Below are 110996 nucleotides of genomic sequence, written 5' to 3'. Positions count from 1 at the left end.
AAAATAACGTGACCAACGCGATGCCTGATGAAAGCTCCGCTCTGCAATACGAGTGGTGAGGATGATTAGGAAATTAAAACTCATGGGAGGGACCGGCTGCTGTTAGCGTGACGTTAGCGTGACCTCGGGGTGGCACAATAATGAGGAGCCTAAAAGAACAAAACTGGCAGGACAATTCAGAGTAGATTCATTATTAACGAAATGAAATCTTTATTAAAAATACCTAGTGTGTTTTACAGATTTGTCTCCCCCTCCATGGTCCGTCCATCCAATTAATTTACTGTAAGCTGTTGAATCATCTCGGAGGACAACGATCTGCACGCGAGGTTTTGTTTGGAGACATAATTGCTGCGTAGGAGAGAACGGGACGTAATTGCACCCTGAAGAGCCGCGTTCGCTCGCTGCCACTGCAGCCGCTGCCACTGCAGCCGCTGCCCTTCGGAAGACGGGCTGCCGGCACGTGTGAGCGTATCTCAGGGCATGGAGATCACTCCGCCCGGGGGGCCTCTGCAAGGCCAGCGTTTATGGAGGTGGCGGTGGGGGGGGACGCGGGTCGGCCCTCCGAGGCGTGCGGCCGGGGGATTTCCATGTGGGATCCGTCCTATCAGCACGCCGCAAACAGACAGCTAACGCTGGCGTGTGACAATCACAGCGGGGGGAAATGAAAAGTGCTGTGAGGCAAACAAACCCCATTAATACATGTAGCAGCGCGGAGCACTTTGTGGACACAGACGTCAGGAGACATTGATTCAGATGGACGCCGTTTCTTCTCTTGAGGTTACCGCTAAGGGTTTTTACATCATAGGAAAAGGAGCCTCTCCTCGGGGCTAATTCTCGCCAGACCGATAATGGCTGCAATGCAATTCTTCCGTCAAAGCATCAGGTCACTCGTAATCTGAGCTTCTCTCGGCGGCATGTGAGGGTCTGCCGTCACGCGCCTGAGGTCAGAAGTGTGGAGCGCCACCGCCGGGGTTTACTCAGGTAACAGGAGGCTCTCTCCCTTTAGGCTTCCCCATTACACATTTACACATTGATCGAAATGATGAACGACCACAGTCCAAAGTTATCTTGAGTCAACAAAAAACGAAATGTCGTCGCTAAAATAAGATTGGAAATGTTTACCAAAGCAATTAGCACTTTTTAATGGAGGCAGGCAGCTTTTCTTTGTTGACGCGGCGTTTCGTTTTTTTTTCCGTTGCCAGGGAATAAATTTGACACAGTGTCCTTCTGCTCCAGCTGGCTGGCAGCCTGAAGGGCCGCGGCGTCTCCCGCGATTAGTCAAAAAGTGAGAGATGCAATTAAAATGGCAGGTAGCTGCTTCTTCTCGTTACGACAAGCGAGCAGGGACGTGCGGCGCCACGAGCCGCGGCGGCTGCTGCGCCGCCTCCGTCTCCCGAGAGGAGCGGCGGTGCTTCAGCAAGTCCTGACTGCGCTTATCCCCAATTGGTGGATAGGATTTCCGTATCATTTAATCTGCAAGTCGAGTGAAGAGTTGAAACGCGGGAACGACGGGGGGGGGGGGTGTTTCAGTTGGTGCTCACGCATCGGGGGGCAAAATCTTCACTCAGCCAACGTGACATTTGGAAAGAGCATAAACATCTCAACGTGGTCACGTCAAAGCCATTGAGTTCCTTTTGTGAATGCATTAAGGAGCTACCAGGTGTGATTCCGATCCTTCAAGCTACGTTCGGACATTTGGGTGTGATGAACATGAAGCTTTGCTCCCAAAGGTGAACAGTACATGTGAAGCTTCACTCAGCAGGACAGTGAGTCTTGTTTGATTGATTGCTACAAAGTGTACAAACAATAACCTCCAGTCAAAGCTAAGTTGGCTTGCGGCTGGAGATACTTCAGGAGGCTTATTGATCTTCTCACATACTGCGGGTTAGAAAAAACACCTCCCAGCTGCCGCACAATGTCAAACAACTTGGAGTTATGCTAAAAGTTAGACGGCCACGAAAAGAAGTGTCTCCTCAACGACAAGCAGCAGCAGCACCTCGTCAGCATCCTCTGCTGAGCTTGCACTCCGAGCCACGTTAATCTGGGGAGACGGCGGCATCAGTCATCATAAGCTCTCATTGAATCACCATTGACAAGCGGGACGCCGCACCGCGCGCGCGCTGGACTCGTTGTCAGTGGCGAGCCGAATTGATGCCGGCACTCTTCGAGCGGCGTAAACCACGTTCCGCTTGACGGAGCTGCACTCGGGGGTCTAATATCTATATGGGGGTCTAATAAGGCTGTCGTCTGCAGTTGGGACGCTGGAGTCATCAATTAAGATCTACCTTGGGTGTTTGCTCTGAGAACGAGGGCACAGGCAGGGAAAAGAAAATCCTCCTGGTGGATTTAAGCGTGGATTTGCGCTCACATGCTGCGTCCGGGCCTCGTGAACGTTCCCTCTTTCTGTTGCAATCAAGAAGGATGTCCTTGGTGACCTTTCATTGGGTGCCTCCTACTGGGGAAGTGGTCGTGGCAGTGGAGCTCTTGACCTCTGCGTCCTTTATCAACACCCATCTTAACTCTTCCATTCCCATTCAGCTTCTTTTTTGTCAGCTCCCATTCCTGATGCACTATTTCCTCTTCTTCTGCGTTGAACCAGTTTTTCCACAAGGATCAATAGTTCATCCAATCTTATCTCAAGTAGCATTTTAAACCACAGCAAACTAAATTGTCTGAACGAGGGCTTATGTCAACTACAATACCTTTCCAAGATTCTTTATTTTATTTTTGTAAATGCCAAACATAAAAGCTCATGAATTGCTTTGGAACATTTGGTGACCTTTCCAAGGGCAGTTAAGTCCCGTGATGTTTTCTAGCAGTAATTGTAATGTAGAGCAATCCATACGTTCTTATCATGAAGTCATTTAGTTACTGTAGTGTGTTGGTTCGCTAACATTATGGTCCCACCATGACCGCAAAGTTTGGTAACTTAGGCTTGAGATGAAGATTTAATTAAAAGAAGAAAGAAATTGTTGAATTCAAAGCATTTCTTACTTTAAAACAGCTTTTAAAATATGAAATCAATTTGCTGAGCAGCATTCTGATTAAATGATTTATTAGGCACTGTCATATACGTGCATTAATAAGCATCTGCTCTGCTGTGATGGTACAAAGAGTTTTATTGATGAACTGCCAATAAAGCGAGGCAGCATATGCCCACATCAGCTAAAGCAGCTAAAACAAGGATGAACACATGCCATCTGTTTCTCTTCCAACACCGTAATGGATTTCCTTTTAAAAAGGAGCACACTGTGATCTCTTCAGTGTTAAGTCTCGTTGCAGCATGACTCATGAGTCACTTCTGAGTGACCCCCCCCCGGACCACCTAATCTAAAGTTGAAGACAGTTAAATCATTCACGAATCCCCCCCCCCCCCCCCCCCCCCCGGCCCGCAGCCCACAGAACTAAGTTTGTTTTAGTTGTTGTTCCTCAACCCGGTCGGCCTCTTGCGGCTGCGCTTATAAGCCGGGAGTCGCCGTGTCTTGGTATTGCCATGTGACCGAACTGTAATTTCACTTCCACGTTTAATTAGCATTTCAAACGTATAACAATCCCCTCTGCCAGTCCGGGTCTCATTAGTGGCTCACGTTGCTTCATTAACATATGTACGTTCGCGAGTTCCCATGGTTCTTGTTGTTGCCTTTTCTCTTCTTGTGAGGAGCAGAACGAGAATAGCGTCGGTTGCTGAATGAGGCTGAGGGGAGAAATGGTTTCCCAGAGCGACGCCGAGCCACAGGCAGCAGAGGTTGAGCGTTTTTCTTTGACATCCACAAACTCCTTTTTTTTCCCTTGACGATTCAGAAAGCACTTATTGTCATATTTAAGATATAATGCCACCTTAAAAAAATCGCGACATTTCAGTGTTTCTCCAACCATAATATTGGGGGGTGGGGGGGTGGACAATAAATCCGTTGGGTTTCCGAGGATAATGTGTCCACGGCAACGAGATGGGGAGACAGACAGGCAGCTGAACCGTGAACTAGAGGAGACACGGCAGTACATCAGGAGCAGTAAAAGATTGGATTCAGGGCGGACTATGAGGCGTAGGGTGGGAAGAATTCAGCAAAAATGGATAAGAGAGAAGGATTAGAGGAACATCTGTTCATAGAGAGACACAGATGTCCTCAAAAAGTATCTCATCATCTGCTGATTTAGTATCAGATTACATTGTCAGTGTGAGGGCAGAGGAGGTTTATTTCTTTTTTTCCCCCTCGTAGAGAGGGATTGAAAGCAATTTCTGCAATAAATATTTTGTAAAAGACCCCGTGCACAGTAAGTCACAGGGGGCAGTGGTGTGTGATGTTTCACACGGATGACTTTCAAAGTGATGATGCTGCTTGAGGAAGCCGATCCAGGAACCAGTGTGCAGTCCGTGGCATCCGCCCCACCATTGGATCACAAGGTTAGGATCAGCAGCAGAATGGTTTACGGGAAGTTATTGGTTATCTGGTATTATGTCGGGAGTGATTTCTCTTTTTTCATTTAGTCCACATGAATTTTGCCTGAATATTACAGACAATCTGTCAAAAAACAACAATTTAAACGTCGTACCTCAGAGACACATGGAACTGCGCTGCTGTCATTTCCTGTTTCAAATGTCAGCTAGTTTAGCCAAAGGGAAGTGTAATAAATGGCTAATGTTCCATTCAAAAGCCTTCTTGCTGCCGTGCTTGTGTCTAGTTGGAGTGTAAGTAAAGTTCTGACATAAAAGGGATGAGGATTTAAGAAGTTTTGTCCCCGGAGTTGCTCGGCTTCTTCCAGCACTGTCACTCCAGTCCTGGCTGGCTCGTCGCCCTCGTACCTAAGCTCATTATCCCAAAGACTTAAAGTGAAATGTAGTAGTACCACTGGACCTGTTCTTCTCCAGGACGATTTAGAATTCACTCATCGCACGTTCTCCTGAGGAACCAGTGGCCACGCAGGACTGGCAGTGGAAGGCAATTCAATTAAAAGCACTTCACTTAATAGTATAACTAAACGGTGCCCTTGATGTAAGTTCCTCGGCTAATGACATAAACTTCAACGTACAGATGAGGGAAAATGGGTCGCCATTTCGTGCATACCTCTCATCAATCACAATGCGGACAAAGGAAAGCGAAGGGAAGAACCGCTTTTCTGTATTGATTTCTCTATCCGAGTTGAAATAAAGACAATAAATAATGCATTATTGATTTGGCCTGCCCTGCGTTGTACAGCTCAACCGGGCAAATTACAGGTTCTTTGGTGAAGCGTCTCACCAATACACAGATGATGTGCAACCGTCACCCCCCAACGTGGGCTAACGTTCAGCTTTGCACAACAATGTGTATACTGTATTAGCTGAAACCAATTAAATTTCTTTGGCGTCGGCCCTTCCCACTGAGAGCAGTACACAGCACACAAACACCATTAGAGTGACAACGTGTGGCGTCGGGAGTTAATGAGTGATAATCAACGCCTCTCTCGGTGGTGGCCCCATTTTTACAAATGTCAAGAGCATATATCCCAACACTTGACGGCAGTAAAGCGTTATAACAGCGATTTCGCCCACATTGAGTGCACGTTTTTTCAAACGGCGCACTAAAGTCGTCATTTCCCACACGCGTCTCTCTGGAAATTAACTGACGACATCAATTAGCCGACGCTACACAATAGCTTGAGTCGTCGGTTTGGCTTGAGTCAAGTGCAAACCGCGGATCGCTTGTGGAGGACTCATGTGTTCTTGTTTAACTGGAGAATATAAATTATTCTGACTCCCGGGCCAATGAGCCAGGCCTGTTAGCATTTTGACAGTTCCGTGTGTGAGACCGTGTGTTCCTGCCAACGCTGCTCAGTGTTCCGACGTCGGGGGCCGCCTCAGATTGAGAGCGAGTCACCAGCCACAACTAACACCCCTGCCTCCCTGCCGGCTACCAATACATTACCGTGCAAGCAGCGTTTGGACGGCAGTCGGGGGGGGGGGGTGTGTGCTTGTGTGTGATTGAGCAACATGTCAAAGTGTTACCTGGAGACGATGTTGAGCACGAGGAGATCTGTACGATGGATGCAATATTAACATTATGAAGTGATGTGTAATAACGTTGAAGAGGATGAGGATTTCTGTTAATTAAAATGTGTGTTGTGCTATTAAACACACTTGTTTAAATCTCGCTCACAGAATTAACTTGAATGACTTAAGCTTAACACAGTAAAGTCGTCGCTTTGTTGTTTGATTGTTAACTGGAGGAAGCTTAACTCATGTACTCGGTGAAATTTTAAATGGGCTAAAACTTCCTAAATCCTTTAATCTCTTTGTCTCTGTCCAAACAGGAATTACCAACTACACTATTTGATCATGTATTGACATTATTTCCATGTTCATTTTGTGTTTGGTGGAATCTGAGATGACAAATCTTCCCTTCTTGAAATATAACGGGCTTCACGTGAAATGTGCAGCTTGAGATTTGCATGGCATTTGAATGAATCAGTCATGTCATCTACTTTGCCTAAGCTTTCATCCTGAAATAATGTATTATGCACTCAAGTGGGAATCTGCGAGGTTTGTGTGTAACACCCTGAGGTGCTGATGTTTTCCACCTTTCGCCACATAATTATTTCTATTTGTCTCCCCCTCTGTCATTCATTGCATGTTTCTTCATGCAGCTCTCCCAACACAGGAGGAGGCCTCGTAATTGGACACATAAAAGAAATGCAGGCCTGCATATGAATACGCGATGGCTTTTGGGGGCATTGGTACTTCCAGCATTCACTAATTAACAGGCTGCTGTGTAATTAGACATAATGATGAATTTTAATGCCGCGACTGACACGCTGTGATCCGCTTTCCATTGGTTCAGGTTCGGTTCTGGGTTATTTGCTTGATTGTCAGAACGAGTGCAGCCTTGCAGAGCTCGGAATGACATCATAATTTGTTGTAAGTAGCTTAAAATGAGTGGAATTTGAAACCAAGATCAAATGCAAGGACTGACGGTAGATCCATTCAACCATTAACAATTCCGTGGCATCTGACACGTGTGCACTGGGTTGTCTTATTGATTTAATCCATACGTCCCTTTTGGTACCATTCTTCCGTTTTATTTTAACACCATGTTTAAAAAGCAGAGTAGGGGTTTTGTTTCTTTTTTTGCGTGTTCCATCACCTTCACACCTTAAATGACACATAGATAATCTCCTCCCAAGTGACGACCCTGTTGCTGGATTTTACACCAATATTCCTAAGCGTTAGAATCTCACCGATAAATGTTGTGTTACTGTGACAACATGTTAGTCTACAACATACATATGTATGATATAGCTGCACCATATACTGTAATTGTGTCTTACTGTCATTTTAAATCAATTGCCAACTGTTTTTTGGCAACCAGACCATTTTTTGCACTTAAAGCAGCAGTAGGTCACCAGTTGACTGATCAAAGCCCTTGTATTCAAAAAGTGGAAGAACCACTTTTAAGGAAATAAAAGTATGATGATAGAGAGTATGATGATCTCTGTGAGATGATAGATGTAGACCACCCAGCGCCAATGAATGCAAACCGAAGGCTGGAAGGGATCACTTTGATCTCAGAAGCTCTCCATCCACCCATCACGCATCTTGTTTTCTGATCCAGTTAGTTGGTTGATTAGATGGTTTATTCTAATGCTCCATATATGAGCAGGGAAACAGCAATCCAGCTTGTTCAGTCCAGATATCGGTGCATGGGCTTTGGGTCTCATCCACAGTCTGATATCCAACACTGGCGTATCCCTGTGTACTGTTTGCAGATGTATTGTTTGTTGTGTGATTCATGTGCTGATGATGTACCTTTTGATATTTCATAGAGCACAGATGTAAAGAAATGACTTGTGAGTTGGCCTGCAGAAGAACCCTCTCCCATCACTCCAGGCCCCCTGGGCTTCACGCCACGCCAGGTGCCCCATCAAACACATCTGGAAGTGATACCGGGAAATGTCACCCGTGGACCGGGTTCTTATCGCTGCACTCGTACCGGTTGGATCACGTGTGTGGCTGCAGATGATGCTCCTCGCTGAGGCTGACCCGACGTGTGTGCATTGGAAACAGAGAGCTCGGTCTTGTCAAGGACTGCAGCACGCGGGAGGCTCTAAACTCTGAAAACAGACATTAACATCGTTCTGTGTAAAAATAATAGAGTTTCCTGCTGACAAACATCCTCTACGGGTGACATGTCATTGAATGATGTGGCTCACACCCCTTAAATATTGGAGGGCACTTCATATTTGAAAGGCCGCTCTCTACAAATCATTCAGAGACAGCTTTAGTGTGCATCCCCGGGGGAACAACATCTGAAAACCACGGCATGTCTACTGCATGCCGAGGTGTTGAGTGACGGAATAATTCTCCTTTGATGGAGCAGGTCACTCAAAGAGGTTGTTTTGTTCCTCCAGGCTTCACCTGACAATCAGTGTTCATTTCGCATTTCCGACCCTTAGAGACTTAGAGTGAAAGGATAATGTAAAACAAAAACACCAAAAGGATGAGTCGAATATTGTAGGGTAGATTTTCAGGGTTATTTCACCTTATCTTAACTTGCTCGTCTTTATTTTTTACATAAATTGCATTGGAATTGCAATTGTGACATAATGAAGGTAGAACATCTAAAACTACAAATGATACAAATACACCAGGAAGAAGTTATTAAACTCAGCAGGTTGGATCACTGACAGCTTCAGCTTGGAAAGACCTCCACTTGGTAAGAAATGTAAGTTTTACTAGTTGTTATTTTCTAATTCGTATTTTTCATGGAGAGAAAGGCACAGGCAACATTTCCAGGTGGTGATGGAGCTCAGCTCCACTTGAGGTCTGCTGGGGGACTACAGCAGCTCTCTATGAAGAGGCAGAGAAGCACTGGTTAAGGGGACGGGCAGCTATGGAAACCGGCAGGATGCTCGCTGTAAACCACACATGGTAAAAGGTAAACACAGGGAATCATTCCGTGGGACTCTGAATCCTAATTGATTTCTTTTTGATGTTACTTAGGAGATGTGAAAAGTGTTTTTATGAGCTAATTACAGAGTCATGGCAGAGATCTAATTAGAGTGATGCTAATGAGCTTTGTTTTTCCTCATCTGATGTCAAAATGAAAGTGGTAGAATTCTAAATAAAGGATAACATATACATACACATTAGCATATTGCAGAGTGGGATGACGAATGGCAATGTGCTGGAATGGTGTATTTATTGTGTTTCACTTTCAAAAAAGAGGGATGTGCGCGTGTGTGTGTGTGTGTGTGTGTGTGTGTGTGTGTGCTAGCCCATGTGTGTGTCTATTGTAGCTCAATTAAATGCTGCTGTTGAATGTCTCACATACGACAGCGTGCCAATACTGACTTTAAAAATAGCTGTACGGAAAATTGGTGTCAGTAGGGCAGAACTATTCAAATTAATTTATATATTACATATATATTGTCATTAACTTCGCCGAGCTGCTGCGGTATTTGAAAGCTTTACAATTGAACTTAATTCAAAAAGTTTCCACTTTATGCTTTGAATTAAATGTTGCAGGCATGAAAAACAAAACTGGATTCAATAGTCCAAAAAGAGCCTTTTGCTGGTGTTCTATAGGAGATACAATGAATTCACCTGATGAGATGGAAGATAAAGTTAAAAAACGTAGGAATACCAGCGATGTGCTTTATGAGAGCGTTATGGAAGAGATGGATGAGATCATTGGCAGGTCCTTATCGACTGGCTCACCACAGGATGTTCTTCCTAAAGAAGCTCAATATGTCGCAGCCATCAGGGCTGTGACAGCGAGTCCATTGTGTACCCGTCCAGGAGAAAATGGTTTGAGGCGGCGCATCGGGAAAAAGGTATTTTGACAACTCAAAGCGAAGAAATGGAACAAAATGATTCAATGTGAAGCTTCTCTCCATCGTCGAGGAGCTAAATTCCAACACCAAATCAAAAACCAGCTAGTTTGAGGTTTGCCTTGGTGTTAATATCTCACAAGGCTATCTCAAGGAAGCGTTTCTCCGCGGCGATAACCTCCCCACCCCGGCCGGCGGGAAAGAAGCAGAATGATTTATGGTTTGCTCAGCGCTGAGGAGTTGAAAGGCCTGCGCTATCTAGATGTTGGAGTGAGACGTGAACCGCGGTGATTTATTCAGCGGTTACTCATGGGCCTCAATAAATCAGGACATCTAATTTGTACAGAGTGAAATACGTACAGTACACACAGCCATTTCCTGTAACCGAGCCAAGTGGCCACTGTGGCTATAAAGAGATTGCAATGACATCCTTTACACTTTGCTGACAGCTAACCCGGACTTAGCCTTGATGCTCTTCTAAGAGGCTGTCAGCGTTGACAAGAGAAATACTTTATGAAGGTGAAAACATTTTTGACACCTGAGATGAAAAAAAAATATATATATATATTTTCAATAGCGTATTCGCGGCCAGCCTGCCGAGTGGCGCTCTGCATACAGCGGCATCACAGTCAGGGATTACTGGCAATAAACATTCATCTTCTCACCCTCTTTAAGCCATGTTTTAAAGTCAATGGATTAGGGCAGGGCATGTAATCACTAGGAGGAGATAAAAAAAAAAGAGGCCCGTCTTCAATTGCCTCTAATTAGAGGAGACACGCTACCTGTCAGGCATTTGCAACTTATCATATGATTTATATTCACTTTAGGAAAACAAATGACAGGGGTATAAATAGATATACATATATAAATACATGTGCAGGTTTGAGGAGAGCTCTTGGAGAGGTGTATTTGACCTGGATACAGGCGATATGTAATGTAAGGAGATCTCCTTTTGTGATCTGCAATTGTGTAAATATCTTATAACTTACTCTGTGCTTTATTTTTTTCAAAAGAAAAACAAGAACCTCCGTTGCATGATAACTAACAGCTGCCAGACATCCCGGCGAGATCGAATGGCTCACAGCTGTTCTTCATCCTAACGGCGCGCCTCAAACACCTCCGGATCACCACGGAGACGTAAAGCACACATTTTCATCTCACTCAAGTGGGACGTAACATGCAGCCTGACATCCACAATTATGATAAAAGGTGGGAGTGTGATTCCCTCTTGATTCGTGCCATCTCGACGTCTCAATCCACTGCTACTGTTTATTAATATGTATAATGTGACTTATGGGGAAAGAGGAAAACAATGAAGCATCAAACTGTGATGCATCATGTGATGGGTGTCAAGAGCCTGACAGCTGTGACATTTAGATTCCAAAGTGATGTTTGTATTTATACAGGTGGTGAAATATCATCAGATGATGTCTTCCAGTTTCCAACTATAGTGGGAGCGAGTCCTCGCAGTCAATGTATCGCATTTCTTTATAGTCGTTATAATAATGAGCATTTTGTTCTCTTTGAACAGGTGGAAAATCCCTGCAGCTGGCATCTGTATGTTGAACAAAGCAGCAGAGAATGTGTGCAGATGGAGGCAATGAGGGGAAGAAGAAGCTTCTGTCATCGGGGTAGCACTGCTACACTATATATAATGGCCGTACTAAGTATATTATGATATATATATATATATATAGAAGCTGTTGATTTTGTTTAAATCTTTCTATTGTGAGTAAACTGATGCTTAACCTTATTTTAGATTTCCTTGCAATGCAATTGTGGCAAAATGATCGGCCCTGGAGGGAGAAACAGTGTGTCATGATCACAATTCACCTCAGTGACAGTGAGAATTCCATAGAAATACATAACACATAAAGTCTTTGGGTAACAGCTTGCAGGGGGCGCAGCCCATACAGGCCTGCTGTGACAGCGAGACCCAACACGCCGCGTCACACACAAAGCATCTGTGACGTGACGGATGGGGACGGGCTCACACACACACACACACACACACACACACACACACACACACACACGTCATGGGGTGCGCCCTTTGGTTCCAGTGAAAATGCACGGTCATGTGGATGAGTATATTTATCGGAACGTAACAACGTGGTAAAACATATTCAAAGTTAACAGAGTGTTTTTCTAACCTCTTATTTGGTCTAAAGTCAAACTTAAATTAAAAGTCCAGACTACAATGATAAGCGTATATACATGTTATAAGCTAACTGGAGAGCAAAGCAACAATAATGCACCTCCGACTGAAAAGAGAACAAAATATAAGCCGCCTCATCATCCGCCATCTGTAACGGGAGCGTCCTCCGACCAGCCAGAGTTCTTCAACAGAAGTTCAGACCGATGTAGACCGAAGAGCAGAACGCGGCACGACAAACTCTTCAAAGTCCAATCATAAGTCACTCGAGGGAAACAGAAGTCCTCGGGCAGATCGCGGCGGCCCCCCTCTCCCCGCTCCTAATGTGCTCACTTATGGACAAACACATCAGTGGGGCAGGAGACGGGCCATTCGTGTGTGATGCGCTGCTTCTTGTCTTTCGCTGAATATTTGGACGCGACCAGTTGTTATTACCCCCCGGGGTTGGCAGAGGAGGGGGGGGGGGTGGGGGCATTAGAGGAGCGGCCCATCAGAGGAGCGGCCATTAGAGGATCGCCCATTAGAGGAGCGGCGAGGGGTCCGGAGGTCGGCCACCAGCTGCCGTGCCCACATTCTCAGCAGTTCCTGCGGGCCCTTCCACAGCGGGGGGGCGGTCCAGTGGTCAACACAACACAATTCAGGCAAACCTGTAGAAATCTAATGGACTTCGGACATCGTTGCAAATGTTGGCGGATTTTCTGATACAAACACTTTATAGGTTGTGTCAGAAATGTGCTGGCAAACCTTTTTCCAGCACCCAGTTGAGTGCTGAGTGCCGCACAGTGGGTGAGGGTGCTGCACAGTGGGTGAGGGTGCCGCACAGGGGTGCCGCCAGTAAACATCCACGCGGCAGTGAAATGGTCTAAAGCGGAGACAACAGTAGAGTCCGTTACTTACACAGTCCCGTGCTCTGTGGTTACAGATGATTCGGCGATCCGTAGAAGGTCTTTTAGTACGTTAGCGTTGAGGTTACGACAGCGTGTGGTATTGCTGCTTGCTAACTCAATCCAGCCGCATAAAAAGGGCCCTGGTCGTGCAGTTTAGATACTTTAAATCCAATTTAACAAATATGCGTTAATCTCGTCCAGAAATCTAAACGGTAGCTTCACACAGGATATTACATTTTGCGTTAAACTAAATTTTTTCTTTTCCCCCGGTCATGAGCTTTTTGGACTTAAGACACCCCGAGGGAAGGTTTATTTAGATCCAGGTTATAGTTTGACAAAAAAAAAAAAAAAGGCAATTCATAAGGCGATATACACTCATTCATCACACAATGTCCTTTGGCACTTTTCTATTAGAACCTGCCAGGTGGGAGAGGCTCATTATTACATCACCATAATGGTGTCATCCTTGAACTTCATCAAAGTAATTGCTGCAATTTGTCACATGGAGAGGGACGCGCCCACGGAGACGCATCTCAGAAAGCGGGACAACGCACGCCCGACGCAAGGAAAACAAGAACAACCGCGACGGTCGCGTGCCGAGTCTTCTGTTATCTAGAACTCGGTCTCCGTCCGCTCAGGTGGCTTTGCCACTACGTGCAACACCTTTCGAATTCGATCGTCTGTTAAGACGAAAAGTATTGATCGTTCGGCTTATTATGTGCGGTCAGCGATTTTTGTTGGGGAATATATATCGATGACCTATGAGTGCATTGTAGTGGGAGAATGGAAGAGCACTCGGGTCAGTGATCCTTCTGAGGAGCATTTATTGTCACAAAGGGGCCGATGTGCCTCTTTAAACAGATCTGCAGTGACAGGAGGCCCTGGGGTGTGCAGAGGGGGGGGATATGGCGTTAGACGCACTTAAAGAACCCATTTTGATATTGCCCCCTGACACCGAGAACACTTTTGTGCTCTCAAAGACGACTAAATAATAAATACCGTTGGACACAGACAGATGCGCCCAAAAGGGGAGAAAGAATTAAATGCACACACCTAATACAGTTAATGCATTTGAACCCCCCCTCAGGGAAAACACAGTTGTTTAATTATTTACTTTCAAGTATTTCCTTTTTATAATCACTGAATAAATATTGTTTTCAAACACTGAGAAAAAATGTTGAACTTTGTCTCTGCTTTTGGATTGTTCCTCAATAAAACAGCACACCGATGACCACAAGCTGTGTTACGACGGCTCGCTCACGCGCTTTGCATTCATCGCTGTGCTTGAAAAAGATGAAACCCAACGCGTTCCAAACCGGCGAGTTCCCCCCCCCCACCGCTCGGACAGGTTGATGTAAACGAATCGGACAGCCGGGACGAGCCAAACTGGGGGCGTGTGTTTGGAGTTGTCATCGCGCCACCGACAGGCGCATTTGAAGGGTGTCCAGTTGTCTGGCTGCGTGGCGCCGGAGCCCGAAGCCGGAGCTACTGGAAGCAGAGCGGGCCAAGAGCAAAGAGAAATCCTCTACATCTACATTGGTTCCCCCGGCTCGGCTGATGCTCGATGCGACGCTGAAATGGTCCGTACCGTCACCATTCGGCCCTTCGGTCTCTCAGACACTCCGCAGCAAAACGGCTTGTTCTCATGGCACCAACGTCATACTATTTCCATCACCCCCTGAGTGAAGGTGAAAAACCAAAGGAGACAAAAGTTTAAATTGCCTCTCTGGATACTTGGACGCCGTGCAGCAGAGGAGACGGGCCGCCGAGCTCCGATTGGCCGGGCTCGCTCAAGCGGCCCGTATCGCGAGCACGCCGGCGCATTTGCAGCATTAGTCACATCGCTGCGCATGTGTCTGCCTGACGGAGAACCTGCGGAGAAGAATGCCGCCGACCCATTTCGTCTCCTCCCCGGCTCTCTCTCTCTCTCTCTCTCTCTCGCTCGCTGGCTATGGCTCTCGCCCTTTCTAATAAGGTCAGTGGAGATACAAGCACACCGGCATCCATTCAGACCTCAACACAGAGTAAGCACAGCTCTGAGATCCCCCCCCCCAGATCCCTCAAGTCACCTGTATTGCAGAGTTGAACGGGGAGAGGAGGTCTCGATAATGAGAGGGATCCAGGGACTCTGTGGGCGCAGAATGGGAGGCGGGGGGGGGAGAGGTGGGAGGATTTTAATGTCTTTGTGTTCCCGGCGCGGCCGTAAAAACCTGTTGTTTACTTCAGTAAGTCCGTCCGCCGTCTCCAGAACCGAGAGATTTCCCTGCGTTAGTTGTCCCTTCCCGGCTCGGCGCGTGGCCGTGTGATGCGTGGCTGCACGCCCCCCCCCGTGGTGCGACGCATTGGCCTCATCTTGCTTACCGACCACCACTGTGCCACATCCTAATTTGTTCAAGAGGACAATAGTAGTATACAGAATGCATTTTTAGAGATAATCTTCCGGTGAACTGGAGGATCCAGTTGATAGTCAGATGAGAATCATTTCTTCATTTGTACCAGTTTGGCTGCCGTGTTTGTGCATAAAGTTTTCAAGGGTTGTGTTTGTCCTCTAGGTGTTCGGAGCTAAATATCCATAATAGTATAGCAAGTGTTGCTCCAAATGACAGGGCGGAAAAACTGCACACGTAGTGCAAACCGGGATGGAATAGCAAAGGATGAACGTCCTCAAAGGGTCACAAACACAAACGCCGTTACAGATGCTCACTTTTAGGCCCCGCACCTCTCAACACTTCTGTTAACAGAGTGTTAATACAAGCGCCTCGGTCAGCAAGTTTATGCAAAAAGTGAAACGCTGGGATTTCTCATTTAATAAACCTCTCGTTAAACACTGGTGACAACCGGAGACGGGGGAGCAGCAAACAATGGCGAGACAACGCCTGTTGAAGCTGATTGCAATGAATGGTTCAAACACGGCGGTGTAGATTCTCGATTGTTCTTCGGCGATGAGCAGAAGATCCAGAAAAACAAATCAAACGCCCCTAATTAAGTCTTCGCTCTGCTGGAATTATCTCAAGGAAACAGTTGCCTTGACGAGTTGGACTTTCAACAGTCAAGAAACTGGCAGATGGAAAGCTGCTAGTTCAGCGAATGCGTCTGGCAGGAGAAGAGAAATCGGACGGACAATGGAAGAGGAAGTCGACCAGACGGCACAGCGGGCGTTTGATTTACAGCTCGTCACCGGAATGCGTTCACAGCGGCTCGATGCTCCTCGAACCGCACCTCCACGTGACGAGATCTGTGTCTCCTGGCAAGTGTGAACGGGAAAGGAAGGAGGGGAAAAGCTCTGCAGCTTCGACGCTCTGATGTGAGCACGTGGAATAATTCATATGATGCGAAACAAAGTTGTGGACGTCACCCTCAAGACGATCGTGTGCATCGTGTGCATCTGAAAGGCCCGGCGTGTAAGATTTAGTGGCATCTGGTGGTGTCTTATGAATACAAAAACTCTTTCTAAGGGTGTTCTGAACTACGGTGGCCTGCAGGACGGGTTTCTTTGGATTTTGGAACTCCTACAAAAAGCGTGTATCAATGCTCAACTCTACATGACTAAATATTTATTTATTTATACTGCACAACTTGTATAAGAATCTTTAAACGAATACTTTATTACATTATTTGTGATGGTTCTTCATTTGCCGTGAAGGAATATGAAAAAAAGAAAGAATCTTGAAGATTTTGAGGTATTCTTTCTTGATATTTTGAAAATTATTAGTATCAATATTTTAATGTTTCCGCATATATGAGAACGTGTGTGGAAGACACAACAAAGGATGCAAAAGGGAAACAGCTGCAAAGGAACCTTCTGCCGCTTCAAAGCGTCCCACAAATACGAGGGAATCAAAGAAATAGAAACATAAAACCTGATACTAGCAATACACCAAGGACCGCTGCACAAACAAAAAAACACTTAGGGAAGAATAGAGAAACCTCCTTTGACTGGCTGTCCTCAGTTCCCATAGTGATGTGGGAGAGCACTTAACCTGCCGGCAGGGCGCTCCGCGGGGTTTCCACCTGAACACCGGGGCCTGTCACGAGAGGGAGGTCCAGAGGGGCTCCAAACAAAAGGCCACCGGCACGCAAGGCCGGGCACAATCTGTCCACTTCTGCACTTACGCCAGAAGACAACCGAGACAGGCCGGGGAGGGTTTTCTGTTCCTTGAAGAGTGCCGAGCGACACCAGAGGTGTGCGGTCTGACCACGGCACTGGTTTCACAATATGGCAGCGCACACGAACACGCAGTCACCGAGTGGACCGACTGTTGAGTGAAGAAGATGGGGGGAAAAAAGCAGGTGCCTCCGGAGGTAGATATACGATTTTTCCTTTTTGTCCATTGTGAGTATGCTGGAGGAATACTTTGGTGATGAATCGTAGCCTGAGTCTAAATGTAAAAACTCCTTTTTTCAGATATAAGCGAAGAGGCAAAGCATGCGTCCCTGAAGGGATGGTACTCGCACCGAGGCTGTCCTAGAAAGGCTTTAATCTCAACAGGAATGACTCATTTCATGGAAAGCAGATAATTGTATTTTTATATATTCAGCAGTCTGGTTTAGTTTTAGTGGAGGGTTGGGGCACTTGCACACGCATCCAGATACAAAGACATCATTTCAACACAGAGAATAAGGAAGCTTGAATGAAAGACTTCAGGAACACATCCAGCCCTGTAGATCTGAGGTGAGCGACTCAACCAAATCAAACCGCCTCATAGCAAGTCAATCAACGCAACGGCAAAAGGCTGAAGTGACGGAATCGCTGAGGGATGGGTAGGTAAAAGCCCCCCCCGCCTCCCAACCCTCCTTCAGCAGAAGGCCGGAGTCTCCGGGGAGGCTTGACGAGGCTATTCAATCGCAGAGGCCGGCAACGGACAACGAGGATCGGGTCCAGAGGATGGAAATAGAGAACAATTAGAACAAAGCAGATTACAGCACGTTACAGAGAAGGTTATGGGATTATGGAGCCTCATGCACTGTATCCAGACATAGACATATATATGTGTCTCTGGCACTGCCCCCCTCAGCTATGACACCCTGCTCCCGCCCCCCCCACAAACGGGTTGAGTTATTTAGCTAATTAGTGACACGATCTGACAAAATTTCTACCATGAAGCATCATTTCATGATGCACAGTGCTGCAGTATCGAATGTGATGTGTGAGGGGGCGACACGGGCCTTTTGGGCACCTCGCTGTGCGGCTCTCTGGTACCGATGAAGAGGAGGCAGGTTGGCCACTTAAATATTTACGAGTACTACTATATGACTGACACTGGCAGTAATAATACACAGGAGACATTCAGAGCAGCTGTATCGAGTGTCACGGTTTCTATAGAGGCAGTTATTCAACAAAACATAAATGTGTCATCTTAAAAAGGCAAAGACGGGGAAAACACACCCACAAGGTTATGAATGTGCTCAAAGACTTCTGAAAGATTTGATTATTTTAAGTCTTGGTTATATGTAAACTCAATTGCTTTTTTTAGCGTGAATGTAACGCAGTGAATCAGCGGCTGGTTCCTTTCCTGCATTGTACCATTATGTCATATTTAGCTGTGGTGCCTGGAGGCGTTGTGGGCCCCGTGGCCATGGGGGAGGCTCCCTGATTGCCCCAGAGAGCCTCCACAGTTCCGCCGGTGTTCTTAAGCAGATTTATGGAAGGGATTGCAGAGGCACTTTTGAAAGCACGAAGCGACGGCCGCGCTTTGTGATTCCGACGGAGAGGATTGATCCCCCGCCGCGCCGGTTCTGCAGGGCAGCACATCGGAGGTTGGGCTGGGCCTCGATAAGACGGAAAGGACTGTTGGCCAAGGAGAGTGTGGCCGGGGGGGTCGTAACTGTGCAGCAGAGTCTGATTCATCAACGTATACAGTTGAGATAAAGCGGAGAGCGGCGCGCCAGCTCGATTATCCGATGGCTCCTGCTGCATTAGAGGAGATGACACGCTACGTCGTCTCCGATGTGACCGCTGTGGCTTTTTTATGGGGTTTCTTCGAGATGAGGAGCTACCGAAATTATACTGCACTCTCTGTCACGGCTCACAAACTCGTATTTACCACAAAAGAGTGTGAGGTAAAATGTTCCACAGGCTGCTGGTTTGACCACCGCGGCTTTTTCCTCAAAATAACTGAATAATATTTATATTATTATTATTATTTATATTAAATAACTGAAATATATTTTATTGTTATGTTTGATAATTAAAATAGTTTGATGCCAAATGTGAACATTGAGGAGAAAACTATTTCCTTCAGTGTATTTTTTCAAATATTTTCACAATATTTGTGCCAATTCAAAAACCTACAAAATGCTTCTAAAATAAGAATATTATTGGCACAATCGAAGAATAGAAAAGGAAATCGGAATAAGAGATAATGCAGATAACGTAACAATGTGCATGTTAACAAATAGTATCGTATAATATGTATAAGCTTAGCTAATAGGAGACTTTTCTTCATAAATCTGCGGTTGGCGTGGACAAATACAGGAATGCATTCAAACACACAACGTAAAGTCTCTCCTTTTAGATGAGTGATCTCAACGTTTGTGCCTCCAGCTTTCTGAAAAACAGACTCGGAGATGGAAGAAGTGCTGAAGGTTGAAGAGAAGAGGATTCTACCGTATTAAAGCTCTGCACTACGGCTAGTATTAGAGCCTCCACAGGCTTCCACACCAAACACAGTGGGGACCGTCAAATCACAGCCCTGAAACCAACGCTTGTCCGTTGAAGGTCATGGAGCGGAGAGTATTTCTGCTCCAAAGACGGGCTCACTTGAATAGATGAATCACAAATGACTAAAGCGAAAGCTGGATTCTTTCTTTTCTCCCTTTTGCCTGCTGAGGTGAACCCGTAAAGCTTGGGAAGAGACCTTTACAAAAACAAAGAACGAAAAGCTTAACCTGAGCTTCTCCTGATATGATGTATTGGGGTCTGCTTGACGTTGCTGGTGAGATTCAACACGTCCATTTACAGTCTGCCTGAGTGAGTGAGCACACCGCGAGTTGTAGGAGGCTCCCTTGCATTACACGCGTTTGTATGTGTGCAGAAGCTGCTCATTAGCTGCCCGTTCCACTGCTGCCAACGCTGCAAGCTGTCCTCCTGCTGACCTCCACCAACGATTTGTTGATCACAAAGCAATGAGGGATCCGTATCCATATCCAATGTTTGTTACTGAATGTCAGCCCATAACGCTGCTTTCATAATACAAAGGCTTCTACAAGGTATTGATTGACAGGTCTAACAAAAAGTGAGAGAAGATCTGCATTGGTCAAGCATGGCCTGCTACATTAATACAATACCTTGGTGGTGTGATTAAATCCTTCCTTCTTGCTGTGAGCACTGCAGCCTTTTCATAAGGAAACTCGCGTTCTGTCATCTTTCCCTCCAAACCAAGGTGGTTTGGACAGAAGACCCCTTAAGCAGTCTCTCCCACTAAACACTCTCCCGGTAAACATCTTCTAAAAAAAACTCCCACTGCTCCGCGTAATTGTGTAGAGGAGATGATCCCATTCTATTTGTGTTAATGTACTCCCCAAGAACCTAAATCATTTGACAACTGAGCAAATACGTTTTGCACAAGGGCTACGCTAATTGAAGTCCAAGCAACTCCGCGTGAGGCGTACCAATCATAAAAAACAACAACATCATGAACAACTGCATGAATATTCAAGCTCAGCCAGGACAGGAGTACATGTCATCTTAATAATTGCTGCACGAAAGCGTCGCGACCAGCACGCCAATGGTCCCCAATCCCAGCAGCTCGTTATTGGAGAGAAGCCCAGTGGAGCTCGTTAGAGGATGAGGGGAGACACGGTAAATAAGGTTAATTGGCCGATCTGTCAGACCCAGGAAGATGCTCACGCTGACACGAAACAACCGGAACATGATTTCACCCTTTGCTCCCGTGGCCACCCTCCCTTGTTTCCCTTCATTAGCACGGAGGGTGTGACGCGCTAGCTGTCGTGCTGTAGGTAGTAGTCAAGGTGTGCTGTGTTCAAATCTGCAGGTGATATAATGGAGACATCCACCAGTGGGTTTAAACCTCTTTTTGTGTTTGGTCAAATAGCAGGCTGTCACATGCACTTCAATGATTGTTACTTTATGTCCTTCTAGGGTGTTTAGCATGAACGACACAGCTGTCAAATATAACCGGTAATAATACAACTGTTTACAATGTTTTTGCAAGCACTCATTGTGTCTGTGGGTCACGGAAAGACCGTGATTCTCACGAGAGATGAATAAAATGTGCCGTCTCGCTTGCATTAGGGTGGTGGTGTCAAAAAGTGAAAAGACAAAAAGCACTTGAAAGCCCCGGCGTCATGGAGACTGATAACGCGTGAGCCTCGCATGGGAGAAGAGGACAGGACAGCAATGCTCCTTCTGCTTTTGTACACAGGACGTCAGCAGCTCTCCTCCCGGCTCCCTTTTGTTTTTTGTGCAATCACTGTTATATCGTTGTGCTATTTGAAGGCCATTGTTTTGATTGTCCTCTTAAGCCGTCACATTTTTCGGTGGCCCTTGTCTACAAAAGACAGTTAATTAAAAGGTCTTATCTTGTGGGAAATGTATCCGTCATCGCCTTTGCTGAACCAATCACGACCCGGCAAGGAAAAAAAAAAAAAGGACTTCGGAAAGGATGCTTCGCCTCGTGTGTCTTGATTATCTGGAAACTGCTCCACCAAGATGGTGATTGCACAGAATTCACAGAGAAAATTGTCCATCGTGGACTGCTGCTGATAGGAGGGGGGAAGAGAAATCATTTGAGATTATCGTCTCTTAAACTGAACATGGACATTGGACAGATGGTAACAAGGGCATGAAAGAATATTCAAAAAACTGGAAAAAAGGTGTTCTATAACCATAAGTATAACTATATTAAAAACTGTTCCTAGCACTCCCAGCGACTGGGATGTTAGTGATGTTCATCCCAGATGATGATCTGGTCTACAGGTCCAGTCGTAAACGCTCCATTGCCTCTGAGTCTCTCTAGCCATTCCCTCATCCAGACTAAACCATGACAGAGATTACTTGAGGTCCTGCGTTGCTCCGTCTTGAAAGAGATTCCTTAAAGAAATCCTTTTGGATTTTCCAATCTGCATGTATGTTTCAGATCTGAAAGAAGAACATCTGTGGAGCGTCTCGTTTGGTGCGTGATGCAACCCCGGTATCAAATCGACAGAGAAAATAGTCCCTGTCCTGATTGAAACCACATATATGCTCTCAAATGACACGCTGGAACTTATACCATGTAAACCGTTTCCGAGAGTAGAAACTCTTTCCGAGTCTCTTTCCGATTTCCCCGAGTCTCGTAGAAGAATTAAAACAGGTATTGGTTCTCGTTTTACCTTCCATGGGTATGAGGTGGACCTTTCCTCATTAGCCGAATGTGCCTTTGATGTTAATGTATGCTGCCGGATCTCCTTGTCTCCACTGAGCCAAAGTAATGGATTTTGAACTCGCGATCAAAGCCCCCTCAAGAGTTCCTCCTCTCGCCTTCTAGCGTGTAATCCTTCTGCATTTAAGCAGTCCATGTTGAACAAACCACTTGGTGGAATCCTAAACGCTGTGCTTTGGTCTGCGACCTCCAGAAACCTGCTTTGGTAACGATATTGGAAGTATCATTCTTATATCAACTGTCAGGTGGTCGCTGCAATGGACAATGGACGTATTAACCCGTGTTCACTGTGATCCACACACAGATACTTTGACCTGTCATGTTCTCTGGAGGCCGACCTCAAAATGATGAGTCCCTGATGAACACCAAGTAGAACAACATCAGCCCCTTTATGTTGCATAGAAATGATGAATCAAGCTAAACATCCCTCATGCCGGATTCCAATCTAAATCGTGCCTTTATCAAGCGAGTGCCTTCCTTAATAAACACTTGTTCTGAGAAGTGGTACTTGAGTGTGACCTTGGGTGGTGATGTAATCGTCGATCCTTATATTTATGCACCCATCTCTCGACCGTGAGCCAGTTTATCCAAAGCATGTTCAAAGGACTTTACCGTCACCTGATGGGATGGGAGGAACAAAGACGCGTGAAATAGACCCTCGTTTAATCTCTAGTGGATTGAGGGGCATTCATCAATACGGCTATTATAGCACCAAGCAAGAGCTGCGAGACCGATAACAAATCAATAGTTGGCCAGACCTTCACTGAATACTTTGGCTGTTAGTTTGAATGTTTGCCTCCAAGCACTTGAAAAGCAAACTAAACAAACCATGAAAAGTCATTTTGCTTATTAATTATTTGAGCTGATATCAGGACTGGAGACAAATCGCAGCTAATGCCAAGACTTCTTTAAAACACAGAGTGATATGTTCATGTTTCATGCCACGAGAGTGACTTAGAGCTCCATTAACTTGCACGATAATTAATTTGTATTCTGAATATAAAGTTCTAATGAATGGATAAAATACATTGTGAAGCCACTGGATGAGCAGCGGCAGCGCCGTGCGAGCCGAGTCGTGCTGAGTCACTGAAATGACAGACGGGGAGTGACGATCCGTCAGCACGCTGCGTCGACAGTGGTCTTCTGTTTAAAAAGCTCACGTTTAGAAGATGGAAAAGGTCCTGCTCCTTCGCTGAGTGGGAGACGGTCAAGGTCACCGAGTAGATGGATCTGGCTCCATCCTCGTCGAGGCCACGTTCCTTTATACTTCCGTTCCACGTAATACACAATGCTGCATGGGAGTGATGAGTACTCTGGTCCACTCAGACGAAAACTGTTAAAGATGAGGTAGAATGAGTTGAGAGTCACCTCCAAACTGTCACAGATGCTTCAATCTCATCTGAACTGAACAGAATCAGTTCCATATTACAACATTCTGAAATAATCAAACGCTGAATTCACACGAACAAGCGGCTGCTTGCGGCAGCAGACGGGCGAAGCCTCAAAAGTGTCACGTCATCCCGGGCCGGTGCTCCTCCTCCAGCGCCGGCCTCTCCGAACCTCTGGAAGAAAGCGCCGGCTCCCGGCGGATGCTGCCACTGTTTTCCAGTCGGCCTAAAATGGAACGCCGTGGTGCTATTCATCACATCCTGCTCAATTATGAATGTCTGAAAACGTGAACGCGCCGCAGTGATACATTTGCGGGCGACAGGAGGAGAAAGAGCCGTGCTCGGAAAGCCGCAGCCAGCCATGACACCAGCAGAACTTCAGGAAGGATTGTTGGAGAGAAAATCCTTTCTCACGTTGAAAAAGATTCTCTGCCTTCACGATAAATCTGAATCCCACACGCTAAAGTATGACATTGATTCTACAGCGGGTGCTTTATATGCAACAATACCGTGAAACATTGCTGAGCTGGTGGGCGTGAGTAATAACGCCTTTTTAAAAGACGATGCATTACGGCACATGCAGCGCTCTGGTTCACTTTCTTTTTTGATGATTTAGAATACGGCTAAATAATCATGGCAGATTTATTATTCCAGTCATTGTCCTCTGGTAATAACAGTGGCTCAGCCGAAGCCATTGGGGCTCCCAGACTTAATTACCCGAGCGCTCGTTGTCTGAGGAAGCTCAATGGAAGATCTAAAGCAGCCTTAGATGTGTCCGATCTGATCTTCTAACTGTGATGGGATCCCACTTCCTTTATGGCTCTAATTACTGAAATTAGATCTCCAGCAGAGGTCTACGGCGTGGAGCGGCAATAGGCGGGCCCTTTATCTCTGCGACCGTCCTTTTGTTCCGTCTCACAAGCCATGTTTTATTTTGGGGAGACGCCTATTTCCTGGTGCGAAACAACGGCTGCTCCTGGGCTGCAGCGCATGGCGTCCAGCGGTGAATCACAGCGTAGGAATGTGTTATTTCGTGTGGTCTGTATTCTATTATTGATATCGTTCCTGTGAGAAATATTTGGCCCTAACTGGCTCCTATTTCCAATATGAATAATAAGGAGCAGGCCGGGCCCTGGGGCATTAATGGTGGCACTAGTCCTTGACCTGAGAGAGAGAAACCTTGGTATAAACTCAATCACATGGTCTCGTTATGGCACAGTTACATAATTAGAACCAGAAATCTCCGGCTTCAGACTAGATTCAGCCTCGGAGGTGAAGCGTTTTAATGAGATACTCCGAGGGCCAATCAGGAGCGTGCTCCCTGCTGACTTAAGAGGTGACACAATTTGCATGCCAACATTTTATTTAAAAAAGGTTTTTAAATAATGCCAGCTGTTTATTGGCCACTAATTTGTGTTTTTAAATGAGATCAAATCAGAGCTAGACTGCAACATCGCACACAGAGTCTAGGCGTATTTTCTTTTAGTGGTTATTATGCACAGTACCAAAAAGTCCAGAACGAACCTCAGGAACCAACCAGCTGTGTAGAAAAGCTCATTTTGCACCAGCTGAATGAAGAGATTTACAAGGAAATGTGCCATCTGTACTTGAGAAAAGATCTACCAGCTTTGCCTTCAGCCAACAATGGTTGTCAATCTTTGGAAAGCTGTTGCAAAGATGGTTGATTTTTTTGAGGATAGTGGAACATGGTTATAGTAGTTATAACAGTGTAGCATACATGTTCCAGTTACATTTGTATACCTGTAAGTTCTATTCCTGAATGAATAGGAATCCCAAGCCTTGACAATCCATCTTAAATGTTGATCCGTCTTCCAAAGATGGCTTTTCCTCTCCAAAATGAGGGCGAAAGACCATCTCATTGTTTAATATTTGATTAAACGATGCTTTCAGCTGCCCATTAATTCCCTGAGCTGCTGTGCAGAGTTCCTTGTTCACGGACACACATGATTCAGCTAAAGTCTTGGCAGGGAGTCAGTTAAATGCTCTCAGCGTAGATTTTTATTTATATTATCTAGAGGCATGTTTAGAGCACACAGTTTTATTCCATCTCTTAATCCCCCTTTTCGTCTTGCTATTTGGAGAAGTCACAATGGCAAATAACCACTGGGAGTCTTGTGGGAATGAGTTTTAAGTTTTTTTCTTTTCCCAAGAGACCAGAATTAGGCCGTTCATCATGAGGAAGAAAGACCTCCATAGCAGTGAGAGCAAATGACCTCTAAAATGTGAGGTTTTACTGGTACAATCCGCACATATAACCCTCTAGAACCATGTTGAGACCTCGAGCTATACCTTTGTCTTCTTTACCTAATAACGACATGAGAGGAAATAACCCCCAAGAGAGAAAATGCATTTGGCTCAGCAGTTGGAACGTGAAGCAGAGAAAGCTTTAATTGTAGTTTGGAGCTGTGCGTAGTGAAATTGTAAATACTGGAAGTACGCAGCGAGCAAATACACATGACTGTTCTATCAATCATGTGGCTTTTCAACAGCAGCCTTCTCGGGACAACTTATTGCTTCCTCATGCTTTCTTTTAGCATAACTAAAACAACAAAATGTATTTATTCAGCTATTTATTAGTTTGTGGGGAAAAGTACATTTTCAATAAAAAAGGTATTACTGATATATGTTTATCATAGACCACAGCTGACTTATCATTCTAAATGTCTCCCACAGTGGAAGACTTTGGAGAATTGATGGTATCAATATCAAGAGGAGTTTTTTTTTCCTTCCCTCTGGGATTGAGTCAGTACTATTTTCTCCTGAGAAAAGCCAGTAGGTATGAAATCAAAGTCTCCCTGTTGTAGAGCTATATGAAGGAATAACATGTCTGTTGCCCCAAGCTAAGTTATGCCTTGTTGCTTCTTTCATCCAAGCTCCTTTGGTTGACTTTAGATGAAAATAAAATGAGTAATTTGGGTTTTTCTGTGGACACGTTTAAAGGATCAATGAGATGAAATGCTCATATCATGCTCACATCATGCCGCATGCCTAAATCCTGCAGAGACACGTTTGTCATGTGGCGAGAAAAGGAAAAGGGGGTGACCGCGGCGGATGGAGTCGAGAGGGTGTGCCAGGAACCGCAGGGTTGGCGGTTGGAACCCCGGCTGCTCCAAGTGTCCCTGAGCAAGACGCCTAACCGCTAACTGCTCCCCGGGTAAAACGTAAAAATGCAATGTAAGTCACTGTAAGATAAAAGCGTCAGCTAAATGACACGTAACTGGATCCAATTGAAGGGAGCAATCCCACAATGTTTTGGCTGAAGACTCCAAAGGCATCTGGCACAAGCTGAATCCTTTCTTTCAATATCATTAGAAATGAACAACCACTCAAGTTGATTGATTTTAGAGCAATCTGCTGCTAAGAGCCAAAAAAGGGGGGGCCAAAGGATTCATGGTCGAGTCTGTGCGCGACACACATTAATAAGCAATGAAAACCAAAAGCGGAGTTTCACCACCTTGTGATCAAAACTTGGACCAAGAAAGAAGCAATCACAAACAGTGCGATGCAGCCAGAGCCCTCGGAAACCAGCCAGCAACAAATACCAGCACGCTCGTCTCATTTCCCCACTGCAGCAAAAACAGCAGGCCCAGTGACAGCAGGGAGAAAATAGCAGTTAGAAAAGAGGAAGAGCAGGTGGGCCTCCGCTAAAAGGAGCAGTCAAACCTGCGTTTGGTTAACTGTGGGGTGTGAAGCCTGCCAGGCCATGCACGCCTTCCCCATAGACGTCCATGGCCACAGTGGAGATGGTAGGGACTCACAGCAGAATACTTTGTGACAGCAGAATAAGGGGAGGTAAGATCCCTTGTGCAGACAAACAAATAATAATGCAGACGTTTTAGGACTTCTTAAATGACACGTTTTCAGAAACTAGTTCATTTAAAATGAAATTAATTTCTCCCCAAACATGTAATTTAAGTAATTTGCTTTCTCCGACAACATAACAATACTTTTTCGCTGTCTATTATTTTTTTTTTGGAAACAAAACTTTTGGAATCCACAAAACAAGCACATGTGTGATAACCACGTTAATCCTGCCGTCTGAGGAAGTTTAAACTCACGCATTTTGTGACTTCTGAGTGTCCGTGACACAACAGGGCCACAGGAAACGCCCCGTCCCTTCAAACTCTGCTTCTTCCACTCAAACTTCACTTTGAAGTCCAGTCAGGGGATCAAGCTGAACATTTTAAGTAGTTAATCCCTCGTTTTTAGTCCAACGCACAGTATCCGCTTAATATTTACCGCAGAGGTTTCTAATTGTCCTCTTTACTGGTTCACACTGGAAGTACCACACTGATATTTGATGTGACCACCAGAGAGACGTATGGTGCATGTGGAGAAATTGGGGAATGGTGGAAAATGCTGTGAAATGATAGAATTAGCATACCTTTGAAATGAAAAAAATAGAATCCCTTTTTTAGCAACTGCGAGGTCATGGTGGTAGTTTAATTAAATTTGCTGTCCATAAAGTTTTTGAGGAACATTATGCAAATTAGATTTTAATTATTGCCCATTCGGAATGTCATCAAAGTGCTCGTCTAAAAAGGGGATAGAATTCCTACAGCCGTCCTGATTTGATTTCACCGACCCTGCATTTCCTCCCACGAAGAAGGAAAAAATAAAAAAAAGTAGATGAATTGAACTAGTTACGGTCCAAAACTACTGTGAAAACTTTTTCCAAGATATTGCCGTCTTGTCTTCCAAAAATAACTATAAGTGACTTTAACACCCACTGGTTTGCTAAGCTGCAAAGACTGACATCAGCTTCGATGTGTTCATTAGCGCTTAGACACATTTCCAAATGTTAGGTCATTAAAAATAATAACACATGCAGGTAAACTTTGCATCGCACTGCATATATTACGCTAAGAAATCAGAATTGTTACATCTGAATATATATATATATATATATATATATATATATATATATATATATATATATATATATACAGAAAAACATTTATGTCGGACATTTTGTAGTTTTGCATTCATATGTTTGACTCGTATTCTAAATGCTGGTTTGTTTCATCACACTACAGACCTGTCGGCACATTTTCAGCATTTAGAGCCCTCAACCTTCAGCCGATTTGAGGCCCGTGGAAGCGTCTCACGGGTGAAATTATGCTGGTCAAAAGGGCCCTGATTATGATTGCACACTTAGAAAATCAAATATTGGCTGAAGCTTCCATCCTAGTTGAAGGTGATGACACATCCTGGGACCTTAATCAAATATTGATTGTGTACAGTAGCGAAGGCGAAACTGCTGAGAAAATCCCAAATCTTTAGCGGGGAATCTGCGGGGAGGCATCCCTCCATTATTGAATTGACCTGTCTTGACTGAGATCAGCTCTCCGGTGACGCTCCGACGGGTCCTCTTAGAAAGAGGCTGCCAGTGGAAGCAAGGACAACTTTTTATTCCATTCATTAGCGGCTCGCGCTGAAAGCAGAATCCGTCGCTGTGAGGACCACGGACCTGGAACAGGTCCTGAAGGCTTCCGTCAGCCAAGACGATGCTTCAGCTGAATAAAATGCATCTCTGAAGCTTCAGAAGGCGTTGGTGAACATTTAGAAAAACGCCTATCCACTTCATAATATAAGTACTAATACTAGTAAATATTAGGGACAGTTTTCCTAAGATGTGTCTATGCACAGGGCCAATATTCTTTCTGTGTCAACGGCTTTTAAACTTTGTCTTTGTCACTTACTTGGCGTGTTTGAAGCGTTTTTTGGCAGAGAGCATGAGCCTAGATGTGGTTTCTGTGTCTATGAACACATTGGTATGCCACAGAAATGGATCAACAGCAGGAAGCCTTGAGCGGCCGTTCTCACGAGGCCTTCATTATGTGGAGACCTGCGGTAATTAATGAACGAACAACCACCTTTGCGCTTCGTGAATTATGTGGCGAGAAAAAGGGAATCCACCAAAACCACCGATGTTTGGCCTCGATGCAGCAGATCAACATTTGTTTCCGTGTGATTTACAACAAAAAAAGTCACAATTTCCATGAATAATGCATCACTTGAGCATACATTCTTTTATACCAGGGGACAAAGAGAAGCAGCAGGTCTACAACTGAAAGGAAAATAATACGTTACACTCCAAAGATAGAACATAATTATGTCAAGAATGAAGTCTCCTCCACAATACATATATTCCAAACAGAGGGGGCTTTCAATTTAAAACTGCAATGTTAGAATCAGAAGCCCCCCAGTGTGTTTTGTTTACTCTCCTTGCAGTCACGGCTGGACGGGTGCAGAGAAGGAAGAGGTGGCATTCCCGTAATTAACACAAAATCAATTTAATGTGTGGGATTTTGGATAATTTTTTTGTCAACTTGTCAGTGGAAACAAAAGGTCAGGAGAAAGCCAATAAAAGTCCATATGTCTTCAGGACGTTGGATGTTTTGGATGAATCTGTCACACACAGTTTCACAAAGTTTGTCCCTGTAGATATTACTTTTTTAGTAATATACACCGGCTGCCAATCCAAACCAGCTGCCAATCCAATTTCGATATGGTGGGAGAAGTAAAGAAAAACATGGAATGTCTTCAGGAAAAGGAAGTCACCGCTGGCTCTTCTTACAGTTTATGAAAAACCCTTTCCCAAAAGGCTTCGACGTCCACCCTGCACTTCCTGTGAACTGAGCCCTAAAAGAAGTAAACGCATGAAACAGATAAATAAGTAAACGCACACTCACATTTATATTCTCTGTCTGTACAAACCCGCCTCCTCCCACATTGTTGGGACCAGCTTCAAACAAGGTGAAAAGATACATCTCTTCAAGACTTCAAAAGTGCATTTGATATCTCAAGCTGGACATTTGGCACATTAATAATTGACCGTGTGATTTTATTATTTAAAAATGAACGGATGTGCCTTCTTCCAGGACTGTTTCCCTTTTTCATCGTCTCCGGGTCCAACAGACGGCAACACGCGAGAACTAAAGGGGAAGCTGCCACTCTGCTATACGCTGCTGCTAAGAGGACCACAATGCATCTGGTCCCCTCTACCATGGTGGTGGGAGGTGATCAAAGGGCTGTGATGGTGAATGACCCCCCTCCTGCCTCCTCTGTACCAATGCAGGAGGACGGGACACAGCTGCCCTGTGTCACTCATGCGATGAGTGCATTGGTCGCAATAAAGAGCCAAAATACTGAAGTCAAAGCTTCCACTATTTGTCTCCTAGTTGCAGATCATCACATCGCCTTGGAAACGCAGACAGCAATGGGCAGCAGGAACCTTTTTGTTAATTGACAGTGACTAACATTCCCATTGCTGTGCTGCAGAGGAGCTCTGAACAACACGCTGGATTCCGTCGAGAAGGCGAGTGACTCCGAGCCGTTTTCCGGGGAGCAGCGAGTGCTGCGCCGGACCGCCAGAGGTGAAAATGGATGGAACGGAGTGTGGGACTGCACTTCCCTGCAGGAGAACATTAATCTCTGAACATCTGCGCTGAATGAAACAGGACCTATCAAATATGTATTAGACTCACTGTGTGTTGTTTGGGATTCATTTACTTTACAGATTGTGCCTGAACATATTTGTTTGGAGGTATTTGTTTTATTTGGATTCTTTTCACGGTGGTACATGATCTCCGAGGGCAGATCTCATCTTTCTTGTCTCCTTTCACCTGGACTTTAGTATTATTGATTTATTTTCCATCTGATTAGACGCTCTCTCCGTTTGCTGGAGGAGCCGGTAGATTGCCCCGTTGGCCGCTTCCCCTCAAAAGCACCACATAAATTAACCATGAGTGGAGTGGTTTTGATTAGAGGAGCAACACAATCAACCGGCAAAAAGCTGGGAGAAAAAGTCACCAGAGATTTGCACCAAACCCCCCACTGAACTATGGAGACTGCAGAGAGGTGGAGCCTGCAGCTCGGAGCACAATGAACCGGCATCAAGGGAGCTTCATGTGTGTGCTTCGTGATACATATTCACTTCAGGGTGGTGGGCTTTTTTGAGTAAAACCAAGCCAATCAAACGTTCTCAAACATGTTGTTCTCATTTTTTTTCAGCTTCAATAAATATGTCCAATGCTGCATTTTTAAAGTGTGATAGAAAACCTAATATTTCTGTAGAAATCCTTATACACGGCCCCATTCAATTAGCTGAGATAAATAAAAACAACAGGCCGTCGTGGTTATTACTGTGCATCTGCATTTGCTTCTCCCCTCCGTAATGCAATGGGACTCCTCTCCTGTCTGAGATGTGTTCCATTACCACGGTTCCTCACACTTCTGAAGTAACACATTGTGGCCTCGCTGACGGAGACCAATTAGTGAGCGTGAGGGGGTGAACAGCTTGAGGACCTGAGGCTGCCAACACGGCTATTTAGTGCCTGTTGGAGGAAACCATTTGATAATGACTCAACGCCGCCACGAGCTCAGCCCTCTAATGACCGGACCCCTCGTTGGGAACGCCGCACCTGTTCACGGGAGCTCGCAGAAAGGTCGGCGCTCCGCTGCTGCGCCGCGACGCCCACCGCTCAAAAGGTGTTGCACTTAACGGGCCCCCCAGCTGTGGCTGTGGACGCTTCCTAGAAGAACTCAGCATCCACGTTCGTTTGTCTTCGGGTCAGCCGGAATGGGCGGACACACGCAGATTCAAATCTCTCGGGAGATCTCGCCCGCAGAAAGAATGAAAAAACGTCATTTCCTTTGGTAGGAGAGAAAAAAAGTTGAAGATGTCCTTTGCGTGTAATAAGATCACACAGAGTATTTTCTCAAAGAGCCTGAACATCCAGAGCTTGTTTCCCTCTTACTACGATACACAAATGTGTGTCAGTGGGAAAGTACTGTGAAAGATGCTCACAGCCGAGGACCACATCAAATGATATCCCACTATTAGCGAACACATTCAGAGGCAACACAAAGTCCCTGTAGCCTCTGGTGGAGATTACAGAAAGAAATGGGGGGCATTTCTAGCAAAGCACCCACACCATCCGTGGTATTTTTGTTTTTTATTTAATTTTGCAGATTTCCCTGCAGGAATGATGGAAGAATATCCTTTTTTCTATTTGCCACACATGCTGACCACTGATAAACAGTGTGTGTCTAATAGATTGGACGAATCAGTCAGCCTTCTGAGCGAATCAAGCCACACGACGACATGCTTCCCATCGAGTTTGGGGGGAAAATATGTTTTGGGACGAGGTTTTAATTTGTTCAGACGGATGTGGCTCAAATAAAAAAAAGCTGGCAGCGGAAGAACCAGCGGCATGTACTTTATAAGTTCTACTGCTGGAATAAAGCAGGTGATACGAGTTCTGATTCCCTAAACCTCAGGGCCCATTGTTACGAATATTCTTTTGTCCCTGGTGGAAACAGCTGAATGAGAAGGTGGAGGCGGTCATCCGCTCGTACTGGCGTCATCGTTTAAAGAAGTCGGTGTCCTCCGCTCTCGTTATCTGTTTCTCCCCGTGTGTGCATGCTAACACATCCAGCTGAATATTAATAGACGCCCTGCTTGCCAAGTTTGTCGGATGCAGCAGTGCTACAACAGCATCATTCTGGCTTTAATGACTCGGTGCCAAATGAATTAGACTGACAGCAATTTATTGACCCAATTTTGAAACAGAATTGCTGGAATCATCTTCAGTAACAAATTGGGCGCTAGCTGCTGCAGAGCTACCTCGTGGGTCGGGTGTATGAAAGGTAATAAATAATGTGCAGGGATTATTTAAAAGTTCAGTCGAGCTGAACGGGGACAAATATTTTTTAATGTTTCTACTGTCTCAAGAGAAAAACTGAATTTTTATTGTGATATTTATTGCACATTAAATACCATACAGCCAGAAATGAAACAAAACGTGCGTCATTAGCAGGACGTTTAGGACGCAGCTTCCTGGACATAATGCATTAAATAGATATTTGAATAACTCAAGCGTGGTATATGCTCTCATAGTGTGACAGCTGGCCAAGTGATTGTCACTGCTACTGAGCCATTCATGTCTTCATATCTTCGACTTTCTTGACTTCACATGAGGAAAACCTCTTACATCTTTGCATGCAATATATGCTGAACTCATTTTAAGTCTGCTTTATTCATATTAATACAACACAAGACCCAACCGGAGCCTGGAGCTTTAATGTTGTACTTTGGCTGAACGCTGAAGCATCCGCTCAATGTCAGTCAATGCAAACACGCTCACAAACAACACTTTGGCAGTCCTGCTGAATTTGCCTTGTTCAGGCACGTGATAGAATATCACTGGCAGCGCGAGAGGACAAATTGTGTTTAAACACATCTGTTGATTGGCCACACCGTGGGAATTCAGAGAATAATAACCCAGTGTGTGTGTGCGTGTGTTTGGGGGGGGCGGGGGGGGGTGAGGGGGGGAGCAGGGGGGATGAAGGGATCTAAATCCGTGCAAACAGGAAAGCCGTTTCCCTGGCATCGCTCTCCCCTCAGAGATTACACGTCTAACGTTTTCATCATAACATCCAGGTTGGCTGGCCGCCGCTAACAGGACAGACCTCAGTGCTCATCGCGTCGCGGCCAGAAAAACCCACCACGACCGCGTCCTCCACACACCGACACATCCTAACGAGCAGGATACTCAACAGGGTGCCGTGGGCTGCAGGCAGGTGCACGGCGTGGAGAAGGTAATATAGTGGAGCTGCAGAGCTCCACACAGAAAACCCCCCCCTCTCCGCCCCCCCAAACGGCGGTTCAACCCGTCCTCATTCTCCCGCTCAATATACCTCCACCTCTGCAGGCGAGAGCCCGGGCAACAGCCCCTTCGTCTCTCCACACTATTTAATACGCTGCTTCCTTCGCCCACTCCCACACCGGGCCGCCGCCGCCGAACGCTCGCCTGACAACACCTCCCTCGGCCTTTGCAGCGGGCGAGTAATATGGGCTCATCTCGCCCCGTGGCGCCGACAGCGGTGGGCTTGTGTCGGCCAGAAGTGATTACTGCCGGAGATTGCTGATCAAATTGTCAAATGATCCCCAAACTTTGAGAGCGGTTTCACTGCTACCCGCAGCCGACACGTGACCCCATTCCACCGGCGGGGGGCGGGGGAGGGGGCGCTTCGCCAGACGAAGCCTCATCACTAAATCAAATTGCATCGCGAAACCAATATTTTTCAGCCATGAAAATAAATCCAGTGCTCAGTAAACTGGACGAGAATCATTCTTCCACTTGTTGTTATCTCTGGCTGGCTTTTATCGTCAGCTTGTGGGGAAAAACAGCATCAGGAGGACGCGCGGCCGGCCGCTCTCAAATAAGGGTTTTTTAATCTCCTTCATTAGCTTGGCACTACAGCTTTGAGAAACTGATTAGACGACTCACTCGTCGCGCCGCGGCTGATTGTTGTTTCGCGACAACCTGTGCTGCGGCGGCCATTGTTGAGAGCGAGCGTTCGGCTCGCTCCGCTCAAGCGACTCTCTGGAACGCGCGGCTGTTTTTAATTACCGCTCCATTCTGATCAATGGACAATCAGTATTCAGTATGGGACTTTTCCCGTGAAGAAACACTCGGGCTCGCTGCGCCACCGGGTCTTGATTGTGAAGAGCCTGTTTACGTGAGCGGGCTTAATCAAAGATGCTTTGGCTCTGATTTAAGACTTGGAACGGGAATGAGCTGTCAGAAGGTGAAGCACTGCTGCGAGGAGAAGTTAGACACCGAGACCGGTTCCCCCGATAGCCGGACTGCTTCGTCCATGATCCCTGTTCCTCTTGGAGATGCCGTCATCCATGCAATGCATTGATGCCATGTCATATGCAATGCGTTTGTCGAGTCCTCCCTGATGCTTCACGGTCATTCACTCCTTTCAAGAACCAGGTGTGCTTGTTCTGAAGGACCCTGCAAGCAGGAATCAGGATGCACGGACGCGGTGCACGTGCGGCCGGGCTGGTAATTGAAGTCCGTCGGCGAGGAGGCGGCAGACCCGGGGGCTCCAGATGCCGTCTTGTGGGCCAGGCCTCCCCCAGGACAGGCTGCTCGCGCCTTGAGCTGCATCAGCCGGCGAGAGGGCCGAATGGTGATTGCATTAACGTTGCCCATTAATAGGAACTCCACCTGGGGCCTTGTTGTCCTGCCGCACATCTCCATCCAGCCCCAGCACCCCCCCCAACCCTCCGGTCCATCCGTTTCATGCTCCAGAAAAATAACGAGTGGAAACGGAGAAAATGAATCAATTATTAGTGGGAGACGTGAATATTTCAGCTCCATCAATGTCTTTCCTCCACCCAGGCTGATGAGATGTAATACGCTCCGCTCGCTTCTGAAGCACTGGGAAACAGAATAAGGGAAATGATCATGAACAATGAATCCATGTCCTTTACTATACACGAGCGTCAGTGGACACACGTTATACAAGGACACATCTTTTACTGACTAAAATGCTTTAAGGTGAATCATCTGCTGAGGGGTTGAAGATTTGGACGTTTTCCTGCCTTCTTTCTTATGTAAAGTTATTAAAAGAAAGAGAAGAAAAAAGAAAATTGTCCTCCTCTGTTGGCCAATTAAAGCTAAATGATATACAAACGAATGCAATTCATTTCAAATTATTGCCGTGCATTAGTTTTACGGTGCAGGCCCTCCCTTCGTCAACTATTAATTAAAAATCATAAACAATATTGCAATAGCTGAATCCAATATGTGGATGTGGCTTTGTCCTCTTAAACCCATTAAGTTGCAGTACAGTCTACAATAAAATACTCCTTTTCCCTGTTGATGTTTTCGAACTCCTCAGGTGGGAGGAAATAGATGTGAGGGCACTTGAGGAGATTCAGTTCTTCTTGTCAGCGACTAAAAGCCACTTAAGGAACTGCAGACTGCATTTTCACGGCCTGCTTCTACTTAAACAACCCTATAAAAGCAGAACCTATCAGCCATTATATGACGTTGATTCGTCAGTTAGGCACAAACACAACAAACGGGTCGTCGAGGCCGCGGGCCGATGTTTCCTGTTTCTGTTCCAGAAGGTTATGTTCTCACAGCCGGCGCCCCCAACAATGTCGGCGGCGCCGTGTAACGTATCATGACCTTCAATTAAAGTCATTCAATCCTTTGTGTGGACTGAAGCCAATGTGGTGTTTGTCTCCCTCTCTCGCCCGCCCTCCCTCCCTCCCTCTCTCCTCTCCATGTCCTGCAGCCGTACTTCCGCGGGACACTTCTGCGTGGCGTTCGGCAGTTGGTCGGTCTGAAATGCCCTGATTGACGCCTGACTCGCAGCATCCGTTCCACCTCTTGCTTAGCTGAGCCCGTGCCAAGAGGATTAAAAATTGAGTCCTCCAGGGCCACGGCGTGCCATCTGGACAGGCTTGATCTGGGAGCGTGGTTGTCAGCCAGGAATGCTGAGTGCATAAAATACTGAATAACTACATCAGATGCAGCTTTCAGCTTTTTCTTCAGCGTTTAAAAGTGTCATTGAGCGTTCTTATTTCTCACATTGCGTCCTCCTGACACGTCTTGCTCCGAGATTATTTGTTTTCGTTTGATTTGTGGGTTTTGTTTACGTTCTTCTGACAAAGGAAATGCGAAGATGTGGTAAATCGTTATTTAAAATGTCTTTTCTTGTCAAACTCTCGATATTATTTCTGTATTTCAAGGTGTCCAGAGAAAGACGATAATCCATCTTCACAAGTCAATGTGGAAAATTGATTTTGATTTCACTTTAATGACGATAACCAGATGTCTCCACTTTTCACGTAATCTTAAGCAAAGCGAAGTAAATGTATTTTTGCCAACTGTGAGACATGTCCATGAAATATAGCGAGGAATAAATGCTAATTTCTCAATAACCTTTTCCATAGAGTGATGTGTGCCACCTTTGATCCGCCCATCACATCAAGATCTCATTTTAAAGGTCAAGACTGGAGGTTGCTCCTCAAAACGCCACAGAGATGCAAGATCATCCCAGTGTTCTGTGAGACCAAGTAATGCAGGTAGAAGCCATTCAATCTGCGAAAACATAATATGAAAGAATTTAGGTCACCGTCAGCGACAACTGCCAGACTTCAGAGGGACCCGTAGTTTTGATGTTCTGCTGATGCAACTCCTTCTCTGATGGGAATAGCGGGGGAGGTGTTGGCTTTCTTTAAAAGCTATTTTTCTTTGAGAGCTTAGGGGTATTAGCGGGAACCAGATGATACCCCCGGGCAAACCTCGGCCATGCCCCTAATCCCAATTTACAGCCAGTAAAGTTCCTCAAACTTGACACAAAAACAAACAAGGACCAAATACTGGTATAAATACTCCCCATAAAGATCAATACAGCAGTATAACATATGTCCATTTAATCAATATTGCCAAGGTCAAAAGTCTCCCTAATTTAACAGAAAACTTAACTTGTTGACTTTATTCCCAACCTCTTGTAAATCCATCATACCACCACGTTGGAGAGCATGAGGGGCCTCCAAGGTCACCACATAGAATAATAAATAGATGCATGAATGCACACCCACTGCCATTCAAACATATGCTGTTTATAACTTTAAGACTTTAACTAAACTGGAAGTAAAACAGCAGCAAACAGAACTTGCTGTTGGCCTAAACCAGCCTCCAGTGACTTTCTGCCATCGGGTACCTACTTATGCAAATGAGCATATCACATTTGCATAAATGGTGGCGATGAGAACATTGACTTTCGAGTTGCATTTAGCAGTGTTTACCACTAACGGGACAAGTCCATCTACAATCAGTCCTCTTCCCATTGATCGGCCATCGATGACTCAGATGTCAGTCAAACAATGGACCCCCCCCCCCCCCCCCCCCCCTCCGCCCGAGACAGGATGCATCCGCAAGATTATTTCCAAATACACTGTATAAATATATATACATATATATATATGATACATATATACTGCAGTGACCCCCCCCCCGTCTCCGAGAAGTTCCCTCATGTCAGTTGGGACACGCGCTCCGGACAATAGAAGTGTCCCTCCGATTAGAACCTCCCCGGTGACGTGGTGGGGGATGGAGGGGGGGCGGGGGTGTTACTTACTAGTTGGCTCTAATCTCTGTGATGATGAAGATCCCCCATGTGCTCGGGGGACCTAACAAGGGGGGCGGGGGGGGGCTGCGCTACTGACAATAACGCCAATGCAATCAGCGCTCACACACACCCTCACCCATCCCTCCCTCCCTCTCTCTCTTTTCCTTCACACACACGCGCTTCTTTCTCTCACTTCAGCGCTCTCTCTCCCTCCCCTCCCTCCATCTCTATCCGTCGTCATTCCGCAGCCGCACCGCCGCGCTCCACTTTGGTAACGGCTTCCCGCGCATCCGCCAGCTTTTCCCGCAGAGCCTGTCGTCCCTCCCGCCAAGAGTCGCACGGCGCCGGCGTTCCAGCGTGTACTCCGGAGAGCGGGACGATGAGAGGAGGGCAGGGTGGGAGCGGGAACTAAGAGGACAGGACTACAGGACAGTTCGATTCAGGGGACCACTGGGATTAAACCGGCTACCCGTCTCGGCTTCCCTCCAAGAGGTGAGTGTGTCTTCTCCCCCGTCCCCCCGGCTGCTCTCGCTGTGCGCAGGTGATCAGCGCCAGGCGCCTCGTTCCAATCGGCTCAAACGGCACCTCTGCCTCTGCGGCCACAGTTGAGACACTTCTCTCAAACACCCTGCGAGGAGGGATGAAAAGGTTGTCTTGGGGAGTTGGGGAGAGAATCCAGGGTGCCGGCGTCTTCAGTGGCTCGTGTCACGGCTCGTGTCAATGGAAGCAGGTTGTTTGGCGCGTCAGGCGGCTCTCCTGGCCTCATGAGTTGTGTTAGTTCATTGACATGCGAAAAGCCTGTGGTTCTTTTGAACTGTGTGTTTGGACACTGATTACCAACGCGACCCGGCAGCCATCTGCTTCTGGCTGCCGGTAAATGAGACACCGAACCGCAAACCCGCTGAACCGCATTCCTGTTCCACTTTGAAATGACGTTTTGGTCCACAAGTAGCGGCGTGCGCGCGGTGCGGCGCTCTGCCGAGACGGAGGGTCCGTCGGCCCAGTGGCAGGCATGAGATTAAGCCTTTTTGTTTGCACACAGGGTCTATCTGCAGCATTATTAGTGCCACTCCAGTGGCGGGGAAAGGGATTAGAGAGCACAATCTCAGAGGATTGCAAAGAGGCTCGACGGCATCTGATTTGCTGAGAAACACGGGATCACAGATGCAACCTTGCCCTCGTTCAGGCGGCAGCAGATGCTCCTTTTCGGACGAGGCAGAGAAGGAATTATGACGAGCCCCCGGAGCGACACCGAGCTTCATCTGGCGTGCGACTTACACATCGGACTGTTGCATCGGCAGTCCCACTGGAAGTTGTTAAAACGTCAACTTTGCGTGGCTTCAAGCGCTCTCGGCTCGGGTTATCCGGAGTGCTGCCAGGCGGCCGCGTGGACGCAGGCGCGCTCAATCCAATCACTCCCGTCGCTTTAAACTAGTTCTAGGAGCGATGTGTGTCGCCGGCATTACATCAGAAATAAAAGGAGATTACCCGCTCACCACTGTCAGCCTGCGTGGAACAGTATTTCAGTCTGGCTGAACAAATGCCCTTTCAAAGCCAACCCCATCTTCACTTACAGATTAGATAAAAAAAAAAAAAGAAAAGCTCCACCCGTCCAGAACCTTGAGCACATCTAATGCAGCTCACTTCAGAGTCGTCTTATCAGCATTCGGCTGAGAAACACCTGCTTTGGAATAATCAAATCACGCTGCGAGGCGTCCACCTCCAGAGAGAGGAGAGGGGCCGGACGCCGCGAGTACACAGAGGCTACTGTGCGGGGGGGGGGATGAGCATTCAGGACACGCCGCCACCGACCACTCAGGTATCAGAGCGCCATTTCAGGGGATAAAGCAAGAGACACGCAATACACTGGTGCTCTATCAGGGGACGGCAGCGACAGCGGCGGGCTGGAAGACCAGTCGGCGCCAAAGGGAAGTCAACCTGTGTTTGTGTCGGAGATAATGTCCGCTTTCCTTTGTCTGCCGACTCTGGAAACATTCAAACTTGCTCCATGTCGATACATCAGAGCTTCTTGCATCACAATGATTTCAGCACGTGAGGTTTCAGACCAAACTGTGGACAGAAGAAGACATTAGCACTTTGGTGAAAGAGACAGCAAAGATGTTTTACATTTCTTTCACACAAGCTCGTACCTTGTTACGCGTTACAGTGTGCGGTTCCCCATCGTCTGAGTCATCGGCTCATTGTTAGAGAGTCAGAAAGGGCTCAAACTGATCATTTGTCCCGAGCCCCATACACATATCAATGCATATTTATCTATACAGATATCTGCCACTGAAAGAGTGAGTGCTCCGTGCTTAGTAACAGCCGCGTCCACCGAGCTGTCTCGGCTGCCTCCATCTCCCCGCGCGTGATTGGGCCGCGCTGTTATTTATGGAGAGTCTGCGGCCTTTTAGCGTTTAAGCGATCAGTCATCTGGATATGCCACCTATCTCCAGCCTTTGGCTTTAAAAGAATCAATACTTGAGATTATTTGGAGTCTCCAGACTCGCCTTACCTTCGGCTCTTCAATCTCCGCCCCCCACTCGGTGGAACCACTTTAACATCATTCCGCTCCAGGTCAAGTGTGTCCGAGTGTGCGTGAATGTGTGTGTGTGTGTGTGTGTGTGTGTGCATTTCTGCAGCACCACAGGACGCAATAAGCCAACTATCAGAAAGTGGCCCGGCGCAGTTTAAAGCATCTGAATGCTAATCAGAAAGTGGATTTGGTTTCTTCCGTCTGCACTCTAAAGACCAATCTGGGAGGGAATTATTCTACTTGTATGAACGTGCTCGCGTGTCAGGCAGCAATTTTCCCCCACGGCGAGAAAAGCGCTGTGCCGAGCCCCCCGAGACCCCCCCCCCCCGCGGACCTTTGAGACACAAGGCTCTCCCGGGCTCTCAGACAATCATCCGCAAGCGCCCTAAACATCTTGAATTAAAGTGGTACAGTGATGAATGACTCTCGGTCTGCAGGAGATATTGGGCACGCTTCCGCTCTGAGCGATGGCTGACTCCTCGTCAATCCCGCCGCGCAATTATTTATATAGATTTGTCTCCGTTTGGCAGCTTTTTTTGGACCAGTTGTTACTTTGTGTCCTCGGTGAAAAAAAAAAAGTCTGATTTCTGCAGCCTTGTGATGCTCTTTTCCTCTTTTCCTCTGGAAAGCAAACACATCCGTCCTTCCCTGTGGTTCCGCGTGTTGTTTGAAGTAGTAGCGAAAACAGAAGTGGGAAAAAAAAAAAATGCGTTTCCCGGAAAGCACCGTTTGAGGACACATCGTCTTTGGCCGATGATCATGTGAAAGGAGGGAGTCTGAACATCGATCCTCGCTCGTATCCGAGCACCACCGAGGCTTATCTCCGGACGGCCACATTTGAAGAGGTCAAGGGGGAAAAATCGCAACTCCATTGATATAATTAAGCTGCTTTTTCTTCGCCGCTCCACTTGAATGCAGTATCACACACTATGGTGGGGAAAACGTAGGTTGTCTGGTCACAATACTTTGTGAACTCTCTCCCGTATGCCTTCTGAAAAAAAAAGAGCGAGAGACGCTGTGGGTCTTTTGTGCTTCATGAATACCATTGTGCCATAACTCTGAGAAATCCACCAGCCAGCACCAGTTGTGTTCGTGGAAATCTCAGGAGGCAGGCGTGGATGAGGGGGACTGTTTCCCTGCCAATGCCTTTACCCGACTCAGAAAGTCCTCCTTTGTTGCGTCTCCGCAGCTTTTTCCTCGCTTGCCAGCAGCAGGAATACCCGGTAATTAGCGGGTTGTTTTACGCGGCCCCTCCTTCTTTGGCATCCGCGATGCAGCGTTTTTCAGCGCGACACCTTTTAATCATCCCGATCCGAGCCAGACAATAAACAGTCGTCTCGGGCCGGCCCCTCGACTCGGGGATCTTAAACGCAACCTGCGCGGCCCCCCGGTGGCAACTTGGGAAAGATTTGCTGTCACACAGGTGAATGACTATTAGTTTACTGACCCTAGAGGTGCAGGGAGATTGTAATGATTTCTGGAGAGGGTGCTGGGGGGGGGGCTTTCATTATAGGGACTGAGCGGCGCTGGAGACTCCTGCAGTGAGCGGGAGCCACAAATAGATGTGGAATACAGCGTTCTGGTGAATTGATTCAATATTGCTTAGGACTCCGCGGCCATCAGCATACCTTTGTTTTATTTAAAGGTAATGGCTTCGAGGCATCAATAAAAGCCGTACGTGTTTATTCTTTCCCCTGAGTTGGGGTGCGAGATGAAAAGAAAGTCCTTTGTTTAAATCTGCGCGTTTTATGAGATAAGACGCAGAACTAGTCATGGATGAAGGCGTTACGGCGACTTGTTTGGACCAATTAACGCCCCAAAAATAAAAAAGTTGTTTGCTAAATCAATAAAAACACAATCCAAATTCTATTTTTGATAAAAATAATTGCTGTAATTATTTTCAGACTACCTCACGAGTCACAATAACAGTAGATAATAATGATGTTTTGGACGGTTTTGTTAGAAATAGTCTGATGAAAAAGGTTTGAAAAACAAAAAGGTAAAGCCGAGCCCATGTGAGAATATGTATGAAACTAGTGGCGTTTATGTGTGACAGCATCCCCCTCCTGCCCCTCTGAAATTAATTCCCTCCTCTACTGTATGACACATCCCATTCTCACTTTTATTCATCCACGTCTGAACTCATCTTCATTTCATTAAACGAAAATGTGCTCCTTAAATCACAGCTTTCTGCAGAGCAGCAGACCCCCCCCCGGCCCCCCTGTGAAGTACCTCTCAGCAAGTAGACACACTCAAGCGAGTTCCCTCCCCAGCATATAGATGACTTCCAATGGAACCTGAGCATTGCATCTATTGTTTATTTCCCATCTGTTCAGTGAATCCATCACAGATTCTGACAGCGAGTGGACGCATTATTTCAGTGTCTGATGCCGCGGCGCACGCCGTGGAACGTAAGCGGCTCCAAGAATTCATTTGAAGAACAAAAGTAACATAACCGTACACACGTCGGGAAAATGCTCCGTCTATCTGAGGCGTAATTCGGAGGCTTGCTGAAGTTTCATTTAAAAATATTTACCCACGGAGGTCGCTCCCTCTGGTCTCTCCTCCTCTAAACGTTACCATGGCACGGAGGGCAATGACATCATAACTTCGAGGACCAGAACAGAGGCGGTGCAGCAGTGCGGGAGGAGGGCAGCCGACTGCGGGAAGCACAGCGGGGCGAGACATTTCAACCGGTGTGTTAATGGTAATGATTTCCATTGTACTAAACGCTGAGCCTGCCAGTCATGTTCACTAGTGCAATAGACTTGTGTTAATGTAACGCAACTTAATCAATAGCGAAGAGGCGAAGGTGTTTCTAAACTAATGAAAAACAACACAATGTGAACTGTGACTCCAGACTGTGGACTCAGATGAGAGGGAAAGGACAAAGAAACACTTCCCTCTGTATCCATCCAGGCTTATCTTCCAACAAATAGCCCGGGAGAATACGTCATTGAGGAGATATTGGGCACATTGTCATCTGCTTTAGTTCACTCTTCACAAGAGTCCCAATTTAAAATGAAATTACCCTCCCGGTGCACCTAAATCATTGTGAATCTTAAGGACATCTCTTTGTGCGCCGGCGTTTTTTTCCTCAACAGCTTAGCGTTCCCAACGGGCTCGGCCCCCGCGCCTTATATAAACCGTGAACCTGGGGAGTGATAAAGCATTACACTCCCACCAATAAATAGAATAAGAAATCATCCTGACAGACCCCAGATCGTGGCCCGGGTGAGTCTTCTTATGAGCGAGACGTCCTCAAGGTCACCGCGATCGTACTTTCCCCGCTGTGCGCAGTGCCTGTGATGAATAGAACACAGTGTAAGCTGGTGGGGGGCGAGGGGGGGTTATATATCGTGTTTACCTGTAATGAGAGACTACCGTGTTCCTTAGTGGCGACTGAGAATGAAGAGCAAAGAGCCGAGTGTCTTTTCATTTATTTAACGAGGCTTCAAAACAAGTGGGTTGATTCAAATTCCCCTCAGAAAAACACATTTCAGCCAATGATTACATCTAAAACGTCATTTTCTGCAACATGTCAAGCGATCGGCATCCGTGGTCACATGACCAAGTAGGACGCAGTCACGTGAGCGTTATTGGATGGGCGCAGGAAAGTGGCGCGCTGGACACGGGTACGCCGGCTCGGGTCGTTTCCGGGCGTTACCTTCAGAGTAGATTTCTTCCCTCTTGAAAGGGAGCCACGGGTCGGCGCTGGAGAATCCAAATAAAGCATTGCCAAAACGCATTGCCGGAGACCGCAAATGTGTTTCTAGTGCGTTTCAAAGAGAACAACGGGGAGAGGGCTGCTTTTCAAAAATGCGAGGATTGGAATGGAGAGGGTCCGCGGCTCTGACAATCCAACGCTGCAACAAACACAGCGAAATGTGGCAGAAGTAGAAGAAGAAAACCGGTGTGACGGGTTCCAGGCCCCTGGTGTGGAACTTCACAAGGCCACGAAACCAACGTGCTAAAGATGTGCTCAAGATCTGCTTGTTGTTGGTGCCTCCTTTTCTCATTCTTTCATCCATTCCGCTGAGCATCGATGGGGGAGGAAGGGGAAGGGGGGGGGATCTCAGCGAGCACTACGGCCGTGAAGCCACAGATATCCCCACCTCGACCCCCCATCAAGCAGCCTCAGCGTATTCTTTACTCTCGGGACCCGACCGCAAGCGAACCTCCCCGATGTGGGCGGAGCCACGAGTCAGGGGAAGGCTCGTGGCTCCGTGTCCGACCGCCGCGACCCGGGCCTGCTGAGTTTGTTTTTTTTGTCTGATGAGCCCCGCGTCCTTTGACTCCGTTGTGCAGCAACAACGTGGCCGGTCGCCCTCGTGCGAGCGAGGCCTCCGGCATCCCGTCGGCTACGCAATCCACCGGACTGACACATCCATCACATTTCATATATGGAGCCATAAATCACTCGGGTTACATCTTGGGAAACATCTTAACTTGAAATTGGATAAGTTTGGGATTTAATAACTTTCTGTGACATAACCGTTGTGTTGTTATTAAAAATGGATGAAGGGGCCGTTGCTTGGGTGAATTACCGTTTGTGTGGGAGCTCGGAGCTGCTGAGGACGGACGAGCAACAGTTAGTAATTTTGGTAAAAATGGACCCGCGTCACATATGGTGAAATTACAACCAGCCACTGTGAACTGAATGAATTAAATGAACACCTCCAAGAACTAGAATTGGAAAACAGATGTTTTTTGCGCGAATGGTGATTGCCTCCCAATTTGTTAATGCATGTGGCAGCGTGACATTTAGAGATACAAATCACGTGTAAAGCTGTTTAAAAAGTGAATAACTGGGACATGTGACTCACACTCGGATGGTCTGGTATCTTTTCATACGAGCATGAATTACATAATTAGCAGTTGCTCTGGGGAAATCTGGCTTTGAGGCTGGAGGCTGCTGGAAGAAGAGAAGCGGCGTCGTGTCGTCACAGACAGATGATGTCTCACAGCAGCTGCTCATCAAACCTTAATCAATTTCTGCCCCGCTCACTTTAGAAAATCTGCGTAAAGACTTTTTTTTTTTCCCCCCTACTCATCAGCCGACTCACACTGAGAGAGGAAACATTCAAGATTCTATCCCCCATTAGCATTTCAACATGAACATTTGGTGAGCTCTGACTGTTCTCGTCGCTCTCGTCATTAATCTCACAAACCTCGAGCGTCACAAGCATGTGAGCTGAGCGTTTCAATGCTGCATCATAAAAAACACCAAAATCAAATATCATTCAGCTTGAATCAAGAGGGATTGAAGTGAGATTATTGCAATCAATATTAACCCTCCTGAAGTGAAGGATGAAAAGGACCCATTTCATCACCTTTGCATAATTTACATTGTCTACAACAAAGGGAAAGAAAAGCGGGAAAACCCTCCGTAGACTACTTATATTCCCTCAGCTCACAGAATGATGGATAAACAACTTACATTTATTTTCTGGGGATGATTTTCAGGAGTTTTGCGTGATCTCCAGTTTAAAAACATCGCAATCGCTTTTCAAAGTTGCAAACTGGGACTGAATAATGTAGAGGTGAAAAAAAAAAAAGATGCGGTATGTGAAGTTATTCATAAGCCTTTTTCTTAAAGCCATTGTCAGCATTAGACCATCTATTCAATATTTCAATACAGCGTGCAAAGAATAAAGGAGAAATGGAAGGACAGCGAGCTAGAAGCTTCCCTCTGTGGGACCTTTACGACCAGCATTGTTGCCACGCCGACCAAAGATTCTCAGTCACATCTGGAGTACGGAAAATGCCATATGACAGAGATGTTTCCAGCCCATAATATTATAATTCCAAGAAGTGAATCATTGTGCTGGTTAAATAAGTTTCTATTGTCAGACATCTCTTCAACCATGACGCATTTCAAACCGTGGCTGTGGAAACAAAGTGGTACTCCTCCACATGTATGTCACCCCACCCACCCCGTCCCCTCCACCCTTTCCCCCCAGTTTTGTATGCTGCACCATCAGGCCACCTTGACCCAGAGAGACAGAGCCGTCGCAGAAAAGACCACTTCTTAATCTAGGATATTGCTTTCTCATTATGGCCTCTCTCCCTCTGGCCACTTGCGCGATAACAGTCTGATTAAGGCAGTTATGTCGCTTGGGAGCCTGAGAGACAGAGACCCCCCCCCCCCCCCCCCCCCCTTTAATATCACCTGGCTGACTGATTACAGCCGAGCTGCTTGAGGCTAACGAGGTCGAACGGTGATGCTTTATTAGGAATGCTGACTGGCCGCTTCGTGCCGACGAGGCCGTCACAATTCACCAAGAATCAATAGGAAATGCTAAAACATTTTGCAACACACCACAATGCACAACCACTCACTGGCGATTCATTATTCATGGTGACCGCTGAGACGGCCATCTACTTTATTTGTTCGATTCCACCGGGTAGAAAAAGCCACGGCTAATTATGAACGCTAAAGGCTGTTTTGATAATCGATTAACCCGTTTAACTATTTTTTTTAGGGATCAAATTAAGGTCCCTTTCTTCTTTTCTAGTTTATTTACTCTACAACTGATCTTCTTGGAGGTGTGTGACATTTTCTAGCCAAGAAGCAATCGATATAGGAGGGAATAATTGGCAGATTAATCAAAGTAAGCGTCAGCTGCCTTTTCACAGTTACACATCATCAAATCCACTGAACCGAACTGTTCTATGTGCAGTACGGGAAAACCGGCAGTGCTCTTCGGTGAGATAACAGGCGGGCGTCCCTTCAAGGATGCTTTGATTAAACTCGCCGGCAATACTGCCGGTGTCCCTTCAATTAAGTGCTGAAAAACACTGGGCTTGCAGCCACTTTCTGGATGCGTTTGAGGTGAGACCGCTCCGCTTTCACAGCGAGGCCCCGTTGAGGCTCCATTAGATTACGAGCCATACGAGATGGGGACTAGACGGCCTGACAGAGGGGGATCTCAGGGAGGCCCGGAAGCCGCGGCGGTCCGACTGCGTTCAGAGACGGCAACGCTCTCAAAGGGAGAGCCCCCCCCCCCCCCGCACAATTAATGAAGTGCAGGTGCTCACTTACTTTAGATATCGGTTGGACATTTTCCGACACTCCGGTTCCCCGCATGCACGGAAAAGGAGCTTCCCGTTCAATTGAAAGAGCATCACGCCGGGCTGCCGCGACGCTCCCAGGCAGCCTGGCGCCTCGTACCGCCGCCGCCAGTAATCACATGCCAGAGGACAGCAGGCAAACAAATGAGATCACAACCGTTCCAACACCATATTCCCACGAGCAGCCGCCTCAAAGTCAGCGGCTCCCAAAAGGCCCCACAAGTCACGGTCCACCTTTTTTTCTTTTTCGCCGCCATTCACCTGTGAGTTACGGACGGCGGCGGCGGCGGCTGCACACATCGAGCTGAGGAAGATGAGACGCGGTTCGGGGGAGCGCGCTGTGGTCGGCGAGGGCCGCCTGCGGCGACATCCTCAAGCACGTCCCCTCCTCTTCAACCGCCTTTTATTAATTAGATGATTACACCCGACGTCCGGCGCTCTGCAGCTCGCATAATGGCCCATTAGTGGGAGACGATATGATCGGACCACTGACTTCGTGAAAAGTCGATGTTTGCTTTCTTTGTTCGCCCGGTCCTCGTGCATTAGCGCCCGAGCCGCAGCGATACTGTCAAACTCTCAGACGGACCTGCACGTGCGCGTTGATGACCGTGCCCATTAAGGTGGCGCGCACACACGTGGCCAGCAGAGATCCATTAGCATAAGCAATGTGACGCTCGTAGCCATACATCAGCGAGTCGCAGCCCTAATGCCTTTTGAGGTTGTCTTTGCCCCGATAATGAGGCTCAGCTTAATGTGCCTCTGTGCGCCTAATAACCCAGAACGACACGGAAAATGTTTGCTTTTTTTTGTCTCTGTGTTTCTGGTTTGATTTTACAGCACAGTTGAGCGGAAAATGGACAACACGCGGGACAAAATGAAGGAGACGGTAGAAAGGAAGCGGGGCTGGAGCCGGTCGCGGTCGGCTGGAGGCCCCCGGCGCGGGAGTTCAACTGCGTCATTTTAGGTTCAGCGACTGGGCAAAATCTGGACCTAATTTAATGAAATTAGAGTGTGGAAGGTGTTCACTTCAAGGACGTCACTCAAGTAGAGGAGGAACCGGCTCTGCCCTCCTGCCGAAGGGATGCTCTTCATCTCAAGCTTCCACATGACATTTTCGCATTTATTTTGAAATGACGTCCTGTCTTGCTATAATTTATGTCTTTTGTCTGATTTGAACGCCTCTGTGCATTCAGATGAGACATAACACATGAGTGAATGTTAGCGAGCAGAAGCACGACTCAAGCCAAGTCGAGCCAAAGTTCGTGTGTCTGCTGAGATTTTCAAGCGTGTTGCTTCAACCAGCTCCGCCTGTTGTGCCATTTCTAGCATGTGCTTCTTTGCACCGTGCTCAACATGACTTGGCTACTCTGCAGAGTAACAGCCGGGCGAACAGATCTCATACGGTCATAAGTGTCATAGTAATATTAAATTAAGATGAAAAACACACACCAAACCTTATCTCTTCTATTTTGTCTATTTATTGGCCAAAAAGAGCTGTGCAGTGTGTAAAAAAAAAGCTCATAGTTTGTAGAGTAAATTCAAATGTGCAAAGCATATTTCTTGACAGCCTCCTCTGATAGTGTGAACACACAAGCAGCCCCCTGAAAGGCAAAGTAGGGCTGATTAATAGAAGCACACTGCTGAAACACACAAACGAAACGGAGAGCAATGCAGCAGACACCCGGTGGTCCCCAACATTCATTCTGCAGCAGAGCACCGCTGAGAGATGCGCGGGGGGGAGGCCGGGGGGGGGTTAGTATAGCAGTGTCAGCGGCAGCTACAAAGAGGCCCGGGGGTTTGTGTTTTCAGCTGAGCTAGTCACGAGAATCACGCTTCAAACTGATCCGAGATGCCATTTTTCTTTTATTGTTTCATGGAAGTGATGTGATGTCGCCTCCCTTTTAACTTTTTCCTTAACTGCTTGATGGAAACTTGGTCATTTGTAACTTTTGGAGGCAATTTGGCCGCGTGGGTTCAGATTAATTCGGGCATGCGGCCAGCAGTCAAAATGTTGTTTTAATGAACACTCCACTCGTGGCATCAGCCCCTTTGAAAGAAGTGTTTTCTTTCTCAAAGAGCCGCTGACACACTTAGACGTGGTGTTACTGAGCTGTAAACCAAATGATGCGACTGCTCTGTGGTGAAACATGACAATGCTCGTGCAATATTGACTTCTCGTTTAATTAATTACACAGAAGAACTTAAAAAACTTTCCCCGTCGGGCCGGTGCTTTTATTTTTCTTTCATATGAAAGCTCTCTCATGGTAATGCATGATAATGAGCCGCTACCTCTACTCCCTGTCTTTAGGTACAATCTTGGGCATTTCACAGTACGAGGCAGTAGGTGTTCATGAGGCTCAGATGTGGGGGTGAAGTGGGAAACGGGTGCAGTCGTGAGGATCTAATTTTAGGCCGAGGTGATGGGTGCTTCTTGTATCTGAATAGTAGAAGTGGAAAAGTGGCAAATACAACTTTAAGGTACTACATTAAAGAACACAGTTTGGTGTAGTTAAATATGTTTTTATCTACGACTTCCTCGTTGCTAAAACACGAGCACTGACTGCTGAGGACCGTTAGAACTCCAATTAGGCCTTTTTCTTTTTAAATGAAGCCACCCGTGTGTTGTGTCTGGCAATCATTAACAGATCTAAATGCCTCATTGAATACCCAGCATGCTCTCTGCTGAACAAAATGCACCATGATGACACAGTCTGTATGCTTTGAAAAGTCATAATCGTCTAATTCTATCACCTGTGAATGCCGCAGTTTACCGCATGAACGCGACATTGTGCACTTTGACATTCGCGGTACTTGTTGGAAATCGTCCTTTGCCGGCCGAAGTAACGGCGTCGCATTAAAATCCATTTTGAAGCCGTTATTGTTTGTGCATCAGACCTCATTGAGGCTCCGTTGCTGGTGCAGGTGTCACAATTGGAAGGTAAATACTGACACTCTGACACGGATCTGTTTAATGGCGTATGATGCGCAATGCACTCGTTCCGGTGCGTTTGCTCATCCGAACAGAAAAGTGGTTGGAGTTCACAAAAACACTTTATTTCCCCGATACAGATGATCCGCTCAGCCTTTTCACTGAGTAGCTATACGTGTGTGAAGTGTCCCTGGCCTTCAGCAATGCCTTCCCTCACTTCTGTCCCTCGTGATCACACCTCTTCCCTTTGACTAAAAGGGGAGAAGAGTGATAAAGGTTCTTCGCTCGACTTCATTTGACACAAATCTATTGTTTTCCAACATTCTGAAGCCTCGAGCCGAGGCTGTCACTGATGTGCACACCCACCAGTTATTAGTCTGTTACTATCCACAGTGCAACCCCCTCAAGTGAAATCCATCCAAATCTGCATCGGTGAAAATCCATTCATTACTGGAGGAAGACCAGCCAAACTGCAGCTTCCTGCCTGATGGTCACTTCATCTACTTCAGATCCAAAGGGAGCTTCACCCTGGCTGCAGCTGTATAAACCCGTTTAATAGATTCCTCTAAACGGGCCTTTGGGGTCTATTTTTATGAGCGGTTCAGTAATGACCTTAATGTATCCCACAGCTCTGTGCTCCGTGGCCCCTCTGCCTTTGCACGTACGGCACTATGGGCCGGTGTTAGTTCGGTTGTTACTGTGCATCTCTGCAGCAGATGTAAACCAACAAAAGACCTGTGGAGTTTGCTTACCCGGAATTTGTAAAAATCTGGAGCCTCAAACGTAATCAGAGCTTATCGCAGCTTGCCTTTGTTGGTTTTGCGAGCGTACCTCTGCGTTCTGCGCGTCGGCAGACTAATAAAAAATGATTTAATTAATGTTTGCAGTTTGCAATTTTCCCTGCGTTGTATAAATATTGGGAAACACGGCGTGGAGTCCTGTGTTTCATTATCAAACCAAATAGTTAGTTCTTTTTATACTTCGGTTTGTCCGTTCCCTCGGGAATGTCCTTTTAGGGAAGAGGACTATTCAAAAGGAAATAAATAATTGACAACTAATTCTAAAAGCGCTTGTGGGAAAGACTCACCGTTTGCGTGTGATGGATTTCATCCGAGTCAAAAACTGTCCTCTGCTTACAGGATTCGGCTGATTCAGCAGATGAATAATTCTGATCTCCTTATCTTTTGACGTTGATCCATTTCATCTAAACCACATGGATCCTTTTGACGCTTTAAATATTTAAGCGGACCATCGTGAGAAAAGAATAACTGATCATAGTACGCAAGTTATGACCACAAACACACACACACACACACACATTTCACCTTCTGAATAGAGGCTCAACGTGTAAACGTCAGTATTGATTATTGGAATACTGTGAAATGCTGACAAACCTGAAATCCTACGTTTGCGTGAACAAAATCCATTTTAAAAGTGACTCTGTACGTCTCTTCAGGTTGCGTAGTGACATAATATATTCATCTTTTAATTGCCTTTTGTTAGCGCGATGAAACACACAGAGAAAATGTTGGGCAAGGCTTCCATCAGCGATGCCAAGTCTATATTGAAAACTCCCCCCAGCCTGCCTGAGAATAATCTGCAGTTCATTAGGGTCCTGGCTAAAGGGTAATTGCTAGTTCACCTTTCAGTGTGTTAAACCGTTTCTGGGGTGAAATTGGGTCCAATCATTAGTAATTGGGTTTCAAAGAAAAATTCAATTTACGCTCTTGCATACCTGCTCCTCTATCCCACATAGCCTCAAGTCAGTGGTGTTCAGCCACATCCACCTCCAGGAGTCTGGCTTCAAATGTCTCGTCTCTTTTCATTTGTCTGATTCGATAAATACAGTAGTGCTGCGTGCATTATCCAGCAGTACTAACTGCACATCTGCCTCGTGTTGTACCGATCCACTCCTCAGTTACTCCTCGGCAATCCAGGTATCCACTAAATGGCCAGATATTAATTGAAACATTAACACCAACGTTATGTTCCAACACACAAACAGCTAAGGTTGTCAGCAGAGGCCGTAAAATGTATAATTAGCCTAAAGTAAGAGTGCCGCATTGAACTACTCTGTCTCCGATCGGGAACTCCTGCCAGCTCCGAACCAACGGTGCCTCTTCATTCTCGTCTTCCTTTAAAAACGGAAAAGACATTTGATGCTTGTCCCACTCAAACATCCCTGGAGGTGATTAAAAAGATGACGTGTTTTATATCTCACCTAGTGTGCATCTTTAGATTCCTTCCAAGGGCAGTTTAAATTCCTGCTGACGATGCAAAAAAAAAAAGGAAATAAAAAGGAGAGACGAGACACACTGGCAAGCAGACTTCTGAAACACCGTTTCCTTCTTTCCTCGGAAGTAAACCGAATAGAACAAGTTTCTTAGGAAAACGTTGTTCCCACCGGAAGGTAAAACACGAAAAGGGAAATTGATAATTTTTCAAAAAGTCTGCATTGCGAAGGTTTTTGGAGGACGTGGGTAGAATTCAACGTAAGAGTCTTCTTTAAAAAGCCGTAACATTTTATATCTGCACTCTACAAGCGCATTTCTTGTCCGTTTTGCCAGCTTGGCCTTCGTGGAAGACCTTTTGTTCAGCCGGGCTCAGGCAGACGTTTCACATTCAGTCCTGAACTATGAATGTTACTGCGAGGCCACTTGTGCTTTGAAGGACATTTCCTGAAATTGGTTTGTTCAAACAGAGAAAGCCAGGATGTAGTCATTAATAGGAATTGTCCACGATTTGTAGGAGATTTGAGCTCATGAGTTGCACTTCAGATAAATTAGTGAGGACGTCCGTAATGAACTGTGACAGTGCTCTTAGATCTGGAGTAGTTCCACGGTACAGTATAGGAGCAGATACATGCTGTATGTATCTTTATGCCTAGACGGTGCAGAGGTGAATGATGAGGACGGAGAAATCGAGCAGCCTTCCTCTAATAAATAGGAGATGATGGAGAAGGTCACAGCAGGCGTCCCTGACCAAGGTGACGGAGCACAACGGAGCAGCAGCGACAAAGCAGCGACGTGCCGGGGAAGATTATTGGAAGCGGACCACCAACACGTGGGTGTTAAGTTACACCAGGACGGCGCGCTCGGCGCAGAGGAAGAGCGCAGACAGGGGACAGCCACTCTCCGGGCGTCACTCAGGACGATATGGCGGGAAGGATGAAGCCTTTCGCTGCCACCAATCCTCGTGCGTGCATCAGGGATACACGTGGCATTACACGTGTGTTCTGTGTCTGCAGTGCCACATCATCCAGGCCTCGTCTTCAGCGAGCAGAAGTGGGAAAAGCTTACAAAAGGTACAAATGGGAAATGCAGCCCAAATTATATGAAACACATTATTTAACAAAGACTGCATTCAATCAGTACTACCACAATGGATCCAGGACCCAGCGACTCAGTTTTATCTAAGCGTAATATTCATCTCTATACTCAGAGACGTTGTCCTAATGGAAAGCGGACTGCGTCTCGCTCTGTAAATGCAGGCAAACAATGTCAGCATTTAACTGCAAGGCATTATTTCTCTTCAATTATCTCGTCTACTACAATATGTCAACATGATAAGCAGTCTTCATTCAAGATTACATTTCCATGTAGAAGTGGAGTAAAAAGGGAGCAAACTGTTTGAGTGAATTTGCTGTGCCACAAGCACCGTCCTGGTGGAAAAAGGGACTGTCAAAATTTGCATTTAGATGACTGTGGTAATAGAAATAACCACGGTGATGAATCCCGTCCAGAAGAAGAGACTAATGTTGTATTTGGAATGAACGTGAAGAAAGCTAAAGACTGTGAATGTGCATACGAATCTAATGGAATTGTCACAAGCTAATTAAATGACAGCAAAGTCATAGTCACTGAGCACGTGGGAAACATGACCATGTATGAAGATGAGCGCGTCTCACGGCTTTCAGCCACCAGCGAAACAAGTGGCCGAGGTTGCCTGCTGCCTCTCAGAGGACTTCCTCCATCGTAGCTAATGGTGACACAAACACACCGACGCTCACCGGTTGAGCCACTTAATTAAACTTCAGCCAGCTCCTGCACGTAGGAGCTGTCAGGAATATTGAAATCACAAGGCCATGGTCTGGGAATTCCCCGTTCCACGGCAGTCATTAGCTCGGTGGGGGAAGTGTACGCAAAAGGGAAACAAACGCAGTTGAAGAAAACTTTGGGAAAGTGTATTCCGCCTAAACTTAACTGTAACGCGGCGACGAGCTGCCTGTGGACTGCAGAGGGGAAGAGGTTAGCTTCGGTTGGCTTCCCGTGGGTTTATATGTGATTCTATTCAATGCATATCTCACTAAGAACAGCAGGTGGTTGATGGCGTGAGGTGCAGCGACTCATAAAGACAATAATTGCAGATTAAAATAGAGAATGGCACCTTCAAAAATCCCACCAGAGCGAACATGGCAGGTTGTTTTTTGCTGCCATTAAACGGTTATTCGGGACATGTTTAGGCCACTGACCATTTACTCTCTCTCTCTCTCTCATATCTAATTTATTGCCATCTGCTCCGCCTGGCTGTTAATCTGAATGCAGGCTGACTCGTGCGTCCAAGCTTTATCTGTTAACATTTAGCAAAGTGTAATTAAGCAGAAATGTGAAGCGCGTTGGCTGAGAAATGCTGCGGCCGGATAATGGCAGTCATAATGATTTGGGATGTATGTCTGTCACAGCAGGCAAATGCACTTATTAGATCAGGGTAATTAGAAGAAGACAACAGCTGTAATAGGCAGAAGCGGATTGAGCTGTGATTAAAGAGGCCGACTCTGCAGTACATCAATTGTTTCCTCATGAAAAAGGCTCGGCTCTGCAAACGACTGATGAAGGTCACAAAAGGGGAAACACCTAAAAGAAAAAAAAAAATCTCTGTGACAATAAACAGAGAAGACTTGATGAAGAGTTAGAAATACAGAAACTGCTCTTTTGGATACTCTAATGAAGACAACAGTGATTCATTGTGTTGGATGAGCCCCGCTGTACTGAATCACCCCCACGTTGGCTCAACGCGAGGCTTTATTGTGGCGGGACACCCGCCGGCAGCCAGCGGCACCGCTGAGGCCTCCGCTGCTTGATTTACTTCCGTTTCTTGCAGTATCAACAGACGTAAATGGAGGTGGTTTGCCAAATCAATATTGTGTGCCGGGGGCGGCGCCCTCCCCAATATAATGGTAGGGAAAATACTGCTTAGGTTTAGGCAAAAAAAAAAAGAACGTCGTTAAGTTCTGGAAGATGTTTGTGGTAAAACAACCACGTGCAGTTACTGTAGCGTACATTGAAGAAAAGTGGCAGGTCTTCTTGTCTTCTCTCCTGGCTGTCTGTTGGACCCCCCCCCCCCCCCAAGATTACGAACACCACCGAAAAACATTGGATCACATGTTTTGATGGCTGCGGCATGTAAAAACGTTGCTTAATTATTCTTACATTACTGAAAAGGCTCTTGGAGTTTGTATTGAAGGCAGCGAACTCGCCGCTCGCCAATCTCTCAGCTGGAGATGTGTGCGAGCTGCCCCCGCTCCCCTATTAGTGCTGCGACTGCACACAGAGATAAAAGCCCCTTAAGGTATGTAGTTCTCAGGGAGGGGGGGGGGGTACCTAGTGGGCAGTTCCTCTCAGGGGGTCTCCAGAACTGTCAGAGAAATGACTTGAAACAAGGGACAAATGACAGGAGCCCGTTTATTGGAGGCCATTAACCGTTCTCTGTGTGTGTTGATTACCACGGTTTCTTTGTGACTCTATAAACTGCATTTTTATTTTCAAACTAGAAAAGAACAGATGCTTGACAGGTGCTTAATCCTCTCTCTCCTCGCCGTCGATATCTTCCCCCGCCGTCGGCGGAACGCTCTGCTGCGGGGCTCAGAAATCAGCCCCCGAGTTAGTCTTTTCTTAGCTGAACCCAAAGCAGCGGGCGGGGGGGCAGAGCGCCGCGCGAGTCTGCACCGCGTACCCTTTAGTAGCAGGTAAATCACCGTTCCCACTACTGTCAATTTGGCTACCGGGTTCACAGTCAAGCCCAGTGCTGACAGCCCCCCCGCATTCACAGCTTGTATTGTAATGTGCATTCATTAGGTTCAGATCAGGGAACAGCGGCGGCTCGCGGGTCGAACAACAGGAAGCAGGCGTCGCCTCGGAGGCGCTCTACCTCCAGGCTCTCCGCCTGACGGAGGTGTGTGCGCGAGGTACAACATGTCGGTGATTATCCACAGTATCTAAACAGAGAAAAATCCATCATTCAGATTCCGGGTGCCCATCTGAAGACGGCGTTTCCTTTAAAATCACAACCTTTCATTGACGCCGTATCTGTTGCATCATAGACTCGCCCGGCGGTGCACGGCGTGCTCACGCTGGGGAGAGCCGCGTCAGCGTGGCGCTTCGTTCATCGCCCCAGGCCAGTTTTGTCTCGGCAGCTAAGCATTCCATATCTTGTGGGGGGAAAAGTTCAGCAGCTAACGGAGAAGGCAACCTTCGTCGAGTAGGACGCACGGGCATTTCATTTTTCATCATTGCTCTAGAATATATTGAAAAGGTAATACGCCATCTCCGGCAGCGCAGGTGCTCAATGATATGCAGGCTTATGGACCAAATTGACCCGATGAAGCCATTTCTCGTTGGTTTACAATCTGGTTTGCCGAATCACAGTTTGATGGAAATATTGTAATAAGAGGTATCGCAGGAGTTGTAACAACATCCCGGAGGAGATTGTTTTTTTGCCCCCTGACGCAAAAACATTCAAAAGAAAAAGGCAACAAGGCCCCTGAAATGTTCCTTATGTGAAGCCAAATCGATTCGTGGCTGAAACACACCTTTCAGGTCACAAGTGGGACTCCGGAAACAACGGCTTGGTCCATCAGCTGGTCTGGTACCGTGCGTCCAACGGGGGGCGCAATTTTAGCGGCGATGACTGAAGGCATCAAAGACAATCGGGCTTCCACTGAGCAGTCTGAACTAGTCGGACATTAAATGGGTTATGTGAATAAACAACACACAAGGTAGAACCAATTTGCCGTTCCATTTTCATTTTCTTTACTGGATTTCTTTCTGTTTAAAAAAGGTCCTAAACACTGCCAAAGGGACCGAAGAGCACCAAGTTGGAGGAAATTCACTCACTCGGGGAAAAGCCATCACTAGACCGTGTCTAAGCAGCACAAGTCAGAGGCTCAGAAACTACTCGAAGCCCTACATGCTGGAGAAGCTTCGGCCCAGATGGCAGCAGTCGCCTAGTTCACCGATGGAGCTCCATGGCCGCCTTGGGGCAACGGGGCCGCTTCATTTCATCTCTGGCAGGATCTTTCTTTGAGATGAGGCACGCCTCTCCACTCTGAATAGTTGTATCCGTCAAAACGTCAGATGTCGACCACATGATGAAAGACAGCGGAGCACTGGGTTGTAAGGATAAAGAAAGATAATATGGTAAATGGACCTGCACTTATGTAGTGCTTTTCCTGTCTTCTGAGCACTCAAAGCGCTTTACACTACGTGTCAAAATTCACCCTCAACAGAACGACGGGAGGAGCCGAGGATCAAACTGCAGATCTTCCCATTAGAGGACCAGCCGCTCTGCCTCAGAGCCACAGCAGCCCTGAAGACCTGTTTGGTCGTTTGTTTGAATGTCAGCTCTGTTACGACTGTGTAAATTAATATGTGAACTAGCGAACAGTTTAAAAAGACGTTAAAATATGAAACGGGAGTCGTAGTAAAACAACACTCAGTTGAATTCTGCTGATGCAAAAAGTTTAGGTAGACACTTTTGCAACTTAGAGGAAGCTGTCAAAGCATGTCAATTTCCGTGACAGAGTGGCAGACATGTCATACAATATATAGAGGGACAAGTTGACACCTTCTGTGCTTGAACTGTGACAACCTAACCTGGTCCTGTGTGCTTTCTGACTCCCCACAAGATGAACACCATGCACACCACACGTGAAGGGCCCCGTCTGTCCTTCCCATTTCTAGACAGCCTTCCACCCATCCACTTCAAACTCTGTGTCCCATGTTCTTGGCGAGTGACACGCATACTTGCGAATGATGTCATGTCAGGTGTACTGCTCAAGGACCCAAGGAGGGTGAAAACGAGTGTTTCTCATGAAGCTTTAAGCAGAAAGGCCATGAGCCAAGAAATCAGCCTGTTTGGAAAAGGAGCACCGCCGAGAAGGAGAACAAAAAATAACCGTCAGTACTTTAGCTTTGATATGCCAGCTGATATGCTGAGCTTTTTTTTTCATGAACATTTGCATTTAAGTGAACTGGATTGTCAATAACCTAGCAGACGGGTCCCAATGGGACACGGAGAGGTCAGAGAGAGGACTAAGAATAGCTCTCCTCCACCATCGTGGATAGACCGCATTGGCCAGTTGTGTTAGCGGCCCCATTCTGGAATATCTGCTGAATGCAACCAAAGAAACATCCGATGAAGTCCTGCAGGAGGATGGTTGAGGTGAGGAAGTGCGGCCTGTAAAGCAGAACCAACCAATACGCTTTGGCATCTGGAATGTCCAAGTTTCCTGTTTGAAGCTTTGGCATCTTGGCGCAAACCGACAAATCAGCCAGCGCAGAGAGGGATTGATGAGAAGAGTGACGAGCTGCCACCTCGCTGCTTTACAGAACTTTTTGTGCATGATTTTTTTTCTTCACAGATATCCACTGTCCAACATTTTACAATATTAAAGATGGAAAACTCAACGCAACCGAGACTTCTGCAAAGTTTCTTTCCCGCCGTGGTTCTGCCGGCACAGCAATTTTAAAAAAGCCACATTTATCACACAAATAGCCGTGGCAACCGGAATAGTTGCCATTTGTCACCATTAAAAGAAAGTGTTTTGCCTCATGTCTTAGCGTTCTAATGACAGATGGAGTTGCTTTACAATACGACTAAAAAAGTCGTGAGGCTTCAAAAAAGATAATAATTGCATTTCATGGTGGCATCATTTCTTTAAAATGTTTTGTTCATGGCTGAATCAGTATTTCAGTAAGTACAGGAAGAAAACAAAGAAACTCTCCACAAAAAAAGCCGTCTTACTGAAACCCCAAGTAATTATACAAATAGTATGTCTTAGGTTTTGGGAAAACATTATATTTTAAATGGAATCAGTGAGGCACAGAGCGGCGACATCATCTCAGTAGGATCTCAGGATATTGCTGGTGCGAGTGGCCACAGCATGTCACATCCACCAACAAGTTTAACAACTGCACCGACATAATTTGAGTGGAAGGGATCGCTCGACTCTCCCCAAACATAATGTGCGTGGGACGCAAGAAGAAGCAGGGAAGACAACTCATCACATCACATTAATGTTGCTATTGTTCAGGGAACCAAGCAGCTCTCCAGATTTATAACGGCCAAACGGAGAAGCTGCAGCCGTGGATCGACTCGCCCCAGACGGGGCGGGGGGGGGGGTCGACCGAAGGGTCGAGGTCAAACTTCATGGTAGATGCATCAGGGTGACCAGCAGAGACATAACCTGCGCCAGGAGGAGTTTTTTGATAGTTCAGCCCGACCGGCCAGCTGTGTTGATACTCCCATTTTCATTACATTGTTTCCACCTACACTTTCCTCCTCCCCCCTCTCCCCACCTCCCCCCCAGGGCTCCAAATGATATTACGGTCCTCTTTGGCCTTAACTGTGGAAAAAAATGACGTCTTCACAGTGAACGCCTTCTTGCCTTCTTATCAGGCTCCGCGTTGTAATAAATGCATCTCACAGCGTATATATTTGTTTGACGGTGCTGACCTAAACACATCTGTTATAAAGACCTTCACCGTACAATTAGTTATGAAAACACACCGTACCAACACGCTGACATGACACATGTCATTAAAAATAAATGTTGTACTTCATTCATGAAATGAATCTATTCAAATGCGTCAACACCAAAAGGTGATTCTCACCGTTTCTTCAATTCAGAAGATTGAAAGTGATTTTTGAATTCGTTCCTGCCTAAATGACACTGAGGAGGTCAAACCTTTTGTTCATTTTTAAACAGCATTCCTGCAAAAGAAATGAAAAAGTGTGCAGAACAAGAAGTTGATCCGGGTGACTCATTCCAGGAAGTCAATGCCCACTTATTAGTGTGTCATGCTTACGGCAGCCTTGACGACTAATAACCCTCGCTGGGAGTCTCTTGCGGGTGGTAATCTGCTCCAGCAGACCGGCCGGCCATATGCTCTTTGGTTATTGAAGGTGACGTGGCAGAACGCTGTCGGCCCGCCGCGCCGCCTCGTCTGAAGTAGACGCGCCGGTCAAGGCTCGCAAACCCAAGCCCGACACATGCTAATGAACTTATCTCATGAAATATGCATGGCGTCCTTTCAGAGCCGCGCGGCGGCAGAGGCGTGATTTTGCAGGAATTACGGCAACAGTCATTTTCCATTATGTCGACGCTAAATGAGGAGCGACCTGTGGGAGAAGCGTGTCCGACCCGCGTCAAGACAGTTCCTGGCGATTTTGCACGGGCAACATGGCAGATCGCTTCTGACTTTTAAGGTAGTGCGGTAAACGGATCTGGGTGCGCGGCTAACCTCGTTGAAGTAATCTCCCTCTGAAGACGATGTTCCAAGTCAGTATAATTAATCAAAGACAATGAAGTCAATGAGGGCTCCGGTTATGAAATTAGAGGCGCGCCGTCTTCCATTACTGTGCAGCTGATAAATGCATCAGGCAGGAAAGGGGAACAATAATCCAGGTGTGGAAACCATCAGCTTCCTTCCTCATTCCCACCGTTTGTGGTTCCCTTTCTTTGTTTTCAGTGTCTTGACAGACCAGACAACTGCCTGGGTGGTGATACGCTTTCTTGGCTTGAAAACAAGGTGTGAACAGCAGTATTTGCTTACACAGTTATGAACACAAATTCACAAATTATGCCTTTACGCGTTCTATGAATGTGCTTACATTCACTACTGGTATCACAAACTGCATAGTGCCTGCACATCTAATTGTTTTTTTTAATTTAAATATTATGGATGCACTGTAATACGTCACAGACAACCTGGATCAACTTGTCTTGTTGAGTTTCAAACCCTCCAGAAAATCCTCTTTTGTTCTCTCACTGTTGTGCTTTACTCATGCATCCCAACTCGGCGTGAGCAGCCGAACATGCGGCATCCAGCTCATCGGTACCTCCACTGAGCCACGCGTAGACCGCAACAAAGCACATCGGACAAAAACAAATTAAATATGCTCGCCTGTGAGCTGGATTATACGTTAGTAATCTTCTGTAAGGGTTGCCTCTTTCATGGAACGCGCGTCCTGTGAAACGACAGGACGCGCCAACCGAGACAATCTCCTGTGGCCGCGGCTTGTCAAATCTGTTGTGCTCCTCACCAGAGTGATGTCTGGGGGGGGGGGAGAAGCAAAGCACCTTCAAGAAATCACTGCGGGCGCACGTCAGTTTGATGTATGAACTGCCAATGCGTCGGCGGCGGAGATCCCGTGATGGCAACGACTGCACGCTGGTGTCCGTCTCCGTTGGCGGGGGCTTTCCGTTCAAAGCATTAGGGCGTGGTGGTATGTGAGGCACAAACATAAAAGCTGCCCTCTCATCAAAGTGTCATTAAATAATATATGACTTTCGACCTCTCTGGGAAATCAAGGGCCTGCAGGAGCAGGGATGGGTCTGCGGCACGGTGGGCGGCGGCGCTGGAACTGAAAAGTCCCAGCTTCCACTGCGGAGAAAAGTAATCTAGCTAATTGGGAGTGTAAATTCAACAGAACTCTCTCGTACACTTGTGTTCGTGATTGAGGATCATCGTCCGCTCACCGAGTTAGCGGCACTGAGTGAGGCGTTCCGTAGCCGAGCGTCGTCAATCCAGGCGGCTGCAAGCGCAAGTGCTCTCCCAGCGCACAGTTGTTATTTGACAGTGAGAGCAAATGGCCCTTTTTACCGTTGTGATTTCAGTGTCCACGTTGCACCGGCCTCAGCTTGCCAGCAGGAAAATGGGCATGAGGCAGAGGGATTATTGCGGGTGTCTAGGGAGTGAACTCAAAAAAGGAGATATTGGATTGACAATAACCTACTGTGGTTTTTGAAATGTTCATTTTATTTCATTGCTGTTTCATGTTGTCACGTATGAAAAGACCCAAACTGGAGATTGTAAGCAGATTACTTACAAATATCGATTCACACTGAACAATCATTGGAGCTAAAAAGTAAAGCAAATCAACGCTATGAGTCAGAAAGTGCCACTAGGCCACTGACGGTAATAACACAGCATTATTGAGGGTAACGGGCTGACGGCTAACTTTTTAACTCTGTATTTCCTCCAGGTGATGAGCTCCAGATATCTCTGAGGGGGATCCTGACCTTTTCCTCCTCACCGGCGCCAAACCCCCTCCCCCACACAAGGCGTTTCAGCGTGGCTCAGCTCTCGTCACTGGACTTTAACTTGGGGACCTGAACCTCACAGATCGCCAATGCTGACAAGGAACTGCCTGCTGCTGTTCCTTTGGATTCTTGTTGACGGAGGCTCAGTCTCTTCTTTGCATCCACCTTCGCCGGCACTGGGACGGAGCAGGCCGGCGCGGGAGCACGCCAGGGGTTCGGTGGGCCCGATGAGGAATGGGGCGGCTGGATTTCAGCGGGTCAAAAGGGGCTGGGTGTGGAACCAGTTCTTTGTGCTGGAGGAGTACATGGGGTCGGACCCGCAGTACGTGGGCAAGGTAAAGAGCCTAATTTTTCCAGCTTTTTATGGTACGAGAGAAGTCATAAATCACAGAGTAAGGAGCTTGGAAGAAATTGAATTGGTGGTAAATGGAGGGAGCGATAGAATGTCAGGGTGATGAAATAGAGGAACGGGAACAGAAAAGCACTCTAATTTATGGTGTCTGAACTACTTTGGCTCCAGATGGGCAATATCAACAATATAAAAATATCCCAATATGTTAACTATAATGTACATGTGCACACTATGCCACAATCCCTCGGACAAGGCAACAGAATAACACCAATACATTCACACTGCCATCTTCATTTGGCCTCTGGAACTAAGCCTCGACCTCGACGCCGCGCGTGCATTTCTCTGTTAGACCCAACGTGGCATTGAAGTGGTGGGAGAATCGATGGCATGGTGGAAATACTGTAAATTACAGCCTTTGTAAAGCTGTCAGAACATCACATTGGGCCTTTTTTCCGTCCCCCCCTCCAACCTCGACCATCTTGGTTTTTCGTCATTTTTCTGTTGTCCTTGCCGTGTCTTAACACATTCACAAGTAAACTCCGTGAGGATAAAGTTGTATTTTGGCACCCGTGGCTTACATGGGATAATAGAACGACGGACTTATCTGCCCGAGTGCCGCTGCAATCGGCCCTGACAAGCCGGGCTGTTTGTGGAAGCCTCTGAGGCTAAGAGCAGGGGGGAGGGGGGCGGCTGCCTGCTACCCCCCTAAATCACTTAATCCTGGGCCCGCTGCACTGCTTCACAGTAATTGACTGATTCGTGGCCATATGAAAAGCATTTGTAGATGAGATCCTCAGACCTTTGTCAGGGCGATCTTATGGGAAGGGCTTTGGCTCCGAGATGTTTGCAGCTTTAACGGGATAGGAGTCAAACAGAGAATGGGCAGCCTGTTAGAGATATGTCTTCCAATGACACCATGAGTCTCCCTGCAGTGGCCGCTTGTCCTATAATACATTAATGCCTTATTGTGATGATTCACTAGAGTTATAACAGCACCTGCAGAGATTTACAGCAACTGCTGACCAACCAAAGAAACTTTCTAAATGATTACTTACAATCGTTCTCAGGCGCCTGCATTTATTTATTTGACTAGTTTGACATATTCAATAATACTGATACATCTGCAATGGGATATTCAGAGTGCCGCTTTAATTTACTTCAGGGCTGGTTTGTTGTTTGGCATTAGATTCTACCAGTGTTAGTATGTTGGCAGTAATTGATTTAAAGTCTTAAGCACCATGCAGAGAAAAGCTGTGGGGGGTATTTGTGTCACTGATTATGTAGTCTTTAAAAATATTCTTTTTATAACTAAATGGGATTTGAAATTATAAATGATTCAAAACAATGAAATGTCAAAGCTAGAGCTCCGTTGCCAAAGTGGCACGTGAGGCTCACAGACTTAATCTCTCGTGCGTTTAATAAAATGACTGCATGTACAGTATTTAATACATGCATCCCAAAGCCCTCACACAATGGTCTCTGCCCACGTGTACCTTCTCTTCTTCTGCGACACCAATATAAACATCTACCATCACTGCATTTCTCTTGTTTACGTGGGATAATATGACCACGAAACATAGAGAATGAATTTAGACTCTGGCTTTTATACAATTGAATGATCGCGACCTTATTTGAGAAATAGTTCTGCAAAAAAACAGAATCAATACATTCATTGCACACTAACCTACTGAATGTTTTACATCTATGCCTGGTTGGCAAACACTAACCGGAGGAGACTGTCACGCGACAGACCGAGCTGATGCTTGCGCGGCTTACTTAATCTCCTGCTTTGCTCCCCGAGGTGCAAACAAGGTGAGGGGAGAAGATTCCGTGTGGTGTTCAGCGCTATTAGTCAATTAGTCCTGCATCCATTGATAAGGAGCCACTGCACTGGGGCCTTGCTCAAGGGCAACTGAAGTGTAGTTGTTAAGAAAGGTGATTACCTCGTTTTCTACGTTGTCTCCCTGTCTCGAGGCTCTCTGAGCAAATAAGATCCCTCCGTGGGAAAAGCAACTAGAAGTGTAGAAAAAATAAAGAGTAAACGGTCCACCAACAATCCTATACGATATTGTAGCATTTCTATTGAGCACTACTTCTCAGGATGGAAATATAAATTTGAGAACGAATGTGCTTTGGATAAAAGCGTCAGCTAAATGACATGTAATGTAATGTAATGTATTGAAAGCTATGGGAAGATTGCCTTACGTCTGACTTGATTTATTACCTCAGTAAACTTTGTAAACATGAGTTTATGGTCATTTTAAGTTCATTTTCTAATTCAATAGAGCACAACCTCTATTTTGTATACGATGGTCCCTTTTGAAGTGAAATAGATGAAAAAGCTTGGTTATGTTGTGATTGACAGGTCATTGACACGGCATTGTCCCATCTAGCAGTGTCTGACATCTCGTGCATTTTCACAGTTAGTTTTCAGATGATTGAAGTGATTGCTTGATTTTCTTTCCCTGAAAAATGATTGTTCAGTCTCAAGTTGTACTTAGAGAGTCTTGTGGTTGCAAAAAAATATATGTTGCAACAGCCAGAAACAACAATAACTAAAATAAGTTACAAGACGAATCCAGAGTCCAAACGTCAAAAAGCATTAAAATCGTCTACACACACCAATGGGGGACGCCACAGGGAGCAGGTCCACTTATCTGCTTATGCTCTGTCTGAATGTGTTACTGTCTTCCTCAACCGTTTTTTAAAAAGATATTAATTAAAAACCCACGGGAACTTATCCCTTTGAGCAGAAACATTTAACACAAGCCCCCATGCTGTGGCTCTTCTGAGAACGTCCTGTTGACAACAACCACATTATTGCTGATTAGGAATAAAGGCCAAAAGGCTTAAGGGGGTAAACGTAAGAGTCCTGTGCGCTGACAATCAGACAACGCTGAGGCCTTGCCTATGCTGAGCAGTGATTATCTGCGAGAAGAATCTGCCATTAGTGATATAAACAAAGCCCAGCTGCCTCATGTCACTCTCTGTTAAACCCTCGGCCGAGTTCAGGAGCCTTGTTTATAGCATCATGGCACGTAGCGGTCATAATAGCTGGGAGTTCAGAACATAAGGAACTTTGCTTGTTATTTCTGAGAGGGACAAAAAAAATAACCGCTACCACTGTATAAATATTAGGGCAATAGATTAAAAAACGAATTAATCGCACATTTTGAAATTCATTCATCTCAATTATTGAATGTTGTTGTTGTTACAATGTTGTTTGTATTGCATGTTTGTTTTTCTTCTTCGTAGGGTAAGATGTTGAGATGGAAGTAGCCTAGCAGCTAGCCTAGCATAGCGGTGCTTTAAGTGGTCCGTTTGCTACTCACCCCCGTCCTGTTTGACACGCGGAGGAATTCTTCTGCACAGTTCTCTGCTGTATGTCGCGCCTGTTTTATTTTACTTCCAATGCCAAAAGCTGTCTCTATCTTGATACGTATCTTGGCAACTGACTGCCGCTAGCGGCCGTTTCGTTTCCGCCGTCGACTTCCGGTTTACTTCCGGGACTGGAAATAAACCGGAAGTAAACAAACGAATATTATCTCGGACACATTAATCTTATAGATTATCGCGTTTATGTTTAAAGCCCTGAATATTATATCTTTAAATAATATAATCATATTTAGTAAAAAAATACAAACTGACGGGTGGTTAAGAAGTGTACAAGGTCAACGAAAGCAGAGCTAGTGTCTATTAAAAAAATATAAGTACCCAGAATCCCCAGAAATGATACATAGCAGCACACGCGATGAAGGTCAAAACGCAATCAATTTAGACGGTCACACTTAGGACCTAACAAAAAGGTGTGTTGGGCACGGGGGGGTCTCAGTACCCTTTACGGCAATCCAAAGCATGTGATGGCACGCCGTGGCATGCTCCAATGCCCGGCTTCACACGCCTGCACACAAAAGGTCGCTCATTTGAATACAAGTCGATAAACCACTTTTGCTAGAAAGGGCAGACCCTGTTTCTCCCACAACTTGTTTATTCCCTTTCTTCCTGGCTGACAAGGAAAGACCATCCTCTTTATTGATGGCTCTTCCTCTCAGTCCCACCCCACACCTGGCTGAGATTTATCACCGACACGGAGCCCGCAATTTAATCTTTCAATGACGACCTATGAGGAGGATAAAAAAGACGTCTGAACATGACTTATGCACCAGGCCCAGCAAAGACGGACTCCGTCACCTGGCCTTACTGGCGACACCTGGCTCCACGTTGTTGAATATAGTTGTGTTTAAATGGTTTTGAATATAACGGTAAAATGCATGAAAACGCATAGAGGCCTGTATAAAAGCAACAAACCGGTTTACATGAAGCCGCCGTTGTAAAATACTTCAGCTGGACTGATGAGCTAATTATCATAGAGTCCAAAATGACAGGATTTACAACTTGATTGCTTTGCACTGTCCCGTGCGAGAGGATCGTTCAGTAACGTTCAGCTGAGAGAGGCGACTACGTGCCGAGTGTGAGCTAAGAGGCAAACAATAACCGGGGGTATCCATGGCATCAATGAGGCACGTCCGACGCAGGAACTCATCTTCTGACAAACAGATGATGTGGTCACTGAGACGGGGAGATGTGTCAGCACCACAAGACCTTTGAGTGCATTGTTAATACAGCAATTTAATGGTGATTATGCAGAGAATATTAAAGGCAACTAAAAAACTGCTGTAAAATGTGTGGATTCTATGTTTAAATACTGAAATAAAAATGATTATTATCCTACAGGAAAAGGGCTGCCTCAGTGCTTCACTTAGTGCAGAGTAATGTGAAAGGATCTCTCTCCTCCAGGTTCTGCATGAGGTGTGCTGGTGATTCAGCTGCTCGTTAGAACATATTAAGAGGTTGAGGACATTTACAATTGTAACGTGCGTTGATGATAAATGTCGCTGGAAAATACGGAAAAGAACATCTGAAACCAAAGCTAATGGCGCCATTCATCTGTCCTGCCAGAGTAATATATTTCACGTATTTGGTCCTCATGGATAATGGACCTTCCTATTGAATTGCCTGGATCATATTTCCAAACGGCGCTTTAATGCCCCCAATCAGTATCACTTACTGCCCTGGTCAACGTTTTCCATTTGTTCCCTGACATTGATGGGCAATATTGTTGTTGTTCTGGGTAGAAAATTGCATTTTGTATCAAGAACACTGTATTGCTTAATCAAGTGTGATATGAGAATCAAGCCGTAACCGCGACCTCCGAGATCAACAACAGTCATGTACATGGTCGTGATATCGCAAAAACCCTTCTTGTCCCACGTTATTTGCATTGCAGAAGATGACGTCATACGAACGCACATTTTTTTCGGAAAAATGTAACCGTTTTCGTGGGTTTCCGATTAACGGCCAACAACCGCGGGTGAGACGCAGTGAATTTGAATCGCGGTGAAATCATTCCAGAGGTAGAAAGAGCTTTGACCTCGACTATCGATATGTCAATCTATCAAATTTGGTCTCTTCTTCCTCCCTCTCGCTTCCCCACACTCGCATGCAGAAACATCCGTACACGTGCAAATAAATTGTATTTTACCCCTCCGCCCTCATTTTCCTGACGGAGGCATGACACAACCCAGATAGCAACCGGCTGGCTGTCAGCGGCAAAGAAATGGCTCGCCATCCAATATCGATCAGCGATAATAAGCCCCGCGGCGTTTGACACACTGTTTTCTTTCCATCAGCGGCTCACCGGTGCACCGACAAGCCGCCAAACCGAACCATGCAAGCAGTCGGGCTGCGGTGTGACAGGCCGCTAGTGAGTCGAGGCGCCCACTGGGAAGCGATACTGACGCCCTGTCATCACCGGGTTGGTGGGACGAACGCCTGTTGGATGGAACGGGAGTTTCAGACCCGATAATGAACAGCGGCATGAAAATGAAATCCATAGAAATCCCCATCGGGCCCAGAATGATTTACACTGATTAACAGGACATTGTGGGAATTCTGATGAGGGATGTAGTGGGATATGCATGTGGGATATGCATGAGGATCCATTTATTCAAACTGTTTTATAAAAATACTATCAATGACCTTGTGGTATCAGTAGGGTTTACATGAATATTCTACATACCAATCAACAGGATCAGGACAACTGTGTTTGTTTGAAGGTTAGAGAATCAGGTATCAGGGAGTATTTTGGGTCGTCATAATACCAAAAGTATGACTTCAATACAGCAACCCTCTATGTATTCATGTCTAATTAATGCAAAACTAGGTAGTTCCATCTCGAAACCAAAGAATATATACAATTCTCCACTTTGGTTACTGACTTTTCATCCCAAGTGGGGAACAAAAATGCTCTACAAAGCTTTGATGCTTTGAAAAAAAAAACAGCCATTTAGTTTCTGTTAAACTTTAGATGAAAACCCACACAGATTTTTATGCTAAATCAAAGTGAAGATGAGAAGGGCAGGTCTGTTCCAACCCTTTTCCAGGATGTTTAGTGGTTTGTGGTCTGATTCGTCGCCTGTGTCGCTGAGCCGCTCAAGTATGACAACGTTGGCTCGCCATCGAGTCGCCGCCCCCGCACGCATCCCTGAGAGCGCCTCCCGCCGCATCATCCCGGCTGCAGAAATCCAATTACAGCAATTTCTACAGAGGTTGGTTACATTCTCCCCCGAAATCACTCAAATGAAAGAATTCGCGGGTTCGCTGCATAACAAATGAGGAGGCCGTGCGCTGCGAATGCCGAAAAGGAGGCGCGAGCGCCGCCCTCTCTGCGAGCCAGGAGTCCCCCGCACGGCACCATCACTATTTCACAGCCAGCAAAGATGAGCCATCACTGTTCCCCGTCGTTGAGCCGCTTCGGTCGATAGGAGTATTGGGCCTGCCAATATTTGTTTTGACAGCAGTGCTGATGCAGAGGGGGGGTGGGAGGGTCGAGAGGAATCTCTCTGGGGGATCACAGGTCGCGGCCTCTGAAGAGCCCACGATGCCGGACGCATGTCCACACAGGACTGTAAAACTTGACGAAAAGAGAGGTGATGCAAACGATAACAGCCAAGGGAAACATCTGTTCCCCGAAAACATTGACTAACCTTCAAAAAACTGCTAAATGTTTGACGGTTTGAGCAAAATGTGTGAAAAAAAACCTCCACGGATGCAAACACGCTCACTCAAACAGATGGTGCGAGTTTGGCTGTGAGCAGGAATCCTATTTCATTTCCTCGCACTATACCTGCTTCTTTTTATAGCTGCCAAGTCAACTGGTACCCGGAGCACCACGTCGTGCTAATTATGCTTATCATGGAAAATAGAGAGTGTGGAGATTCTCCCGGTAACACGGGTGCATGTGATCATAATGTTTCATCACAAGCACCCGTTCGGTGCTTTTTGGATCCACATAAGGTGCCACTGAATCCATCCTTTGAACTATGGACGCAGAATAGATGCAATTGTTCTGAATTGTGAACATCTATTTTTTTTTAAATCACTCTCTAGTAGTAAGCGCTCGCCTGCATCACTATTAATTATTCTTTTTTTTATATATAACAGCCATTGTTAGAGTAATGAGAATTTTTAATTAATGCCAAGTCAACTTTCACTTGGCCTATAATTGATGAGCCAATGTGCCTATGCTTTTGAATATTTGAATTTCTTCTTCATCTTTAATTGTGCAGTTCTGAATCATTAGCAGGTGCCTCTCCTGGGTGCTCGTGTTGAATGAACAGGACGAATACGCTGTTTTTCTCGTGGTCATTCAAAAGGACGGCCGACTGTAAACGCCGCGTCGATCATAAATACGGCAGCGGAAGAATCTGCACGCAACAATGCAGCTTCCGATAATGCAAGTGCTTTGTGCTGATGATGTATATTCGGAATGAACGACTCGTTAAACCTGAGCAGACTGAGGAGGAAATTCATTATTTTTTTTTAATAAAAGAAAACTGCCCGGCAACAGAAGCGGCTGAGAAACTGGCAATTTGTCAGAAAAGACGTTGATTAAGCTCCACCAGGTGTTGACTTCACAGGAAGACGTTGGTTATTTTCTCTATTGGGAGAGGGCGACAGATAAACGCATTGTGAACCAAAGCAATCAAAAATCCTCCACAAAAAAATGGATTTTCACAAAAGCGTCTGTTGCGATGCGTGCGTGAGTGTCGGCCTCGGCTCGGTGTGCGACATGTCAAAGCTTGAGCCCTATTACGTCTCCATTGTTGCTGCAACAGTCCATCTGCCGCTCTGATCTCTTCCACAAGCAGAAAGAGGCGACAACTTTGAACACGCTTACAGAAAAGAGCGCTGCTGCTGCTGCCGCCGCGGTGTCCTCATGTCACGTCCCTAAAAGGACAAACGGCCCAGTAAACCACGCTGCGGATCACGTGAACGGATTGCAGGAAGATTACAGGATTACACAATGATAACAAACCAGAGATGGATAAAAAAACAAAACAATGAAAAGCACAGACAGAGACGCCACCCGGGTAGCGGGATGCTGTGTCTGATGTAAGCGCAGAGCCCCGGGGTCGCACAACAGTCCAACCACACAGCCGACAGCCAAAACACACACAGGGAGCGGTTGAAAATGCATTTTGTGCATCTGAGGATTGTGTTCCGTCTGTATCACCCACGGGCACAAAGCGAGAGTGAATTCATCCTCGGGTGAATCGGCACTCAGCTACTTAAAGCAGAGAGAGGTTTCACAGATATCAAACACTCATATCACTTCAGCTCGCTTCTAGTTTGTCGCACACTGAAACCTCGGCGTGTTGGTGAGAGAGTAATTATTTCTCTGCAGCCTCCCCTGCAGACGTGCCAGTCGCACCATGTCATACATGTCACACATGTCACACCACCACGCGGTGACAGAGTATCCTCCACGAATCATTACTGCTCCAACAAGTGCTTACAGACTTATTTTCTTTTTAATGATGTGCGATGTTTAATTAGAGAGCGAGCTCTCTGCTAAATTCTACAATAGACTGTGTCACATTATTCCAAAACAGCCACAATGCAAATAAGCAGTTTGCTGAAACGAAGCAGCATCGAAGTGGATTTTTATTTCATTTTTCCCAATCTATGTCCTGCTTAATGTGTTCACGGTCACATTTATGAAATGGGCTCCCTGCTTTGACGATGGCAGCATCCGACGTCACACAGCATCAAAGTCATAATAGCAACTTGAATTCCACTGCAAGTCGAGACATGGTTACGAACGTCCGCCCAGCACACGCGTGTAGTGAATGCAGCAGCAGTGTGAAGCGGCGCAGCGTGAAACAGGGAAAAAAAGACCAGGTTGGCCTCCCGCGATGGAACATATGAGCCAGCGCCATCTCCCCCTCACCTGGAGATGTCCGGCTGCCCCGACCCCCCCCCGATCCTGACGCCGCTATTCTAACTGCTCGTTCACTCGTCTCCGTGTAGCGAGGGTTTAGAGTGTCGGCTGCGTTGAAGGAGAAGACGAACAGCCCGGGGCGAGCGCTGTACATGTCGATCACAGTGGGCCATAGGTGGGGGGGGGGTTTACCACTTAGCTGGTACAACGTGTGGGTTGTTAATCACGCGTTGAAGCGAAGCATCACATTAAACTAGGGTTTAACACTAATACTAATAATCAGGGTAACAGCTTTAGCTGGTGACCACAGTTAAACTGTAGATAAAATGGACTCTAAATAGGCCACACAAGGAGTGGGAGGCCTGTATTTAATATTGCAAATGTATCATGAAATTGTTTTAGATTAATAACGTTTGCAATTTACTTTAAAAGTCTTTGATGCTATTTTTTTCATGCTGGAGCATCATATTGTCCAAAGTATTTATAGACGATACTCATGATTTCAGGTTTTGTGCTCATTGCATAACATGTTGTGTGACCTAGTTGTCATGCAACAAGGTTCATGAAGTAGACGCAATGCTCACACTGAATACCGGTGAATAATGCACCGTGGCTGATAACACCACAACTGTTTGTGTGAACTGGGCAATTTCCTCCAATTCGCCAACTTCTCTCAGAGTGTTTGTGCTCGTGTTTGCGTGTCTAGTTTTGTTTTCAGGGGTTAACCTACGGAGATTTTTATCGCTGCCTCAGAAATATCGAGTCCTCTCCGTGCTGTAATTATCACAGAGACTCCCCGGATAATTGGCCATGTGCAAATGACAGCGTGTTTACCTGTGGGGCAGAAAGTAAGAGGCCGACTAACTACAAAGAGAGGACGGTGTCGAGTGAGAGGACTCATTCAGTCATTAGCTGGTGCAAGGCAGCTGCACCACGGCGGAGGGTTAGCGAGAGCTCACGGCTCACTACGTGCAACTAAAATAGTTAGGGATAGGGATGAGGATAGGGGAAGATTGTGGTAATTCCAAGGATAATGCCATTAGAGGAAAGAGACGCTTTGCTTAACTTATATTAAGGCTGACAAGCCAGCACACTAATGGTCCCAGTATTTAAATCAGATTCTCCTCATCCTCATTTAGTGTTGGCTTTGTTAATGCCAATACTAAAGTATAGTCAGAGGTATCCCCATCTGTATCTTATTAAAACATCTCTGCCCGCCTCATGGAATAATGCTGCTGTTCCCTTTCATGTACTTGGACGAGGAGGCTAAAAATCCTCACCCACGTACGGTGACGATCACGTTGCATTAGAGCCCTTAAATATTTAAAAGGCTTTGAATTGTATGAGTGATCTCTTCGGGGAGGTAAACATAACTGTGTCAATAGGCTTCCTGCCACGGCCCACAGTGTGTTTGTCTTGTACAAAGAGAGCTGCCGTGGCCCTGGATATATATTAACAAAGATGTTCTCCGGCTGCGGCGGGCCGATCTGGCGACTGTGCCCGGGAGTCATCTGGTCACAGGCCTTCCGCCGCCAGGCGTCCGTATTAGAAATCGGCCTCGTTGAGTATTTGCCTCTATTTTTCAAAGCCCGATTCATGCCACTTTGAGGGAAAGATTTTCGAGTCCTCCCTGAATAGAAACGGCTCCATGATGTTGAGGAGTTATCACTGCAGCGTAATTGCACAGAGGAGGATACATTATTTATGAGAGATTTAGCCTCATTAATCTGTGAAACGTTCTGAAAGTACGACCATTTCATTTTTCCTCATGACTTAGTGTTTCGCACATCTTTGCAGAGACATGAATTTGCTCTTTGATGCGCAGCCAGTTTCCTTGACTGTCTCTGTGAAATAGTGTTCTTTGACAGCTCTTCCCCAGTGTTTTCAATGAATCATTATCTGTGCCAATGTTTGCACTCAACCTGTCTTTCCTCTCGCTTTTGTCTCGCAGCTGCACACTGACCTCGACGGGGGGGACAATGCGGTGAAGTACACTCTCTCGGGAGACGGTGCCGGCTCCATTTTCACAATTGACCAAACGACCGGGGACATCCATGCCTTAAGGAGTCTTGACAGGGAGGAGAAGCCTTACTACACCCTTCGCGCCCAGGCCGTCGACATCGACACCAACAGGCCCCTCGAGCCGGAATCAGAGTTTGTCATCAAGGTTCAAGACATAAACGACAACGAGCCGAAGTTCCTGGAGGGCCCTTACACGGCCAGTGTCCCCGAGATGTCCCCAGTAGGTAAGGGATCCGGGGGCCAGGACTTCGCCCAAGTGATGATAATCATTCACACTTTGTTTTCCCTTCTTGAACCGCACAATGAGAAAGTTTACGGCCGAAGCGGCAATGCTGCTCTGCCGCATTTGGACATTTCGGTTAGTTACTCTTGCCGGGCCCCGAGTATATTTCACAGCTTTGTCTTCATACAACCCCCCCCACCCCCACAAAGGGAGAATAGATCAAGGTAATCCGCCGCGAGAAGAGTTCCCTCTGGATGTGAACGCAGATGAAGCACCAAAAAAAAAAAAAATCTGCAGTCTCAAGAGTACGAAAAGAAAGCCCGAAGCCTGCGAACACTCACTGAGCCGCACGGCGGTTTGTTGCAGAGTCAGAGCGGCTGTCGAGCAGCTCGATAACGCAGTGGTCAGCTGAAGGGTTTTAACACGATGACCGGACCTTCTGTGTAGAGTTAGCGTGTTCTTGTCATGGACACGGTGCGACGGTGCGAGGGGCCACGCGGCCCTCACCCTTCGTCAGCTGAGACCTTTAGTTCATTTGTTTTTTTGCATTGCGCCGGTTCTCAGACATAATGCTAATGGGGCTTTTCTATTGGATTACGGATTATTGCAGACAATAGTAACAAAAGTGGATGATACTAACACGTTTTGTTCAGCAAGATAATCTCCACAAATGAACACCCCTTTTGTCACTTGTGAAGCATGAATACAAGCTGTTGTGAGTGATGACACCAACAACTCTGGATCCTACAGTTCCCACAATACTTCACGATAGCATCTTTCACTATGTCCCCCATATTGCATATCATGGAACGCATTAAGCTTAAATGTGATGATGATCTTGGCTTGATATTTAATATAAATCAGTCCAACTGTAAAAATCCTTCAGTTATTTTGTGCGCTGGAGACTTTTGACTAATTAGAATTCACTGTCTATAAATAACCTTTTTTATCACTCATAGTTGAAGCCATTAAATTTAAGGCTGAAAACATTAAGCATTGTCAAATTATTCAGAGTGACACCACTATCCAAAATATCTCAGCCGAGAACAACGGCTGTGAGTCGGAACCGACTCCTCCACACTTTTTGTGGGAAGTCATATCAATGATCAAACAAACTAAAGTCCTTATCAATATTTATAGCAGCAAGACTTGTGTGATCAATGGGTTCATTAATGGTTGCGTTCTCCTTGATGTCTTTGGCTAGAATCTCCCTCTAGATGTTTTTTTGTATGTTAGGGAGTAAACAAAAACTAAAAGGGAGAGATGTTGAACATAAATATGCACTAATGGTTGGTAATGAAGACTATGGATAGATTTGATGAAATTACTTATTACCAATAATCCCCTAGAGTTGCATGCAAATATTTTATCCCGAATCACCAGGAAAGCAAACGATTAAACAGAACGAGAATTTTATTGAGTGAGGAATTTATTTTAAAAGCTCCCATTGTCTCCAAACATTTAAAATAGTTAATATCCAATTTAAACACACGGATCAGTATTTCCATTCTCCCCTCTCCTTCCTTATATTCAAATACAACATCTGTATGCATTGTGTCTTGTGCCATGTTAATTGGTTTCCTCTGCAGTACATTCCAGTGATTTGATGAATATTGTGATATAAATAATACTTAGTCAGATAGATAATCATTATTTTGCAAAGGTCTTTATTCCCCTCCTGTGTTCATCAACGTGACCTTTCAGGCCACTTCCTCCTCGCAGCTCCGGCTCACACGCCTACATTTCCACAGTTGCAGCAATGTAATTGGCTAGTTTATTGTCTCACACTGATGAGAGAGGCGCTTGCCTCTGCCGCCTGGAAGGCTTTTAAACCCTCGGTGCATCGGAGGTCGGGGAGCTGTGCATCTCCCCTCTCTGGCTGCGCGGAACACATGTCAACGTGTGCGCGTTGGAGCCCGATGCCGCCCCTTCTCTGGTCCGTCTAATCAGGCACGTGTGGCTTTGTTAGGAGGGATGGAGACGCTAATCTCTCTCACCTAATGTTTTAATGCCATTGTCGCCGTCCGCTCGGGCTGCAAAGCCTGTTCCTTTACAGCATAACTGTGAGCTTACCGGAATTCCACATGGCCATTCGAACGTCCTGGTCTCTGGCCAGTGGATCGCGCTCACGCGAAGCGCTGCGCCAATGCTGCAGTCGAAACTCAAAGTCGGAGTCGTCCGTCTGCGACGTCATCCGTCCCAAACTAGCCTGCAAAGAGTCCTTTTGCAAGAAACACCAGGCTCGCTGTGGTATAAAAAAAAAAAAGTCTGGCTGACGAGGCATTTTTTCATTGGTTTGCCAGTCCCCTAAAAGTGGAGAACTTTGGATTGAGACAGCTGAATTTAAATGCAGTCTAAACAAGGAGGGTGTTGGGTGCCAGCTAGTTAATGAGGATGAGCCAAACCTCCAACAAGTAATTATTCTGTCCTCTTTCCCCAACAGTTTGGAACAGTGCCGTCCTAATGCTGTTCTCGCCATGGCCCTTTGTTCTCTTAATGGTAGCATTGTTATTGGCACAATAGCCTTTTTTTTGGTTGCCCTTACTTTATTTGTTTTTAATTAATACCCACTTAGTAATACCGCAAACGTGCAACTCAGAACCCACAGCAGGATAATTGAACAACATCTGTGCACATCCCTCCTCCTCTTCATTACACCCTATCAGCGACTTTGACCGTGCATCGTTAGCTAATTCTCTCGGCTGTGATTCACACGTTGGTGCCTGGTGAGATCGCTCGGCACGCCGATGAACTTCTGAGAGTTTGGATTGCAGTCTCGAGAGGAGGCACATGAATTTAACGTCTTATCACCCTCTTTTCCTCAGGGGCGTATGTGACCCAAGTGACAGCCACGGATGCAGATGACCCCACCTATGGAAACAGTGCCAGAGTGGTCTACAGCATCCTCCATGGCCAGCCCTACTTCTCTGTTGACCCTAAAACTGGTAAAGAACCCCGATGGCAGAAGTGTAGACTGCACAGGCATCCACACGTCTTCCAAACTGCTGGGACCGATTGCATTTGGGTCGCCCAATCAACAAGCAGAATTTTGCATTTTCTTTTTAAAAATGGGTACCAAGAAAAGAAAATCTAAATAGGAAGTAGAGCGTCTCGAGCTGCCAGCTCGTCGTGTTGGAGGAGCGCTGTGACTTTTTGCAACATATCGAGTGAACTCACGAACTGACTTGGTGCAAGGATACAGAGTACTCGGCAGTAAAAAGGATGCACGGCGACAGAAGGCAGGGTGACACTTAAGACTGCTCTAAAGCGAAACACTTTTCCCCCACCGCCGTGGGCCGCTGTTGCCTCCCCATGTGGGGCAGTTCAAAGCGCACCAAAATAGTCTCACTTGTGACAGATACGCGGGAATCTGTTGCCGATTACGCTGCTCATGCCTGACTTTTGCAGAGCGCGAACTGTGACCGTATTTCAAACTGATGCTGGGAAGGAAAAAAAATAAATCAAAGTGTGAAAGTAAATGTTTGCCCTACTGGGCCTGCATGTATCTCCAAAAGCACATCTGCAACACTGCAAGGAAAAGGTGATCAAGGGAAGGGGGGCGCCAACAGCGAGCTTAAATCGCACACATTATCTTTTACAAAGAAGTAGGGAAGGAGAAGGAGGGAAACAGTGCAGACCTTCTTAGCTGCCTGCTCCCTTTTAGCATGCCAACCTCCCACTGACCCAACCAATAATCTGCAGTACAAACGCTTTCTGATCTCAGGGTCTCTGATCCTCAAGTGAATCATTATATGGCTCCTCCAGTGCTCCCTATTGAATGTCAAGTGTCTCCGGTTTATGAAATGACCTCTATTTTAGCCCTGGCGAGTGCTTCTTCCTGGGATGTGTGCTCCTCGGGTGGAAATGCGTTGTACATTTCGTGAAATATTGTGTAGTTGGCATCAAATATATTTCAAAGGATTCAATGTTCACTTTTTCTTTCCCTTCGTCTTTTTTTTTACTACTTCTATCTCTCCCTCTTTTCTTCTTTTCCCCTCGCATCTTTATTTCCTATCAATCTTACCGTGCGTCAGGTGTTATAAAGACAGCCTTGCCCAACATGGACCGGGAGGTGAAGGAGCAGTACCAGGTATTAATCCAGGCCAAGGACATGGGGGGCCAGCTGGGGGGGCTGGCCGGGACCACCTTCGTCAACATCACCCTCAGCGACGTCAACGACAACCCGCCCAGGTTCTCCAAAAGTGAGTGGCCTTTTGCAAATGATGGAGGAAAAAAAGATGTTGTTTAATAACACCGACTTTTATTTTGGTAAAACAACAACAACGCAGATGACCTCACGCAGGTTCACCTATTTTATGATTGGGAAATAAACACTGTGCAATTACAACGGGGCAGGGGGTGTTCATCGAGTCTACTGCCTGTAATTGGTTTTCATTATTTGTCATTATGTGCTGTCGTAAGCAAAGGCTGTTTATTTAGCGTGATTGCATCTACATACCGCTGGCAAATAAACCCGGGTAGGTGTTATTTCCCTCATGGGGCTCCCTTCTATATTTAGACCATGTTTGAGCAGGAGCAGGATGGGGCAGCACCAGGGAGTGAGTCAGTGTAGTTAAACACTGTATTTCAGCCGGTATTTTGAATAAGCTGCTGAACCAGATTACTTCGATTGTACCGTTCAGCAGGTCATGTAAGAAGCAGGGATGTAAATACGTTGATCTGTAAAACCTCCTCTGCTCATTCCGAGCACAAGCACTACATCGGGTGCAGAAAATGTATTCTATCCCAAATCAGCAAGTGTACAACAGGAAAAGGCCAAACAGGGCAGTGTGTAGGGATGCAGTCTCTTCAGGTATTGTGAGGCGACACGCAGTGGTCTCCTCTGAATTTAAATACAGGCGGTGTGACGGTCAAGCTCGCCTGGCTGCAGGGAAAAGATGATATTTCCATAATGCTGTCACAGCACGGAGGTGCGGGCCAAGGATGGCGGCTCCTCTGCTCTGCCCTAAATCCTCTCTTTGTGGCTTCCATAGAGGGCTTAGAGGTCAGAAAATAACAAGAAAATAAATGGGTGTTTGCCATATTGGAGATGCTCGTCAGATGATTCAGTTTGCTTGTATTATTGCTCCATCCCACATCTGTCACATCCTTGACCCCCTCTCCCCACCTCATCTAGATTAAGTATTTGTAAACCGTCAATCCTCTAATGGCACCAGATGTGGTGGCGAATGTAATGCCTGTAATGGTCATGGTTAATAGGGCTGTCTAACTGCATGGGACGACTTTGTTGAATTAACATTGAAGAAAGGGAACCCACCGACACCCCTGGGAACAACACGGGTTTAATGCACTGATCCAATTGAGATTTCTGACTATTTCGCTTCCCGAACACGTTTCTTCTTTGGAGAGAAATAATCCAAAATACACATTTAGCTGTTTTTTTTATTTTTTTTTACTATATATCAAAATACACCTACAGTGTAGTTAGAATATTCACCTCTATACATGCAATTGTACAAAACAAGCTAAATGAGTTCCAGTTCTGCTGCTCTTACTCGCACCAAACTCTATTTTCGGAAGGTTGGTCCCGTGGGCTTTGTTCATATATCCATAGCACGATTCATACAACATTCTGTAAGATTGCAATTTTATTTTTTGGCACTTTGATATATTTTCTGATTCATGGAGTGAGAAAAAATGTCCAATAATGCATCGAAATGAAACTAGAGATTCATCCAATGATTAGATTTCTGATTGGGAAATGATTACATACATTTTAACACAAGGCCTCATTTACATATTAAAACATACGGTTTGGGAGAACCCCAAAAATAACAGACTTAATGTGATGAGTGATGAACTGGGGAATTTTCACAGAGGTTTTGATATATTTTACACAATTCATCGTGGGTGTCTGCCCTTAACAGCTTGTTAATTCCTCTTTAACAGCGGCTCCCCGTTTTTTTTCCTGTCTTTCAAAGGACATTCACCTTAAAAGACTTTAGAAATGAATGCATGTCCTTGACGGTACTTGATTATTTATTGAACTCACAGCAGCCAAATGTATCCATTTGTCTCAGCTCCCCTCCCTAAATCCTCGGATCAGCACGGAGGCAAAAGCTCAGATCCATTGTAAAATTGAGGAATAGCCAATGAGTTGGCGTGCTATGATGCATACGCACGGCAGTGTAGCGCAACATCAAGCATATGTTTAATTCAATATTTTCCAATAGTCCAAGCACATTTTGGGTATTTTGGTCCTCAACCAAAAATAAGAAACGTCTCAGCCTCCATTGTAACGCTGCGAGTGGCTCGACACTCTCACTGTAGACATTTGTGTTCGGGTTCATCCATACAAGTACACACTTTTCTCTCTTGCACACAGCCTCTGCTATTCTTAGTGTTTGCTTGTCATATGAGGGCCAAATGAATCAAATCCCAAGAAGCCAACATTGTTGTTTTGTAGAGCTGCTCTTGGCTGATTTGTTGTTGCAGCGGCAGCGGAATGTGTCAAGTTGCATCAAATGCAGGAATGTGTTGAGAATGTGTTAAATTAACGTGAACAATGCAGGGACTCATACACAACTAACAGTCCCCAATAAATGTTTGTGACCTTTTGACACAGCACTGGTGTCCGACTAAATGTATAAGATGACACATTGAAGCATGAAGCATTTCGTGAAATATTGAGGGATTTGAACATTTCAAGTCTGAATCATTTGGATACTTTCATGGTGTATTTTACCGAATTCCCAACGGTATCACGGTGAAGCCAACCAGGTGTTCTCCCTGGTTTTGTGATGCAAAATGCTCCACATCTCTGGGATGAGCAGATGCTACCGCTCAGAAAAAGGTACTGATTTCAGAGAGTGACGCGCAAAAATCAATAGCCGAATCCCCCCCTCTTTGTCTGGGGTAAGTGAATATCAATCAATCAATCCACACTTACTTCCTGCTGCAGCATCGGAGCCCCGAGGCCCTCGTGCTTCTAGCGCTGCGAGTCCGCCAATCACACGGAGCCGAGCCGCCTTGATGTCCCAGAATGCCCGCTTGGAGTAACGGGCCTTGGGGGTCACGTGTGTGTGTGTGTGTGTGTGTGTGTGTGTGTGTGTGTGTGTGTGTGCGAGAGCGAGGCTGCAGGATGTGAGGAGCTCAGTGTCCTCCACCCGACGTGCAATACACGAGTCCAGTGTGGCGTTTGTTTGTCCGCAGGTTTCTTCCACCTACGAGTTCCAGAGTCCTCGTCCGTGGGTTCCGCCGTGGGCAGAATCAAAGCCCACGACTTGGACATCGGGAGGAACGCCGAGGTGGAGTACACCATCGTGCCGGGGGACGGAGGCGCCATGTTTGACATCACCACCAACGACCACAACCAAGAGGGGATCATCATTCTCAAAAGGGTATGGAGCCTCGCAGAAACCTGCACTCAGTGCCATGAATACAAAATATTACAAAATATTAAGTAGATTGTGAAATGAACTGTGGGCAACATGAACCCCTCTCTCATCCATATTTTGATTCTACTTTTTCCAATTTTATATTTTCATATCTCATCATATAAGGGATGAGAGAAACGCCTGATTACTTTTGATGTAAGACGTTTCATTACGGGTACACTATCTAATATGTCCCTATTTAATATCAGAAGATATTAAATAGGGACATGTCTGGAATCAGAAACTTACATCTGGATGTCCAAAAGCAGGCGGGTTAAACACAAAACGCTGTGGGAAACTAAACACAAAGTACGAGGCGAGAACATCGACATCGGCAACAAATCAGGGAAACACGAGGACTAAACGCAGCATCTCGTCTACTAATGAGACACTAAACGGAAAGGAAACGTAACACGTCAAAATAAAACAGGAAACAGAGTAAACAAAGATCATTATTATGAAATGAGAATAAAGTATTGAACTTTGATAGCCTGCAAATCTATGATACCTGCCCTTATAAGTGATTAAAGGCTTTATTTTACAAAGCATTATGAATATGTATGTGTCCTTACAACTATGATTAAACAATGTTATAGTATTTTAAGTAGGTATGTTTATATATTACAGGCATGGGAATTATAAAAACTGCAACCCTTTTTTCCAAGCTTCATGTTCACAATGTGGTATGTTTGCCAATGTCATTGCACACACCCAGGGGAGGTTTATGTACTTGGTGTTTTTTCGTCATATCTTGAAGATAAAACACATTGTTTTATACTCAAGCTTACTGCAAGACATATATGCTAAATAGTGCCGTCCGGGCTCCACGAAACATAAATAAATCCCATCACATCTTGACAGCAACACGCCGAGTGATGTCAGCAGCAGAGACATTAACATTAACATCACAGGACAAAGCGATGGAGGGAGTGCCTCTTGAAAAGTGATATCGGAATAAATAAAAAGAGATGGCCCATATACAAAATGAAATGCCAACGCACGTGGTACTTGATTGTGTTATGCCGCTGTACCAGCAGGACACCGGGGCGGACGCCACGGTTGGACCTGTGATCTTTCAGTGGTGTCATGTTGCTGGTGTCCTTGCTCTCCGTGCTTTAAAGCGCAGCTCGGGGCAATGGCGCAGCGCTCTGCAAGTGCTTGGGCTATATAAAGCATTCACTCAGCATGTCAGGGCCCATTTACTGTGCCATATGCTCTTTTTCGCTAAATGGATTAATGCATCGAGAGCATGCTGACCCGCGGCGGGAGGTCACGGCCTTTGGTTGCACCCTCTTTGGATCTAATAGCATCAGTATCTCATTTGATATCTGACTTTTAACGCATGCGGCATGCGTAGGGCGGTGGTATCCCCTCACACAATGGACAAAGGCACGGTGATATTAGCAACATGTATTATGCCGGTTAGAAGTTCCAACACCTAAATGTGAAGGAAGAGGTGAGAGGAAAAGGACAGCGGTGGACTAAAAGAAGAGGAGGAAATAGAGCGATCCATCCAGTACGTCGAGAAATCCTCTCATAATTAGCTACACTATAATAAACAAGTGTATCTATATGTACACAGCCATTGATGAGGCAAAATTAAACTGATATCATGACCTTATTATGTCTCGTGGCTTCACAACTGCTCCGTGAGAAACAAATATTCATCTTGTTGTGGTTTACGAGGAGAAAATCTTCCAGCCGCCTCCCCTTCGTTTGAGTTTTATTCTGAGCTCTCCTCGGGGTAAGGCTGGTTAAAGACGCCAAGATCCCTGATATCCAGACACACTGAGTATTACTCCACCCATCGGCTCCGTATCTCTTTGGACGTTGAACGCAATCACTGTATTTTATTATTACGGTTCCACAACTGTTAAAAGCACATCCTACTTCTGAGATTGTGATGAGTATCAAAGCGACACAGAGGCGATGAATGAGATTATTTTCATTAATTGGCTCACTGAAGTGTGTCTGTTTGCCTCTTGACTTTCTGTGCTTTTCAACATTGAGGCCATTGAAAAGTCTTTGCAAACGTGCACGTTTTCAGACTGTAATTGCTCTCTGCCATTTGGAGGAACTACTCAGTAAAAAAAAAAAAAAAAGCTGCTAATGCGTCCACACGTCTGCCAGCATGCTATTTAATCACATCAAGTCAGAATCTCTTGAGCAGCTGGCACATGTTTGGCTCGGTGTCTCTCGACGCGCCACGCAACATTTAAGAGGCATAATCATATGAATTCGTCAAAGTTGGGAGATCTCGCCCACACATCACACTTCACAGGTGTCATTCCTCTTGCTGAATGCACAGTCTGACAATCTCTTCACACTCTGCACTGCATTTTCCCTTCGGCAGGAGGGGGGCGGCCCCCGTGGCTCGTTCAAATGCCATTTGTTGTCAATGCTATTGAGCTTCAATGGGGTAAAAGGGAAGAGCAATGCCGAGTTTGCATAATGCAACAGCCACAAAATGTATCTCCGATATGGGAAGAGAGAAACATATCACAAAGGAAGATTTTTGCAAGCAATGCTGTGATGCTTTAGATCAAACAGAATTATTTTCCATGGAGATGCGTTCTGCCCAAAATACTGTTACCAGGTTTTGGGTACATGTTGTTTTACACCTGAAACTCTTTGAATGAAATTAATAGATCATAAGAAAGGTGACCACCGTTAACAACCACTCATTCTGCTTCACCGTCATGGAAACATTATTATTTACCAAGACTGAATACCTCCTTTGAATCAGTTCATTTGTTTAGAATAACTGTATCAATCTTATTCTTTACCAAACTTGGAAAACAGTCCTTCAGAGTATGATCAAAACATTGCAAATGTTAAACCCAAACTTACTTCTGGAAGATTAAAACAAGTGGGCTCCTCATTAAATCCCCTTTCTTTCATGCAAATTCACCTCCAGAAGATATTTTAAGGAGTAATGCATCCTTTTTTCTTCACGTTTGTTTAATTTCGGGGATGAAGGGTATACCGTATTTCCTCTGATTGCAAAAGCAGCCAGTTTCATCTGCTCTTGTGCCGTTCGGGGTGTTTCTGACTGAAGTACGTAAAATATTCTTTTAGGCAGAGTGAAAATCTGCATTTACTGATATTTTTCGGATGTAACCGACCGAGGAGTTCGTTAACTGGTACATTTCTTAGTACATGCCCCAGCACACAAAGGTGTGTGATCCTTTGATCCCATAAAATATGCAGCTGAGTGAGCAATTGATTCCCTTCTCAGTGTAAAAACTACCTCGGGATGCTCCGTGCATGTGTGCGAACAAGTATGTGTGTAAATCTTGTGTGCGTGCATACATATATTGTATGCACTTAAGGTGATCATGAGCACGGCTATAGATCATGGTATGGTGACCTTCTCCCTGACTGTAATGGGATAACAGAATGAGACAACAAGCAATTATAATGTTAATGAGGAGAGTTATTTGCTTACATCCTGTATACCCTCAGTGGATTGCGAGCATGCATCTTTCCTCCCATTGTTTTCCTCGCAGTGTTTGATATACCGCCATGCAGCAGCCAGGCAGCAGCCAGGCAGCATGGTGTATTCCCTGCAGTGGTAAGCTACTGCACAAAGGCACGGTCCATGGGGGATAATCTAAGCCCCCTTAACTGACCACGCTTTGCCCCCCCATCGTGTAATTTACGAAACAACATGTGCCTCTAACACATGTGGGCTTGTGATATTAGCAGGACATGGACGGAGTCAGATAGCGAGAAGAGAAAGGATGAGCAGTGCCTCGGAAAAGGTGTGGGGAGCTGGAGATGAAGCCTCTCTGAGTTGTTCCAAGAATACTGACCCACCCACAGACTTGTCTCATTCCAGATTGGTGGAATATCCCCAGAGACAGGTGTGCAAATGTCTGCAGACAATCTATCTCGCTCCCTCTCTCTGTGTCTTTCCTTTTGATTCCCCCCCCCCCGTGCAAAAATAAAACCCACTATGGGACGGAGACGAAAGCCACATTGTACACAGAGCACGGTTTGGCAGACCTCAAATTAGAGACTCCGGAATGTTGGTTATGATAAGAGGATCAGGCTGAGTAATGGGTTCAGAGGATGATCGCCTGTTTCCCGGTCTAACGATACAGGGAAGAGGGAAAAAAAGAGTCACCGATGCATGCAGGGGGGGTTTGCGCATCCCATCTGCAAAACATGGGATTATGGGAGACAATAGGTAAATCCACCAGTGAGTTCCAAGGGGAACGCTCTGGCAAATGTGTGCACCATGCACACGTGCACAACTGCAATACGCACAGATTACAGACAGCAATAGCCCTCATGTCGGCGGGATAACCTCCGGTTGTGTGTGCTAAATAATTCTTGGTCAGATTAAATGCCATTTGTCCATTTGCATGTTTATTCCCCTCCTCCTGGGAGAAGAGGAGATGGCAGATATGCGTAATTGAAATATGCTGTTCTAGGCCTAGAGGAACAGCTTTGTTTAATGGCAGCATGTGTGGCATAATATTTACTGGCTCACGTTCAGGGAATCCATTTTAAAACGGGACAATATCTCCTCACTGTAAAAACTGAATGCACCCAGCGGCCACAGTGCATTGAATGAAGAGCATCTGCTGCAGACCTCTCGCACTGCCTCCAAATCCGGAGCGCCAGAGGGGTTGAGACAAAACACATTGTGGAGAAGGGCAGGTGACTTAGAGGGCTGCACTAAGCCTTACCTGCTGCTTTATCATTTAATGGTAAAATATGTATATGTATTCTCCACCAAAAAGTACATTAAGATGTTTCAGCACCATGGACAGAGACAGACAGAACGCTGGAGGGAGACCATCTGTATTAAATAGTAAATTGATAATCAATTTGGTTAGCTAATAGGCATGCAAATCATTTTCATAACAGTATACAAACCAATGATTAACCAAGCATTACACATATCTGGTCCATCTATGTAGTATTTACAGATGTTTTACCATTTCTTCAGGGTTTAAATTTATTTAGTAATTTTCAAAAAGTAGTTGCTAAAGCCGGTAAAAAGGCGTAATATGTGCAACATGAAAGATTTAATAATTCCTACATAAAATGGCTCACAGGAAGATTTTGTTGTGTTGAGTGTTGTGTAGTCCCATTCTATTGGAGCCGAAGACTAGGCAACTCGATAAATAGCCCAACATGTGAGAGAAGAGAATGTCTTTCTATCCTCGGGTAAACACACCCTTTAAAATAACAAATTGTGACTGATAATAATTGGTAGACATATTTATTTTGCATTTTATTTTTTTATGATTTAAGAAAATCATAAACTAAATGTTAATTTAACCTGGTTCTCATCAGGTGACACACCTGCACAAATACCCAATAATTCATCCAGTTTGCATGAAGTGACTTTTTTTTCCCCAGCTTCCGAAGCACAGCACGTCCCGGTGACTAATGCTGCAGTGTCGCTTGGCATTTAAGAAAAGAGCTCGTCAACGACAGCGAGCAACACCGATAAACATTTGCATCCATACCAAAATGCCACTAATTGCCTAAATTGGCGTAGCTCGAATGTGGCCCTACTTAGACTCCCCTGAAGTCTCAGCCATTTGCGGTATTGAGGCAAGACGCCCTTTTCATCCTTTCTGGCATCAATTAAGGACTTAATTTCACTAGAGTCAGACAGAGACTGCAGTCTAATTTCTCCATCAGAAATGTCATTACTGGGCTGTTGGAACAGTAAATCATCTCAGAGAATGGAAGCTGTAAGTGCCTCTCAGACTTGATGAGACACTAGCAGGCAATACAAAAAACCATGTTCAAATGACAAAAGTAATGAACGAGCCGCTAACCTGACTGAGGGCCAGAAAAGATAGAGGAATGTCGCTCTAGTACTAAAAAACAAAGTGGGCTGTGGGTGATATAGCTCTCAGCTCACACAAGGACACATCCACGCATTGGAACCTAACTAAGTGTCCTTACCTTGCGAAGGCGTGTTGTATAATCTCTAAATTGCCACCGAGAGAATGCAATATATAATAGCTTAAAACTGATAGCGTTAAGAGCTCATCCGGCAGCACCGTTCCAACTGAGCCTTCTCACAGACAGGGGTTGGATCTAATCTATTGATTATAGTGCTGAATGTTCCAGCGGGAGGCGGAATGAGTTATTTCGGTATACTGGTGTGAAAGGAAGTCACAAGAAGGAGTCGAGAAGGAACAACAGGACATCCAGGTGTCCAACGCGAATGAATAACACCTCACCAGGGATGCACGGTAGAAGTACAAAGAGGGGAAAAGAGGTGGTGCTCGAGGGTCCACGGAGCGCCTTCTCGCTGGCGGCCTGGGGAGGCGTGGGTGTAATAGATTAAACCAGTCACTGGGGGCTCATCCCATGTTCCCGACCCGGCCCACTAAGAGTGGCAGCGAGAGTCTTTCCCACTCACTCCACTGCAGTGTGGACGGGGCTCAACCAGGGCGCTCCACTGTTCAGAGCGCTAGGGGATGGGGGGTAGTTGGGGGGGGGGGGGGGGGGGGCGGTTGGAGATGCTTCAAGGCAGCCAAGGACACAAACCCATGTGACTGATGGCAGCACAATAAAGTGAGCATTCCCTCTCCACGGTGCTAAGATCCCCCCCCAACAAGTATTCACAGGGACAACAAATCGCTCTCTGAGGCATGTAAGCTTTTCTCTGCCGCTGATAAGCTCGTTGTACTCCGTGTGGCAGCGCGGTCAGTCGACTGCTTATGCGCAATGATGGCCGGAGGACTTTAGCATCCTTCCATCCATCCATCCATTGTCAAACCGCTTATCCTGCACACAGGGTCGCGGGGGGGGGGCTGGAGTCCATCCCAGCCAACTTCGGGCGATAGACAGGGTACACCCTGGATTGGTCGCCAGCCAATCGCAGGGCTACACAGAGACACACAACCATTCACACTCACATCCAAACATCTACGGGCAATTTAAAGTCCCCAATTAACCTGATCCCCAGAGCATGTCTTTGGACTGTGGGAGGAAGCCGGAGAACCCGGAGAGAACCCACGCAGACACGGGGAGAACATGCAGACTCCACACAGAAAGGCCACTGGGCGGAATCGAACCCAGGACCTTCTTGCTGTGAGGCGACAGTGCTAACCACCACGCCACCGTGCCGCCCCTATTTTCACCTTGAAGGTAGAAAATAACTTCTTTAGCTCATCGAGCAGTGTTGGGACCAACGGCTTCCAGATGATGGGTGCTGTCGTGGGGGATCAGGAGGTCTTTGGCCTCGCTAGAATTAAGCATCCAGACGCGACGCTAATATGGCCGTGCTGCCTCTCAGTGCTGCAATTAGAAATGAATTATATATATTAGATATTCTCGTCTGGCTGAGCTTTGGTTTACTCCCCGAGGATGAATCGTGTGAGTGGGTGTAAACGATTCATACGTGATATTGCAAAAAATAAGATTCTGCGCTAAACGGATTCAAGAATACTCTGCAAATCATAGATTAAACACTTTTTTCCACACTATTTAATCTCTTCCAGTAATAATTATTGAAATCAGCCTGCTAATGACTCACTGGGCTGTAAGCAGGACCTTTCAAGGGGAAAGGCTCTTCGCGGTTGGCAGAAGACTCTCCCGCCCGTATTGAGAAGAGTATTGAACTCTGCTATCCTAAAAACGAACATTATACACAAAGAAACAGGGAACCTATTCATTATGCACATATCTCCCTGCTCCTCCAATACCCCAAATAACCAGCAGGCCATGAAAAGAAGAAGGTGTAACACGCTGCGGGGGAGGGCACCAGAAACCAATTCCACTTCACGGATTCCCACTTTGCATACCATCATCAAATGGATCATCCATTGTTCAGTATCCACAAGAGTAAAACTGACAATTCTCTTGTGTTTGAAGCGAAATGCTGTACCTGCGAGACTGTGATGCCCTGATTAGTCCTCCCGTTACGAATTAACAAATTCCCTTGGAACATAACAGGTTCAACTGGCAGAAAAAAAAGGGTTCCTTCATTCAGTATCACTGGCAGTGCAATGAAGGTGCACATTTACATATCAAAGGGCGCTGCGCCATGTCTAGAATTTCAAGTGTGTTCTGTTGTGATGTTGAAGAGCAGCAGCACTGACATAGGAGGAACTCGCTCTGTGCTCCTTACAAATTCCTCCGTTAAATACACTTCCTTGTTGCGTACCGCGGCAAGCCACGGAAGGTGCAACACAAGCGGAACCACGAAGTTCAACATGCGGCGGTGTGTGCAACTGGCTTAAGGGTAGTAAATGTGTGGGTTAGGGTTATACTTACTCACACAGCACTGGTTGGGAGAAAATAAGTAGGTCATCCTCCAGAAAGAGTAAAGAAAACCCCGGATTTCAGACACTCAGTCAGAGAATGAACTGCTGTTTTCTTTTTTTTTTTTACCCTTTTTGAGAATTTTCCCTCATGGCCCGAGTCAAAGCGTTGACACATTAGCACGTCTTCTCATTAACTCGGAGTTTCTCATTACCCCTTCCTGGCCCCATTTTATTCCTGGTTAACAGCAGACACCCCGGTAATACTTGCACATTGGTGAATCTCAGACACATTAAAAAAGGCAGTGAAGCTCTCAACAGTTCTGTTCTACACCCGAGACCAGGATATGTGAATTGATCTGAGAGACTCTCCTGCCAGTTAATCATGGCTGTCCATGCATTGTTCCATCTCTCCTCCATCTGCTGAGGAAATGAGCTGCTGCATTGTGTTACTCTGTCGTCCCCTCTTCTCTTTGCTGCTACTTAATAAGGACCCTCAGGAGAAAAGAACCAGTCCTGATTCAACACTACGGCGTGTGCAAAAATGAATGCATATGTCAAATTAACTACTTTGCATTCAGTTGGAAATGGGCGGGACAAAATCACAAGTTCACCACAAGTTTAGATGTGTGGTGTCGTTCAGTGATGAGACTTTTGAGGTCAAGCAACCAGCCTTTAAATAGAAAAAAGCACTGTGTAAAAAGAGCACGTTCACAACGTCCTCCTGTATCGGATGATCCTTAAAAGTGAGACAGTTCTAAAAAGGTTGAGAGTTTGTCCTAACCGTGGTGAATAATACAGCGCGTTGAGAGGGGAAGCACTCTGTCTCCTTCGGGCCCCGCGAGGCGCCGGCTAACGAGGCCTGCGTCACGTACACCTCCCGCTGTCTGGTCCAACCCCATCGCCCTCCGTCCTCCTCCGTCCTCCTCCGCCTCCTCCGCCCCGCGTGTGGATTTCTGCTGAGCTCCGCAATGCTGTCCGTGTGGTGGCAGATTGGGATGTACGGGGGAAACTTGGCCGGTAATCGTTCATTTATATCATATTTCATTTATTTGTTTATGCATTCCAAAGATTAAAAATGTCTTATTTGAATTACTGAGGCTTTGGCTGATTCCAAAAAAACTCTCTATTAGAAGCAAATTGCATTGCATTCCTTGGACTTAAGGAATAATGTACATTTTAGGCCCCTTTGGGGCTGTAAGTTGCCGAGAGGTCTTTTTAGTCTGCTGGTGGGGCTCAGCGTTTGAATGACGCCTGGAATGAATTCCATTTTTCTACGTCACCGTCGCTCCGGGGCGCTCTGTCTTCTCAGTGTTGTCACTTGTTGAAAGAGATTGAAAGGGACAGAGTGTATTTCCTGTTGAAGGATCCTGTAGCCGTGTCTAGCCAGTTGCATCTGGCACACTGTAATCAAACCAATCACGCTGGTTGATGGTCAATGATTGCTTTCAGATTGGCTTGCTTTCACATCGCTCTCACTTCCCTTTTCTTTTTACGGACACCTGCCGCAGCAGCAAGACTGTGAAACCCACGGAGATGGAGGCGAGACGGGCGGCTGGAGGAGCGTCTGGAATCGGGGGCCGCGCCGCCTCTGATCATTTCTGGTGGTCTGCTCTAATTGGAGCGCTAATTCATGTGCATTTAACGCAGAGAGACGACTGGTGTTGTTTTATTTTTAACATATGTCCACCATCGCCCCCCCCCCCCCCCCCTCCCCTCTCCCCCCTCCTCTCTCCTCTTACACCGCGTCTCCTGACTCGCGGACACATTTTGCCGCGTCGTTACCAGTTGTCTTCGGTCAGAGGCTTTTGGAGCGACGTGCCAGAGGAGGCCGAGTCCTGGGGAGGGGCGATAGCGTTCATGCCATGGCGCTTCCATGTTGCTCCATTTGAAATACACAGAAAGGAATGTCTCTCATGTGACCGCGGACCGGCAGAGCGTGACCGGCGGCGAGCTCGCCAAGTGCGCTCGGTCGCGGGTGAGGGGGCAGCAGACGTGGCGGGAGGCCGAACGCGGATGTCACTGCCGTCTGATGTTTGCGCCTCGGCTGCAGACACGCCCCGAGGTTTCGGATTCCGCCTCTCGCCTCCAGCTAATTGACCCTGAGCTGAAATGTCGGCGGCTCGGGGAGGCAGAACACGTGAACCGAGAAGCTCGTGGCGTGAGAACTCTTACGGAGGGGCGTCGTTTCTGCTCAACCAAGACAGTGCGGCTTGACATCGTGTGGGGGGAGAGTGGGGGGGGGGGGGAACCATTTCAGCGTATTTTGAGTGACAACATGCAAATTGGGAGACATCCAAAGACTGACACTTTTTGGATATGAGGAGGCTGATGTTTGCAATTGATTGCAGTTACTCACCCTTGAAAATACTGACGAAAATAAGCAGAAGGCAATCCAGCTGTCATCTTGTTCACCGCGTTTCTTCAAGTGCTCCCGCGTGTTGTTTGCTACGGAGAAAGTAAATTACAGCACAAGTTCCACCGCGTGCTGTAGCCCCCATTATCATCATTATTTCAAAATAAACTGTAAAAGCCGCATTAACGGGCTTTTTCTCCTCTGTTTCTTTGTTAAGCACCTGGACTACGAAAGCAAGAAGGCGTACACCTTTAAGGTCGATGCCACCAATGCTCATCTGGATCCACGGTTCCAAAGCTTCGGGGCCTTCAAAGACACGGCCACAGTGAAGATTAACGTTTTGGATGTGGACGAGCCCCCGGTGTTCAATAAGCCCTCCTATGTGATGGATGTGTACGAGGACACGCCCGCGGGCACCATCATCGGAGCGGTGACGGCGCAGGATCTCGACGCCAGCGGCAGTCCAGTCAGGTGGAGTTAAACACTTCTTTCTAACACAATAAAGTCTTTACGCATGAGCCCGAGCAACAGCTGCGTCGCACTCTACCAGAGAAGTTCCATCGGCGGAAGCGCTTGCAGCGGCGTCGGATGGTTGGGACGCTCCCCAGAGCCACGACACACACATACACCATTAGGCGCATGTATTTGACCAACATTGCGTCTGATTTTACCGGCGATTACTCAGGCTAAAGGACTGGGTGTAGCTCTTTTTATGGGCAAATATTGTGCAATTGGGCTGAAATGCTTCAGTTTTGTGTCCTGAGAAATAGACGTAATTCTCAATCATTACTATAATTGAATTGAAGTGAAGGGGGCCGCGAAGTGCACACAGGGTATGTCGTGTTGTACATTTCTTGTTTATTTGTTTGATGTAACGCTTGCTGTGCTGTAGATTGGGTGGACAGAAACACAGAGACAAGCTTTTAAAGAAAGCGCCGCGTGTTCTCGTATCATCCAGAAGGACCAGACATCACACTGCGGTAAATACTGAGAGTGAATGAAGCGGATCTTCCTGCACATCTTCTTCTAGAGAGGTTTTATTATTAAACCAAATATCCCCGGTTACTCCCGCGAGGATAGAAGAGCCGAAGGAAGAAGCACTGTGATACTGCAGCCAGTGATTGAAGCTTTTAGAACTCTAATCCATTCGTCAATGTCTCCCGTCTCCATTCATCGACGTCATCACGGGCCTTAATCTTGAGAGTATTGTCAGCTTTACTCATCAGCGGACTAATCAATCCATGTAGAACGTTTGACATTGTCATTGTCGTGTATCATCATTCACACATCATCGCATGGCAGCTCCGGACCTGTTATATATTATAATGTAATGACTTTATTAGGTACCCGATTCCTGCAACTTTTGGAATGCAAATATTATTTGGCTTTAGTTTGAGAATTAACTTACAGTAGAGTGTATATTCAGTTCAATCACTCGGTAAAGAGGTAATACATTTTTAATTATTGTTAGCACAAGAGCGTCTTTAGCTTCTGTATTGTGATTTGTTCCTCGGCGAAACTGATATATTTCCCTCTTGTTACCGACACGCTCAAATATTCAGATAATTTACATTTCATTGGATGAGCCGCGCGGGTCTAGAAAGTTGCATGATGGCTTATTGTAGCTCCACAGTCTCCTCCATTGATCCTGAAAGCTGCAGATTGATCGCTGAGTGGATGTTACCATTCTAATAGTTCATATATATATATATAAATAAATTACATATAAATCCAAATTGAACATAACGCTGTAGCCACACAAAGCAAAGGTACAGAAAATGAATGCAAAGTCTTTTTTCATAGAACTCAGACATTAACGCTCATCTAAATGAAGTCGTAGCCTGACAAAATGTCCCCCGGGTCCTGAGTCATTTTACAGCTCACTGTGCTGCAGTTAGTCTCTCTCGAGCTCATCGGGTGGGAGATTCAAACATCACTGCTCTGTTTTATGGATCCGACACGCTGATTCATACTCAGTCTCCCCATCCAGCTACCACACCAGTAAACACACACACACACACACACACTGCACTATAGTCGGGCACCAGAGTGGCAGATAACAATAGACCGTCATTGGCAAAGACAAAAGAAGTGCGTTCTTAAAAATTCATGACGACCATTTTTGCTTTTGACCTCCTCTCACGGTCGCTCCTTTTGCTCCCGCACGTTGTAGAAATGGTTCCTGTAAGATGTGTCGCTCAAGCGTAGCGCAGATACAGCAAAGATATCTGTTGCATGCAGAGAAGTTGTTTTATTATGAATATTTTATTCCACAGAAAACAAAAGAATAAGAAGAAGTATGTACAAAAAGGAATCGTATTTGTCCCCGAGACTTTAAATATTCATCAATAGCACATCTGGCATTGTTCATTTGGTGCATCCGGAAGGAGCAGCCTTGCGTTCTTCACTTACAAATAATAGACCCGAAGACCCATCATGCATAGGGAATCATGCTTTTAGACTTTGGTCAGACTGATTCTGCTGTTTAACTCCATCTGGGGAAACAAAGGGGCCTCATGAATTCTGCATTGTCGGCCCGACTGCAGAGCTTCCTATAGTTCGGTAGCCTTTCACGACTGGACTTTATGTTTCCGTCTGAAACGATGGCATCACAAATCGCACCCAGATAAGATCACGAACAACAGAGAGAGGGAGATCTAAAAAACGACGGCGGCGTAAAATGAACACAGGCTTTTTTGTGATCACCTTTTTTGTACCGTCTGTAATCTTCTCTGTGCTGAAATAAGATTTCGGCTGTTCAAACCAGGTGATAACGTTGCAATTAATTTTCATATCTGCAATTCTCAGTTCCGAGTCGCGCTTAAGTAGCGTCTTTGGATCTGTCATTTCTTTGTCACAACTGTTGATGAGCTGCATTGTGCTTGAAGATAACTCAGGGATTGAGTCAATTACAAGTAGAACCGTTTTCATGTTTTCTTTCTCACAAGAGTGGGAAGGAAACTGTTTGTTTTTTCTGCCATTTACACAATCAGATGCAATGTGTAGTTTTCTGTCTGTCTAACCACCAGGTCACACTGACACTGTAACGCTCGCCTCAGTAGCAGCGAGACTCCAATAATCCCGACCCCCCCAGAACGCATGTGTGCCCCCAGGAAACATCCAAAGCCGCTGATCTTTTGAACTCTTTATATTTATCAAAGAGACTAACGGCAAACTAGTTTGGACACGTTCATGTTCACTTGAAGCCTCGGCGCCTTTTTAAAGGAGGACGTGAAACAGAATTGGAGGAACCAAAGCTTGTAAAAAAAACATAAAACACATGTATCTGATGTGTTTTTTTCTTTTAATAATGTTCATTAATGACCCGGGGGTTTGAATGTGCTCTAAACCTCTTTCTATTAATGACTCGAGTCCAGTTTGAGTCTCTACAGTGTCAGATAATATTAACAGGAAAAACCCTTTGGTGATCTAATAGCTCGCTAAGAGACAAATAAGGCAGGATAGTGGCGTGGGGGGGCGGCCCTTAGTGTGGAAAACACAGGCTAAAGCCCCTCAGTAATTAATCCTCTGTCCAGTGTAAGTGCCCACGGGCAAGGCATCAAACCCCTTCAGCGCAACAACACATTTTGTCTGCTGGGAACTCAGCTGACGACCACAAAATAATTAATGAAAAAAGAGCCTTTTAAGATGAAATAGCATGGCGTGATCAACGGCGCTGTCAGCAGCACGCCGCCCGGTTTCAGATCCCTTCTGTGAGGAATTCAGAGCCACTGGGCCGGACCAAAGACGTCCTCCTCAGAGGGGACATCGCGCCCTCTGTTCTCAGAATCCAAAGCAACATCTCACGCCCCGGCTCTGCGAGATTTTTCTACTGTGCCTGAAATTCATTTTCGCCCCTCCAAGAAACACGGCCAAAGTACACGCGCCCCGTTATGGGATCGGAACGTATCTGCGGTCCTCAGCATATTTTCTGGAAATGACCATTCAGAATGAGTAATGAAGGCGACGCCAGCATTACTTCTCACCTCGCTCATATACATGAGGCCGGAGGGAAAATGACTGCGGTTTAATTCTCTGGTTTATGTTGGAAATGGACGCCGTTAAACAAAAACGTTCTTGCAGGTATTCCATCGACTGGAAGAGTGACTTGGACAGCTACTTTGACATCGATCCAGTGGAGGGAACGATTTCGACGAACGAGCTCCTCGACAGAGAGAGCATCGCCCGGCACAACATCTCCATCGTGGCCACCAAACTCAGTAAGCATGACGACGAGATCCATCGCGGCCGACGCAGCCGTCGCTGTGCTTCCGCCGCCATAATCGGTGTGAAGGATTTAACACACTTTTGCTCAAGTCAATACTCAATCCCATTTTGCCGGAAAGCTTCCGCGATGACTATAAACTGTGTCTTCGAGACAGTGTCTCCTCTGGCGTGCCCCCCCCCCACCCCCTCGACTCTGTTTTCATTTGTTTTATCTCTTTTCCTCTTGTTTATTGACATTGGCATTGAAAAAGAGCAAGTCGTGCCAGAGTCGACTTTTACCTACAACGCAGTAAAGTCGGAACCTTCTGGAGCTTTACAGCGTGTTGGGGAAGAAGGAACAGACGCCCGGCCGCGGATTTTAAGACGTGTCATCAAGCTAATTATGTTTTTATGAAGGAAGCGGCGCAAATTTCCGGATAAATAAGCAAATCCATCGTCATCAAGTCATCAAATCGGCTGAGAACCGTCAAAGTCATTATCCCGGAGGCTGGCTGGTGCTCAATCAAAATTACGCACGCCGTATATTCATTAGAACAGACTGTGAAATATGAGCTGCTAAAACTTGAGTCATTGTCGCCTTGGCAACCGACATTACCCGCTTCCCCTCAAGGTCATTGTAGTGACATGCTTATTCTGCATCCAGTGTGTGTGTGTCTTTGTGTGGCTTTTGTGCATAAATGTCAAGGAGCTGGAGGAAGAGGTGGGCCCGAGAGGAGGGGGGGAGGGGGTGATGGATGGAGGTTTTACAGTACACGCTTGTTACATATTTAGTTCATACAACCTAATCATGGGGGGGGGCTTATAAAAACCCACCATCTGAGGAGGATTCATGTTTCTACTGGTTAAAAACTAAGCGCGTGCGGTTCAGACGCCCCTGGAATAAAGCCTCGGGCCCCCCGGAGACCTGCCTGTCATCAGCTGAGCCTTTGTTTCTAAGTAGCTAAACGTTTCAAGGACGTTCCGCGTGTCACGATTACGCGTCTTGGGCTTTTCAAATGCCGCATAGGTTTAGTCAACAGAACCACTTTTTATTCCTTTTTCTTAACCGTAACCAGGAGAGTAAAACTTAAACAGCATAACATTGGTACCAAAAGTAACTCAACAATACTTTGGGACAGAGGCGGTGGTCTCCTTTCGTTTGTCCCCACCATGAATTGACCTTGCTGAGATTTGTGAGAACTTTTTACGTTCCTCCTCTGAGCTGCACTCTATTGACATCTTTGGGATGTTGTCTGTCTATTATTCATATTTTAAAAGCGTGAAGAAGAGCAATAAATATTGAAGCGAGACACCTTGAAAACCGAGAGTAATAATCCATTTTATGAGGAGAGGTCGTGTACTGAAAATCTGACATTTCTACACTCTCGAGGACCCTCAGTTGGACCTGCAGAGCAGTTCTCAATATTTACTAAATTCATGCAGAGCTCCACTTTTGACCCGTGTCTGCGTTGGCGGCGCGTCCTTGCTGCCAATGCTTTTCAATATTGTTCCACCCACACCTTTTATTCCCCGTTACAATAACAGAGGGGAAGTGTCCAACAGTACGGGGTGAAGGACAACATTGGCCTAGAATAAAAGGAGCGCGTACGCTGCTGTGATTCGTACGACACGTGCGTTGGAGACTTACTCCGCTTAAAGGAAGACTCTGAGTTTACGCCGCAGTCATGCAGCAAAGCAAGAGCGCTCTCTGCTGCTCTCCCGCCACAGAGCACAAGCCGAATAAGGAGCCCGGGTTAAATTAATTTAAGCCCTGTGGCAATTTTTAGGAGTCAAACACAGGGGAAGAGCTATTAAATGCAATAATAACCTTGGGAGGAGGCCCGCTCTCCGTCTATTCACAGCGGAGTGAGTGTTGTTTCACACTGAAGATGGAGTTTGTGTTGAGATGTTTCTTAGTTATTCTAACCAATGTTGCACTTTCAACAGACAGTTGAACATAAGAAGTACTATCTCTGTTTCGCGTTTTATCCATTTTATTGATTTGTGGTTTAATGTGTGCTCGGTTGATTGTTTTTTTTATTAAGATGAGCTCATTCAGAAAAAGTTATACCGAGCAATGAAGCAGTAAAAAGCCGGCAGCTTCATGGCTAACCAATCACGCACCCTGCAGCATCACTCCATCTGCATTAATAAAAATGAATAGAGCATTTTTTATGGAGCCGAAATGCTGACGCCAGCCAGATTTGCACATAACCGCTGTGCCATTGCTCCATCTAGTGGGCTGAGAGACACATCACCGATGCTGCAATGAGAGCCAGTTTATAGTAATGGAGATGAGGTCTTGAGATGAGGAGGAAGAAACCATAAACCTAAATCTGGAACCCGTAAAGACTCTTATGCCCTTTTCCTCACAGATATCATTGATCTAGATTTCAAGTCGTTCTAACTTTTTTGATGCCATAGAAGTCAGGAAGTCGATGACAGAAGAGATCAGATGTTTTTGCTGGCAGAGCATCAGTCCGTAGTTCAGTCGGTTCAAAGCAGCAAATCCCACGTCCAAGTGTCATTTTTACCTCGGTGGGAAGATTGCTTTTTCCGTCAAGGTCAGACACAGGTTGCTAACTGAGCTGTGGCTGCGTCTCAATCCCCTCGATACGACCCCCCCCCCCCCCTCACGCATTCTTCTACACACCCATGCACTGGTACTCACACCGACAGGAGCAAACTAAGCCCCCCCACTGCAGAGCAAAGCCTATTCCCACATCAAATCCATAAAGTTTACCTTGCTTGGGCTTCCGCACTAAAAGAACATTTCCCCATTGTGCCGCTGCGGTGAGGAAACATTGTAACAAACAACCCCGGATTCAAGTGGTCCCTCTCTGGGGGGCTTTCAAACTCAAATTAATATGGGCTGCACACCTCGTGGCTAAAACCCACGACACAGACGATATTCTCTCTTTGGAGCCACATCCCATTATGAGAAGCGTGCTTTATTTGTAGTCAGCGCACGGGAGTCATCTAGCGTGTGTTTTTTTTTTATTATTTAAACATCGGCGTCCGGGTGCAATTCATGCGGCGGCATGTTCCAGACACAGGAGGTTCCGCTGCACAGCGAGCTGCGGTGGTGCAGCAGTTAGCGCGTTAGCACCCGCTCAAGGTCACTCGGCCTCTTTAATCCCCATGGTCATCCTGCTGCAACACCGGTGAACCTGTGTGGCTCGGGCCAAACCCGTGGGACAGTAGTACCTTCCGTGGCCACGTTCTCTGCTGTGGCGTCACAGCGAGCACGTGTAATGAAGCCCTGCTGTGTGGTGTCTCCTTCTCCAGATAGTCCAGTGCTGACCAGCCGGGTGGCCGTCGCCGTCAACGTGCTCGACATCAACGAGTTCCCGCCTGAACTCGCCGGTCACCACGAGACCTTTGTTTGTGAAAACGCCAAAGTGGGACAGGTATTTTCATGAGACACTCTCCTCTCTGCCTCTCTGTGTGCACACTTCATGCCATCCAGGTGTTTAACGCAGCAGATTTCTTTCCCCAGTTTAAGGCGAGTTGATTCTCCAGGGAGTGGATAACTGTTGATTGTCGTGTTGTTGTTCTTCCCTTCAAAACGGTTAGACTGGATGTGAAAGGTGTGGATTCATAAATTAATGCTGCAAGTGTCAATGTTTACACTTCAGCTGGAATAAACGCTGATGTTTACGTGTCTGGGGATGTTTTTTTTTCTGCTTCTCTTAGCATTTGCTGTTATAAATACACATATTTAGCTTTCACTTTGGCGCCTAACAGAAGGTTGATTTCTGGGGTTCTGCTCAAGATCACTTGAATAAAACCTTTTATTTCAAGGGAGCAGAGAACCCTTCAGCGCCGACTGTGGATCTAAATATTGAACGGATTGTGGCGTATTCGATGCAGCCAGGTGCAGAAGAAGCATTCATAAAGCACAGCAGTACTTTGCATATCAGCAGCCTGGAGTACATTTCCGATAATATATTTGAGATGCAGTGGAGAAGTTGCCTGTGCGCATTGTAAACCACCTGTGCCTGTAAATTAGCCCATTAACTAGCATCGATATGCAGTTAGCGTTCCGAGGGAGCGGCTTCCTTGGCAGTCTGTCAAAGTGCTGCAGACTCCTCATCACAACAAGGAGCTTTCTGTTCGTCCTCGGCCTGTCGCAATCAAAACAGCGGCTGTGCCCTGCATGCGAGGGCATCACGGAGTTGGAATTATTATCAGCATTTAACTTGGACTCGGGAATCTAAGAAACAGGGTTTGAGCACCAATATGATGCCGGAATTCTAAACCAATCAAATTCCAAACGAAAGAATGAAGTGAGGCGTCTGAAATCGTTTTCTTTCCGTGATGCTGCACAGACACAAATAACGTGCAAAAAACAGAGGAAGAAAAAGGCAGAAATCTAATGCCAGACTAGTCAACGACAGCCTTGTATGCTGATCAGCTGCAATCACCACGCAATATCTGCCGTGTATTCAAAGGACAGCGCCTCCCTCCTCCTCTCATATTCTGCCCCGCAGTGCAGACATTCACTTCCTCCTCGAGTTGCCACAGCCTGATTCCACCAGGTGGTTGCGCACAGCTGCTGGATTACAGAGGAGTGCAGATCTCTCCCTAGATGACTGCACTCCGGCTACTGAAAAACATACAAACCGCCTGATTTGGAGAGTCCCCCGCTGTGCCAGGGAGGGAGGGAGGCCGCTAATCCAGAGAAGCAACTAACTATGGTTATATAAATGTGTGGGACGATCAGGAGGGAGAGCGAACTGAGACCTTAAAGCTGAGATATGCTAATGCTAATGGCTCAGGCAAAGCAGTGGGGAAGACTGTCTCCTTATTTCATTATTTATTGCACTCGGGGTCCTGACTGGCCAACTGGTCGAGTGTGAAATGAGAAAAATAAACCACAAAGGAAGCATAAAACAAGAATATTTACTGCTGTTAGGTACTGGGTATACTTAGGACACCCGGTACTATTATGTCTTCCTTGCTCTTCAATGCATTTCGTCTCACAGGCTTTTTATAATGCCACGCTGAGATGCTAACCCACCGTATCATTCTTTTATTCTGGCATAATTACATTTACATTTACAGCATTTAGCTGGAACTCTTATCTAGCAAGGTTTACAATGCAGCTGAGTGCAAAGGCAGAATGCATTTGAAGCCATTAAACGTGTACAAAAGAAGCCGGCAGTCAGAGCATCCACGGCTCCACTTGTGATGGAGAGGAGGTGGGAAGCAAAAAAAAAAAGAGCATTTCTGTCACCATGTTATGATTAATAGACTAATTAGAATATCCAACATACCTCACGGCTTTTAAAGGCAAACGGAAAATACTAAATTCCCCACTGAGGGGGATTGATGAACTATGCCTGCTCCTTTCTTCTCTTATGGACAATTTCATTACCTGCACATATTTTCATAAAAAGGTGCTCGATATGCAACTCGCCAGAGATATCTATTGCTTCCACATGGCTCTCAACATGGCGACCGCTAAGCTAACACCGCCCGCGGACGACCAGCGCTGGTGGAGCTAACAATGTTTACATACCCTTCCGTGATGACACAGTCGATTGAATGTCGCTATCATGCTTCAACCAGCACGTGTGCGCAGAGCAGAGCGGCCTTCGCGAGTTAGCCAGATGGTCACGCTCACGCGCACTAATAGGCGGGTGTGGCGTTGTGACACACGCGGACGGAGAGGCGGACATCACCGCACGCTGCATGCTTGCGTAGGAAGCAGTTGTGTGGCAGCTGTATTAGTGCTCTAAGTGTCCAGGACGTCACTTTTCGGTCGATTCGACGGGCTCATTCGGTCGCTGTAAAGAAACCGGCTGGTGGCGCAGGACGAGCGCTTTAGGCCTCTGAGACGTTTTGGGGAAGAGAAGGAAGTCGCCAGCAGTCTGGTGCAGAAGCGGCTCTGACTCATCGGTCTGTGCCACCGCAGGGAAAACCTACATGTTGTTTCAGTACATGCTCCGTGAGGATGTACTTTTGTACAACATTTAAAAGAAGGGGTCTGTTCTTGACCCCTGAACAAGCTCCAATAGTTTTGAATTAACTTTATCCGTCACCCGACGTGCCGAGTTGATGAAATGTTAACAAAAGGACGACTCAGTGCCTCATTCTAGCGTCATTTGACCTTCTGTTCATTGTTGAATCATTTCACATCTCCAGCAGAAGTATTCTGACCTTTAGCGATTTGTTTTATTTTACACTGAAATATTTGACATTGATAGAAAGAAAGAGAAAGAAAGAGTTCATTCAAGCCAAGTCCCAGAATAATGCTTCCTTTTTGTGATTTTTATTTTAAAAGGTGATTCAGACTTTCAGTGCAAAAGACGAGGATCTACCGACTGCTGGACAACAGTTCTCCTTCAGATCACCAAAGGAAGACATAAAAAACAAGAACTTCACCATCCGAGACTTTGGCAGTAAGTTTTACTTCATTGTTATGTGACTTTAACACATTTTGGTGACATGGAAATCGGCACAGTGCAAAATACCAAACTGATCTCTCATTATAATCTCGGGAGACGTTTTACATTTCATTTATTTGAAGCTAACGTGCAAACAATGACAACAGTGCCGACAGACATTATTACCATTATTACTATTTCCATGAGAGCAGTGCAGCTGGATCACATGCAAACAGCAGGTCGTGTAAATGAAGCAAGAAGACAACTGAAATGAACACGTAGCTTATAAAAATCTCCACGTGAAGCTTTTTTTGAAATTTTGACCATTGTAATGGTAAAAATATGTTATAGCATTGTTTTGTGCTAAAGCCGTGTCTCAAGTGTCCTGTATTTGACCCTGCTGCAAAGAGCAGCATGATACAAAATGTTAGTTTGCAGCCGTGTCCTGAGAAGGGAGGACGGTCGACTCGAGCTCATAGAAGCTTCAAAACAAAGGACTTCTGTTCATGGCCTTGGTTCATATTTTACTTTTATGTCAATTAATAATGATTTGCACCGGCCACTGAGGAGGATCTTGTGTGCGTGTGTTCTACCCTCAGCTTCACCTGGGTTCTTATCTCAACCTGCTTTGCAGCTTCTCGTAACTGGCACGGAGAATGTCCTTCACATGTGTATAAAAACTCAGTTTTATCAGACAAATCATTCTCTCGCACCGAGCTTTTATTGAAATATTCCACAACACCATTTCCTATTCAAAATGGTTGTTGCTCAAACCTCATGGAGCGACACGTCCTCTCGCGAAAAATGAGTTAAAGATCCGCAGTCAGGCGGCGTCTGATGATAAGGGCACGTGTGACACTCGTCTGCTGGCCGAGGCCTTTGAAGTCTAACCACAGAGACGGGGTGATGAAAAGCGGGAGCGGGACGCGGCAGGTCGAGGCCTGTGGGGGGAGGGGGGGAACCAAACGCATTCACCATCCTTGACAACACCGGGGTCCCAAACCTCTGATCCACTTTTTTCCCCTTTTTGGACACACCGTCCTGCAGTTTCCCTGGCTGCCGGAGGCCCCCGCAAAGCACGCTTCTCTCCAGACGCAGAGCGAGATCTGATGGGCAGCGACAGGGAACACAAACACCACAGGCGCTGCAGGAGGGAACGAGCGCACACAACAGCGCGGTTGTGCACGACATGACAAGGTGTGCTAGAGCGCCTCACCTGTCAGGAGAAAGTGCTGGGCTCCGTCAGCGGAACAAACCCGGCCTGACAGGGGTCGGGCGGTCTGGCTGTAGCCGACAGACCCGGGCGGCTCTGAACTGACAAGCCCTCCCCCCCCCCCCCGCCGGCCTCCATCCGCTCGGCCGTCCTTGCACCTTCCGGTCGCCCTCCCAAGTTGTTCCCTTTGCGTGTTTTCATTTATTTTCCATATCTATCATCTCTCGTAATCTGCTGTTTCTCTGGAGCGATGCCGCCTGCGCTCAGAGATAACGCAGTAACAGGCGGTCCGAAAGGCGCCTCGCCGCGTCTCGGCGAGTGATGTTCTGGGTGTGGTCGGGCTTTTAGGGAAAGCGGCGTGAAGCGGCGGGAGATTTGATAAGGACGTCTTTGATACGTTGCACTTTCTGATCACGCTGAGGGAGAACCATTTGGTTGAGGATTTCATATCAAGAAGAGTTTTATCTCTGTCACACTTGGACCTCCAAACTTGTAATGTAGCTCAGGAAGAATACTTGAGGGGGTCTTTTGGATCTAATAAACACTTGCTGAACTACTTTAATCTAAACCACGTGTCCTGTTTTCAAGGTTTCTTTTTGACCCCCTTTCATCCAGACAACACGGCTGGGATTGTGACGAAGCGCAATGGCTTCAGACGGCGTCTGCAGGAGATCTACCTCGTTCCCGTGGTGATCGACGACAACGGCTACCCCCCCAAGAGCAGCACCGGCACCCTGACCGTCCGGGTGTGCGGCTGCGAATCGAACGGCTCGCTGCTGACCTGCAGCGCGGAGGCCATCTTTCTCCCCGTGGGTCTCAGCACAGGAGCTCTGGTCGCCATCCTTCTGTGTATCATCATCCTGTTAGGTGAGAACTTCTGCTTTTGGGAACATCCCCTCGTCCAACAACTGGGCTGTTTGTGGTCTTAATGGAAACAGGGAGTTCTATTATTTTTATATATATTTAACATATTCTTCTTTATATTTTAGAGGGTTATCGTTAGTCTTAAATCTACCTATTTCTCCCATTCTTTGTCAGAAATGCTGAATTGTTTTGCATTGAGTTTGTTGGATTTAAAATCTGCCCTGGAGATATTTTTCGGGTTGGCTCGTGATGTTTTTTACACCAATCTAAACACGCTGCGATGACCGTCATACTTGGTCTGGCGTCCCTTCAGGAGTGTCCGCAGTTAATTATAGAACCCATATGAATTTGGTCGTTCAATGAGACGTTTAGGAATTAGAGGGAGGGACGCTTGGCTCAATAAACTAAATCCAATCTCGCTGCTCTGTGGCTGCGTCGCAGGCTTCAGCTTTTTACATTTACCACAAGGTCATGGTTGTAAAACTCCTCCTCCATCCTCTGCTATTAATGTCCATACGCATTAATGTCCAAACTCATTAACATAGCAGGGAAAAAATAAATGTAGCTTCATGGACTTTTTGAAATCCGAATATGAGACGGCCGGTTGTGATGGAAGCTCCTGTTTTACAGTGGAAGTCAAAGGCAGCCACGACCTTTGAATGGAGATGTGTTTCCTTTTCTCTTCTCTTTGTTTCCTCCTCTCTCTTTTATATGTACTCCAGTGTCAAACTCCACCTTTGCCTCCTCACAAATCACCTTTCATTATCTTCGTGCGTGTATTAATGTGAAATATCTGCTTGAATGTCATTGCCTTGCATGTAACCACCAAAGCACACGGATGACGTGTGGGTTCACTTCATATCGCCCCCCCCCCCCCCCCCTTCTAATGAAAGACTGAGGCTGAAACTTTCACGCTGTCCGCGAGAAGAAGAACACGGCAGGGAAAATACTCAACATTTCCACAGAGCCACTTAGTTCGTGTGCAGGATATTTCAGGATGACCCAGTTGTCCTGGGAGGAGAAATGATGAGGTAAATTAAACAGATCAGCGCAGGGACTTTCATCTGCACACGGATGTGGATTGGGTGCACACAGTGACGAGCGGTGTTCACCGAGCGTGTCCTCCAATAACGGACTGTTATTGAAGTCCATCTTGGTGCCACCGGGGGGAGCTGGCACACTATACACATTCAGATACAATTCCACGGTAGTCAAAGGACAGCAGGGATGGAAAGAAGAGACCTTCTTTGGGCTTTTTTTCCCCCCCATCTGAATGTATTTATTGCACTCATCCACATGGATATGTTGTGTTTTATCTTGGCCATTGCTCTTGTGCCTCGATGCAACAGTGTATTAAACATCCAAAGAAAAACACCACTATTTTACCACACATTCCACCGAAGAGACACAGGCGGAGACAGATGACTGCACTGACAGGAGACAGGAAGACAAGGGAATTCATTGAAACGTTGCTTGTTTAAAATCACACTGTGGTACTGCAAATATGCAGAACTCGGGTAACATCTGAAGGGGTTTCAGGAAAAAAACAGTAAACCGTCTGCTTCGGTGATATTCTCAGCGGTACAATTTCCTCGCGCTATATCTATTAAAATTATATAATGGTGCCAAAGCAGTTTAACTCCCAGAAGGCATTGAATGGCTGAAAACGGGATGAAAACCGTGCCTTAGATTTCGGTGGGATTGCATGTACTGGATCTCGGTGCTCTGCAGGATTTGATGCACTTCTGAAATACTTCCTTGGTAGCTGCACCCTGTGAGGTTGACAATGTGCACAAACACCCATGAGTGCGTCAACAGAAAACTAACCCTTTTAATTTGCTCCCCCAGTAATCGTGGTACTCTACGTGGGCTTGAGGCGGCAGAAGAAAAAAGAAACCCTCATGTCGTCCAAAGAGGACATCCGGGACAACGTGATCCACTATGACGACGAAGGCGGCGGCGAGGAGGACACGCACGCATTCGACATGGGGACACTCCGCAACCCCAAGGTCGTCAAAGAGAATCTGTTCCGCCGGGACGTCAAACCCGAGACGAAGAGAGGTCCCAGGCCGCCGGTGTCGCAGGACAGCGCCGACATCCGAGATTTCATCGCCGAGCGGCTGCGGGAGCACGACGTGGACAACGCGGCGCCGCCCTACGACTCGCTGGCCACGTACGCCTACGAGGGCGGCGGCTCCGTGGCCGAGTCGCTCAGCTCCATCGACTCCGTCGCCGTGGGCCTCGGGGAGGACTACGACTACCTCGGGGACTGGGGGCCCCGCTTTAAGACACTGGCGGGGATATTTGGGGAACGGTCGGAGACCCAGTCGGACTCAAACGCCACAGAGAATCCACATTGATGTTATTCACAGACTTGGAAAGCAAATATGTAACAACGGTCTCTAAGTTGGTCTCACACATGCACACACACATGCACACACACACACACACACACACACAACCACGTGTTTCTGTTGTTTTACTCTCTTGGTATCTGTGCTCATCTTTTTCCACCCCACCGGTTTCTATTTCATTTGGTTCTTTTACCAGCTCGGTCCCAAAATTGTAAAAAGAAAAAAGAAGGAACATACGGGAACATACGATCAGACGAGCCAAGCAGCCAATCGATCAGCTTTCAGTGAATTGAATATTCTTGTCTTACATTTTGTTTCTAGTTGGGGAATACGCATACACTCGGAGATGTTATCATTTCCTTGAACATCCTTAAAAGTGCCTCAATATAATTGTTCTTTCACTTGCTATTTCATGCCACACATCCGGTGTTGTTCCTTGGGCCCCCTCGGTTAGGCTCATTCAGTCAGCACGCTGTGCTCTGACTGAAGCTTCTACCCAATGTCAACTCTGTGGGGACAATGACGCGGCCGCAGTTTGGCCAAAGATGTTTTGAATGTTATTTATTGTTCTATTTATTTATTGACTGAGTTTGATTGAATTTTGTGTATTTATCTATTTATCTCTCAGTCATCAACCTGTTTTTTTTTATTTTTGGAGACGCTCGAGCAATTTTGTAATTAAAAAGGCCCATATGAAAATGTATGTTTCTGTTAGATGGGTCCTGTGAATAGACTTGTACTAGAGTTGGAAAAAAAAAAAAACATTAGGGCTCAATCCTGCAGTTCAGTCATGTAATAAACACAGTTTTCTTAAATAAACCACACTTGGACAAAATCCCTTTGTTTGTTCACTTATTTTGCTCACATTGTGTGTTATCTATTAATAGTCAAAGTCCATCCCCCACAGGATTACTAAAATACTGTAATGTGCATGATGACGAGTTTGAAGTGACATATTCTTTATTCTCCTGCAATTCTTAAACACATCAGGGCTGGCAATGCTGATCCGTTGGTCCCACGCGCTGGTCCAAAGTACAATATCTCATGCAATATAGATTGGCAAGCAGTCATTTATGGTCTCAAGAGGATGAAGCCTGTTTGACATTTTTGGTTTTGTGTCAAAGGGGTGGATGAAAATTAAATTTGGCTGTAGCACCTATTGACAGTTAAATTTGTTATTATTTAATTATACAGAGACGTATCTTCACATATACCTGACGGATTGGCAAATAATCTAATACCAACATTTATGGTTCCTGAACAATGTACCCAAACAGCTCCGGTGGTCATTGACATTTCCTCTAAAGCCACCAGAGAGACGGGATGGGGTGATTGCGTTGTGACAAACTCTGGTATGAACTTTTCCACTGGAATATGTGTAATCCTCAATGTGATGCCATCACATTTAATTGAGCCCCATCATCCAGTTTTACATTGAATTTGCCCCAAATGTTTCCACCCTGTTAGTCTGTAAAACCAACTAACTAGCAACTCATAGTGGCCCACAGTACTCTCTCACAGAGCCACTAACTAACGTGGTTGCAGAAATGATCTCTTTAAACCCGTCGCTCTATATTCCTGATGTCTTGTTGTTTAAATTGCACTCCATTTCAGGCGTACTTCTGTCCCAAATCCCACCTTCAAGACACCACGACCTTCCTGCAAGAGAGAAGTTACTGCACGGTTAACTGGTTTTCTCCAGACAAATCAGCAAACAAACGCTGTTAAACCGAGTGTTTCCGGATTTGGTTAAACGTCCCCATGCCAAGGAAAAGCAATCAAGGTGCAAGAATTACGAGCCACGCCGAGGCTTCAGCGAGGTGTCAAGCGGGACCGTTTCCCCAGTCGCTGAACGGAGCAGCTCAGACCGCTCAGACCTCTCTCCATGGTCTGGTGACGACGTAATGGAAGTTCTGGATGAGAGCCAAAGCAGTGGGTGACATACAACGCAGCGCCTCTGCCAATGGATGCAAGGTGATTCTCCTTTCTGTCTCCCTCCCTCACATCCGGCAGGCATCCCTCAAGGCCGAGTTTCAGTAAATGTGCGACGAAGTGTTTGCACTGACATTAGGCGATCTGTGACCATTGCAGACAGAAGGAATTACAACGGTGACGCAACTGACCTTCTACACCCGCACAGTCCTTTCAAATTACAGTGCTCTGAAACCGACACCAACAATGTGGTCACATTTTGAAAACATTGACGGGATTTAACCTAAAAAGGAGACCAATGTGACACTGTTTCTTTGAACTGTGACAGCGCTATTTTCCTACCCTTAACCGAAGCAATATGGCTGTTCGGAAGGCACATGAAAACAGTTTCCACGTACAGGATCAGGTAACATGTCAATTGGTGATTTTGGAGGGCCTTGGTTTTCTGGGACCTGTTTTGGACTTTTTGTGGCGAAGAATTCCTTTAGAGCAACGGGCCGTCTCGCCACAAAGACCCGCGCTGTGGTCCTTTTGTACCAGCTGGTATTGTTAGAACTAGTGTGACCTGCAATCTTTCCCTTTCTCGTCGGTTGTGCTGAAATGATCAGTAAGCTGTTTGCTCGGGGGATCAACACCGTTCCTCTACATCTCGTACCTTTTCTAGCTGAAAGGCGTCGTGTTTTTAGGCTCACTAGCGTCCCGTCCTGGGAAATA

The 110996-nt window shown here is 46.2% G+C and overlaps 1 protein-coding gene and 1 long non-coding RNA gene across 2 annotated transcripts; one reads left to right on the top strand and one right to left on the bottom strand.

Annotated features, from left to right (window-relative positions):
- Positions 1 to 38684: 38684 nt before the first annotated feature.
- LOC120811873 (cadherin-12) lies at positions 38685 to 109185 on the top strand. Its single transcript, XM_040167583.2, has 12 exons — positions 38685 to 39076; positions 63388 to 63780; positions 75032 to 75326; positions 78151 to 78270; positions 79360 to 79527; positions 82499 to 82686; positions 93539 to 93792; positions 97405 to 97541; positions 100816 to 100937; positions 103817 to 103934; positions 105748 to 105999; positions 107845 to 109185. The coding sequence occupies exons 2-12, from the start codon at positions 63535 to 63537 to the stop codon at positions 108354 to 108356; spliced, it is 2412 nt and encodes an 803-aa protein (XP_040023517.2). The 5' UTR covers positions 38685 to 39076; positions 63388 to 63534; the 3' UTR covers positions 108357 to 109185.
- LOC144390445 (uncharacterized) lies at positions 58128 to 67284 on the bottom strand. Its single transcript, XR_013454489.1, has 2 exons — positions 67130 to 67284; positions 58128 to 58507 (listed from the first exon to the last, which is right to left on the bottom strand). It is a non-coding gene; the product is annotated as an uncharacterized LOC144390445 (long non-coding RNA).
- Positions 109186 to 110996: the final 1811 nt, after the last annotated feature.

The sequence above is a fragment of the Gasterosteus aculeatus genome, chromosome 21 (assembly GCF_964276395.1).
Source record: "Gasterosteus aculeatus chromosome 21, fGasAcu3.hap1.1, whole genome shotgun sequence".
Taxonomy (NCBI): Eukaryota; Metazoa; Chordata; class Actinopteri; order Perciformes; family Gasterosteidae; genus Gasterosteus; species Gasterosteus aculeatus.
The sequence above is the reverse complement of the archived record's forward strand: the minus strand, read 5'-3'. Positions and strand labels throughout refer to the sequence as shown.

Excerpts from the sequence above, each read along its gene's own strand:
- LOC120811873 (XM_040167583.2), top strand. The coding sequence starts at position 63,535 with ATGCTGACAAGGAACTGCCTGCTGCTGTTCCTTTGGATTCTTGTTGAC. Across the intron at positions 75,327-78,150 it reads CCCCGAGATGTCCCCAGTAG|GGGCGTATGTGACCCAAGTG; the intron begins GTAAGGGATCCG and ends TCTTTTCCTCAG. Across the intron at positions 82,687-93,538 it reads GGATCATCATTCTCAAAAGG|CACCTGGACTACGAAAGCAA; the intron begins GTATGGAGCCTC and ends TTCTTTGTTAAG.